The following is a 144,179-nucleotide window of genomic DNA, read 5'->3' on the forward strand; positions in this document are numbered from 1 at the left end:
CTTTTGGACTCATTTCTCTCATACATCAATGTTTCTCTCCCTCTCTTTCTCCCTGTTCCCTCTCTCTAAAAATAATTAAAAATGTTAAAAATTTATCACATTGCACTGTTTAACATTACTTTTCTGTATGTAAGTACTCTAGGATAATCCTAGATGATTACAATGATAATGACAATCAGTTACTTGCAGTTTGTCTCAGAAACAAAAGACCTGAGTTACATCACTTGGCGGGGTGTGTCCTCATGCTTTGCAAATAGGTACTTCACACTCCTGATAAAGAAGTCCAATCATCCTTTTAAAAAGACTTAAAAACATAATAGTAATATTTTATCAGAAACTGTCATTACCACATACATTTCTTGATGGATTAAAAAAACTACATTTCCAGAGTTTAATTTGTGACATATCAATTTCACTATATTGATTAAATGGGACCACATCAATAAACTTGGAGAAGTGAAAAAAATAACTTTTTAAATTGTTGTAAGAAATATATGTGTGATTTTATGGGTTATATATTCTTAGCTGACTTCAGAATTTCTAAGGACCACTGTGTTCAGGAACCTGTTTTTATTCAAATATCACAGAACAAAGAAAATTAAAAATTGTATTAGCAGTAAGAGAATGAACTTTAATTCATTCAACTATGTCATTGAAAAACATTTTCTACACTCAGAGATGGGAAATGTGGAAACATGCACTTTTGAATTGATGAGATAAGGTCATAAGAAATGGGGTTTACACCAAAAAAAATGTTTCCCTTACCCGAGGACGTGCTTATTATTTTTTAGAGATAGGGAAAGTGAGGGAGAGAGAGGGAGGGAAAGAAACATAGATGTGAGAGAGAAACATCTATTGGTTGCCTCTTGCATGTGTCCTGACTGGGGACCAAACATTTAACCCAGGTATGTGCCCTGACCTAGAAACAAACCCGCAACCTTTTGGTCTACGGAACAATGCCCCAACCAGCTACGCTGTATTGGCACACCAAAAAATATGTTTTAAATCTTTTTAAATATGTCCTTTCTGAAAAAGCTTATTGCAATTGAAATGATATTAATTATGGTATTTACAGTAGTCCCTCTTTATATTGCGGTTCACTCTATCGAGAGATTTTTAAAAATATTATATTTATTTATTGTGGATTTTTTGCTATATCGCGGGATTTTGCGGTACTGTGTATATATATATATGTAATAAAGTTGCGTAGGTTTAAGACTGTAAAATATGTGTAAGAACAGAAGTAGTGTTTATAAAAATGTGGAAAAATGATAATGGAGTGGGAAAGGCTAATAAGGGACTGGGCTTGGTTTATAAGTGTATGGGAAGAATTGATAAGGCCTTAAAATATATATAAATACTAAAATAAATGTAAGGTTCCTACTTTGCCAATTTTCACCTATCGTGGGGGGGGGGGTCTAGAATGTAATACCTGCGATAAGTGAGGGAATATTGTATTGTAATTTACGGGACTATTCTTCCAGTGGGTTTCTAAGACACTTTGTTCCTTTTGTGCATATATTTGTATGATACTAAGAAACTGATAGTTTTGTCCTAGGCTACCCTTTTATAAAATTAATTTTTTTTGCATATTATATTATGTATTAATCTGTAACAAATTATTGCAAAGTTTATCTTCTTAAAACAACATGTATTTATTATCATACAGTGGCTGTGGGTTAAAAATTCAGACATGACTTAGCTGGGCCCATCCCTGCTTTAGAATCTTTCACAGGTTATAATCAAGGGGTCATAGAGAGGCTCAATAGATGATTGTTTGCAGAATTCAGCTCCTTGTGGGCTGTTGGTCTGAGAACCTCAACTTCTTAATAGTTGTTGGACATGAGCCAGGGTCGGACTCATTTCACATGATCCTCTTCAACATGGCAGCTTGTTCATGTAAGCATGCATGTAGAAAAGGTAATAGTCTGCTAGTAAAATGTAATTCACAGTCTTCGAAATTCATTAATATCCCTTAATCTTTTCTGTATTCAGTTGGTTAGAAACAAATCACTAGGCCAGCCCAGATTCAAGAGGGATGGATTACACATGGGTGCAAATGCTAGGAAAAAGTGATTATTGGGGACCACTTTTATGTATACCCACCACAATTATTAATAAAGATCTACTACAAAAAATAGGAGACAGGAACTTTTGAAAATTATTTCTAGTGATTCTGCTTTATTTTTCCCCTATACCTGTTTTTTTTTTTTCTGTTTTAAAAGTTACAAAGAGCCTATTTTTAGAAGAGAGTATAAATAAAAAGGGAAGAGAAAGACTTAAAATCCTAGTTTAGTCACTTACTAGCTACATTGCATTAGACATATTACTTAACTCCTCAGCCTTGAATGATTTACCAATTAAATGGGATTAATACTTAATGTGCTCTAGTTGTGGGTATCCTGTGAGGGAAAAAGTATTACTTTCCCAGAACTTACTGAATCATTACATATGCAAAAATCCATGCTAGATCCTAGGGATAAAAAGCTAAGTAATAAATAATCCTTTACCAGAGCAGTAAATAATCTCAGATGTGAAACAGTATTTAAACTACATAGAAATATCGCTGGCCTGTGTAATAAGTACTCAGCTAAGGTTGGCCCTGCAGAGGTCTTCTTGTTTCTATTTTCCTTTACCTTGATTGTTTATCCTTCAGTGACAACAAAGGAACAATTGTTGTACTCTTAGGAGATCAATGAAAGGGCATCACTTCTCTTTTCTCCAGCACTTTACCCTGTTCATTTGCATTTCTTGACCTCTTTATCATTTCCATTCTTTTCCCCTGCCCTCTAAAAGCACAGACATACAAAGCACTTAAAATCTTCTTGAGGATTTCAACTGAGGGAAATTAAAACACTAAGGATGAGAATATTGCTGGGAAATATTTATTAATAATAGTATGAAGCTTTTGTCATAAATAAATTCAATCAATATACAATTTTTATGTTTAAGGATCATGGTTCCATTTGGTAGAACTACTTAACATTGCCATTCAGAAGAAATGTAATGTTTTATTCATAGGTGTTTTTTAAATAGAGGCCAAACATTCATATTTACAATATGAAGAACACATTAATATTTAAATGTCTATCTCTAAATTTAATCAAATACAATTAGCATAATGGAAGTAAAAATACAGATGACCCTAGTCAATACAAATTTTAAATAGATTATAAAACTACTGTTTATTGAAATTAAGATTAAATAATTCAATTTATATTTAAGAAGCTATTTAATATGAGGCTATATTCTATAGCTCAACACATGCATCAAAAGGATTATGTGCCTTATTTTTCCATTTATTATATATAACTAAAAATCCAATTCACATTATTTTAAGAATTAATTTAACATTTGTGAAAGTACCTTGGCCAGTGTTTGGCATATAATAATTGGTCATATATGAAAGTTAATTTTTCAGAACTGTTGAAAGATAAAATTAGGCTCTATAAGCAAGGATAAACTAGCTGAAAGTGTTGAGTGTGAAGGTATTAATCTGGAACATTTTTGGGTCTAGGGCCTCCATAAAATATGCTGATAACTTTTACTGCATTTCCCTCCATGTTCCTCTGCTCTCCACTCCTGACTTGCATTATAATGGTTCCCAGATGTTATTGCCTGAATTCTGGAACTGGTGTGGAAAGTGAATGGATACCTGAGAGACACGGAGCAGTATGATCAATAATTCTGATGTATTTCTAACCTTTGAGGCAAAACAGGCTGACCTGAGAAATTAGGAGACAGTCTTCAGTTGTGAGGTTGACTTAAGCCAGCTTGGGGATTGTGTTTGCAGGAAGAGATCTAGTAGGGAAGAATAGAGACCAAACCACTACAGGGAAGCTCACCTGGCCTAGTGGTAGTGCCACCTGGTCTTTTGGATTCTTGTGAGTCTCTGTTGCAAGGTCACTAGTACTTAAAAACCTACACCATATGCTTTTGAGGGATGTTCGCTTTGGTAGATACCCCCAGAGTTGCGCTGGTGTCTGATGTAGTGTGGGTGGCTTAATGCTTTTATTACTGGACTAAAGAGGTCTTTTTGCCTGCACACATTAAAGCCTAATCAAAAGGAAATAGTAATGTGCAGCCAAGAAAGTAAGGGTTTATTATTTGGGGAAATGGCACCAAGCCCAGAGTCATAGGTGAGCTAGTGTCAAAGATGTGGCTTTCTGATTGCTTCCAGGGTATGGGTATAGAGGAAAATTATTAAACATTGTGGCTAAAAGAGGTAGGGTCATGGGCTCTACTGATTTGGGGGGGGGGGTCATTAAGAAAGAATTAGTTAATCATTGCACCAGGTCCTGATGTTAGCCACGGCTTTGTTCTGTCTGGTTTCATGAAGGCGTGGTCGTTAATGTCTTTCAGATTTCAGGGCTGGGGGCTGAAACACAACTGAGATGAAGTTATTATCTTCAGTTTTACCAAAACCCGGTTTCTGTGTTCAATAGACCTGAGGCTTTGTTCTTAAGACACTTTGATACTGAGCAGAATGGGATGTCCTAAGGGCTTAATGATAAAGGAAGGAAGTGGGAAGACAGAAAGGAGAAAGGGTCGTGTTAAAGAAATGGAGCATCTGTGTAGTTGGTTACACTTTCTAGAAGTGTCCTGTTGTAATCTGCTGCTGAAGCCTGTGGTCCTTTTTTCTTGTTTTTTTTTTTTTTTTTCTCCTTCCCTTGTGTTTGTCCAGGTTCATGAGTGGCTTCCACGGACATGCTCAATTGTATGGGTCCATGTAAGACCATCCTCCAGCTCATTCACCCAGATGGGTTCATCAGTCGTTTCTCTCTACAACTCAGTCTGTGCTTCTAAACTTTCCTCCCCACCCCTCAGCCAAGCCTTAAGAATGTTGACTAGAGACACAGAGCAGAAAGAAAGTACTGGAAGCCTGGAGATTAGTACCCTTTGATCGCTTGTCATTGATCAAAATGTCTATGGAGCACCTGATTGTAAATCAAGCAATTTAAGAGTAACACATACTATGTTGACTATGGAGTAAGAAAAGTCAACAGAAATCACTGTTTCTGACAATCCATTATTGCTGCATGACTTGCTTCATTATCACTGGTTTAAAATGTGATAAATCTGTCTTCAGTCTGTTTAATTTTTAAAAGCATATCTATGTTTTTGTTTTTTTTTTTAATACAGAACACTGTCTCACATACACTGTTTAGTGTCCTTTCTCTTAATACCAACATTTTTTGTCAAGGCTATTACAATAGTAAACTGAGGATTCAAAACATTTTAAGCAGCTAAAATGTGCAGGTATCAAATAATAATAAAAACTGAAGTCTTGCTTTAACATATAAAATTTATTTAGGATAATACTGAGTTAATATTTTTTTATCATCATATAATCTTTAATATTTAGTTCAGGCTAGAAGATAAAACATTTAAAGTTTTAATAAAGAACACTTCTGTGAAAATCACAGAATGTTTGATTCTGCTTAAATATGAACAAAACTTTCATTTGTATGATCTCATGAAAAATTCTTCATTGCTCAGTGAATGCTACATAATTCAACTCTTTTTTTGAGAAATCATTAATTTGAATTATTTTACATACAATTTTAAAAGGTATATATAACTCATGTCTGACTGGCATGGCTCAGTTGGTTGTGCATTGTCCTGCAAATTGAAAGGTTGCTGGTTCTATTCCAAATCAGGGTACCTGCCTGAGTTGCAGGTTGGGTCCCTGGTCAGAGTGGGTGTAAGAAGCAACCAATCCATGTTTCTCTCTCACATCAATGTTTCTCTCCTTTTCTTTCTCCCTCCGTTCCCCTATAACTAACTAACTAAATAAATAAATAAAATAAAAAGGCATAACTAATAGACATCACCAGACACTAAATTGTAAAGTACAATATTTGGAATTGTAGCTCATCACTTTTTAATTTCCCTGTGATTTTTAAAAATGATATTAGCATATACGAGTATGTCATAAAATATTATTTATTTAGTTTGTAATTTGTGTTCAGAATCTCTGTGTGAACAAAGTAGGAACAAGAGAAACCTGTTGATGTCTTTCATAGCACGGTCTTGGAAACGATAAAACTCTGATGAGCTTGTCCCCCTACTTGGCCTTCCCTAAAGTGCGCTCTTCCCTATTTTGCGCTGTTTCATCAACAGCTTGTATGTCTAAATCCTTTTGAGAATAACTTTCCCACCTTTGTGTCTGTCTCCAAGGGAAAATGTAATCTTCCTTCAGTCATCTAATTAGCAGGAGTCTGTGCTGCAGGCGTCCACATCAACACGAGTGTGATGAGCCAGCCTGCTGACACCAATGAACACTTTATTAAATTACACACTTCCCTAAGCAGGCACCGGCTTCCTCAGCCCTTATATTTCAGGCACCATTGCACTGACTCCCTGTTTTCTAAACTGCAAGTGTCCAGGCTAAGCTGAGGATATAAAGTCCTTATGAGATTATGTAGATTTTTTTCAAAAAGATATCTGGTGCACCATTAGGTGTTAGGGTTAGTTTGTTGTTTTGACAACTTAGAAGGAGCCAGAATTACAGAATAACAGGAAACAATACTGGGCATATAAAGAAAAGAGGTGCTTTTCTTTAGAACACCATCAGAGGAGAATAAAGGATCCATCGATTTGAATAAAATTTCAAAATGGTAAACCTTTTCTAGATTCTGCATATTTAGATTTAGAAACAGTGCATGGTAGTTTTTGTTTCTTCAATAATTCATAGCAGTACACATTTTTAGTTTTTTACTTAATAATTTATAAAAGCAGACATTTTAAAATGCTTTTAATAGTTATAGTTCAAATGTTTAATATTTGATAAAGGAAAGTACAAGGGTGGTAAATATTCTTTTTTTGAAAAAAGGACATATATCCTTCTATGTAATGCAATCCTGATAGGTGTGAGGTGAGAACTTGCTGTGGTTCTGATTTGCATTTTCATGATGATTAGTGACATTGAGAACCTTTTTATGTACCTGTTGGCCGTTTGTATGAAGGTATAATCTACATAGAGTAAAGGCACCTTTTAGACTGTGAAATTCTATGAATTTTGACAAATGTATAGGCTTATAACCACAATAACAGGTGAAATTGAAAGTATTTCTGCCTCCCCTAAAAGTTCCCTCATGCCACTTTGTGGTGATTAGGCCCTGGCAATCACTAATCTACCATGTTTTTACTTTTTAAAGAATGTCATGTAAATTGATAGATATGCTATATAAATGATTTTTAAAAGTATGGGTTCTTCTACCTAGCATAATGCATTTGAGATTCATCCATGGTATGGCATATATCAGTAGTCATTAGGTTTTTACAGATAAGGGGCACGCCATTGTGTGAATGTAGCAAAGCTTGTTTGTCTATTTACTCATCGAGGACATTTGGGATGTTTCCAGTTTATGGTTGTAATGGATAATGTGGGTATAACCACTTACATATGGTTTTATGTGTCCAAATGTTTTTATTTCTCCTGGAAAAATATCTTGGATGGGAATGTTATATCAAATAAGTGCCTGCTTAACATTTTAAGTAACTGCGATTTGTTTTCTAAAGTGGCTGTAATATTTTGCATTCCCACCATCAAGGTATAGAAGCTTCATTTGCTCTGCATCCTTGCCAACACTTGGTAATGTCTTTTTAAAATTAAACTTATTTAATTAATTAATTTTTGCTGGCCTGCCTCCACGCCCACCTGCAAGCTTCTGCAGACTCTTCTGCCCACTTGCACCCACACCCCTTACTTGATAAAGTAAGTCTCACTTTCCTCCTCGGTAAATTGGGGGGGTGGTAACTACCATTCAGGTTTGCAGGGAGAATGGAATGACATAACTGATGTTAAAGGAAGCGCAGGTTGAGAACGTCCTATGGGCTTTGGAGCCAAGACAGATAGGATTTCAGTCCTGCCTGCATCCCTTACTAGCTGGGCCATCTTGGGCAAGTCACTTGGTATGACTGTGTTTCACATAAAATTTTTAAAGTCTTAAATCATTAATTTTTTTCAATTACAATAGACACACATTATTATATTAGTTTCATATGTACAACCCAGTGATTAGACATTAAATAATTTGTTAAGTGATCATCTCATAAATCTCACACCTATCTGACAACAAAGATAGCAATAAGTTATTGATTGTATTTCCTATGCTGTACTTTACATCCCCATGACTATTCTGTAACAACCAATTTGTACTTCTTAATCCCTTTTTGTTTTTCACCCATTTTATCAACCTCCTTTCCATCTAGTAATATCTTTCTTAAATTTTATTATAGATGTTTTAATGACTGAGTGGTATAGATTACAGTTTTAATTTTCAGATTTTCATTCCATAATTGTGAGTGATACTGAATATTTTTTGTGCTTATTTGACACCTGTATTTTTTTAGTTGTTAAAATGTCTGTTAAAGTTTTTTCTCCATTTTTAATTGGGTTGTTTGTTTTTAATTATTGACTTTTATGTTTCTTAATGTAATATGAATACTTTATCAGATATATTTGAAATTATTTTCTCCAAGTTTTGATTTGTCTTATTATTTCATTAATTATGTCTTTTATAAAAGATATAATGTAATATAAAGTGTATATAATGAATATATATTTTATATATTTGGATCCTCGATTTTGGATTAACTTGTTCTTTTAACAGTCTATTAAAAGAAAAGCTTAATTTATTTGATATGTTTCTCTTTACTGAAATTTGTCTTTGATGGTATAAATTTTTTCTAGTCCCTTTAGCTATATCTCAAAAATTTTGAAATACATTGTTGTTTTTTAATATTTATTCAATTCAAAATATATTTTATTTTTTGTGACTTCTTCTTTGACCTATGGACAATATAAAAGTTTTTTAAATTTTCAAATATGGACTTTCAGATCTCTTTCTTATTAGTTATTAATTTAAACTTAGAGTCAGAAATGTATGATTTTAATCTTCTTAAATATACTGACTTATTTCATAGACTAGAATATGTTCTCATATCTGTACTTGAAAAGAATGTGCATTCTGATATTTTAGAGAAAAATGTTAAAGATTCCTTCTGCAATGGTGTAATTTTTAAAGAATTTACTCTTTCAGTTCCACAATGATTTTACTTAATGTATTCTGAAGATCTTATATGCATTTATGATTGATATATTTTCTATATGATTTGTCCCTTATTAAGTATAGAGGGTGAAGTAAAAGAAGTTTTACAGTTGTGTACACAAAACAGTTTATTCTTGCATTATTATTTCTTAATTATTGTATTATTTTCCATATGAACAGCCTTAAACCTACTTTCCCCCCACCCTGTATTATACATTCTTTTACTTTCAACATATCTCTATTTTTTTCCATTCAAATTTATTTTTTTTCAAAAAGCATGTAGTCAGTTTGTACTTTGTTTCCCATTCTTGTATCCTGGAAACTAAGATACAAATCTTTCTAGTATTTATAAGAATTTAACTATCTTAGTAATTAAGTCTAAAAATATAATATGATTTATTGTAAGCTTATAGTTTGTCCCATTTTTATTATCTATTTTTTCTGATAATAAATCCACTGAATCAAAATAAATATCAAATTAAAATATTATTTTTATATTTATAAACCTTTCTGCGCAGGCGTTGGTTAGTGTAGTAACATGAGAAGGGTAATTATAGTGTTTTTTTAAGTTAGTTAATTTTTTCAATTGCACAATTTCTTTTAAAAATTGTGACTCTGCATCACGCTTTACAATTACAAACTTAATATGCACATTTGCACTATACACCAGACGTACTCAATATTTGGGGTGGTTGGGGGGGAACTGGGAGGACTGCTGTAAGCTTTTTGATCTTAAATGACATTTTGTTTTTTGTGTTTTCTCATATGGCTTTATCATTCTTTTCCCACTGCTGTATATTCTTGTCCTTCAGAGCTTTAAGGTAAATTCAGTATTAAAAGTATGAACACACTGTATTTATGTGTGTGGATATAGATATATACATATTCCTGCTTGATTTGCTTTAGCGTCCATAGACAAAACTACAAGCTCAACTGAATAGTTTTTACAACGAAAGCTGAAGAAGTAAAGTCCCATCCTCCCTTATCACATTGTGTTCTGTGTTCCTATACCATAGACACCTTATTTCTTCCCCGGTAGTCTTACTTCTCCTGTTTTAGAAAATCTGTTAGGTTTTAGAGGTTCATTATCTAATGGAACTGGCTGCAATCCAAGACAAGTTATGGAAGTGATCAATGGGCTATGCTTAAAAGGGTCAATATATGTGTTTATAAAAGATATCAAGAGAAATCTTGAAGGGATACAGGAGACATTCTCTCTAGAAAATTAGAACTTGAGACATACTCGTTCACTATGACTTCATTCTCATTCTATACCTGACCTATGGGAGAAAGAAAGTGAGAAAACTCAATATAAATATATCCTTAGCTTTTTTTTTTTTTATACATCCCCCCACCCCTAACCTCCCCACCACCAGGTATCAAGGATTCCATCTTGCTAGGTAATAATAAGAGGCAAAAAAATAATTAAAATACCCTCAAATGGAAATTCACGTTATATAATACTTTCCTTGATATACACATACAGACACACAGAGCAATAAAAGGATGCCTTTCCCCAAGATGCACAATGCATGTTTGAAAGAATAGTTAAGAGGTCAGGATACAACATCACATGGTAAGTATCCCTAAGCAGGAACTTGGAAAGTATCTTGTTTACATACATGGACAGAAGGTGTACCAACCATCCCAGGAAACTACCAAATATTGAGCAGGACTCTGCTTGAAATAAGTTTGCAGTTAACTGAGTGAATGGCATTTTATTGATCACGTCAACTTAATCCAGATGTGTACCTTGCACTGAGCCTAACCCACTACATTTTTTATAAAATGATGTATTTTTCCAGTTCCCATAGTATTTGTGACTGAATACAACTCAAATATGTAATTGTTTAGATAGCAATGCATAATCTCTTTTAGTGTCTGAACACTTACACATTCCACTGTCTCCAAAAACTATAGATTTTTTTTTTGTGTGTGTGTTGTTCTTGTACTACACTGGATTTGATTTAGTAAATCAAACTTATAAACTCTAATACTTTCTTAAGGTTAAGAATAATTATAAGTAATGGTTCTCCCATTGGTGTTTGAACTACACAAAAAAATTGTCAGTTACACATACATGAAAACCAAAAAAATTTAAATTAGGTGGTCATAAAATTTGCCATATTAAAGATTGAAGCTGTATTTCAGAGGGACTCCCATGATGTGTAGCCAGGGAGTGACAATGTTAGGGAGTGGACAGGGTGTGAAGCTAGTGAAGATAGGGGGCAGAAGCCACTTAATGCAGTCATATCTTTGAAGGACATTTTTAAAAGCCTTCTTTATAAAGTAATTTACCACCTTAACCACATCCAACTTTCCTTCAAAAGACACGATTCTTGAAAAAGAAAAATTAGCTACTGAATCTTGGTTCTCAAGGGGACTTACATAACAAACTTATACTTAAAATTCAACATGTCAACGATGTGTTTCAAATCAGAAGCTGTCTACGGCATTTGCGTGTCTAAACACATTTTCATTAATGTTTTTAATAATTTCATTTTTTACTCAGAACCTTATTACAGGTGTCCAAATATTTCCGTAATCTGAATTCAGACACTTCTCGCCTGTCAGAAATCCACTTCCATCTTATCTGTGCTCAGCAAGCTAGAAGCTAGCCAGGATGTTCTACATACGTGCATGAAAGTGTAAGAGTGTAAGTTTGAACAACAATACATTGATTCATCATTAAAGTATGAAGGATGTTTTAGAAGAGTGCAAGGGGAATGTGGTGACCTGAGTTATATTTCTGGTTATGGCACTGTTGGAGACTGAGCACATCACCTAACATTACTCTTGAAACTGTTTTCTTCACTGTCAGATTAAGTTAGAGGATAAAAAGTTGATTTATGAAGCCCAGTTTAAAAGTTTGTGATCATACTTTTGCTGCTAAGGTCAGCACCAATTCCCCCGTTAGGTAGAGTAGGCGCTGAGCTTAGGGCCCTCCATCCTTTAAGGCAGTGGCCCATGAAAATGTTTTAATATTTCTAAAAATCAGAGGAAATAAATGAGTTTTGAGGTCAAAGGAAATGCCTGAATATATAATATTAATATTAACGTATTTGTCTTTAACGAACGCAGTTGCAAACTATACTTTCTATTGTTTTATCAAGGAAAAAAACCTAATCAGGCAAACAGCCTAGGGCCTGCGAAAGTCCTAACACTGCTCTGGCTAAGACAGAGCATTGTGGCTGACGGACTGGAAAGTATGGACTCCACATGTAAGAAGACTGGGCCTAAATTTAAGTTTGAGCTTAATCATCTTTTACTGTGTCATACAATCAAAGTGAAATTATTTCCATTTGTGAATGCATATGCTCTTTGTCTTTTCCCTGAGTTTTGCACACACTTTTCCCTGGTTACAACACATTACATACGTGTGACCTATTATTCTAATTCATGGGCCACAATTCCATCCTAGTATGTCGCCAGACCTCAGTTTAACTACTTCTCTTCCTCACTTATTTGCATGCAACATGTACCCGCAAACACACAAATAATAGTCTGCCTCCTCTTAACTGAAAGTTATCTAGGACATGATTTCCCCCCAAAAGATTTTTCAGACCACCCATGTATGCATTAGATGATCTTTTTACCACTCACACTGTTAATTCTTAGGTGTTGAAAATTATTTGTTTTGTTGGCATTTGAAATCTTCTGTATAGCAAAATGTATGGCACAGGGACAGTGCCCCATTCACATTGATGAGAGAACAATTCTGAGCCTCAATGAACCCCCCTATAGAATGAAAACTCTAAATACACTCCACTACAAATAAAAAAGCACACACACTCAACAATGTACAGGTAGTTCATATTATAATATAGCTTACTTTTCTTGGTATTTAAAAAACTAACAGTATGTTTTAGAATCTGGAGAGTATACTTAGGTATTGATACCTTTAAAAATTAAAAAAATTTATACATAAATATTAGAAAATAAAGAAAAAATCTTTTATTGCCTTTTTTACTTTAGTGATAACTAATGAAAAATTATTTAACATTGAGCCAAACATTATGGAAAGTAGAAAATAACTTACAATCTAGTACCTTTCTGACCTCAAGGACATGGAATTTAACTAACACAATGCTATTGCCATTTTACATTTCAGCTGCAGACATACTTTAGGAATTAATCCTTTCTTAGGTAATGGGCTTCAGATAGAGATAAGACAGGCTATCTCCAAATTGGATTTTTGGTATTGTGTGAATATTGGAACATAATTAGAATTAAAAATTAGTGCTGATAAAATTTTCTCCTTCTATTTAAGCCTGACCATCTTATAAATACACCACAAAGATGATTACTGTGCTTATCATCGTGTAATAACTATATTTATACTTCTAAGTGGATTTTTAATGGCCAGTAATATATCTACGTTTGTGCCTTTGCTATTTTTCACAATTGAATGTCATGTATATTTTTACCCTATCAGGTATAACAGCAAATTTTGCAATACAGTAATCTCCACTTAGAGCATATTCTACACACTCATATAGTAGAGCACTCTAGAATGTATAGTGATTATTTACACACTACTTTACAGTATACACACAGAAATTCTTCCTAGAAATGACTTTGAATGGAAATGATCTCGAACAAGTTCTTTCAGTTATGATATTTTTTTTCTTGACATTCTACTAATAATATGGTAAGTGAGAACTGATACCCTATCCTGGGTAGTGGTACCTAATAAAACTCCCAAGTTCTGTCTTTCCATCTCTTCATTGATTTCCAGAAGCAGCTGAAGTCCTGGATCAAAGGAAATTGGGTAGCAGATGGCTTTTATTCTAACATCTTTAAGTTAGGAGACCATTCTTGCTGAGAGTATTCTTGCGACCAATTTCCACATAATGAAATAAATCCTAGCTACAGTAGAATGAGCCTTCCAGGAACAGCAGGTATAATGTCACAGCTGTATTAGCACTGCTAACTTGATTGTGGATCAGGTTACATCTGGGATTGTGACACACTGCTGACATTTAAAAAGGCTGCTGAGAGAGTAGCAAGAACACTTGGGTGCTATTCTTTAGCTTATTAGTAGAATCTTAGAGAAAATGGTCACAAGTTTTTTCTCTCACTTACTCATGCTTCTCTTTACCGCTGCCATATGCTTTATCCACCCACTACCCAAAACTCACGTGGGTTATATCTGGCTTTTCAAATTATCATGTTAAGATGGTAGCACATAGTGTAACTGCAGAAATATATTACTGGTTTGTGTGCAGGTCACGTTTGTGGCAAGTAAAATTAATTTCAAATGGTTTTGCTTGAAGGGGAATTTTAATCTGAGAAGAATAGCAAGGATCAGAGCTTCTTGGAATTCTCTCTACATTGGTAATGATATTAGTAATCTATGATAACATATCTGAAACTAGCAAACCTTAGTTTTGTGTATTTTATTCAACAATGATGTATTGATTGCCGATTTGACTAATGCCTTGTATGAGTTTGGCCACGTTACATATAAATAGGATATAAGCATATAATGAGGTAAATGGTCCTTGATACATTGTGGTGCTTTCTTAGGGAAATGAACCAAATTTTCTTTTATTTGAAAATGTCTAGAAAGAATAACAATATTTAATTCAACTTAAAAAATATTCATTGAGCACTCTGAGTAAATCCCAATATTAGCAACTTCGGATGCAAGACAGAAGGCCCTGCTTTAAACTTACAGTCTAAACAGAGGTTCCTATGCAAATGCATACTTAAAATAGAGTGATAAATATTAAATGTAGAATTATATATTTGCTATGAGATTAGAGCACAGTAGGTAATGTGTAATGAACTCTTGGAAAATATAATCAAGCATATGGACTCACATTATTTGAGTCCTTAGTGGAATGCTTTGATCCAATTATGTCACATGGTGCTTTATACAAGATGCATAAGATGCTATCAGTGCATAAAAGAATGTATTTAGTATGCACTAGCTCATTTTAATTATATAAACACACCTGAAAAATGTACCTTTATTTCTCAGTGTTGAAATTTCATTAGGCTGTATTGGTGCTATGAAACTCTAAAAGGATTAAAATTGTTCACCCATGGAAGCTTGGGTTTGGTCTCAGTAATCGTTAGCATTTTCTATTATGATTATAAATGATAAAATCAAAGAAAAAAAACTGGCACATTAAGATCTTAATCAACATAATCAGCTGACTGAAGAATGACTAACTCTTTTTATTAGCCAAGGATGTATTGTAGCTTAATTGATCACCTGTGATGTGTGGAGACTTTATTAATAATTGAGATATGTCAAAATGTCTATTATATTATATCTGTGATCTACTGTCCTTGGTTTTTTATATAATAAAATTAATACATTATGGAAAAAAAACAATGCTTGTGATAAGTATTTCAGAAGTATAATGAAATCTCTGTGACTGTAAAAATAAAATAGGATTCAGTGAGACAAATGCTTTAAACTGTACACATAAAGAAAAATACAGTTTGTAGTGTAAGCGGCAGAATAACTGATGTTATGTGTGCTGACTTGAATCAGAAAGGTTAAAAAAATTGTGGAAAAAGAATGATTATTTAGAAATAGTGCTCTGATCTCCCGCATTAGTCACCTTATATTTTATTCTCCCAACAATTCAATAAGCTACCTACCTTAATTGTGAGGCACTAAACAGGAAAATGTTGTAAACATTTTCTGAAGATATTTTTTGTTTGGAGAGGTCTACAGCTTTGCGATTCAAAGTATGTTTTCCAGACTCATTGACATTACAGGAGAGCTCATTAGAAATGCACAACTTTGGACCCCACCCCAGACTTACTGAATGAGAACACAGATTTAACAAGAGCCCCAGGAGATGTGGCTAGACAGTAATGTTTGAAAAGCACTGGTCTTAAAGGAGGTACAGGAATGTAGAATGCGAAGAAATGGTTTAATAATTGTTTAACTTTGTGTAGTGTTCATATTAAATTATTTTTTAGCTGAAAATAAGAAAATGTGGATTTGAAAGGATTTCCTGAAAATGAAATTTATTAGCTGGAAATAACATTATAGAATTTTATTTCTTTCATTTTTATTCCAGGAGATATTTTAACTGTAGTCTCAACCCACTCAATTTTTTTCTAATTACAATTCTGTCTGCAATTTCAAACAAGTAATCTCCCTTACATAATATTTTTATATGCTAAAAATTGGCTTTTATTTCTCACCCTAAGTAGTCAAACCTATTCAGAATGATTTCTTTCTAATCATACTAATTACTTAATACAAAAAAATGTTTACTGAAACCTATATATACATAACAATGTGGTGTCCTCTAGTGAAGGGTATTTTATAAAGTATAATCATATAGACATGATTTTGAAATATATGTTAATATGAAAGAAGTTCATACACATAAGAAGTTATATGACAGGCTTGAAATTAAATAAATAATGAAATATGTAGAATATTTTTTTAAAAATTCAGCTTGTTTCAGATACTGCAATGAACTAAAAGTTCACATTTTACTTCCCAGTCGTAGACATATTTAAAAATTTTAATTGATTTGGTTTTGATGAAGTCGGTTTTGAAAATTAAATTAACACCCTGTAGGATATATTTTAAATAAGAAAGATTAAGGTAAGAAAACCTGTTGGTAGATACTGTACACTTTTGCATGAAGTGGTGATGATTTAAAATAAGGTGATGGTATATGTAATATGGAAATAAGATTTGATAGCCAAGAAGAAGGAAAAAAAATACAAAGGGATGTATTGACTGACAATGTAGTATGTATACCTGGTTAAATGGAGGTATCAAAGATGTTTTGTATTTTGAGTCAGGTAACTGGGAGAATTATTATTTGTAGTATTTACTATGGTTTTTACACTATAAGATGCACCTGACCATAAGATGCACCTAGGTTTAGAGGAGGAAGACAAGAAAAAAAAAATCTGAACCAAATGATGTACTAAAATATTTAATGAAATATGACAGAATAATATTTCAACCATGTAAAGTGAACAGTAGTCAATAGCATTATTAAGAACCATCATCAGTGTCATTAACAAATGAGGAGAGACTTTAAGGTTCAAGTACTCTTCTAGTTTTCTGGGAACCCCAAGAACTCATCATCACTACTGTCAGAATTTATGAAGCTCAGTTGCTCACTATCACTGATATCACTTTCTTCGCTATCTTCATACTGACCACATGCCCTGAGATTCAGCAGTAAAGTGGCACATTTAAGCATCACCAGGGTTTTCAAGTGGGCCCACCGCTTCCTCTTCTAACAGCTGTCGCCACTGCTGACAGGTCAGGTAATACACAACATAGCCTGTGATGCAATATTCGCTCCATAAGACACACATATTCCCCCCACCTTTGGGGAAAAAAAGTGCATCTTATGGAGCAAAAAATATGGTATAATAAAAGGACATTGATTTGAAAAGGCTAATTAATAGGCTTCAAACTACAGACTATACCATGAAATAATTAACATAGGACAAACTAATTGTTGGTTGTTCTACTAATTTCTGTGTGTGTGTTGGACAATTGTTTATTTTTAGAGCAGTTTTAGGTTTCCAAGAAAATTGAACAAGTATAGAGATTTCCCATATGTCACTGCCCCCACACTCACATAATCTCTCTCTTTACAAACATTACTCACCAGAAGGGTACTTTTTTTTTTTTTAATAGATGTTTCTACATTGGTACATCATAATCACCCAAAGTCCATAGTTTACCTTAGGATTCAGTCTTGGTGTTGTACATTCTATGAGTTTGAACTAATGTATAAAGATGAATGTATAGGCTTTTGAGGATTCTATTACTATATCATCTTACTCAGAAAGTCTTTAATCATTTCCAGTCTACTAATGAGGCTATCACAGACATTCTTCACTTCTGTTAAATTGTTTTTATTTCTAGCATTAGTTTTTAAGTCGTTCTTAGGATTTTCATCTCTCTGCTTATGTTGTCCATCTGTTCTTACATGCTGTCAACTTTATTCATTAGAATTTTTAGCATGTTACTCATAGTTGCTTTAAATTCCCAGTCTGGTAATCCCAACATCCCACTATGTGTAGTCAGATGCCTACTCTCCCTTTTCAGTTTGTGCATTTTGCCTTGTAATTTTGTTTTTTTTTTTTTGTAGCCAGACATGATGTACTGGGAAATGGGGTTGCTGTAATAGTCCTTACTAATGTGAGGGTTAGGTGTGGGGGCAGGGGAAGCATTCCATAGCTTATAGTTGTGTATACAACTGTATTTTATGGAGCCTATGTCTCTGGACTGTGAAACGTGCAATGATTTCTCTGTTTTTCCCCCTTCCTTCTTGGGACAGAATGGCTTGAGAGGCTGGCTGAATTGGATATTTCCCTTTTTCCATGTCAGTTAGGCTCTGATAATACTCCAGTAGGTTAGACTCTGGTTAACTGGTTTCTTTCAGGGGCAGTCCTCTTTAAGAACAAAGTGATCTGAAGTATGTATTTCAAAGTGTTTTCCCTTCCTCTTGTTGGAAGAAGCACCAGGGGGTTTTCTCAGATATTCACTGTGGAAACCAGGACAAACTACTTCAGGTAAATCTCAATATTGAGCACCCTCACTCCTATCTGGGTCCTACTGGAGTTATTAATTTTCAGAATTGTGTGCATTGAGCCTCCAGCAATTTGTTAATTTCAGTTCAGATTTCCCACCCCTTTACTGGTCCTGGGGTGGCTTCTGCTCAAGAGTCTCTGTGGTAAGCCATGTTTCCCTCTATTCTCCTGTCTGATCTTGGAAGCAGTAGTTTTTCCGGAGTCTTTCCACCTCTCATGGATCTGAAAATAGTTCAGCAAGACCTTTATACTGAAAGCTATAAACCATTACTGAGAACTCAATAATGCGTGCCGTCCCAATCAAAATCCCTACAGGCTTTTATATATAAATTGCAAAGTGACTATAAATATTAAATTGAAAATGCAAAAGACTTTAAAAGAAAGAACATTTAAAGAAGACCAGAGTTGGAGGACTAACATTATCCGATTTCAAGACTTCTATATTACAGTAATAAAGACAATGTGCTACTGGTGTAAGTATAGACGGAGAGATGAATGTAAGAGACTAGAGACTCCAAAAATAGACCCATACATATGTAAACAACTGATTTTTGACAAAAGGCACAACAGTGATTTAGTGGAGAAAGGATAGTTTTTTTAATAAATGGTGCTGGAGCAGCTGGATATTCATTCATAAGCAAGATAGGAACTTTCTGTTCATATCTGATAATATATACCAAACAATTAAAAATGGACCATAAATCTAAATGTAAGGAATAGGACTATAAAAATTCTAAAAGAAAATATAAGAGAAAATCTCTTTGGACTTAAGTTAGGCCCAGTCTATTAAAGAAAAATATCATAAATAAAATTAATCAGAATTGAAAACTTTTTGTGTTTCTTATAACTTAATCTTGTCATTGGTTGAAATGATTTTATCAAATAGTACTTATGTACAATATATTTTAAACCTATCTTAATGATCTTGCATCAGTATTAAATAATGTATAGACCCTTCAAGAAATTGATCATTCAATAATAGAAAAAGACCAAGAATAAAGAACAGATTATGGAGTGCTTGCCAACCATTTCCTAACAACTTTTACACATAAAATTTCTACCAACTCATTCCCAAAATATTGATACTTAAATTTCTAAAGTAATGGGTAATGTTATAATTATATTCAAAATGATCACAAATATACACTTGGTGGCAAATATTTTTTAAATGAAAAAAAGAGAGATGAAATAAGAACCATTGCTTCAATATTTTTTAAAGTTTTTGTAGAAGAGAGAAGATACCCTGAATTACACAAACTCCTTGTAACTCTTAGGAACTGTATGTTTATAGAAAAATGACCTCTAGCATGTCCTGCCTGAAAAGGCATGCTGAAAGACAAACATCGTTGTTCCCACGTAACAGGAACATTTACACAACGCATTTGAACAGAATTGACATCTGTCATGTGCTAGGCGTCACATGCTGTGGAGAGCTCCACTTCCCTTTGATCCATTCAAGAGAAGTACTGCTTCACCGGCAACCTTTTTTCTAAAGCTTGTTTACATTAACCTTTAAATCTTTTTAACATAAAACAAAAAAAAGTAAACAGATTGCTTACAAATCATTGCGGATTAAAGCATAAATGTCAATGTTGGAATACGGAGAATGCATTGTCTTATTAGAGAAGTAGAACTCAATCCTTTTGGTCACCAACCACTGTATATAACAAATATTTTGTCATATCCTGAAATAAAATTTATGCATAGCAGATAACAAAACAAAAATACCAAATTTAAAAATTTAAAATAAAAATATTTGAACAATAAATAATATAAATGGAGAATAAAAGGAAGTAATTATAATTTTAAAATATGCATTTTTCTACATAACTGTTGGGACATAACTGCAAAGAAGAATTGTAGTACTCAGATGTTTGCATCAACTTATAATTAATTAATTAATTCAATCATAGTGTTTATTGAGAACCTACTAAGTGCAATGTTCTGTTCTAGGCACTGTGAAAGCTATAGCAAAGAGCAAACTTCCCTTTCTATGTGGGGTTATGCAGAGAGACACAATATATAACAATAAATAAATAAAGCACATGTAGTATATTGGAATATGAGATGTATTTGTAGTGGTTTTAAGACATACCTGAAGGAAACAAGGTGTTGACTGGAGTTGATGTTCTCAGAGAAAAGCATTCCAGGCAGAGGGAACAAGTAGAAAAGTCCTGGTTGAGGAGCAGAGCATATAACATGTATTGCCGGTGAAGTGAAAAGAACACTTTGGCTGGAAAGGCCAAATATTGGGGACTAAGGTGGAGGATTACAGTAAAACATGAGGTCAGAGAAAGGTACCAGCGCTACTGAAACCAAGTACAGAATTGTAGATCTTTCTCAGACCTTGGGTTTTAATCAAAGTGAGGTGAAAATTGAAAAGTCACTGGAGTATTTTGTGCAGAGAAGTGACATGGTCTCACATTTTAATGGCACTACCTGGGGCATTTTGTTGAGAAAAAAGGCACAGGAAGGGAGGTGGAGAGCATCAGAGGCATCCTGGAGTTGCAGACCTCCATCGAGGTGGAGGGCGTGGTTAGAAGTGGACAGATTTGCCATACATATCAACATGATTAAATTCTTCTAGACAATAGTATTATTTATATTGCAAATTAATTTGCTGTATAGTGATTTATTTTTCTGTTATAGGAAACTCTGTGTGTTCCATAGACTAATCTGTGGGGGAGAGAGGAGAGGTTTTGTTTCTTACTTTACTTTCACTTTCCAGCAGAATTAAATTTGAAGAATTGGTGTCACTGTTTAAAAAACATTTACATGACATTGCATTGCACAGCAGATGCATGCTTTCCGTAGCTTATTTACACCACCATTTTGTTTTTGATGTTTTAATTTATGTTAAATTACTCTGGAAAATTGACATGTAAAACTATGTTTCTACCCTATATAGATGTTATAAGTCATAAAAACTTTTAAAATGACAAAACATGAAATAAAAGCTTAATGTGTCCCTCATTTAGAATTTATTTGAAAGAAATTAATGACTATTATCTTTTCTTAAATTGTAGACATGTTACTAAACAAGTAATATATCTCAAAATTGATCATTATTTTATGTAAAAGAGGAAAATAAATATTTTGGTTGCTATTATTCATTAATCTTTTTCACATTAAGTTTAAAGTGACAGGTAACATTCATAATGTTGTCAACTGACATTTTTTCATTTGTCTGTTTGTTTGAAGCTTTTGGAAACATGTCAAAAACATTGATGAAATGTTGGAAACCAGTTGAAACACAGTAAAATTCAACCCAATAATATACGACTGCCTTCTCTTCATCCACACTGGGAATTTTCAAGAATTGAACTATGACAATATATCAATTTCTGCTACTGTGTCTACTCTGGGTATGTCTGCCACATTTCTGTTCTCCAGAGATAACGTTCAGAAGGACTCCTGTGCCTCAGCAAAGAATTTTAGGTCCACGCATGCCTAGAAGTGATGGCAAAATTCTGCATCGTCAAAAACGTGGTTGGATGTGGAATCAGTTTTTCTTACTGGAGGAATATACAGGATCTGATTATCAATACGTAGGCAAGGTAAGTCTGTATTGGAATGGCAAATATTTACATTCTTATGTGTTTCATTAAGGACTATTTGGAGGACTTCAAGACCATCATTCTCATAACTTTGATTTTCTCAATATTTCTAAAGCAGTTTTTGTTTATGAAATATAGATTACAATTTGAAGAACTATAGAATTAATGAATATAGAATGATAAATGTAGGAATTCATTTACTAGAATTTTGTCCACTCACTCATGGGTTAAAATACTAAAAATTGCAATTTTCAAATTATATAAAATATATGTAGTTTGCATTGCTGTTGACTTTAGTAAGAAGAAAAAACATGTTCAAGGGTTGTTTAATATTCTATAGAATGATAATGTAAATGTCATTAAATATATGACCTAAGGCCCCCACATTGTTTATTTATAAGAAAACATTTCCTGATATGAGTGTTATTTATTTTCTGAAACCCCACAATGGATACATTTATATAAAGGAAAAATAAATGGGAAGACAATGAGGCAAAAATAGTTTACTTATTGTGATATGATGTGTACAAGGACAAGCTGTCATTCTAGTAAATTATAAAAGTTAGTGAGGAAAATTATTTGTGGTTGGGAATAGAATGAGAAGTGTGAAGTATAAGTGCTGTAACAATAAATGTTTTCATAAACTAAATTGTATTAATTTCCAATTTTTTTTCTTAGCACTAAGTCAAATCAAAATGAGATAATATCTTAAGAAGAATTCACTTTGATAGTTAGTTTTATCATTTCTATGGGCAGTCTATGAAAATATGTCAAATAATAAAGAAAGGTGAAACACATCAACAAAAGGAAGAGAGATACAATCATGTGTTGATTCATCGCATGCTAATACTATAAAATTACAATAAATAAATTATGTGTTCGTGATTTTGTATTAACCTAAACTTTAATAGCTTCATCTAAATAATTAAAAGTGTGCTAAATTATTTTGTAAAATAGATGTTTATTGATTTTAAACACTTTGACACTTTTTTTATTTTTCAATTATTCCATTCTTTTTTAAGTATCTAGTAGTATGGAAAGACGACATTAAAGGTTAAAACTCATATTGACTTTTAGGAGAAAAAAAAAGAAGCGATATTACCAGAAATTACACAGAAGTGGACTTATCACTGGCCTCATCTTATTGGATGCCTAAGGTCAGATGGTTAGAGTAGGTTTTATGATTGCTGGAATAGGCAAGTTTTAGTTTAATAACAGAAACCTGAACCATAGATACTGTAAATAGTTTCCTTTGCTTCTTCCTGGACATAGCAGTTATTACTTATTTGCATCTATTTTTCTTCATCTAGTCCTTAATGAGGATTTAATAAATGTTGGTAAATTGGATTATCCTTACATTATGTACTCTCTCATGATATTCAAGCTTCTTCTTATGCACTTTCATTGTTCTCTCTCTAAAGAATATGAACACATTAAAATCAAGAACATGATATTTATTGCTCTTTATTTCTAGCTGTCATGGTAGAGCTTATTATTTAGTTGACTGAATTGACCTAATCTGTACTGAATTGAATTCCCAGAGTCACCTGATACCACTTGGCTCTTGGTAGAGAAAACTAACGAGAATTTTAAATAACTATGGACAAGTAAAGCTGGCAAATACTTCATATGTGTGCATCTTGATATACAACTCAAATTGTATTCTTTGTTACTGTACTTTACCAGAGCAAATCAGAAAAAGTTTTTAAAAATGTAATCTTTATTATATTCTTTGTCATTACCATTTAGTTCCCTTATACCCCTCTCACCCCAGCAATCACCACACAGTTGTCCATGTGCATGTGTCCTTTCCCTTTTTGCTCAGCCCCTCCTCCCACTAACCCCCTACCTCAGCTGTCATCCTGTCAGGTCAGAAAACTCTTTAATGATGGCAGGCAAAAGGAATTTATGAAATGTGTTCACCAGCTTTTTTTTTTTCTATATAGTATATGCTGGACTATTAGACTAATAGAAATATTTTAGATGCTATAGCTCTGAGTTTACTTCTAATGTACATAGTTTATATTTTTAGCTTATATTTCAAATCCATTTTGTATTTCTATCATTTATTTATGTCCTGATTTTTTTTTTTCAGATTTAATGTTTTATTGATTAAATTATTACATTTGTGCCAATTTCCCTTCCCTCTGCTCCCCTCCACCCGGTGGCCCCCCTCCCTCCAGTTGTCCCCCCCTTTTAGATTATGTCCATTAGTTGTGCATACAGTTCCTCCCAACCTCTCTCCGTCTATTCCATTCCCTCCTACCTTGATCCCCAATTCCTATATCATCTCCCTCCCTTTCCCCATTCCCCCTCCCTGTTGACCTCCCCCCAATATGCTTCCCGTACCCACAGTTCCTCTTCCACTCTCGTTGCCTATTTAGTTTGCCTTTGTTTCATCTCCCTAGCTTCTGTTTTTTTTTTAAACCAGTCCCTTTAACATCTCATATAACAGTGGTTTGGATCTAATGAACTCTTTCAGTTTTATTTTGTCCTGGAAACACTTTCTCTGTCCTTCTATTCTGAATGTCAATTTCGCTGGATAGAGTATTCGTGGTTGTAGGTTTTGGATTTTCATTACTTTGAATATTTCTTGCCAGTCTCTTCTTGCCTGTAGGGTTTCCCTTGAGAAGTCAGCTGATAGTCTAATTGGGACCCCTTTGTACATAATTCTTTTCTTCTCTCTTGCTGCTTTTAAGATTCTCTCTTTATCTTTAATTTTTGACATTTTGATTATAATGTGTCTTGGAGTGGTTCTCCCTGGGTCCAGTCTCTTGGGAACTCTCCTTGCTTCCTGGACCTGCAGGTCTATTCCCTTCCCCAAGTCTGGGAAGTTCTCCTTTATTATATTTTCACTCAATTTTTCAAGTTCTAGTTCATCTTCCTCATTCTCTGGCAAACCAATGATTCTTATGTTGGGCCTTTTATAGCTGTCCCAGAGGTTTCTGATCCTTTCATTGTTGCTTGCCATTTCCTCTCGCTGCATTGGTTGACTGCTTGTTCCTTCTCCATATTCCAGTTTGTTGAAATGAACTCTAGATTTTATTTCCTTTCTTTCTGTCTCGTATGTGGTTTTGTTCCTTTCGTTATGAAAGTTTTTCGCTTCTTTCATATCTTTTTCCTGCTCTTTTGTGAATTCTGTAAGCCACCTGATAACAATGGCCCAGAACTGAGCCTCTGACAGGTTTCTTATCTGTTCATCTGTCAGGTTCTCTATCTGCTGCCTGGTGAGTTGTGTTACCGGTATTTCTAAAGTTGCCTGCCTCATTTTGACAGATGCGTTTTGTTTTCTTGGGCTGGCTGTCGGGGGCAGTGCCTGTGTACGCGTCACAAATCAGCGACCGGCCGGTGCCTGCCTGTCCGCGACCTATTTCGCAGCCCTGTGGTGCTTTCTTTGGGGGCGGGGGTCCAAGATGGATTCACACAGTTATTCAGCTAGGAGACCGGGATCCGTCCTCCCGCCCCCCTGGGCCTCACTGTTCAAGGCGATGCGGCGGCCGCTCTCCCCAGCGCCGGGGTCGAGCACCGCCAGGGGCTTGGCCGCCGGGACTCCCCGCCGGGGTCGCGCACCGCCAGGGACTTGCGCAGCCCGGATTTCTCGCCGCCCGCCGCTCCGGGTGCGACCGCAAACAGCACTGTCCTCTTTAACTCTTACCTGCCCAAATGGCACCGCTGGTTTATAACTTCATATGTTGGACTTCTGTGTAGTTTTATTTTCTGGAATTTCTTGTTATCCTTTGTTTTGAAGTAGTTGTATTCCTCTCTAGTTGTAGAGGGAGACCTAGCGTGTCCGTCTAAGCCTCCATCTTGGCCGGAAGTCTATGTCCTGATTTTTGAAGTAGCTATTTAAAAATATCTCCTGTCTATAGTATAATATATACTTATATTAATTATTTATTATTAAGTATTTATATTGCATTAATAACATAAAATTGGAAGACTTATTTTAGATATTAATATAAATGTGTATATACCAAAAAGGCAATGTGCAATATATAATATTTCAACAAACATACATTGTTATCAATATAAGTTGAGGTTAAGACATATTTATTTCATGAAGTAAAAAAAAAATTAAAATCCCCCAGATATTCTTTCCACCATTACTTCTAATGAATTTTTCCATTCATCTTTCCTCCAGGAATTTTACTTCCAAGTTTTACTTACTTTATTATAGAGGTAGTGATTCAATGTCTCTACGGTAGTTTAGACAAAGGAGTAATGCATGTCCCAATGGCTAGACTATGTAGGAAAATGACGATAAACACTCCGCTGTATTGAGAAATGGATGTTTGGCTCAGGATATTTACAGAGAGACTTACACTGGGGGAATGAGGATGAGACTGAATGGCGTATTCATGAAGGGGGGGAAATTTAAAAATAACAAAAAATTAACCAACCAACTCATATAAAGAATGAATGGTGTATAATTTCTCAACTAAAAACCCATTCCTGCTTAAGGTATTAAAGCATATGAAAAAACCCTTACTTCTCATTGGGTTAAAACAGAAAGTTAGGAAAAGGATATGACAGCCAATCAGAAGACATAAGATGCAACCTTGTTTCTGTCACTTATTTTCTGTCAGTGGCTAAATCAACTGTCTTTTATTGTCCTTCATTTTCTCATCTATGAAATCACAGTGCACGGTTATGTCAGTGGTTAAATATATATATATTGACTTATATGTATTCATTTATATATATGTAACATACACTTAATATGTATATGTATTTTTAACATGGTTATATCATACATGTAGAGTATATGAGCATTTAAAACCTATTTAGGAACATAAAAAGCAGTGCAGAGAGAGAGGCAAAGAGAAAGGAAGCCCAGGAGTTTAATTGTCACTGTCACAACTGTTACCAAGCCAACCAGTAATGAACTCAAAGCAATTCTTTGTTCAGCGTTCAGTAACCAAAAAGCAATTTATCTAATTCCATGAAGTACATTCTAAGCCAATGTTTCAAGTTATTTGGCAAGATAATCGCAATATTGATCTTTAAGAATTTTCCTACAGGATAATACCTATTCCCCTTTTTTCACCTTCCAAAGCAAGGGGGTTTAAAAGTTGAACTTCAAGTAATCCACGTTTGGACTGTTGTTTTCATACTGCAAATCTTCTATACACATATTCAAAATTCCCGCTTTAAGATTTGAGAAACATCATTGTAAACTATTTTTATTAGACTAATGTATTTTTACATGTGTCTTGTAATCACAGGTTCCCATTGCCTGATTCAGTTGTTCTGGGTAGATAATTTAAAATTGTTAGGCTTCCAAATATTCAAATAGATAAATATGACCTTAAACTAGATACTCTTGAATTTACTTCTCACTGTAACAAATATGAAGTTCTAAGTGAATTATTAATTTTATTTACTCCACAAAATCTGTCTGCATTTTAAGTAATTATTGTCATGGAGAAAAGCATGTTAAAAGAAGATTTTAAATCAAAACCAGAGATTGAGAAAAATCCCCAGACACCAAAAAATTAATAATATAATTGGACAACAATAAACCCGATTCTGAATCAGCACAATAAATTAATTTTATCAGGGAAGCAAACACATAATATATATATATATATATATATATTTTTTTTTTTTTTTAAATAACTAGGGTAACTGTCTATATTTTGGTATAATGATAACCTACACACCATCCAGAATCATGAAACATTCACCAGGCTTCCAAGCCATTCAGACCTAATAGTATCTCATTGACATTATCCAAATACAGAATATATATGGCAAACATTCTTAAATTATTGCTTGTAACTCATGCAGAGTTCAGTTGTTTAGCGTTATTAAAAAGTAGAAACCATGTTTAATTATTTAATTTCATTTCCCTTCTGTTGAAGAATTGATGGCTTCCAACAGCTAGACCAATTATAGCTGCTTTTTATTTTAGCAGATTAAGAACAGTGTGGGCATTTATAGTTCTCCTTTCCTCAGATGATTCCCTGAGCTGCCCTTCTACCCAGAGGTACATGGTCCCCCATAGTTTACAACGGCTTTACATGTGTAACCCAGGATGAACCTTCGTTCTCTTTCTTGAGTAACCAGTGGAAACTCTCACCCGGTTCCTGACAAGCTGCTTTTCTTCAGAACCAAGTACTGTTGTTTACACAAACATCTTTCTGGTCATTTGACTTTTAAATAATTCATTATGTACTCTCTGACTCTAAACTGTCCCATAATTTTTATTTTAAATATTTTATTTATTTAATTTTAGAGAGAGAGGAAGGGAGGGAGAAAGAGGAGAGAAACATCAATTGTGGTTGTCTCTTGCATGCCCCCGACTAGGGACCTGGCCCACAACTCAGGCATACGCCCTGACTGGGTATTGAACCAGCGACCACTTGGTTTGCAGGCAGGCACTCGATCCACTGAGCCACAACAGCCCATTATTGAAAATGATGGAATGAGTCAGATTTTTTCCAGTGTATCTCAACACTATATATTAAGTCCTGTCATATTTTCCTACATAACCCCAAAAGGAGCATGTGGCCTCAAAATGCCTTAGATCAGTGGTTTTCCCTGAGTGTGAGTTTGCCTCCTCCAGGGGACATTCATCTACATCTGGAGACATTTTTTTTGTTGTTACAACCTGGAAATGGTTGTTGCATATATTTAACATATATTTAATATATATTATATGCTACTGGCCTCTACTTGACAGAGGTCCGGGTTGCTGTTAAAACTCCTACAATGCACAAGACAGATATTGCCATAGAATTATCTTGTTCTAAATGTCAATAATACTAAGATTGAAAAACCCTGGCCCTAGACCCCCTTAGAATGCCTGAATGTTCTGCATTTTCCTTAAGAGCTTGATTTTTATTTTACTTCTTTCAGGGTTCTTGCTTCTAAATCTGCTCTCAATTATAATCAAGTTTCTTCCCTTCCAAGTTGCCATTAGTATTTGTTGTAGCTAGCTTGGATTTCTCTCAAGAGCAGCTCTTCTTCATATGCCGTTTAATCCTTAAGGCATATATTTGGCTGCTTGAGTCATCCCTTTGTGTAGAATTGTGGGTCTCATATACCCACAGTTAATGAAGTATTTATTCATTCTTTCAATAAATATCTAAAGGACTTTCTAGGTACTAATCTGGTATTATGTACATAATGGTGAAAATATAATTCATCTGCCCACAAAGTACCTGTCTTCAAGAGAAGAAAATTAAAAATTAAGATAGCAGGAAGTTATGGGGTTCTTTATGTCTAAGTCATAGCACAGGCTCCAAAAGCCAGAAACAAAGCAGGAAGCACCAAATGTTCCATGTTCTGTCTCTGAGGCACTTGTGAGTAAGGTGTAAATAAGTAGTTTTAGAATTGGCATTCCACGAATTAATGTTATTAAATGTTGAGACTGGAAAATCAAGCTATAGGCCTTGATTATTTATTTATTATTTCTTTGGAAGTGTTATTAAATTAAAGTTTATTTTTCAATTACAATTTACATTTAATATTATTTTGCATTAGTTTAAAGTATACACTGTAGTGGTTAGACAATCATGTACTTTATAGATTGATCCCCTGATATTTCAAGTACCCACCAGGTAACCATACATAGTTATTATAATATTACTGACTATATTCCCTCTGTTGGACTTGATAGTCTCATGACTATTTTTTTAAACTACCAATTTGTGCTTCTTAATTCTTTCATGTTTTTTTACCCAGTCTCCCTACTGCCTCCCCTCTGGCAACCCTCTCTCTGTTCTCTGTATCTATGAGTCTATTTCTATTTTGTTTGTTTGCTTATTTTGTTCTTTAGGTTTTACATATAAGTGAAGTCATATGGTATTTGTTTTTTTTTCTGACTGGCTTATTTCACTTTAGGACCATTTATGTTGTAGCAATGTGAAGCTTTTATTCTTTTTATGGCTGAGTAATACTCCTTTATTTATATCTACTAACACTTTTTTTATCCACTTGTCTATTGATGGGCACTTGGGCTGCTTTCATATCCTGGCTGTTGTAAATTATGCTTCAATGAACATAGGGGTGAATATACTCTTCCATAATAGTGTTCTAGGTTTTTAAGATATATACCCAGAAGTGGAATCGCTGGTCATAAGGCAGTTCTGTTCTTAATTTTTTGAGGGACCTTCATACTGTTTTCCACTGTGGCTGCACTGATCTGCATTCCCACCAACAGTACATGAAGATTTCCTTTTCTCCACATCTTGGCCAATACATTGATTTATTGATGATAGTCATTATGACAGATATGAAATGGTATTTCATTGTAGTTTTACTTTGCAATTTTTTGATGATTAGTGACGTTGGGAATCTTTTCATATGTCTATTGACCATTTGTATGTCCTCTTTGGAGAAGTGTCTGGCATAAAAACAGACACATAGGTCAAAAGAATATAATAGAACATAGAAATTAACCCACTCTTATGTGGCCAATTAATCTATGACAAATGATACAAGAATTGGACAGATACATGAAAAAGAACGAAACTAGACCACCTTCTTACACCATATGCAAGAATAAACTCAAAATGGATTTAAAACTTAAATGTGAGACTCAAAACCATAAAACTCCTAGAAGAAAACAGAGGCATCACAATTTCTGACATTCCTTTTAACACTTTTTTTTCTGATATGTCTCCTCAGACAAGGGAAATAAAAAACATAAACAAATGGGACTACTTCAAAGTAAAAAGTTTTACCCACCAAAAGAAACCTCCCACAAAACAAAAAGACAACCTACTGAATGAGAGAAGATATTTGCTAATAATACATCTGATAAGGGGTTAACATCCAAAATGGATAATGAAGTTATACAACTCAATACCAAAAGAAACGAATAATCCATTTAAAAATGGACCTGGAATGGGTTTTTCATGTGCAATGCTTCACAGAGAAGGGATTGTTGGAAGTTTCTAGAAGGACAATTTCCAAGAAACTATAAAAGCATGATCTATGAGAGAATAGCCCAATTTTAAACATTCACAAACCTCAGAAATACCTACTGTGCCTACTAGACTAGAATGTATCTCTTCTGCTCTTTATAATATCAGGGCAAGTCTAACCTGGCTACAGTAGGGTTAGGAACTAGAATGGGGAGAAACAGCTACCCTGATTTCTCCACCTCAGCTTTCCTAGGGTGAACTACATCTCAATTAAGCATTGGAGATACTTTGCCCTATATGACAGTTCAGAGAGCTGGAAATGCTCACTTGAATATTTTTAAAACTGTAATGTTGAAACAAAAAAAATTCTCAGGAACTTATTTTAAAATCCCAACATGACCAGAAAACAAAACAAAACAAAACAAACTCAAATATCCATTTAGCTGCTCAATACATAGAGAACTTATTTTAGTGGTGGAATTGGGTCGGAAGGGGCGTTGGTATACACTTATTTTCTATCGTCGTCGTCGGCAGCCGTCCGTCTCGAGAGACGATGGTGTAGCCTCTCAAGAGTCCATCTGCACCGCCGAGAATGGCTGTGCAGTCCGACTCGGGAGCGACACGGCACATGCCTCCTCCCGTGTTGAATCGACATCCTGCGATGACGCTGGAGTGTCCTCTCCAGTGAAGCTGAAGCTACAGAGCCTGGGCAGGGTGATATGGAGGATCTGCTGTTGCCCATGCAGCAGACCTCCCCTCTCTTCGCAGCTGAAGGGTCCAAGGGAAAGACGGAGTCAATACAGCTTGGCTTCAGGTGCGCCGCAGGAGTTGCCGGTGTTGACTACAACGTCAAACCGCCTTAGGGACTCCGGCTCCGGATTTTCTGTCGGGGTTTACTCCCTTAGCCTTTCCCCTGAAGAGGTATGCCGCAAGGCAGCGGAGGTTTTTTGGAGTCAGAGTTTTCCTTCTCTGATGTGCCCTGACTGGAAGATCGAACCAGCGACACTTAGCTCGCAGGCCGACGCTCAATCCACTGAGCCAAACCAGCCAGGGTTGCTATATATATATATACACATATATATATTTGTCCATTTCTGACATTACTATCTTTTGTTTAGTTGAATTTTTTGCAATAAACATTGTAATTCCTTTTTCATTCTTTTTGCCTGTATTTGGAAGGCATTTAACATGAAAGTTATAACACTCTAATTTTAATTTATACCAGCTTAACTTCAATAGCATACTAAAATTCTGACCCTTTAATGGCTCCACCCTTATCCCTGTCTCTGTCACAAAATTACATCTTTATACGTTGTGTCCAAAAACATAAATAATTATTTTACATGCATTATTCTCTTAAATTACATAGAAACAAAATGTGGAGTTACAAACCAAAGTTACAATGCTACTAGTTTTTAGAGTAATTATATTTTAAATGTATCAGTCTTTTAAATCATGTAGAAAATAAAAGTAGGGTTATAAATTGTTATTACAGTAATATTGCTTTTATCACTGCCTATGTATTTATTTACCTTTAAGATCTTTATTTCTTTATACACCTTCAACTTACTATACAGGTCCTTTCGGTTCAACCTGCAGAACTCTTCTTTAGCTTCTTGCAGGATCAATGTAGTCGTAACAAAGTTCCTCAGCATTTATCCAGGCATGTGTTAATTTCTCCTTTAAAGAACAGTTTTGCTGACTTATTTTCTATATGAACCTAATTAATTACAGCTATAAAAATAATGCATCATGAAGCAAAAACACAGTTGGTAATATTAGTTAGGAAAAGTCCTGGAAGAAAATAATTGGGACCATTAAAAAAAATTTCCTGATGAGAAGACATTTAAACATTTCAATGAATATAGACATTGTTCACTGACAGGTAAAGACCACAGAATAAGGTGACCCTGCCTGAACGTTTGCAGGCACCTTTTATACTAACCCACAGCCAAGGGGCAATAACATCATTTTAAATAGAAGCATCCCCTGCAGACTCCTGATATTTTCTAGGCAGAACAGCTCTTGTTTTTTTTTTTAATTCTCAAAATGCATAACAATGTTTATATCCCTGGGTACAAGGTTATTTTAGCCATCAATTATATAGGGAAATATGCTTATGTCCTTAATGCTTACTATAATATTTAGGAAAATCTTGAGTTGCATTCTAGATACCCTTGGTCAAACTTCAAAGTCACCTACTGATGGTTTGAAGATAACAAAGACCGTCAAAAGGAAGAGTCATTAAGATTTTGTAAGCACTTAGAGAACCTATGATAATTCACATTAAACTTCAAGCAATTAGGTAACACTGGTTTAAGCATTTTACATACTAACATATAGCATGTTAATCATATATAGAACTTTTACTGTGTTTTATCTCTTAGTTACTTTTTTAGGAAATTGGCTGTGAGTTTGGGTATAATGTATAAAGTTATAATTTTCCCACTTCAAATTATAAGAAATAGGCTCCCTGTTAGCATTTCAAGCAACATATCAAATATTGACTATTAAAAAAAATGTAAAGGAAATTAAGTATGGGGCGCTCATATAGAAATAATAACCACATTATTTTACTTCTAAGTTCTTATGTGTAGTAGTGATAACAAATATTTACTAAATTCTATGATAAAGTTATTTATGTACTGTTATCAAATATCAAGATCATTCATGTTTATATGTGAGAAGTTCACTTTAGAACCTTCAGTAATTAGAACCAACAACAGCACATGCACAGCGCCCAAGCACATAACCACACTCTATTGCTGATACTACAGTTGGGCAATTTGTGGATGTGTGGGATGCTTGTCGACCCTCCCACTCTTCTCTTTTCTCCTGTGAATTACTAGCCCAGACGTATCATGAGTGTTGTCATCTTTTCTTTCCCGTCACAACCTTATTATTATTATTATTTTTTGTATATTTCTCTGTTATATTCACCATTTTACTAATCCCTCTACCCAGAAGCCTCTTCATCTCTTGTTTCTGTTTCTTCAGTTTGTCACATAGCTTCTTTTAAAATTCACCTCCTCATGCTATGTACCTTGAATTTATTTTTATTGGAATACCTTTAGGTAAGAAGTAATTAAGGATTCATTTTTGGCAGCTATCATTTCTGTAATTATAAGCCCATGAATTCATGAAGACTAGTAACAGTTGGAAGTAGATAGAAAGACTTGGTAACAATAGACTGTAATAATAAAAAAGGACTCAAAAATTAATTTTTCTTTGCCAAATAAATTTAGAAAATTTTACCAATTATTTTGAAATAATTAAATTCAAATATAAATTTTAATCAACAACTTAAGCTTTTGTTTTTCAAATATAAAATTTTTAAGAACTATGATCATTTTATAATGAAGATTATGTGAAAATTGAGTAAATGATTTTTAGCCAAAACTCAAGATAAATCTCTATAGCATAAAATGTATTAAATTACATGAAAATTTGCTCTTTAGAAAGTACCTCAATATAATTTATCAGTAACAGGTGTGTGTTTAATGGCCATGAGGCATGGGGAATTATTATTATAGTATTAAGAATTTCTACCAAAGCCCTCTTCTTTTCTTTCTTCGAGACAATATACAACTATATATTGAATTAAATTCTCTCCCCATTGTACTGAAGAATAATCTTCTCTTCAGTAAAGAAAATGAAACCATGAAATGTATGCTATTGTGTTTGCTCACTAATGTCTCATTTGGTATATATTTATATTCTCAGTTGCTTCATATGAAGGCATGAATAGAAGAGGAGGGAACATTTAAAGAAGTTTTCTGAAGTGAATTCTAAAATACCCACAGTTAAATTTGCACAGCCATTTCATTAAAGAATAGTATTTAATATTATTAATATTTTATTGTATTATTATGGAGCCGGAGTCCCTAAGGCGGTTTGACGTTGTAGTCAACACCGGCAACTCCTGCAGCGCACCTGAAGCCAAGCTGTATTGACTCCGTCTTTCCCTTGGACCCTTCAGCTGCGAAGAGAAGGGGGGTCTGCTGCATGGGCAACAGCAGACCCTCCATATCACCCTGCCCAGGCTCTGTAGCTTCAGCTTCACTGGAGAGGACACTCCAGCGTCATCGCAAGATGTCGATTCAACACGGGAGGAGACAGATACCGTGTCACTCCTGAGTCGGACTGCACAGCCATTCTCGGCGGTGCAGATAGACTCTTAAGAGGCTACACCATCGTCTCTCGAGACGGACGGCTGCCGACGATGATGTTGCTAATTGGATAACTGCATTTCATTGCTCTTGGTAATAATAACTAAAAGTTAAAAGGAAAAGCATGCAAGTTTTCAGGTTGATGAACAAAATTTAGAAATGGGAGCACTAATTTTGATATAAATTTCAGATTCCCTCTTCAGTACAATTCTTTTATTAATTATACATTTAAAACTATACTTTATGTATGTGTATATTACATAAAACTTTGGGAGAGGAAAGATCAATGAGAATGGTCAGCGACTGCTTGAGCTTTTGTGTCACCACGGCCTGTGCGTGACAAACACATTCTTCAAGTGCAAAGAGATCCACCAGGTGTCATGGAGGCACCCCCGCTCCCGCCATTGGCACCAGCTTGACCTCGTCATCACCAGAAGAACGGATATTGGCAGCACCCTCCTCACCCGCAGCTACCACAGTGCAGACTGCGACATGGACCATGCCCTCGTGGTAAGCAAGGTGCGCATAATGCCGAAGAGGTTGCACCACTCCAAGATGAAGGGTCGCCCACACATCAACACCAGTTGTCCCAGCAACCCAGTTAAGACCCAGCAGTTCATCAACAAGATGGAAGATGCACTCGGCGAGGGAGTGGCGGCAGATGACATTATCGAATCCAATTGGCCACGTCTCCGCGACGCCATATACAACTCCGCCATTATTGCTTACGGGAAGAAAGAGCGGAAGAACGCTGACTGGTACGAGGCTCACTGGGAAGAAATGGAACCCGTGATCGAGGCTAAGAGGAAGGCCCTACTGGCTTACAAGGCCACGCCCACTCCCAGTACACTTCAAGCTCTAAGGGCTGCCAGGAACAAAGTCCAGAAGACCGCCCGCCACTGTGCCAACACCTATTGGCTAAACCTGTGCAGAAGCATTCAGGAAGCCGCCGATATAGGCAACGCACGAGGAATGTATGAGGGTATCAAGAAGGCAACAGGCCCAATCCCCTCCAAGATCGCCCCCCTTAAGTCCAAGACAGGTGAGGTCATCACTGACCAGGAACAGCAAATGCGGCGGTGGACCGAGCACTACCTCGAGCTGTACGCAACGAAGAACACCGTAACAGACACTGCTCTTAACGCCATCCCAGACCTACCAGTCATGGAGGAGCTAGACACCCCACCTACTGCGGCAAAGCTCAGCAAAGCCATCGACCGCCTCGCTTGTGGGAAAGCACCAGGAAGCGACGGAATCCCTCCAGAAATCCTAAAGAGCGGGAAACCAGTCCTGCTACAGCCGCTCCACCATCTACTCTGTCGCTGCTGGAAGGAGGGTTACATCCCCCAGGATATGAGAGATGCCAACATTATCACCACGTACAAGAACAAAGGAGACCGCAGCGACTGCAACAACTACCGGGGCATCTCTCTCCTCAGCGTCGTCGGCAAAGTATTCGCCCGGGTCGCTCTTGCCCGCCTGCAGACCCTTGCTTCCCGCGTCTACCCAGAGTCCCAGTGTGGCTTCAGAGCTGGCCGCTCAACAGTGGACATGATCTTCTCCCTACGCCAGCTGCAGGAGAAGTGTCACGAGCAGCATAAACCACTCTACCTCGCCTTTATCGACCTCACGAAGGCGTTTGATCTGGTCAGTCGAAGCGGACTCTTCAGCTTGCTATGGAAGATTGGCTGTCCACCACATCTGCTTGCTGTGGTCATGTCCTTTCACGACAACATGCACAGCACGGTGTCCTACAACGGCGCAACCTCTGAGGCCTTCCCAGTCAGCAGCGGAGTAAAGCAGGGCTGCGTCCTCGCGCCTACGCTGTTCGGAATCTTCTTCTCCATGCTCCTCCAATATGCCTTTAAGGACTGCAACGAGGGTGTCTTCATTCACACCAGATCCGATGGCAAGCTCTACAACCTGGCCCGTCTACGAGCCAAGACCAAAGTCAAAGAGGTGCTCATCCGTGAGATGCTCTTCGCCGACGATGCAGCTTTGACATCACACTCCGAAGAGGGACTCCAGCAGCTAGTCACTTGCCTTTCCCACGCATGCAAGGAGTTCGGACTAGCCATCAGCCTGACGAAGACGAATGTTATGGCTCAAGGCACGGGGACTCCCCCATGCATCACCATCGACGGGTACACCCTGGAGGTTGTCAACGACTTCACTTACCTCGGGTCCACCATCTCGAGCTCTCTGTCAGTCGACTTGGAGGTCAACCGGAGAATCGCCAGGGCAGCCACAGTTATGGCCAGACTGAACCGGCGAGCGTGGAACAATTCCAGCCTCACTGAGAAAACCAGACTGCGCATCTACCAAGCCTGCGTACTCAGCACTCTCCTCTATGGCAGCGAGACGTGGACCACCTACGCAAGGCACGAAAGGAAACTCAACAGCTTCCACATGAGGTGACTGCGACGCGTCCTGCATGTCGCCTGGCAGGATAAGGTCCCCAACACCGAGGTGCTGAAGCGAGCCAATATGAGCAGTTTGCATGCAGTTCTTAGCGAGAGACGCCTCAGGTGGCTCGGCCATGTCAAAAGAATGGATGCAGGCCGTATCCCCAAAGACCTCCTCTACGGCGAGCTAGCAGAAGGCAAGAGGATGACAGGGCGCCCAAAACTGCGGTTCAAAGACATCTGCAAAAAGGACATGACACAATGCTCCATCAATCTCAACACATGGGAAGCTCAAGCAGACGACCGCCTAGCCTGGAGGCTCGCGGTCAGGCAAGGTACGTCACGCGCAGAGGCTGCGCGCAACGAGGAGGCGGTCCAGAAAAGATCGAGGCGGAAGCAGCGTCAGCAGCAGCAACAACAGCCATCTGCCTTCACCTGTACCAAGTGCGGCAGGGATTGTCACTCCCGAGTCAGACTGCACAGCCATTCTCGGTGGTGCAGATAGACTCTCAGGAAGCTACGCCATCGTCTCTCGAGACGGACGGCTGCCGACGATTACATAAAACTATTAATTTTAGAATTTTAATATTAAGATGTTAAATCTCAGCCCAGAATTAACTTCCTTTTACAAAGTAGGAAATTGAGTTGTGAGAATGTATACCATGATAGAAATATTTGTAAAGGAATGTTTTCTATTTTGGCTGTTGCTTAGCTTAAATTGCATCACTGAATTTCACCGCTCACTGGCTTCTTTTCCAAATCCCCAAGAAAATCCCCAAGACCACTGAGTTGTTCAACTTTTCTTGGCACCCATTCTATGACAATTTACAAGCCAGCATTAAAATCTAGCAACAAATTTAGTTTGTATGTGTTTGCTTATCCTGAGTCCAAATTTAGTTTGTATACATTTGTTTGTCCTGATCCCAGAAGAGCAGAGGGATAGAGTTGGGAATCATGAACAAGCTTCTGCCTCTGGGGTAAATATTCTCTTCACTCTTTGTTTCTTTTTGCATCTCATAAATTTAATTAGGAATCACTTGCTTTTGTTATAAAATGAGTGTATTTATTAGTATATTCTGTCAAGGACAGCTTCAGCTTTGTTTCTCTGAAGTTATTTTTGCCTTGTGTTACAAATTTAATTTTTGTGGGTATGGAACTTAAAAATGAAAACCACGTCAGGTACATTTCTCTCTCCTGGATTATTAAAAAATTGTTGCTTTTGAGAAATCAGCCTGTTTTTGTCTGACTTCTTTCTAGTTTTTATCTTTGGGTAATCTGGTTTATTTATTTTAAATCTGGCTCAAAATATTTATGAGTTTCAGACTGTAGTCATAGCTTCTCATGATCAGTTGTTTGTCTTCTTTCCCTTTAGTTTACTTATGCATTTTCTTTCTTTTATCCCTTTGACTTTGCTTATGGCGAGATACTTTTCTCTCTACCTTGAGCAGCAGGTATTACTGTTTAATGTCTGAAGGTTGAGTCTACATTTTTGGTCTGAATTGTATACCTGTTATGCCAAGAGGGCAACAAAGCTGCAAAACAAGTTTTTCCCTACAAGTGTATTATCATAGAAGAAGAGTTTTGTGACCGAGGTTTCTACTTTCCATTAGACTTTTTTTCTGGCATCTTGTCTTATTTACTTTTATGGAACTTTTGTTCGTATTCCTCCTTTTCATGACTTCATTGTTCACTTCTTTTTAGTGCTGAGTGATATTCCATTCTCTAGATTCACCAGAGTTCGTGTATACATTCATGGAATACAGTTTTTGTAGGAGCCCAGTTTGCACTGCCCAGGCATTACGTGAGGCAGAGACAAGGGTACAGGACAGGGATTCAACACATGTGCGAATATGACGTGAATATGGTGTGAACAGAGGCGAGATTTTTGTTTGTTTGATTTGAATTCTTTGCAGCCAGCTCAAATGAGAGGGTCTAGGACAATTCAAAATGTAGATTTCTTATCTCTCTTAGGCTCACACTAACATAACCTCCTGCAAACAATGACCTTTCTGTGTGACTCATCTTACCCTGCCATGCGTGTGCCAAACCTGGTGTGCTCTACTTCTGCCACCGACCCACACAGACATTCTCTTTTCCCTAAATAAGACGGTGTTGATTTTTTTTTTGCCAGATAATAATAAATATTTTGTCAAATTGGACCCTGCCAACTTTTTTTTTTTTTTTTTTTTTTTTTATCCTCAGCTCCAGGTATCCTCCCTTAGTGTCTTTTCCTCTTGCCCTTTTAAAATTCACTGCATGTGAGTAGCCTCAGGGTATCACTTGGTTCTTTCAAAAACTGGTGTTTTTTCTCTTGATCTCCTAAAATCCTTTAAGTCCTTTGAAGAAGAGGAAGAGGGAAACCTTCTCTATGGGTATATTGTTATTTTTTAACTGAGAATTGTAAGGCACATTTCAACGTTGTAAAGCTCTTCTCTGGATGTCCACAGAGTGGTGGACTTCATTCCTCCAACTCTGCTACGAGGGTTTCTCAGATCCTTTTAAAGCTCCAAATTAATTTTGATTTCTTGCCAAGACAGCACTCTAGGGTAAAATTCTCCGGAGCCATGCAGACAGGTTGTTTTGTTTTCTGGATACTAGTTTAGTAAAAATATGCATTTTTGAACCAGAAAATCATTCTATAAATTTAAGATTACCCTTCCCTGAATTTATGATTTCTCTGAGCGTCTTTATTTTTAAACTAGACGTAGCAGTACTGGACTAATGTAGCTTGCTGGTACCAGCTTGTAAAAGCCCAGTGTTAATTTTTCAGAACGTTTGCATGCCAATCGATGCCATGGTGACAGTTTTAAATTGAGTATGGTGTGATAGTTACAGTACAGATACTGGCAGACACTACACATCAGGACTCTTGCCTCTGAGAGCTAGTTTTTAATAATTTGCCAACTTACCACTGACTGTTAGCATTTTTTTTCACGAAGATATTGCTAAAATTGAATATAATAATTTATGGAATTAATATGTTTTCTGGCATATTGTAGTCAATAAAAATTAATAATCTATTCCCCTTCTTGCCTTTTTGCTAATCTGTTCTAACCAGTGTCTTAAATTCAGTTCTCATGGAATTTCTTAATTGTTCCTTTGTTCTTATACTGACCTTGACTCAAAACTGAATAATAATGCTTTCTTGACTTCTGGCTTAATTTATTTTCCTGTCACACTTTTCTCAGTTATCTTTTTCTCTGAGGCATTTTCTTATGGCTGACTCCTGTGGCTTTTAACATTAATCAGTCTCTCAGTTTAATGGAAGGTGTTCCTATTAATTTTACCTCCTGTTTTTTTTTTTTTTTTTTAAACTTCAGCTTCTTAAAAATGCCCTCATTGCCTAGACAGTCTTCAAGGTTCATCGTGAATGTCACTATTAAATGTACTGAAGCATATCTGTTATTTATTAATATATTCTATATGTACCACCCATCACTATTGAGATGCTGATTACGGGGGATGTCATAAAGTGAGAGAGGATTGGTTCTCCCTCAAATCTTTTACATTGGATATTTACTGATGCAAAATTCCATTTTCAATGATATCTAATTTCTAAAAGAAGGAATGAGTTAATGGTCACTATTGCTTTTCTTTCTTCAGGTCAAATTTTTTTAAAAAGCTATCAGGAAACAAATCTCTGGGGAACTAGGTAATAAACCAGTAGAAGAACTTTAAAGCCAGCAAATGCTGACTCCTGTTCATCTCCCACCCACGGCAAAGAGTCTAATAAGGTCAAAAATGCCGTTGGAAGCCAAAGTTATTTCAAAGCATTCACAAAAGTACCCTGTTCCTAACTGGAAACATTTAAATGGTGCTTATGTCTTCCTTTAAATTAATACACCTGTGATTGTGTGAATATTTACCAGTTGTAATAATTAAGATCATCAGAATGATTTAAAATGGAAATGATGAGAATGGAAAGTCTTGTTTTGACCTTACAGAGAAATCAATCTGTCTTTCTACATCATATATGACATTAACTACAGAAATTATGTAGAATGAGTAGAAAATAATGTTTTGAAGTTGTTTAAAATGAAAAAAAATACAGTTAATGCTAACCACAGAACAGTATATTTTGAGATGTTTTGAATCTCATGCTCTGCTATAATTATCAGTATGATTACTGACAAGTCATTAATCCCTTGGGTTTCTGGTTTCAACCCAAGTAAAAACAGAGTAGTTGATGTGATTAAATTTGAGACACCATTACATTCTTTACATTTTGTATTTCTATATTGACATGGCTAATAAAAAGACAAGAAACAAACAAAAAAAATCTACACTCAAAAAAATAAAAATAAAAAGGGAAGCTAACCCTTGGCTCTAAACTTTCTCTATAAAATCTCTCAAGAAAAGTATTTTTATGCTTTTGAGGTATAATTTACATAAAGCACATTCCCTTATAAAAATTGTAAATATAGTTATGTAAATGTATAATTTTAAATTTAGATGAATGATATATTGCTAAAGTAATTTTATTCTTCTTTTTTCTAATTGATACCATAGGAATTTAAAGATTATTTCTACAGAAAGATTTTGTTTTAAGTGGTCCACAGTAAGAGGCAGACTTTCATTTATTTTAGTACACAGTGGAAACAGATATATACCATGGCCTTTCCTAAAGTTCTAAATCATCGTATTTAATTGATTACTATTGTCCTTGCCCATGACTTATTTATAATATAAATTACACAGAGACAAATTATATGGTCATTGCCCATGACTTCTTTATAACATAAATTACACAGAGGCATTTAAAGGAAAAGAAGAATGCAACAGGATTCTTTGAAGCTGATCACCAGTTAACCTTACATTAAAAGTAAACTTTGTGTAACACTGCTAGGAATATGTATAGTACCATCTTTTTCCTCTTACCACCGAAGTTTATTTTCATCATTTTCTTATAGAATTATTTATTGTTTATTTACTTATTTAATTTAAGACTTCATTTTTATAGCAGTTTTAGATTTACAGTAAACTAGAGGGGAAGGTACAGATATTTTCCACATACCCCCTACTCTGACTCATGCATATGATCTACATTACTCAGTAAAGTGGTACAACTGTTAGAACTGATGAAACTACATTGACACATCATAGCCACCCAGAGTCCAAGGTCACATTAGGGTTGACATTGGGTTTATATATTCTATGGATTCAAAAAAAGGTATAATCATATCATGTTATCTTATAGAGTATTTTCACTGTCCTAAAGTCTTCTATCGTTGACCTATTAATATTTCCCCCCCTCCACTCCTACTCTCCCAGCCCCAATCCCTGCCAATCACAACCATTTTACTTTTTTCAATAGTGTTGCCTTTTTCAGAGTGTTACATAGTTAAAGTCTAATATTATGTAGCTTTTTTTCAGATTGGCTTCCTTCACTTGGTAATATGCATTTAAGGTCACTTCATGTTTTTTTATGGCTTCCTAGTTCGTTTCTTTCTCAGTACTAAATAATATTTTATTGTCTGAATGCACCATTTTATTTAATCATTCACACATGGAAGGACATCTTAGTTGCTTCCGAGCTTTGACAGTTAAAAATAAAACTACTATAAACATTCATATGCAAGTTATTGCGTGGATTTAAGTTTTTTCAGCTTCTTTGAGTAAATACCAAGGAGCACAATTGCTGGATCATATGGTAAAAGCACATGTGGTTTTGTAAGAAACCTTCAAACTATCCTCCAACCGTTTTGCATTCCCATCAGCAATGAATGAGAATTCTTACTGCTCCACATCTTTGCCATCAAGAGTGTTGTCAATGTTCCAGATTTGGGGCACTTGAATAGGTGTGTAGTGGTAACACATTGTTATTTTAATTTGCATTTCCCTGATGACATTTGAGGTAGAGGGTCTTTTCATGTGCTTATTTACTATCTTTATATTTTTTATCTGTGAAGTTCTCTTTTAAGGTCTTATCATTGTTCATTTTAAGAGTTCTTGGTACATTTTAGATAACAGTCCTTTATCAGTATCCTTACAAATATTTTCTATTCTATGGCCTATCTTATTATTCTCTTTCTATTGTCTTTTGCAAAGCAGGAGGTTTTGATTTTAATGAAGTCTAGCTTACCAATTCTTTCTTTCATGGATCATGCCTTTGATTTTGTATCTAAGATGAAATTTGCATAACCAAGGTTTTCTCCTATGATATCTATGAGGAGTTTTTAGTTTTGCATTTTATATTTAGGTCTTTGATCCATTTTGATCAAATGCAAATCTGTACCAAACATATTTCTGAAGTAACCAATATATTGTATGACATTTTTGTTAATCTCCTGAAATTTCTATTTCCAAATTGCATTAAGTATTGTGTTCCAATTATGTTTTTGACTATATATAAGATAATATTAGCACTATGTAAAAATAAAATATATGTAACACTTTTAACATTAAGTAATATTAATTACCATTTATTGAAGGCACACTATGTGCCAGTTATTGCTAGGCACTGTAGATGCTGTAATTTACACAACAATATTATAATACAAAGATTGCTATTCCCATTTTACCAAAGGAAACCGAAGCTTAGAGAAACTAGCTATTATATTATATCTAGTTACTTAGCTCTTAAATTATGATACAGCTAACATTCAAATCTACTACTATAATGCCTAGAAACTTATTATTTGACTGTAGTATGGTAGCATATTAGTAAATAGATGTAAAACATCACAGAAAAAGCACAACTTTTTCTTATTTCCTTTTACTTTCATGAGTAGTAATTTTATTGAATACGTAAATCTATCAGCAATGCATTTCAACCTGAAATTCCTTTACTCTTAAAATACAACCATGTGTAAAGAACTCTGGATTTTTTAACTTCTGCACACATTAGCAGCCAAATTGTTTGAAACCATGACTTAATCTCTCAGTCTTAGTTTTCATAATTTTAAATAAAATAATAACATTTATTCACACAAGTTGTAATTTTGGAATTCAAAATTAGGTCATGAATATGCAGACTCTTTAAAATCTATCAAGCCCCATCTAAATACACAGCATTATTACAATTTAGGACACACATCAATGAAAAAACACAATAGCTTGTAATAAAAAGCTTATTTAGTTTAATGCAGTTTTAATGATTTAGATGAAAAGAAGAATCTAAAGGAAACACAGAAATGGAAGCAGCAGTGTAGGTAATAATTACATGTTGGCCATGTGCTATATTGGTTGTTGGACTTCTTTATCAACATATGTTCCTGCTGACGTGTTTAAAATGTCAGAAACATTCAAGCAATAGGAAATGCATAAGATATTGAAACACACACTCAAACTCACATCCACACACATAACCCACATAGACTTGGAAATATTTCCAAATGAAGCATCATTACCTTATTTTTAATTTAATCAAGGGAAGATAAGAAAATCTTGTTTTAGTCATGTGTTTTAGTCATGCAGCTGGGATCATGTAAAATCATCCAAAAAATGTTAAGTGAAAGGCAAAATGCAAAAATCAGATGTTCACAAGTTTGGAGATAAAGTAATGAAAACTAGTAAGTCATTTAACAGCAATGACAAGAAAATAGCAAAATATAAAAATGTCACACTTTAAAACATGAAAGTTAGGCTATACATTTAATTTTTTTTTTTTTTTTTTTTTTTTACCAAAAGCAGTGTACCAACTGAAACCTGACCTATAAAATAAAGTGATTTTTTAAATTTTAATTAAAGAGTGCTAAATAAAACATTTTATTCTTTATTTTTGAATAACAATTTAAACTAGATTGTAATGTTTCTTATGAAATTTGGACTTTGTTCTCAAAGTATTTATTTGAAATCTGTTTTTGTTTTCTTTAAACCTCATCAATTACTGTTTTAACCTGTTTTATTGTTAGATGCAGCCATTTTTAGTAATATTTAACTACAAATTTCCTTTTATTAAAAACATTTTTCTCTTTCCTAACCAGTATACATTTTAAGTCAGCCAGAAACATTTTACATTTTCTCTGTCAATAAACACATTTTTTTAAGACAAAGGAATATTGTAGAGTGAATCTATACAATAGTGAAATGACTAAAGGAAGAGTTGTTTTGAAATTGATGTAGGGTCAATATATTCATACTGTAGCTATGCATTAGATTGGTTTTTAAAAAGTTAATTTACTAAGAATGCTTTATTTCTGTGCTCTGACATACATTTGTGTACACAATTAATAGCCAAAATATGTCCTAAACTAGCGATGTCTATACATTGCTAATATTGTCTGTGATACACAACTTCGCTAAAGGTTTCCACAATGATCTGCCTGAGGACTCGAGTGACCACAGCCTGTTTTTGTTACCTGTTTATTTCTACTAAACAAGGGGAGATTAATTCTTTTGAAACCTATTTTCTAATAGCATATTTATTTGTGTGAACTAATAAAACAAAATAGAGAAACAGATGTATGTTTATGAGGATGGTCTTTGTAAAGAGACTGGTTAAAACAAATAATTCATATATGGCAGATCCCCCTCTTACCACCACCATCCTAGGGTGAGATGTTTGCTATAAATGAATATAATTTTTTAATCAATAAAAAATTAAAATAAGATTGCTGGATGAGATATGACTAGACTCATGAGAATATATACTAGATTTTAAGCCATAAAATTTGTACAACATTTCCATAACTAATATAAAATGTTAAACTTCATATTGGCAGCTCAGAGCAGGGTGAAAACAAACACTTCTCCATCACTGAGCACCTGATTCTGACATAACGTACATGTTTTCTAAGTGTTTCTGAACCAAACTAATATAAATTATAATAATCTGGATTTCTAGTCTTACAATATTCTTTGATTTTTTTAACTCTTTGTTTCTTTTTCCCTTTCAGTTTTTTATGATGACATCTCATGTCTTGACTCTGGCCTTTTTTTTTGTTTAATTTCCAAATTATACCCTGAGAAAGATCATGAATTTTAACATCTCTTAAAAGATATGCTTATTCCCTTTAGGACTTAATAGAGTTTTCCACATACATATGTGGTCATTGAAGATAAAAATATAGTTTTCTAAATTAGTTTTCTAATTATGGTTTCTTAAATGTCCATTCCAATAGACTACTACTTTATTTCTTATATTTTTGTCATAGTGTCCTTGTTTGAAAAATATAAATTATAGTTTATAAGAATATTTGAAATTCAAAATGTTCTATCATAAAATTCAGAATCCCAATCATAGTCTATAAAAATGCACAACTAAAGAAATTTAATAATGTTAATTGTTTATATAATTTCTGTATACTCAAATATTCTGAAATGATAAAATATACTAGCTTTGTATTAAACATCTTCAGTTACAAAAATTTGCCCCAAAACTTAAGTAATCCTCAACATTACTGTCTAAAAATCTTAAATGATCTTAGGTTTATAATATATTTACTTTATTACTCTATTCAAAAAAACATATTCTTTTCCTTTTTCCTATGCTTATTTTCCTTACTATCAGATAAAATTATAATAGGCTCAAATTATTTTATTTTTATACATTTGTCTTGTTTCAAAAAACTTGAATTTTGAAGGTAGTTAAAAGTTTCAAGCAAATCTGTAAAATTTCTTTGTGATTTCTCAAAAGAGTTAAAAACAATTAAATTTAATTTTTGTCCAGGAAAACTGATATGCATCATTAGTTGTAGTTTCATTATATTCAGCTTATTTTGTTTAGTGACTAGCCAATTTTTAAGCAATTGCTGAATTCAGCAGGGAGGGTTTAGTTGGAATGTCATCAGTGACTGCAGAAACAGCAGTAATTATTTGTTCTCATAGACAGAGATAGTTACTGACAACCTCAGTAATTTTTTTTTTTTAACTGAATGGAAATTCATGTCATTTTCTTCTCTCTTGACTTACGATTAAAGAATGCAATCAACTTAGCTGAAAAATGAAATTAAATTATTGAATGTTAATGGTGTGTTGTCTTTATATTTATGTGAAGAGGATCTCTAATAAAAATAAGCATGAAATTATACAGAAATATATTGAACTCTTATTTTCAACCAGCAGGTGGTTCTATTTTACTAAAAACAGCATGGGTATAAATTTAAAAGGACAAAAAGGAAAATAAGTGTAATTTTAAGACTATTAGAATAAGAGAAAAATATCAAGGCTTTCATAGCTAGCAATAAAGTATAAGTAATACAGAAATGTCCCCCAAAAATTCCATTAAAAAATTGTTAAGGTAATATCAGTTGCAAATAAAAAGTATCTAAATTGAAGTGTAAAAAAATACAAAAAAAGGATTGGATTTTAATAACCCTACTTTTTTCTGTTTTCAAATTGTAGAATATAGCACTGACAACATTGAAAGCCACCTCTCCCTCCTTGTCACATTACCGCCACATATGCACACCAAAATTTTTCATAGAATTCAGGCTAAGGAAATGAGGTGGCCTGAGCAAACTGGAGGAGAGTACTTTTAAATATAACTTATAGTTATAATATTTAAGAAAAAATGTGAAAAAAATCATGAGATTAAAATTTTTAACTTTCTTTTAAAATCACTTCATATATGAAAGTGTGTATAAAATATTTTTGTGAATAACTAGAAAACAAATAAATTGTAATAATTACCAATGTGTAATAATAAAGAAAATGTTATGCTTAATTTATTTTTATATTATAGGTTGTCATACATACTCTCATACATTGGTCTCTATTAATGTATAAAATTTTATTTTAAATCCTTTTTTCCAATTGTATAGTCATTACATTTTAAAAATCACCCAGAAACTTACCTTTTAATGGTTAATTAAAATTTTTGTTTAATCATTAGTAGTTAAAGGGAACTTTGATAGATTTTTCAATAACATGAAGTTTAGACAGTGGTTTTAATTAAACCTTATGAAGAAGTCCTTTTTTTTGGTGGGGCTTTCTTTTTTGTTTTGTTTAGTTTTATTTTGTTTTTTCTTCTTTAACTTTTAAAAATATATTTAGTTACATTTTATATTTACTATTATTTTATGTTAGTTTCAGATGCACAACAGAGTGATCAGACAATCATACTTTACAAAGTGTTACCCACCCCTGATATTCCCAGTAAACCACCTGGCACTATACATAGTTATTACAATATTATTGACTCTATTTCCTATGCTGTACTAAAGAAGGTTATTTGGGTTAATCATAAAAAATAATTATACCCTATAGATTTTAAATATCCTTGAAATTTAGAGGTTCTGTAGCAAAAAATAAAAATCAACACAACCTTCACTATTATATTTTATATCATAATTCAAATTAAATCACAATTATTTGGATAGCACTTAGAGCTACAATTTCAAATGGACAGTACAAATGCATCGTTTTTTTGAAAAAAAAAAAGATGTTTTCTTTAGCATGGTAGCTTAATAACTCTTGATTACTTCCTTCCCCACCTGAAAAAGAAGAAAATTAAATTATCTATCTATCTATTTGTCTGTATATTAGAAGCACAGGGGACAAGCTAATGAGACTTCAAATGAACAAGTTATGGAGATGTTTTGGGCACTTAAAGTGGGGGGTCACTGTGATAGCAACACCAACCTCCAGAACAAAAGTCTACAGTAGGAGTAGTACAGGAGAAAGCTGAGATAGATGTGAATTAATTTGGGCTCGTTGTTATTTAGTTTACTTCCTTCTCATCAATCAGCCGTATTGATTGGCTTGTCCTCCCAACCTCCCCACCTACATGTCTACCTCCTAATAGCATAAGGAAAACATTCAAATATTTTTCTGGAAAAGATTATGGCTCTCAACTTGGGTATTACTAATGGCAGTACACGTGCATTAGTAATGAAGGAGGAACCTTGTTACTTTCTTATTTCCGATTTGCACAATTTATTTTGAAGTTCTCACTTCTAGTAGACAGGTTCTATTCTTGTTGGAAGACAGTTTTCATAAATTTTCACACGTTTTCACTTTTAGGTATTAATCACCAATTTGCTTAAATTAATTTGCATGCCAGAATAGTACAAATAGAAACTAGCTGACCACCCAGTGATATTCCAGGATAGAAGAATTTCCAGGAAGATTTGCTTACATTTCAGAGAAATGAAGGTTATGCTAGAAATTCCCTTGGAGGTTTCCTGGGTTTGGGGTCTGCATCACACCTTGGGACTTGCGGAACAAGGAAAACTGATGCAAACGTAAAGCTTAGGCTGTGCTTAGCCTAGTAAAGTTTCTACATCTGTTTGGGTTCATTGTGTCTTTAGTGGCCAAATCTATGCAAATGTGCAAGCCAACCTAACAGCTGCCATCATGCACTATTTAGAGCCTGCTCGATGATCCTATTTGAACAGCCTGCAGTCCTCATGATCACTTTAATAGGCAGGCTTGTAAGGAAGGAGAAAAGTCATTTAAGCCTCTAATGAACCTTTTCCAAAATGTAAAGGAGCAACAAAATGTCACTAACATTTTAGGAAATCCCACGACACACAAAAAAGAAGAACCTCATTTAATAAATAGAGCATCACTCTCTGGAGTAACAAGAAATAAGTCACAGTGAGTAAAGAAGTTTAGAATAATTAAATTGCACTTTCTAAGAGAATAAAAATGTAGGACATTTTTATAAAAAGAATCACTTGAAAGATGTGTTTTATTTCAAATGATAAATAGTCAAAGCAAATTTTAAAAGGGGTGATACACATAAAACACTCAAGGATAAGTCCAAAAAGTCTAGCAAACTTCTAATAATAGAAAACCCAGAAAAAGAGAAATAAAGAGGAAGAGGAAAGAAGAGAGAGAGAATAAGATCAGAACAGATGTGCTAAGGTAATTAAATATAATACATCACAATATTTTTTTTCCAAAGCTGAGGAAAGACATCAAGGATCAACCTGAAAAGATCCCATAAGACATTAAAATGAAGGTGCTTAATTTCTAGAATTCTTTTCATGAGATTTTAAAACCACAAGTACAAGACCTCCAGTATAAATATACCTAGAAAATCATTTTTTACCATAATAAAATGAAAATCATATTGTGACTAGAAATCTTCAACAAAATTGGGTGTCAGAAGAAAATGGAACCATTTCTAAAATTTCCTGAGGAAAAATTATTTGGAACACAACATCATATATCCAGTTCAATTATCAATGAAAACATTTTAAGTCAGAGGAAAAAAATGAAAAAAAAAAACAATTTGAAGGAATTAAAGAATATGAACAGAAAAAAAAAAAACCTCGTAAAAATACCTTCCACAGTTATACAAGATAAGGATATGTTAGTATAGAATTCAATATTTATTAATATATGTTACACTCAAAAAATAAAATAGGTTGCTCTTCTGATCAGCCATTACTGCCAAGCACCACAAATGCAATGATTTACCACAAAACAATAATTTTATTATTAGCTGTGGTTTCTCTCTTTCTCTCTCTCCCTCTCTCTCTCTCTCTTTCCCCTCCCCCTGCCTAGCTGGGATTGCTCAGAACCTGAGAGCTTCAGAACAGCTGGACCACTTACACACTGGCCAAGGGTATAGTCCTAGTAGTTTAGCCCACAAAGGCACAAGTCTCCTCACTTTTTTTGACCCAGCCTTGAAAATCTTGCAGCATCACATTAGCTACATTCTGTCCATTATGAGAGATTCAGGAGAAAAGGAATTGAACTTTGTCTCTTGATGGGGTGAATTGAGCTCTTCCTCTTGATTAGATGGTCACAAGTTAGAGAAAGAGACTACAGAGTAGAAATATTATTACAGCTACCTGTGAAAATACTATTGGCTAGGTGTATATAATTTAAAAAGATACATTTACAGGAAAAAATGGTCTTTGGTATTTAAAGATATGATGCCAAATATAAAAATCTCAATAGATGTAATGGAGAATAACATTAGAATCATAATGTAGAAATTAAAGCAAGAAGACAAAGGTGGAAAATTTGAAGTAAGGAACAATAATATTAAAAGGTAAAACAATAACGATAAATGTTTGAATAATAAGAGTTTGAGAACAAGAAAAAACGTAGGAGACAATATATCAATAAAAAAATGCATTAGAATGTCTCAGAACAGAATAAATGAGATTGCAGAATGAAGGGCCAGGTGAGTAACCTGCAATTTTGATAGAAATATATCAACATCAAGGAACAATACCGTAAATTTTAAGAAATCTGGATAAAGAAAATATTCTACAAGCTCCCAGAGAAAAATAAATCTGTGAGTATTATACAAAGATCAGACATAAGAAAAACTATATATTTCTTAACAACAACATTCATAAGAGGGTGAAGTAGTAGCGATGGTCCATATTCTTAAAAAAATAATATCCACTCATGACTTCTTTGTCCAACAAGAGAATATATGTGTATCCACTATTTGGATGTCACATAAAAACCAAAGAGTAACAAAAAAGAACAAAACATAGTGGAGTTTGTAAAGGCAAGGATTCTGGTGAAGAATGATCAGAAGCTAAGACCTATAAAAAAGGTTCGAATCTGAAACAGTCCTTTCTGGAACATGTCAAGAGGGCTTTGGGAGATTGTCTTCAGAAAGAAGAAACCATTTAGCTTCAGCAGAGAGGGAAGAGATTCAGGCAGTGATGGAAGAGTTGTGGTTTAATTTAAATAAAGAAATAAAAGCACAGAAGGCTAAGAATTTAGCCATCTATAGACTAATAATTCAATGCATCTTTTGTGAAGACCTTCATTTCAGTATTTTCATTCCAGTTCCACGTGAACTCTAAAGTTTTTTCTTTTTTCTTTTCTTTTCTTTTTTCTTTCTTTTTTTTTTTTTAATGCCATAGATATCCTCTTTTTGGGATCATCACAGATCCTTACCTCCAAGACCAGGCCTGGAACTAGCAAATTCCCCTTGGGAAAGAACAGCTGCCAATCCACAGTTCACCTTTGTACGATTTCTCCTCCCAGGTTTTAGATATTTCAATTCCTGTGGTTTACACAGTAATCTGGCCTTAGCAGTATGCTTTTATTGGTAATCCATCTGGCTGTTCTATACGTTGTCAGTGGGAATGTTGTCCGGCTATTATTTTTTAACTATCTTATCCTGCACTTAAGATAAATTGCAGATGTCTACAATGATTTATCATATAGTTTCAGAGACAAATTTGTATTTATATTTCTATCTCTAGCTACTATTGAAAAAATTTTAATTTGAATCCCTGGTAATTCATGTAGATATCACATTCCACTGAATCAATCTCCTAGTTAACTTGAATTTCTATCTAACTTGCAGCCCCAATCTTTTTTAATGTGAAGAATGTTTTTTAAATGTGCATTTATATTCATAATGTAGCGTGACCAATCTCCACTTTTTATTATAGACTTCTAATTCCATTTTCCTTCAGAATTCTAATCTTTCCCAAAGACAGCACAAAATGAACTCTTTATTTCTCATATCTGCGGCATTTGACTACGATGTCCATTCCTTCTACAAATAAATGCGTATTGTGAAATGTTAGGAGTCCAAAAGAATAGAACATGTTATGCTTATTTCAAAATAAATTTATTTGCAGCTCCATAATAACATAAAATAATAGTTCAGACTCTATATGAGTGTTATAAAGTTATATGTATATACACATGTTCATACGAACACAAATTAGAATTGGGCCATACGGGAAGAGAGATCTATGTAGCCTTACAAAGGTGTTTGAAAAAGTACTCTGCTTAGGATATAAGACATACACAGGGACTTTATAGATGAGTAAGAATTTGCAGGGTGGATAAATCAAGACTGTGGGGAAGGACTCACGTTGTAGAGGCATGATATTGTCTGGGGAATAGGTCTCATAATTTAATGAAGATATGAATATCTCTCAGCCGAATGAGCCATCTCTTTTTTTGATGAGTATATTTTCTTGATTGTTCAATTTTTTTTTCTTTATGGAAAAACATAGAAAGTTGATCTAAACTAGGGATTTTTAAAAATTTAGTGGTCTCTGGATATGATTGTGGGAGAGGGGGTGGTTTGGGTGGGGGAGAGCAATTGGGAGAAAAGGGGACAACTGTAATTGAAAAACCAAAAAATAAAAAATAAAAAATATTTTTTTTAAAAAATTAGTGGTCTCTGGCTGTATTTCAGAGGCTATTTAAACTCCCCAATATCACATAAAACATTTTATTTTACACACAGACAGTGCATACACATGTATGCACATTTTTTCTAGGATAGTGTTCATACCCCTTTTTAAGATTCTCACTTCAGCCAGTGCCTCGAAAAATACAGTAAATGTAAAGATCCAAACTTCTTTTAATTTTTCTCTTCCTAGACCTTAGTAACTCCTAGGAGAGCAGACAGCTGCCGGGTGCTTTTCCTTTGGGCATCCAATTATGTACTTGGCACTCTATGGCTTTCAAATACAAACCAACAGCTTCAAATCCTGCCTCTGTAGCAAAAAATCTCTAAAACTTCCAAGTCCTAAAATATCATGCTTAGAAGTCTCATCACTCTCTTCAATTTAGTTTAATTTAGTTCAGTCCATTTCAAGAAATATTTATTTAAATAAACTCATTCAATATACTTATCCCTAACCCTCTCTCCTTTCACATTTCCTATCTCTGTACCTTTCTTGGCAAAAAGGAAGAAGAAAAGATTCTAAGCTGCCTCTGTAGCCCAGAGAGAGGAGGTGATCATTCTGTATTTATATCTATTTTTTTTCACCTTATTATTCCAAATAAATATCTTGGTTTTAACTATTTTGCATTTACTTAACTTTTTAGACATGTATTTACATATGTTCCTATAAAATCCAAGGTACTTAAGAAGACTTCTTGAAGGTTTTGAGGAAAAAAGAGGTATAAAATGTTCAATGTCATTTTTAATTCCCAAGGAGATACTTGGTATAATTTGGTGATTTTCAAAACTGTAAGAAGGAAGATGTTAGACTTCTAGAAGAATATAAATTTTCTCTAAAATAGTTCCCCAATAACTTTCTTTAGAAAGGACGATTCTACTGTGTATTATGCATACCATGTAAGGTCTTGAAGCATATAATTCCTTGTAAAAATATGTCTATTAATAACTTAAATAATTTTTTTCAATGCAATCTTGGTTATCTTTACAATATGAGCAAAGAAATGTGCCCTCTTGAGACACTGTGAGATATGAGTCAGCAGCAGTTCTAGCAGGTGATGTTTCCTTGAATTTTATAGCACTCCATAAAGAAATCTGACCTGGTATGAGGTCCTGAGTAATCAATCCCTAATGTCTTCCAAGAGTGCCATCAATACTTTAGGATAATCCCAGACTGGAGTCATAAACCAAGGTGCCCGATTTTCAGCATTCTGTACTTCTGGAAGACCAAATGGGAAGAGGAGTCCTTAGTTGTTATTAAATCTAGACTCCACTAAGGTTTATCCTTTTGAAGGAAATTTCTGGGGACCCTCTCTAATGTGGAAAATAAATCAAATAATTTTTATGCCAGACCCTAAGCCATGGACATTATTGTCCATCCACTGTTTAATCCTCTGTGCTTTCCTCTGGTCCCTGAAAGAAAGTGTTCAGAAAACTATTTGTCAATTTAAATCATGTATATGGGGTATTGTTAAATTATCATAATTGTTTTTTCTATCCCTTCTATTGTTAAACTTTATTTTTCTGCATCTCTATTTTTCAAGAAAAAAAATGGTGTTATTTGGGTTCATACAATTTAATCTATATTTTCTACATTATTAATATTAAAATAATGCCCAGTCTTCTCTGTAAGCTTCATACACTCCATTTCAAGATTTTTTAAATCCCTTTTTCCTTTTTTTCCTTCTGGTCTCAACAAAATGAGTAACTACTCATTTATTTCTGACCGGATTGCATTTCCATGCTTGAATGTGCTTTCAGTTGCTTCCTTATTCTGGGCCATCTTCACTAATGTTTTTATTGGATGTAAATTTAAAGTTATTTGATTTAATGCCTTCTTTTCCATTTGATATTATCTTACTCACTAGAGTGATAAGAGCAAAATGCTAATGATGATGCTACCAGAATAGCATAGCATATTTGCCACAATCTGGATTTTTTAAACAAATATAGACTTTATTGGCTCTTTGGAAGAACAGCAAACATAAATTTATAACTGTGCATTAGCAAAACTATTTAACGATTTCTAAATCTTTTAAGTTAACGAACACACACACACAAATGCAAAATTATTAAATCATAGAATGACTGTTATAGTTCTTGCGATTTAATTAATCAAGATTTATCTTTCAAGTAACTAGTCCAACCATAAAAATTATAATATAATTCTATTTATATAATTATAATTTTTTCTAAAACCTTTTATGTTTTTGAAATATTTGCTTATACAATAATTAGCACTATCTGAAAGGCATCAGTATTCTGAATGAGGAAGAATCTCATGGAAAAATATGTTCTTTTGAACTAGGAATCAGACTTCTACAGACAACATTGACTTTTTAAATTCTTGCTCCTCATTTTTCTTCCAGGCAGGGTGAAAATCTGACGCAATATTTTTATAGGTTATCCTTTTGGTTACAATTACATAAATTCTCTGTACTTCAAAAATAGATCATAATAAGTCCTCATTTCATGTGCAAACCTGAAAAATAAAAATGAACTGATACTACGAGCTTAAGTTTCAATCAACATAGTACTTATTGTCAAGGCAGCCTTGCTTTGAGAAATCACCTGGAGACCCCTGTGGGATCAGGCAATGGGTTTATTGAGGGGAAACAGGGGAAAAGGGGGGGAAGGGGAGAGGCGGCTCCCAGACCAACTCAAGGGCCTATAGGAGCAAGGAGAATGGGAAATGGGGAATGGGGAATTGGGAATGGGAGTCCTACTCGCACTTCTGCAGGCACCGTTTTTATACTTGTCAACCACACGTTTCAGTGAGGATGAGTTTGCTTATCAACATATTCAGTAGATCATTTACATCTGATTGCTCCCGCCAACCCCCCATGTCCCTCACCTCCCCACCCACCAACCCCACCCCCGCCAACACACACAACCAGGTTAGTTAACATATCGGGATAGGTCCATTACCATTTCCCCTGGGAATGGTTTCAGTCCATCAGCATATCCTTTGGCAAAGACTAAGTCCTAGGCCAGGCTGATTAGCATATACCAAAAGTCCAGGTGTGCATTCTAGCTGCCTCCATGTTCTGACACTTATCCTTAAGTACCTTCTTACTTCTGTGAGTTAAAACAATAGTTGGATCAGTTTCTTCCTTTATTCTAAAAATTAAAAAATAAAATTTTAAGAGAACTATGCATATAGTTTAAGAATTATGCAAACCACAAAACCACTTTCAGCTTATGAAATCAGTTTTAGACAAATCTTAAGATAAATCCTTGATGTGAAATGTAAAATTATCAGAAGCATGCTGCATTTCAAATGACCAGACTTCCATTAAAGTCAATGAATTGTTTAGTTTTAATTATTAAACTCCTCAATATAAGCATTGAGTTATAATTAACTACCCCTAAAGAAAGTTAAGTAGTAGGAAAATGACTTTTAAATGTGCAGCACAAAACCCGTTGTTCTGTTTTCATTAATTGTCATGTATCTTGCCATGTCCTTTATCTGCTTGTGAATTTACAAGGAACATAGCAGGTTGTGAATTTTTAATAGGTTTTCCTCAAGGAAAGAAAAGGTCAGTATTAACATAAAATCCGTCTTAAAGATTTGTGGCACAAATGTTTCACACCGGAGAACAGGTGTTACTGAGCAACTAAAGCCTCAATAATCTGACATTTTTCTCCATTTAAAGAAGACTGAATGCCCCACATAATAAAATAGCTCGAGGTCAAATCAATGTAAAATTTATTTCAAAGTATATGCTGTAAATTATTTGACACCTTATCCATAATCCCACTTCTCAGTAACAGTTACAACTGATTTTATTCAATTAAATGTTTAATAAATCCAAGTATTGATAACTAACATCCAAATATATGTGAAGAGTAGCAAGAAAGCTACAATTGTCAGTACTAACACTCATCTTACAATTACACAGTATATGAGTTAAAATAAGAAATAACTCCTCCCTTTCCCTCTTTCTAAAAATACATAAGTCAAATCTTTCAAAAATAATTTTATCAACACACAAGAAAAAGGGGAGAGAGATAATACCAGACTTAGTATGGGTCAAAAAAATTATGCAAAGGAAGAAGTAATTAAAGTAATAAAAAATAAACATAAAATGAAGAGGGAGAGCTTAGGTAAGGGACTGTAATTAAAGAACTTTGTCCATTTCTCTTTTCCTTTAATTGTGAAGAAATTATCAGTATCAATGTAGGTACCTGTTATGAGTTCCTGTCTCCCAAATGTTTCCTCTAGAGAAGGGAACAACTCCCCACATCCCAGGAGGTTTTGAAATGCATCTCTCTCTCATAGTGGCTGTTTCTTTACTTGTCCATTTCTCAAATATATTTATTTAAATAAGATTTTTGATAAACATAAGATAATAACAAGCACCCAAGCATGGTTTTTTGGCCCTGTATTTATGGTTAGTGGTCAATTTTCCTCTGTAAGAAAAAAGGCACTTTTCTTTTACATAAGCTCTAATGTTTCAAGAAAACTTTATTGTAAGTCTGGCATTTTTGGACCAAAACTTACAAATTCATAGGTCTGATTTTTGTTCTTAGTTATGAGAAGATTAAAACCTTTAAATGCTGATTCTTAAAACCACAGTTCAACTTCCAACCATCATCTTTTTGATTCTTTTCAATTTACTAACCCAACAGAAACTCCCAGGATATGAGATTTAGTTTTCACACTTTTCACACTCTATGGTATAAGTGAAGGGAAAAACCATGCTGTGATTCATATTCCAAAACTGAGCATCATTAAAATTAAAACTTCAACAATCCTAGCAACACTTTTTGATGGTTAACTGATTAAAGTAACCGAAGTCGTGTTGATGATTCCCATCTTGCCTTGTAACCTCTCTACTCCGAATCTGCATCCTCTGTCCATCCAATGTTCCCCATGAGATGTAAAGTTAGTAAAATATAAGAAAATTCCCAAGTTTAAACATCTTCTTCTTATTTATCAAGAAGTTTAAGTGTTATATATTTAAGAAGCCCTCGCTGATTTTTGTGGGCTAGTTTATGGGTTATTTTGTGAATTTCCATTACACACAGCATTTGAATCTTCCATAGTACTGGAATGGAATTGTTGGTTTACTTTTAGAAGTACCTGATACTTCTAAAAGTAAGCAAATATTTCTCTATTAAAATTGTTGAAAGAATAGACATTCAACATCAGAATTATCTACTACAAACTACAAATTCATTAGATTGAGTGAATACTACTGTGTTGGCCAAAAAAAGTTTCTCAGTTTTTTTATTTTTTCCCCATAAAAATAAGCCATTTTTCATTTTTAGCAATGATTCTGTGGATTTGGACATTTTGAGTATGTTAGCTATCACCCATGTGGTATAACGTTGATTATTCTCATGTAATATCTCGATTTGATCGCTATTAACTTCAACTGGTCTACCTGACCATGGAGCATCATCCATCAAGACATCTACAGCATGAAAATTCACAAACCACTTTTGACACATTTGATCAGTCACAGCACCTTCTACATACACTGAAGAAATCTTTTTTTTCTGCATTCCAGTTGCATTTTTACCCTTTTTGAAATAATAAAGCATAATATAGCAAAAATGTTGCTTATTTTTTCCATCTTCAGTGTTAAAATGGCTACATAAAAATTCACCAACTTTGATTTTTTTTTTTTTTTTTTTTTCAGTGCATGCTCACAGTTCAAGACACTTAGCACTTAGTAAGTGCTACTAGAGTCATCTTACGGAAAGAAAAAAACAACAAAAACAACTTTTTGGCCAATCTAATAATATCAGTAATCATTCTTGAACTATTTTGATTCCTAGACAGAATAAGAAATACACAACACTTATGCCTGCCATTTGGAAAATTGCCATTGTGTTTCACACCTATACAATTGGAAAGTTTCCTGGCAATTACATGCAATTTCAGTTACTAAAAAGCATCTATCTTTTGACTTTTTCAGAACATTTCCCTGTACAACATAGTTGTTAGTTATTTCTGAGAGGTTTTCTAGTTAAAAGCTGTTTCTGGAGTTTCTCAGTCTTGCTTTGTTGTTTATGAATGGCAAAAAAAAAAAAAAAATGCTAAAAAATTGTCACCTGACTTCTTCTTCTCCGCAGTGTATATCCATTTGGGGTTTTCTTTTTCCGTTATGTCTATTATAATGAGTTATTTGTCCAGAAATCAAGAAAATGGAGTCTGATCTGAATTTGATGGCTAAATGCTAATTATTACAAACCATTAACAAAAGAAGTAGATTGCTTTTGTAGACCCAACAATACCAGTAATACAATATATTAGGCATAGGCATATTTTTAAATATTTATTTAATTTAAAGTTTTGATGTTTATGTAAAAATATTGTCACAGTTACATTATTTGACATAAGCTCCCATAAAGGAAAGTTTAAAATAAAAAAATGTAAAAAAATTCTATTTTAAATGGGAAATAATCAGTTTAATATTTTAACATGTAATTAGATGAAAATGTCTGTTGATATAAGTCATCTAAAGAGTAAAAGTCGAACCTTTTTATATAAATATGTCTCTACAGTCTACAGTTTTTTTTGCATAACTGAAAAATACAGTCTCCAGTTTTTAATTTTGTAGCTACAAGGCAATGTGCCCATTCTGATTTATTGCTACATTTTATATAACTATTATTAACAAAACATGTTCACAATGATGTCTAAGTTATTATAAATGCTGTATAGAAATTTGGAAAATCTACGTTTGGTTTTTATACTAATCTGACAAAAAAAAGAAAAATTTAAAAAGTATACTCTGTAATTACAAATAATCAAACTATGATCCTAGCATAAAAATATTTATGATCGGATGGCACAGTTAAACAGAAACTTTTAATTCCTGCCTTTTACGAAGCCATAATGTGTTCCTTCCATGACTGAACCTCTCCCCTCAGGGTAAGATTTCCATGGGAGCCAATGGAAATTCACATCTGGAATCCATACATCCATTTCCAGACCATCCTTGAAATTCTTGGAACCCACGACCCCCTACTCAGACATCCCTGAGCTTGCTACTACAGCCAAGGAAAATCTCTTTTGCAGGTCTGCCATCTGAAGGCCAGACTAGCTAACTGCACCCCTAATCCTGAGGGTTGGCCTAATGGGCATCTATTAATTAAAAAAAAAAAAAAAAAGATGGAATTTGCCCATGACACACGGGCTCCTGGGCTAGCATTGATGTTAAATCTGTGTGTGTACTTGATTAAGATGTCTATATGAATGCAAGCATTGATTCTGGAAAGTAGATGTTGTGAGCATAAGTCACGGTATAAGAAAAAGACATACCCTGCGTTGTCTAATTCTTGCGCAGAATTCTGGTTTGAGGTTGTTAAGAACATAGATTTGACAAGGTAAGAGGCTAGATACAACGTATTTTATTTTATATGAACCCAAAATGATGCATGGTATTTCTAACATACGAGTTACGTCTCATAAAACTTGTCCGTCTTACTATTTTAAGATATCATTAGTTCTCTTAATGGAAATACAGTAATTAATAAGTTTATAGGAGTTGAGTTTACTGCATAACATGAGAGTAAAATAATTTTCCGCTCAGAAAAAAATGAGAGAAGCAACATTTACAACAGCACATTAAGACTGGTGACTTATATCTTTGTCAGGACTTTTTTTGCTTATGGTAATGGTTATTTACTAAGCAAAGCAAAGGAGGGAGAAGTGTTTGGTTTATTTTTATTAATTTTTGTCCATTTAGAATAAAAATCACCATAAGACGTGAACGGCTAAACCTATTTTTTACTGTATATACATGAGTGTGATTATACTTGTTCAACTCTCATTTCAAAAACTAAAATAACTGACCCCATTATTCAGTGATTGGACCTGAGAGACCTTATTTGAATTCTTTCAGCATTATGTACCTTTAGATATTATCACATATATACTCTTTTTTTATCCCCTATAGCTTCATTCAGACCAAGATAAAGGAGATGGATCGCTCAAATATATTTTATCTGGAGATGGAGCTGGTACTCTTTTTATTATTGATGAAAAAACAGGTGACATTCATGCCACGAGAAGAATTGATAGGGAAGAAAAGGCTTTTTATACTCTACGTGCACAAGCTATTAACAGAAGAACTTTGAGACCAGTGGAACCAGAGTCTGAGTTTGTGATCAAAATTCATGATATCAATGACAATGAGCCAACATTCCCAGAGGAAATTTATACAGCTAGTGTTCCTGAAATGTCCGTTGTAGGTAAGTTTATTCACAACGTTTATCGTGGAATTCCAGAAGTATTAAAAATCAATAAATTCTTAAAATAGTATGACCAATTGATTGAAATCACCTTTGAGTTCTCATTAAGAATACATATATAATTTCCTCATTTAGGATCTGAGTGAGAAAAAAATTAGTGCATTTTCCAGTTCCTATGTATTTGTAAATCTTACAATACAAATAAGTAGACATTTTCCTCAAAAATCCAAGAAAAAACCATTTACTTCAGTAGAAAACTATGAAAATATGTTTTTTTGTCACATGAATTTGGATAATTGCTGTTTAATATCTTGATAATAAAAATATTATAAGTACATTTAAAACATAGATATAATAGGAAGTCTTTGCATATGTACTCTAGTCATTTGCCTAGAGTTTGTTGGCATTATTTTGACAATATGCATGATGGAATTGATGTGATTATCCAATTATTTTACACAGAGTGTATTAATTTTTTATGAAATAAAGAATTATTAAAAACAGAAAACTGGTAATAGTTTTAGAGATATGTTTGGATTTAGTAAAATAGATTCATTTCTCAAATGTGAGAGAAGTTTTAGTAACTAATAACTACACATAACTACACTTTTTTTCCTTGTAACAGTTGTGATAGCAAAATTTCAACTCTGCATTTTTCAAAAACATTGTTATGGGATTATTATTTAATATTTACTTCATTAAATCCCAAGGACTTTTATCAGTTGCCTTATTATAAAGCCCTTTTAAATATCTTGAACTTTATTAAATAGCTTTTAATAGTTCATGGAACATGGGATCTTCTTGGATTTTTTCTAAATTTAATCTATTCATAAAATTGTATTCTAGAGCAGATGTTAATTATTTTTATAGTTAATTAGTGGAAAGGGAGAAAGAGGAGCATCCTTACTCCTTTGTGATTAGATTAGATATGCCCTTTACATGAAACAGATCTATTATGTGCAAATGAATTTAAGTATCAAACCTGAGCATTTATAAAATGACTGAATTTTTTATAATCTGATAACTCAAGCATTATGTACTGCATGCATAGAAGTGCACTTGTTGGCTAAATAAATATGTAGTTGAATGCAGAGTTTACTTATGATAAACCTATATATGATTTTCATCTAAATTACCAATGAATGTTCTTTAAGAGGTCATTATTTTAGCCCAAATCATTTGAGTCTTCCATGAAAACCAGTGCTTTTGCTCCTCCTTCTGGCGCTGTGCAGAACTAAGCTGAGTTTGGATACTTCAGGTACTTCCGTGGTGCAAGTCACAGCTTCAGATGCCGATGACCCCTCCTATGGGAACAGTGCCAGAGTCATTTACAGCATTCTTCAAGGGCAGCCATATTTCTCTGTGGAGCCTGAAACAGGTCAGGAATCATGAACTGGTTCATTAATTTAATAGTTTTTATGATTTGTATAAGTAGAAAAAAGGTGGCAAAATAAGAACAAAACATTAACCTTTATACTCCCAGAAGAGTGATGATGCCATACTTAAGAGATTTACAGACTCAAAGTTGAATGATTGCATGAGGTAATGAAAATATAACTGTTTTCATATTTTTACATATGGATTTAAGTCACTATATGGCACATATGATATTTTTTAGAAAATAGAAAGACAAAACAAATTGTAAAATGTCTACATTGAATCACTTTTAAATTCCTAGACAATAAAAATTAATAACAAAAGCATATGTCTTTCAAAAGTCACTAGAGTGGACATACAATATGTGAGCTTAATCAACAAATAATTTATATTTTAATGATAATAACAAACGTTTTTATATTTTCTTCAAGGTATCATCAGGACTGCTTTACCAAACATGAACAGAGAAAACAGAGAGCAGTATCAAGTGGTAATCCAGGCCAAGGACATGGGCGGCCAGATGGGAGGCTTGTCAGGGACCACCACAGTGAACATCACACTGACAGACGTCAACGACAACCCACCTCGCTTCACCCAGAGTAAGCAGCCTTTCATGGTCTTTCTGCCGGGCAAGAGCTTTAGAGTAAAAAAAATAACAGAAAAAACAAAAACAATTGTCAATCATTTAATTTAAAATGCATTGAAAGTGTGCCACAAAAATGAAAAGAAAAATAAGTGTATATGCTGATGGATTCACTGTTATTTAAAGATTAAAAACTAAATATTTCAGATGTTTCATTCAGAGACAGGAAGAACTCTGATTATAAAACTTCTCTATACATATATTCTTCATCTATAACTATAATATAAAATTATGTGTTTCATCTAGCAAAAGGAAATAGTGTTTTATTGGAAAACAAAGTAAGTCATAATTCTACAATGAATGTGTTTATTTCCTCTAGCTTGAGGGTACATTATTTCAATAAACAATTTAATTTGACATATTAGAAAGGGCTACATAGGGAAAACTTCATAAATTAATCAGATTTGCATTTAATGTTACTGTGTCAGATTTCCATTTAATATGTCTGTGTTTGTAGGGGCAATCATAAATAAAACATCTCATATTTCTATCTATTTATAGATCTATTTCGTGTTATAGAAATAACCTTAAAATTCTCAAAATAGATCATGAATAGGTTACAAACAATTAGCTTCTGACATTATAACACATGCATTTATTATCTTACACAATTTTGGTAGACGTGCAACTAGAGAGGATTCTATTAGGTCTCAATGGACACTCCCAAGAATTAGCCAATTTCCTACTCATCTAAAAGATCCTATACTCAAGTTGAAATTCCATATTGTTAGGAATGTGGCATAAAAATGTAGGTTCTAGTGTGATCTATCTACTTAATTTTTAGCATTTATTGTGTATTGACTTCTGAACCGATCCCCTATTTTTAGGTGTACCTTTGTGATAAAGTACTAAATCACACTTCTGTTGATATTTATATTTTTATACCAAAGATGATTGCACAGAAAATTATGGTCTAAGAATTCACTTTATTATTTGGACTCTTTTAAAGCATTTTACCTCTTTTGTGTATGTGCTATTTTTTTCTGATTTCAAAGTTATTACTCATAGTGCATGTTTTGAATTGAATGGTTTAAAGTCATGTGTGTGGCCATATTATAAAATTCAAGTAGAATTTTTTTGAGCAGACTAATCATATACTTATATGTTGTGATTATTATTTTATTGGATATTTCAGGCACATGGCTATCAAGTCTGCTATTGTGGTGTCTGGCCCAAAGTACAGGGAGAAGGTGTTTGCTTATGCTTATTTCAAATAATCAGGTTTCAGTTCCAGGTTACATTTACTATTGGCGGGGAAAAGAAAACCAATTACAATCTTTTATAGTTGTTTCAGGACAGGTCTAAAGATGTGCCCAATTACATTAAACTTAAATTTTACATTATATATTTCTGACCATCTTTTAGCATGAACCTGTTACCAGAAGAATAGACCTGAAAATCCACGAGCAAAGAACATAACTAATTGCATATTCTACAATGACCAAAAGTATTTCTGAAAAGTGTTTTATCAATAATAACTGACCATTAAGAGGAGTACTGTATTTTAAGTCTTCAGGAACATATATACACATGTGTCTTAAAGGCAGTCCATTTGGTGCATTCAATAGGCAAATTAGATTCTAATTAAATTGAAAATATGGACATTTGAAAGTTAATAACACTTAATGAAAATGTATTTGATTATTTTTATCTGTTATCACACCTTTTTAATTCATTCAATAGTTATTGTTTACTTTTAAGTCATAATTTGTGATTGGTATCTGGTAGGTACATTTTATAAATATTGAAATAATAATAATATATAATCATATTTTTTAAATAGCATTGCTATTGAGCCTTGTACCAAGGTATTTACTGACCTACTTAATGTAATTATACCAATTCATTCAGGTGAGTTTTATGTCCTCTATTCTACAAATGAGTAACTAAGGGCCACATTGCAAATGGCAGATATGGGTTATCATCAGCCCAATGCCAGATGTTCAAGCCAATACATGTAGAGAATTTTTAGAGTATCCTATATCTTGTATTATTATTTTTAAGTTATAGATGGAAACAATTTATGGATTTTTATTTTCTCAATTATCTTTTAACCTATGAATATTTACAACCATATCTTACTCTTGGGAACACTCAGTCATCGCAATTAGAATGTTACTTGATAATTTGTCATCTAACATCCGGAACCCAGTTTTTAACTTTTAATATCATTGCATTAACTAGCCAAGGCTTGGAGAGAGCTCTACAGTTTATTAAGCCTTTCATATGGAACATCATTGAAACCTCACCACTAACCTGTAGAGACGCATTGTTATTTTTATTATACCTAATGCACAGAAGAAGTAAAGGAGGTTCAGAGATGAAATTATAATGAGAACAAATCAGTTCTGCTTTACAGGAATATAATACACACCAAAAACATGTGCCACATATGTAATTTTAAATTCTCTGTCAGTCATACACTAAAAATTAAAACAGAGGACATTTATTTCATTATATATGTTATTAACCCAATGTTATCCTTTAAACATATTATCAGTGTAAAACTTATTCAGCTATTTTACATTCTTTTCTCCCATCATTCTTTGAAAACCCACTTACATCAAGTATCTTCTGTATACATACAGGGTATTGGCTTAGTCTTGCATAAAAGAGACATGTGTGATGGTGATGTTTGGGGGGTAAAAATAAGGAGACATCTCATTCAAGAAGTATCATTTCTTCGAAACACTTTAAGATAAAATAGACTCAGCCATACAGAGAGATAAAAAAATCTTCCAAGCAGAAGAACAGCTTGTGAGAAATGCTGAGGTTGGAAACTGAATGATATATGCCAAGACCCAAAGACAGGTGTGGCTCCATTATACCAAACAAGGAGGTTGATGGGAGATTAGATCATAGGACCCTTCACTCACAGTAATACTGACAATAGTAAAATTTCATTAGTGTTAACAAACACATTACTGTGTGTCTGGTCTGAGTTATTGTTATGATCTTGTGGTTTTAGAGGTGAACATTCATATAACACGTGCAGCGTAGTATGATTCTAAAAGAAAGGCAATGCATTGAAAGGTTGGCGTGCAACTGAAAACTTCCAAAAACATTTCCTGCTCTTTCAGTCTAGGTATAAAATTTTCACTCTTCAAAAGATATCTCTGCTGAAATAATTTCAGAAACCTGGGTTATTTCAAGTGCTTTAATTTAATTAAAAAAAAATAAGCAAAGGGGGAAATCTATTTGTTACCTTCTAGGAGAAAGCACTTTATTTCCCATTAAGCAAATGAAGACTAATGAGTCTTGATTATGAGTGGCTTATTGTCTGGCAGGATGTTTCAATGTGAAATGATAAGTGTGATCATGGAAGTAGGCACAGTGCAAGGGGCATAGAAGAGCAACATTGACCAAATATGGGGCGGGGGGAAGGAGATACTGACTGCATCTTTTCCAGTGGAAATTGTTTTTGGAGAACCTATCACTTGACCTAAATCCTTTCTTAAAATACTACTTATAACTACTATAAGCCATGAGAATAAGAAAAGAGAGGTCAAGAAATTAGAAATTAACAAAGTCACCTATTTATGAATGGGCATATTCTGCACAGGCAAAAAGAGAATGCTTCAAAGCGATCATGTGGATGATTTTCATGTTTGCTCTTCTGTGTTTTCTATCTTTATATATTTTTGTAATTTGATAATTCTAGTAAAAACAGAATAATGGGATGGAAAGGACAAAACTGGCAATAAAATGAGCACTGGAAAGCAGCTATTGGAATTGACATAATGTGGGCGATTGTGGACGATCTATCCCAGTTAGTGTTAGTAGAAATAATTTTGGAAGAAGCTAGAAGATAGCAAGTTGAATAAAAGAAAGATGGAAGGAGGATTGAACAAATAACGCCTGCATATTAAGAAGCTGAAGTGTGCAAGAAAATCAAATAGAAAAAGAATATACTGTATTAGAAGAAATTCTGGGTTAGGCGTGAGAGTCCTACATCCCAGGTTCTAAGCAGGAATTGGGCTACAGTGGCCATCCGGGGACCTGAGCTACAGGTTGAAGATGTTGACAAAAAAATGATAACCACATGAATGTATATATGATATCTGGCAGTGTGCTAAGAACTGAGAATGCTATGTATTGAGACTCTCAAATCCATTTATAAAACAAACAAAATAAACAAACAAACAGAAAACCAGCTGGGGCCTGGGACATGGCTCTAGTTCTTGCATGGGGCAATATTTTACGAGGACTCCAGAAGAAGGAAGAAAAGTAAGCAGCTGCCACTAAAGCAAAAGTTCCAACCCACAAATGAGACAGTTCTAGAACGTAGTTCAAGGAGACCACAGCTCTTTGTTCACGTTTAGCTGCTTTCCAGCATATATTATCATAGAGATGAAAGATAAAGAGAGTGGATTGATTCTCATTCTTTCTAACAGTTGGTGTGAGCTCCTGAGGAGCATAGCTCTCAGACCACCATGTCCCTGGTCTATTAGTATTGACACAAACATGTTTGCACACGGCTTGGGCAGACAAGTGAAAATCAGAGACCCGTAAGAAGTACACTTACGTAATGTCAGCTGAGCTGAGACTTTTTGCAGGGGGTAGGAATGTATAAATTGAGACAAAATATCATGAGATTGAGTGATAATCATATATGTATTTATTTATCTTTGTCTCGATATATTTCAGGATATGTTGTATATAGGTAATATCAAATTTATAAGAATATGATATATTCATTATGTAAGCTTCCAGATCTCACCCAAGTGCACTCAAAAGAGTGAATTTATTGTTGTCTACTATTTTTTTCAATTATTGATAACAGTAACAAAAATCAGTTCTTCACCATTTGATTGTTAGCTGTGAAAATTAATACAGCATAACTTGTATACAAGTTTTAATTAAGATAAATAATAGATGATGAGACATTTTGGGTGTGCAAATACATTTATTAAAAACCTAATTTCCTGGATATTTTGATATCATGTCTTTAGATTTTGCAACAAATTATCTCTAAAGATTATACACAACTACAACCAATTCACAAGAAAGAGTAAGCAATTCTAGAGTCACTCAGAGCCTAAAAGATATTTTATATCTGTTTCTTTTATCTGAATTACCTTGACTGACTTTATTTAGTGCATTAAATTGCATAAATATAGATTTTCTGATTTACCAAATTTAAATAAAATGAAGTATTTGAGTGTGTATTAAACACCATAAAATATAATACAAATATGAACTCATTTAATTTTCATGACATCTGTATGAGGTTTTTTTATTATTTCATTTGTGTAGTTAGTTAAAATTAAAGAACCAGGACAAATAAACTTAAGTTGATTGTTCATGGCTCTACAGCCAGGAGATAAATAAGAGGTTGGGGACCCAAATTCTTTGGCTCAAAAATCTGTACTTTTAAGCATTATACCAAGAAAGAAATTGGTACATCAAAGACTCTACCTTCTCCAGTGTGTCCCACATTTAATTAATTTCATGATACACTACTTGTGTATATATTATATAAACAACTTCAGGTTGGGCATACTGAATTTTTTAAATGTCTATGAATTTCAATACAAATACATTGGCTAGTTGGTGTTCTTAAAATACCTTAGAACTAAACACTACTGGCTCCTTAGCTGGGATCAGTTATGTAAACAAGTGTGGACTGAAAAATAAACAAGTTTTCATGAGACAATGTATATCCAGGATATGTCTATGTGACATATACATAGGGATTTAAGACACGTACATTCAGTGAGCTGTGAGACTAATTTAATCCCTGCCTGGTATGAGAGAGATTTGATTTAATAAGTGCTGATTTTCACTCTGTAAATAGAGTCAACCTCTCCTCTTCTGGGGATTCCAAGGTAATGTAGGCCCCAGGCTGATCTGCATATTTCAAAACTATCAAGCACATTTCACCAAGAGCAATAGTCAGGTATTTCCCAAGGAAGATGCTTCAGCATGAGAAAAAGAGAATGAAATTAAAAATGTCCTTTTTTCTTTTTATCCAGAAAAAAAATTCTTATAATCAAAAACGCTGCCCTACAATTTATATTGGTTAATATAGCTGTGGTTTTTACTGTTACCATCAAAATGCCCTCTAATATTTAGACAATTTTTTTGCCATGGTTTCAATGCCTATAATTTGTAAGAATGACAACAAAATAATGTTATTAAAGCATTCCTTGATTTATTTCCTACCATGAAACCCTACTACATGGCAGGAAAAACACTAGGAAATAAAACTGAATTAATAATCTTAAAGTGAGAAATAAGAGACAGGATACATCCAGAAACAGTTTATATTTTGAAAGGTTATGCAGACACAATCTCTCTGTCTCTCTCTGTGTCTCTTTCTCTCTCAGAACACACACATGCACCTTTAATTTGTTACATTGTAGTTTCTAGTTTCTCTCACATACATTACCTCTGTCTTTTTCTTGTTTTTTGTATGTAGATATAGGTTGTGTGTATATTATGAAAAGTATATCTATCCATACATGTAGGTGCATTATATAAACTTATGTACACATATATAATTGGAGAATGATGCAGTGACATATATGCTGTAATCGTCATTTAAAACCCAAGTCATGAAGTGATAAACTTTTCATATGTAGGAAGACCAGGAAAGAAAGAGAAATGATTTGAGAGGTTTTTAGGCAGGACAACAAGGGGTCTTTCGTTAGGGGAACAAGAGGAATAAAAGTGTCTGTCAGGAAAATGCATGCGATTGGGTGCACTTGACCCCAGGTTTGAAGCAGGTGTCATGAGAGATGAGAATGGAGATACAGGCGGTGTTAACATCATGAAAGGTGTTTGATGCAAAAATAAAATGCCACTTATCTAAGGAGCCATTTTTTAAAGAGAGCACAAGGCATATTTGTTCATTTTGACTAATTATTCTGGTGGTATTTAATTATTCTGATCTAGCATACTGCTTGGATCTGAAAAGCAAGAGTTGATGAGAGTCTGAACTAATGCTGAGGACAGGAGGGATTTGAGAAATATTTAAGTGGGTGACACACAAGACCCCGTAATTGGGTCGCCAAAAGTTCAGAGGAAGAGAAGAGAGCAAAAGATACTTTCACCAGCAAAGCTTCTATGAAGAGAAAGACAAGGATTTTAGTTTGATTTGAATATTTTCGATTGAGATGCCTGTAGAAGGATAGTGGGGTTTAAATATCTAATAGATCCGGAAATGAGATGCACACATGACATACGAGTGAAAACAGTATGATATTAGGCTAAATATTTAGAGTGATGTAACTGGGGAAATATACAATCTCGCCAGTGTGATGAAATGTACAGGGTGGGACAAAGTAGGTTTACTGTTGTTTTTGTGAAAAATAATGTAGTAATTAATAAATAATACAGAAATAAACTAGGTTACATATTCACAACTATAACCCTGTTTTTGCATGGAAATTATACATAAATCCACCTGAGACTCTCCAGTTATTCCAGAGGAAAACTGTCTTAGACTGGACTACTTGACATTTTGCATAATGAGATTTAAAGTTCTTCTGTATTATGGCTTCCCCTGGAACAAACTTGGAAATAAAAAAAACCCTGGGTAGATATAGGTATATGGATATGAAACTCACTGTGCAAATATGTTTAGACTCAATGAGACTGCTCTTATAGTCTTTACTATGCCTACCTGGAGACACATTGCAGAGATTGAATACCTGATACAACTTAGTATGCCTATGAATGACTAATTTAAGGTTACGTAAACCTCTCCCAAGTCTACACACTTATGTTTTTACACATTGCAATTATGTGCATCTGTTGATGCCAATCAACTTAGAGACAATTGCAAAGAAATATACCAGGAAGGATTCCCTAGTCTCTGGTGATCAATGGCAGCTTCTCCTAAAGGCTTTGGCCTGTTACTTTCCTCAGTGGCGTGAACAGGAAACTAAGACATGCTGCAACAGCTCGTTTTGATCTAATGTATCTTAAACGCCCAAAGCTAAGTTGGTGATCATGTCTCCAGTGCTCACAAACTGAGGTTTCTGTCTTTTCTCTGGTGGGAGTCTTCAGCTGCAAAGCCTGCATCCTCTGTCGGGCTCTGGTGTGACTTTGAGCTCTCCTCTCCTCTCTCCTGAGTGCCCATTTAGCGTTGCATAATTTCCTTAACTACTCCGCAGTTTCCTCCAAGGAGCGCTATCTTGTTTTTAATTTCTTCCTGTTAAGCTCATTAAAAAACATCTTTTAAACATTATACAATGGAGTGGTTTATAAACACGCATGATTGTGTAATTTTTCTTAAAGCAAGTATTGTTTGAGATTATTACGCAGCATAGAGATGTTACAATAAGATTACATATAAAGCAGATTTCAAAAATTAAGCTAATGTTAAATTATTTTGTTGATTCATAGTGTGTGTGTGTGTGTATTTAATCTAAACTCTGGAAAAGCAGATTTCTAATACAAATGTGAACAGAAACAAGGGCAGGAACAAAGGAAAAAAAAATCTCTCTTTGAACCTCATTGCTTTTTATTAATAAAACAAAACAGCAGCTATTCGTAGCAAAGCTCAAAAACTGACTTTGCCCTTGTTGCCCACTCTGTTGTTTCCTGGCATCACTTTTTTGTTCCTGAGGAGCTCAGCCTGTCACATCTCTTATGACGCCTGTCATGTTTTTTCTCCAGAGCCCCTTACGTTAAACTGTCAGTTTCTTCTAATTCTGGTACACAAATCTGGAGTGTTTCTTAATATTCAAATGCAAAGGTCCTATTGATAAAACTTGGGGTAGAACAAGTGATCTGGGATATTTAGTCTTGATTCCTAAAAAGCCAAAAAATGCATTAAAATTGTTTGAAATCTTTAGTAATGAAAATTGCAATGTGTGAGGTTGTAGCAGTCTCCAAGTGCACTAATTTAAAGAGCCATATATTTTGCCCAGTCCCTAAGAAGATGTCACAATACTACCTTTTAGATTTTTACTTCTAAATATAGCTTTCCACGTGTTTTACAAAAATGGCAGTTACCTCTTCCCTCCTCATTTTTATGCCTTTGTACTTACTTTGATAACCAAACTAAGAACACAGTCACCAAGAGGAAGTATTTATCTGCCCTGAACATTAAAAGAAAAGCAGATGATTTAATCTGGTGCCTGGGAATGAATTTAAAATAACTAAATTGGAACTGATAGGAAAACAGAAAGCATACCACATAATTAAATCTTCATCAGCTGTAAGATTAAAAAAAAAAAAAAAAGATGGGTGACAGGCACTACTTTCCCTTTGTCACTGTGTGCAGAACAATCTGTCTGCTCTCTGGTTTCCCTCCTGCTGCTCACAGTGCCTGGTAAGCACCCTTGCAGACTCTTAATTAATTTCAGTTTGCTTGACAAACTGGGATAGTTGTGTTCTATGGACTAGTCTTGGAAATAAATTGAAAGTATGAATGGATAGCTCCTTTATACATTTAAAATATAGAAATGTACTTTTTATACTTTGAAATAGACCCCCAAATCTTGTCCCATTTTGGTTGATGAGCATAATTCCAAAGAATGTATTATTGAATTATTTGTATTGGACACTGAATACATAGTTGTTGAGTAACTTAATTACTAAAGTTGTCCTATAAACAAAACAATCATGAATGTGTGTATTGTATATGTGTATATAACATATATTTATGTAACATAGGTTTTTGAATTACTTAACAGAAGAACTAAGTTTATACTATTTTGTTGACGAGATCAATCATGGCTTCTCTGAAAAGTATAGATGTCTTAAAAAACTTCTATTAATGTTTCAGGGGGAAAATATATAAATATATATATTTACAAATATGTATGTATATATGTATGAACACATACAACTCAACTACTATGTGTGTGTCCTTCCAACAAATTACAGTGGAACAGAACTGATATATCATTTAGGTTTATTATAATATGAACCAATACAGCATGATTACTTCCCTGGTTAAGTCTTGGAAGGTGTGGAAAATTAACATGGATAAAACTAACCCTAATCAAAATAAAATAAATTTTGGAATAAAAGTAGCTTCTGTACTAACCAAGAAATAAAATGAAGTGATAAATAAATTTGGATTCTTGACCAGAACTAGAATAAGCAGACAGATTTTCAGAATCTAAGAATGTGCCTAAAAATATCAGCAATCTCAAGAAAACTCCAAGCTAAAAATAAAAAGTGGGAGAACAAATTCCCAGAGACAATGCAGTGAAGTCTAAGTGACAGTAAAGTTAAACAATAAAATGTTTCTTTTGTTATTTTGTGCTGTCTCTCTGTCTCTCTCTCTAGCTCTTGCTCTCACTCTCTTTAATCAGTACTCGTTTCTTTTTTATTTGGAGTTTATATTTATTTTTAAAACTTTGTACCCTTGTCTCTGTCTATGATCTGCAAATATTGTTTATTGGTTAAAAAAGTTGAACTGAATTATCTAGCTTGCATTGCCAAAAATCAGGTCTGGTTTAATGTATTTAATCAACTAAATTTTCTTATAAATGATCAAATTTTCAAAATGGTAGCCAGTAGAAACAAGTAGATTGCTTTCTTTGTGCTTTTCTATGACCCCATTAAAATTTGATAGAGCACCTAATTTCTCTCTCAAAAACACCCTAATCTCAATTTTCTTTTCATTCCTCAGACTTAAAAATAATAGATTTTCAAGAAGACTTAGAAAAATACTTGCATTCCCGACCAGTGTTTGGGCATTAGGGTTTTACTCCATGCTAGTGAAGTGGAATTCTAAGCCTTTTTGTGTGACAAGAATTACAGCAAATTGTGCAGGTGATTTACAATTTCTAATAACAGCGTTCCTATATAAGTATTTTTATTCTGTTATTATAAAAGATTTACAACGGCCATCTGCCTTCACCTGTAACAAGTGTGGCAGGGATTGTCACTCCCGAGTCGGACTGCACAGCCATTCTTGGCGGTGCAGATAGACTCTCAAGAAGCTACACCATCGTCTCTCGAGACGGACGGCTGCCGACGACGACGACGACTCATGCTGGACAGTTTTAAATACTAATATTGTAAGCCATAGCAATCTATATTTCTTTGGAAAGATACAGATATTTTATTTCTAAAACAAAGATCAATTAACATATTAACAGAAAATAACTTACTGTTATATAAATTTTTATATCAAAGACATAATTAGACTTCTTAGGTCTAAAACAAATAGTTACCTTCCCTCTTAGCTTTTTGACATATTTGCACAGCATGAAGCAAGAGTTACTCCCTTTATTAAAATTTCTGAATATATTCACTGTTCAAATATTCGTAGTTCAAAAATATGATATTCACTCCAATAAAACAAGGGGTTAGCTGGAGACATTGTTGAGTTCAGGTCTTGGGCAGAGAAAATACAAAGTGAACCCATAATGTTTTGTGATGCCAGGAATTAAGGAGGTACTCAAAAATGATGAAGTTATGTTGAAAAGACATCAGAGCTAGCTAAAACATCACCCAATGATTAGCCTGTAAGAATTTGCACAGAGCATAAGTAACAAATTTTTTGGATCACAACACAAATGTTCTTGACTCCTGATATAAATATTAAATAAATAAATAAATAGGAGGAAAGAGTAGATTTTCTTTGTAGAAGAATTCCCAATATTAAGTGTAGAAATAATGAAGAAAATTGCCATTAGCAAACCACAGTATTAATTATGATCAGCAAGACCACTGAGTGATGCTGAAATTAATGGGCAAATTTTTGAAGTGAGACAGAGTATTTGCATAAACCTAAAGTATATCTGCCAACATATATTAATTATGAAGGAAAAAATTTACTTAACAAAGGAGAAAACTATCAGAAACACCTTCTTAACCAAGTAAGTGATCAAGGTTAGCATCATCAGTCATAAGATATATTGACATCACTTATTCCCTAATATGATACACTGAGAACCAATTCCTTCTGTGAAATCCTTGGCAAAAATGCATATCATCAATCTAATCCTGAGAAAATAGGAGACACACCCAATCAGAAGATATTTTTTCAAATTAAGTGAATTTTATCCTGTATTATCCAAAAGAGTCAAGTTGGTAGAAGATGAGGAAAGACTGTAGAACTCTCACAGATTAAAGGTGTATGAGACATGATAACGAAATGCCAAGTGGGATCTCTGGAAAGACTTTACTGGAGAAGCTGCAAAGTTTAAAAAAGTCTGGAATTGAGTTAATAGTGAAATGGTTAAAGTAGCATTTCTCATAAACTAAGCTTTATATTAGTGATTGTGAATTGAAAATTAAAAATGAACTAGCTAAAAGTTATAAAACTATTAGGCTCTTCATGCCAGCTTTTGGAATCAGGGTTACACTGATCTCGTATAAAAGATTGGGAAACATTTTTCTTTTCTCCAGAAGACATTGTGCATGAAGCTATAAATTACTTTTGATAAGTAGAATCATTTTCTTTGCATCATTTGCTTTAATTTCTTTTCATTGCTTTTTCAATTTTTAAGTCTCCAAATTTGCATCTTATTTGAACTACCAGTTGCATAGAAGTTATTTTTAATTTTCTTTTAAATTTTCAAGAATGTGAATGTTCCAGAGTTTTCTTTTGTGTATCAATCTCTACTTTAATTGGAGCATGTTAAAAGACATAGGAGATTCTTATTTATTTGTACTTGTCTAATAACTTAATACTCTATAAAATTGGGTTCAACATTTCATGTATGCTTGAAGAGAAGCTTTCTTCTCTAGATAGTGCATGTAAGTTTTTAATACATATTCCAAATAGAAAAAAATTAGGAATTTATTCTAACAATAAGTGCTTACAATAGAGCAGTGATATTTTTCATGTGTTATAGAAAGACTACTTCTGTTACCATGTAATAAATCAGTGTACTGAGGTTCCGCTTCTATATGATTTAATTTTTTAAGGAAAGTTCTTGCAGTAAGTAGACTAGATTTAATGATGTTCTGGGGTAGAAGTATAGTGAAATGGGTATGTATCAAAAGGAAGAGTCAGAGGTTGTCAGGCAAAGAGTTGTATGGAATCTTTCATAGGGAGGAAAACATAGTAAGTTGAAGTAAGAAAAGAACATCGGAAAAGCCTAATGGAGACCAGTTTTATGAAGAAAACTAAGGGAAAGAATGACAAGAACGAGGAGTCAACTTATGGTGGGCCAACCTATATATTTTGTTTCTTTGTTTGTTTGTTTTTGTCTCCAGCCACAACACGTACCAGTCAGGAGAGGCATATACTTCATGAGCAAGGAGATAGGGCAAAGCAGACAAATTCCTTATGAGAAGTCCTTCCAGTCTGGTAGTTGGCACTCTTGGTCCTAGGGAAAGTCTGCCCAGTCCTCTCTCAATCATCTTAAATGTAGCCCTGGGTATTTGCTAAGTGTATTCAGCAAGTAACTATTGATGTATTTTAAGCCCGATGGGAGCAATCAAAATGTTTGGAAGCTCTGAATAATTATCGAGATACTTAACTGTTTTCCAAAGGCTAATACTGCTGCAGTGGGTGCAAAGTATCTGAGCTTTGATTGGATTTGGCCAAGTGTAGAAGCTGGTAGGATAGTTAAGATGTTACTCATTTATTCAATATGTAAGTAAGTATATAGTGGCTGGGCAAAGAAATACAGTGGGGATTTAATGATGGGAAAAAAAGCACATGTTCTGTAGCACAACCTCATGGTACATACAGATAAGTAAGTAAATAATATAATGCCTATCAGTGGCAAGTGGCATGAACAGTGATGGGGGGGGTGTTAATCTTAATAAGGTTATTTTCATTAAGATGATTAGAGGAAGCATATAAAGAGGTCTCAGTTAAGTAGTCCTCTGAAGGAGGGAAGTGAGAAAGCATCAGACTATCCAGAGACAGGTGTTTCTAGAGGAACCAGCAAAAGCAAAGAGAACCAATAACACATTAGCTAAAGAATGAGTTGAGAGTTTCTTTCAACAATGTTACCAAAGGTAGAGAGAAAAACACAGACAAAGGAATAAAAAACACAGACTAACAAACTAACTGCAATGTGGTAGAAATTGAGTCTTCATGATGTCTCCTAGAAAGAGACTGGCTTTTGTAACTGAGCAGATGTAGGTGTGAGGTGCCTGTATTAGTTTGTGAGGGCTGCCATGTTATAACAAGGTACCACAGTCTAGTAGCTTAAACAACAATATTTTAGTTTCTTACACTTCTGGAATCTAGAAGTCCAAGATCAAGATGTCTGTAGAGCTGATTTCTTCTGAGGTCTCTCCTTATTTTGTAGATGTCCTCTCCTTATGTTTTCAAAATGGTCTTCCCTTTGTACCTGTTTCCAGATCTTCTTGTTTTATGAGAACAATATCATATTAGATTAAGGCCCACTCACCCTAAGTGTTCTCATTTAAGTACTTCTTTCAAGTCCTGTCTTCTAATATAGTCACATTCTGAGGTACTAAATGTAGGTTACGGGTTCAACATATAATTTTGATGAGCACAGGTGTCCAAAAACTCAGGCCATAACATTGCCACTTTTTAGGTTTGCTTAATTGCATATGGTTATATGAGGATAGTGGGGGAAGAATTCCACACGAGGGCAATAGCATGCAAAAAACTGTAAAGAGAAATGTAGGAAATTAGGTTTTGACAAGAAAACTTAGAAAAGTCCAGTTTGGTGCAAATCTTCATGGAAGTGACTGAAGGGAAAATATTTTAGAAAAGATATACTCAGGCAAGAACATGATTACATAAGAGTTCTGGACTTTATTATGTATATTAAGGAGAACTATTAAAGTTTATGATCAAGAAACTGCTATAATTAGAAGGGTGCTTCAGGTCTATTAATCTGTCAGTAACATAGTTTATAATCTCGTGCTAAAACATGAATCTCATTAGCAGTAGAGGCTGCTCATGCTGGAAACACATCTATGTGCACCAGGGGTTTGGATGAATTCTTGGTTTGCTCTGGAATGAAGGGGGGTTTTGTCACAATTTAGTGTTTTTTTGTATTGACACTGTGAAGGGCATCTTTGTATTTCTCCCACAGACTATCCTTTGTTACTCCTGTCTCAGATAGACATAGGATTCCTCCTGATGATGGCTGATGCCTTGGAATTTTGTACTGTTCTTCCTGGCAGCAGAAATGAGCTGAGAAGTATATAGATACAACAAAGGAAGTATATAAATACAATAAATAAAAATATTTATTACTTGCCCTATAATTTGTTATAACTGCATAAATACACATAGTACATGTCTACACTCAAAGCTGATCTGTAGTTATTTGTGCAAATACAAAAAAGAAACACGCTCATTTTTAAAACCAGAATTCTTAATACGATTAGAAGTTGGTACTCATTATTCATAATATGCATGCACCAATACCCCAAAGTTCCCCTTGTTACCCCTAGACTTAACTTAATATTATTTTTATTATGTGTATTCAATTTATTAATTAGTCAACAATTAGTCAACACAAAATGTAGAGATTAAGATTTATAATGTTCTCTCATAACACATTTACCTTTGACTATTCTATTGGGAAACCTTTCTCTCTTTCTCTCATTTTCTTTATTCTTTGCAGACACCATCCATCTTCGAGTACTTGAATCCTCCCCAGTTGGCACAGCCATTGGAAGTGTGAAAGCCACTGACGCTGACACTGGAAAAAATGCTGAAGTCGAATACCGAATTATCGATGGTGATGGGACTGAAATGTTTGACATCATAACTGAGAAAGACACACAGGAAGGCATCATAACTGTGAAAAAGGTGCACAGCATCAGTCTAAATAAGCATTCAACTGTTAGGCAATAGAGCTTTCAATATGTACTCTCATACATTATCTGCTATCATGTTCAGATGTAATTTATATTGAATATAGTCTGAGAGACATAAGGCCAAAGATCTTGAATATTTTGACTGAATGTTTTGTTGATTGAAGCTTGAAACCTGGGACTTCACAAAATTTACAAGGCAAGTTAATATACAGGATAAGGCAAAAGTAGGTTTACAGTTATTCATATGGAAAATAATACAACAGTTAATAAATAACAATACAAGAATAAACTCTGTTTCATGTACTCATGACTGTAAACCAACTTTTGCCTCACCCTGCATGTGTGACTGTATTTCTGAGCCACATTAATAAAAATCATCCATAATAAAATTGTTTTCTTAAGGAAAACAGTTAACAGCTAATAATGGCAATATGTCATCACAGTTGGAGGCGCAAGAAGTAGCATAGCATCTATCCAGATGTATGAAGTAATAATTAGAGCTGCTAATAAAAAGAGGAAGCATGGATTGGAAGATAATTTAATTGTTCACATTTTCCCTTCTGTTACATAAATTAAACTTTTCTGCTAACATATGCTTATTGATATGGTTTAGAGGTAACTAATTTTTATATTATAGAGTCAGTGCCATCATTATTAGAAAAAAGTGAGGCAGAGAAAAATTTAGGTCCTGAAGAAGTATCCTGAACACTCTGTGTGTATAAAGTAACCACCGAAGCACTGGCTAATCACAGAACTATCTCGAGATCGTATTGCACAGCCCAAGGTACACAACCCCTTTTAAATAGACACTGATCAACAGAGGGGAAAGCAGTGTTCTTGTTCTTTTCCGTAAGCAACAGAATAGTCGTTCAAGTGGAATCTCATATAACTGGTAAAAGTTTAATTTCATAAGGTCCCAGGAGCCCATTAAACTGAATGGAAATATCATAACATAAACTTTAAAAGATAACTGATTTTTTTCTTAGAAATAATTTAGCAGTGGCCAACACCTCAGCTCATGTACACACACACACACACACACACACACACACATACAAAGAGAGCCCATCAACCCATTTTTTTGTAATGGATCACCATCTCAGGTTTTAAATCCTTTCTAGTTTTTCTGAGATTTAAAGTCTTTCTCTCCTATGTTCTGAAGTACCATACATGCAATATAATGAAGACATAAATTGAATCTTATTGGTATGTTAATATTGTGTTATTATTTTTATTACTTTTATTTTTTATAGTTAACGGACAACTTAGAATTCAACTGGGCCTTAAAAATCATATTATTACTTAGAAAGAACATATAATCTAATTTCCCTCACTTGAATTTAATGTTTTATTATTATTATTTATTTATTTATTTATTTTTATACAGCCACTTGACTATGAGAGCCGAAGACTTTACACCCTGAAAGTAGAAGCAGAAAATACCCATGTGGATCCACGTTTTTATTACCTAGGACCATTTAAAGATACAACGATTGTGAAAATCTCTATAGAAGACGTGGATGAACCTCCTGTTTTTAGCAGGTCCTCCTATCTGTTTGAGGTTCATGAAGATATTGAAGTGGGCACAATTATTGGAACTGTAATGGCAAGGGACCCAGATTCTACTTCTAGCCCCATTAGGTAATTATGGCTATATTTAAGATGCTAAGAAAATTAATTGAAGTAAATATAGATGTCATGAAATTCCACTAAAATATTTAATGTACTGAAAGATAAGGCCTTTCAATAAGGGTCTCTGTCTGGGGGCGGGGCATGCACAAGTTTCATAGTTTGCTTCCGTTCCAATCATGCCCTTAAGCCTGATACTTGCCCTGTATCATCGGCCTGTCTCTTTAAGGTATTTGTTGTTCTGATCCCTGGTATAGATAAAGGACACTATTTTACTACTTCATCTGTACATTTGAAATGTAACTAAGTCACTTTATTTGTGCTTTCAGTTTCTTAAATAATATGTGAGACTGCGAGGAGTATTAACAGTGAAAAAGAATATAATCATCATATTACGGTACTAGAAACTCTCCCATACTTCTGCCATCAAAGAAGAGTGTTTTTTTTTGTTTTGTTTTGTTTGTTTGTTTTTGTTTTGGCTTTATCAGAATGTTATCAGAACATATGATAAAGAGAAGAGTAAATGACAACCTGAAAACATGAAATGTGGTAAACACACACACACACACACACACACACACACACAAAACGTGAAAGACTCAAGGTTTTCACTATGACTTGTATCATTTTAAAGAAATACAGATATCTATACACAATGTTCAGCATCAAAAAAACTGCTCACTTCAAACTGTTTATCTCCCATGTATTTTGAATTTCATTCATTTCCTTAACTCTTAGCAGGCTGATTTGCTTGCCCCTTGTTCCATGTGGATCAGTCGCACTCTTCCCCGCCGTCTCGGGAACCTCTTATTTATGAGCGCTGTGACTCCAGCTCGACTTAAACGTTCTGTAGGTTCTGCAGTATCTTCAGTGAAGCTGTATATTTTATATATTATATGTATATATGTATGTATGTGTATATACATACATATATATATAAATAAATTACTATTTCATTTCTATAACTTTACCTAAATATTTTCTTCTGTTCACATACGGCATCACAGGTTACATATTGGCAGAAGAAACGTGTACGTGGTAACAACATAGGACTCCCATCTGCCGGCCTCACTTCCCATAAACTCCTCTTCCTCAATGCATTTATCTTCATTGAAATTGCTGCATTCTTCAGGATTTTTCCCTTTGAGGCTTTTAAATAACCAATATGCACATTTAATTTTCCCCATTAAATACTTACCCAACATGTTCTTGGCATAGCTCCCAATGGGCTTCAACAGCCTGTGTTCTTGGTTTTAAAATGATATTTTCTTTAAAAAATGAAATATAATATTTTAAAAAAGGGTTTATTTTAAATCTAATAGCATTATTAGTTAGGAAACATGAAGATATTTCTCCACAAAATGAAATACATTCTCATGCTCTTGTAAATTGGTGATGATTTTATGTCAAAATAATGGCTGTGGATTTTTGAAACAAAAAATACAATATTTAGCCCTAGCCAGTGTTGCTTACTTGGTTGGGGTGTGGTTCTGTAAACCAAAAGGTCACTGGTTTAGTTCCTGGTTGGGGCATATACCTGGGTTGTGGGTTTGGTGCAGACAAGAGGTATCTAATTGATATTTCTTCCTCACATCAGCGTTTCTCTCCTTCTTCTTCTCCCTCCCTGCCTGTTTCTCTCAAATCTTATAAGCATGTCCTCAGGTGAGGAATATATATATTACATCCTAATATATATACTATTAATCAGAATGCATGTCTAAGGACCAGCAGAAAATAATCAATTCATGTACACCATATGCAATAGAATTAATAATGTCACTGATTATTAATGACAGAATCTATACCATGAACATTGATGTATACTTGATTTTATGCTACCATGATTTAGAAAATGCAAACGAACATTTCAGAATGTTAACTTAAAATACTATAGAGGTTTAAAAATATTTTTTAAAGATATAAAGTATCTTTTTAATGCAATGTAATTATGGGATGATACTATTGGCATGTTATAAATTGTCAGGTAATAATGAAACACTCCAAGGAGTAAGTAAACTTTATGTTGAGTCTTTCATAAGTAAATGCATTTTGTCAACTTGGCATTAAATTTGTGAATTATTCCAGATATAGAGATACAAGGTTTTGCTTTATTTTTGGATGGTCTTTAAGATGTGTAGTTTGAATACAAAACTGAAATCATATGATGTTAATAGAACTAGAGTTATTAAGAAGTTTTATAACTTTCTGGTATATTCTATTCAGAACTAATTTAAATAAATTTCAATTGATTTCTGTAAATATACAATTTGGAACACTACAGATGATTTTTATGGCATCTTTTCAACTATTTTGTATTACAAATTGGACTTAAAATAATATTTAATTTACCTTTTCTTAAAATAAATACTAGCTGTGACTTGGTAAAAGATATACTATAACTCAGTGTTACTCTTGGTGTTGTTAACTTTGTTTTGCTTTGTTTTTTAATATGGAAAATTAAATATAACTTGGTGCTTATGCTTGCTAACTCAAGAACTATGAAACATTTGTAAGACACTATGTTTGTGAAGTGGCAACAACCAATCAGGGGTATAGCTATTTGATGCCTTGGCTGACAAACCCACAAATAATGGCATTTATCTGAAGTACATCAACTTGATTGATAAACCTGGTGTTTGTCTCTAGAATGATATCCAATACAATATCTTTAATAAATTTTCAGAATAATTTTTAAAACTTATTTATTTATTTTCAGAGAGAGGGGAAGGGAGGGTGAAAGAGAGGGAGAGAAACATTAACATGTGAGAGAAACATCAGTTGGTTGTCTCTCTCACCCTCCCAACCAGGGACCTGGCCTGCAACCCAGGCCTGTGCCCTGACTGGGAATCAAACCGGTGACCTTTTGGTACACAGGCCGGCACTCAATTCACTGAACTACACCAGCCAGGGCTTTTTTTTTTTTTTTTTAATACTTATACTAATAATTTATTTGATACAAATGTATAAAAACTTATATCTCAAACTTTTTTATTTTTAAAACATCTTTAGTTAAAATGTGTACATTTTACAGTGACATTCAGTTAAAAAACTGAAGCTACGTTGGTCTCATACCATGAGGCTAGTAAACACCATTATAAATTGCTGACCTACTACTCTGAGGAAACTAATGTCTCCAATTTTCTGACTAAGAAAAAGACTTTGCCTCTGGGAATGATCTGTTGCATCTGAGCTTATAGTTCCTCATGAGAATTCTCAATTGCTAGGTGGTCAATTGATAATGTAACACATACAATACAAACTGTTTTGTTAAAAATACACCAAACTCAGTTGAATATGGAAATAGATAATGACAATAATAGAACTTAGAAGACTAGAATCTGAATGCAGGACAAATTGACACCTCAAACCTTGAAAAAAAGTGTGTGAGTGTGAGTGTGTGTGTGTGTGTGTGTGTGTGAGATAAATTGATGAAATAGCTGCATTCCAACTCAGTACAATGTACATTCCTGAAATTATTATATATCCTTAGGTATGTGTTTTTGCATTTTACCACTTTATCCTATATACCATCAATAATACTGCCATGCATTTTTCTTGGTCTCCCTGTTCAGGTTTTCCTTGGATCGCCATACTGACCTTGACAGGATCTTTAATATACATTCTGGAAATGGATCTCTTTATATATCAAAGCCACTTGACCGTGAACTCTCTCAATGGCACAATCTTACTGTTATAGCTGCTGAAATCAGTAAGATATATTTTATGTGTATAATACTTAACATATATTTTTATTTTTTTTTATATTAAAAATTTATTTTTATTGCACACATGATTTATATTTTAATCTAAGTTTTTAAAAAGCTTCTCAATGTCTATAATTTTTCAATAGCTTTTATATATGCTGAGTGATAGCTATAAATCTAAATTTTTTAATTAAAATATATAATTGGGAACTAAAGATAGTCTCTGTTGAGAAAATAATATGCATTAGATTTCTTTCATGAACACCAAGAATTAGAATCTGTGCTAGATGCTAGATGCATATCATTTAATTTCGACAACATATATGCAGGTAGAGACTACTAATTTCATCTTACAAATAAGGAATCTAGAGTAATTATAATAATATCTAACAAACACTTTGTGCCAGGTATTAGTCTAAGCATTTAAATTTAATTTTCTCTTAGTACTCTTTTTATTGATCATATTTGACAGAGAAAGAAATAAAGTTCATGGATTTTAGTAATTCTCCCAAAATCACAATGCCAGAAATAGTAAAACTGAGATTTGAAACCGGTCATTTTGTTTCCAGATCAAATACTTAAATCCATACCTAATTTATAAAATTTCATCCAACTAGTAGTGGTCAAAACCAGGATTAAAAACCATACCTGTCTCTCTAATAGCAAAAATTCTTGCCCGGACACAGGATTGGCTACATAGTTGAGGAGCCCATTATAAATTGAAAGAATCAGGTATCTTGTTAAAAATGATTAAGAAACTTAACATGCAACAGCAGCATATTAAAACAATAGCATGAGGCTCTGTACGATTGTAATCAGCTCTGTCCATGTATGCAAACCTGTTCATGGTTTCTGATTCCTGTACTCTGATGGACATGGAGTAGAGCTACTCTGTAACTTCTTAAAAACATTAATTAGGGACTGAACCATTGTGAGAAACTAAGCCAATAGATTCCAGATCTGAATACTAAGCTGAATCCACAAACATGTATCAAGGTCAAGGTATGTGAAGTATCCATTTCAGGATTTGGAAGGCAGAACTTTGGGGCTGAACACCAAGAGTCTTAGAAGTGTAGAACTAGGCTAAACAGACCATCAGCAATAAATTCAAAGCTTCAAGATAAAATAAAAGATTCAGCTTCCTCCTTAAATCTGACTCTGAAATATAAATTAATATGATGATCCAAATGAGCCAATGTTTCCATAGTGAGATATAAATGGCTGTGCCTTTTAAGGCTGACAGAAGGTTTTTGAGTTTTTCTTTTACAGAAAGCTTTTATTTCTATATCTGTCTCCATATCACCATGGGGAGAAGTGCCTGACATGATCCAATCTGGTCATTCCAAAACCACGATTGTTTGTGCTCTCTGTTGATTCAGGATCCTTATTCAAACCAGTGAGCTAGAAATTGCATTTTCCATTTCAAGTAATTTGAGGAATTTAACTTCTAAAGCTAGTTGAAGTAATTATGATTCTGTAAAAAGCTAAGCCAATTATGTTCTTCTGTTTAAAAACTAAACCTATTTCTTGCCCTTAAATGAATCAGTCTATGGAATGCTGCTGGGAATGTCTACCTGTCAAACCATAAGCAGTCAGGGGCCCATTACACTGTTCAGGGGGTTGAAAGGAATGAGGGTAAGAAGGAACCAGCATATAGGAAATTGTTTTTACTAGATTTTAAACACCGGGTTGATGGTAACCGTGTCTACATCAAGCCCTAGGCAGGGCGGATTGACAATGTGTTTCCAGGCCCTGCCTCTAACAGTTTAATTCTACATTCCACAGCAACATGTCATGTCATGTGGCAAGAACGACTGCAGGTAATTATTTAGTGCAGTATACCCTGAATAGCTACTCTGTTTCTTCTTTAGAAAAGCATTTTAAATGCCATGTGAAGAATAAAAAAAAAAAAAAATCTAACATTAGGGTCACGATCAGGGATTGTTGAACACGTCATTGTAGAGACCCTTGAGTTCTTCCACCGCATATAAAATTTTAACTATAATCACTGCAATACATTCTGAGGACAGTGGAGCAAAGTTTATGCTTAAGGACTGACTATCTATACCTAGTTCCTTATTCATGGGAATTCTTGACCTAAGCAGATATAAAAGATGCATCTTTCTAAAGCCTGAGATTCCTAGATAATGGTTTAATGTCCTCTTATGGGAGGTATGGAAAAGCCTGTGGAGACACGGGCACAGATTCATCTTTAGACATAATTTTAAGATTCTTTACTGCTGATACATTCTTGCTACAACAGACTTTGCCTTGATGACTCTGAGAGAGACTCAGGTAGGTGGTAAATACATGCCAGCTACTATTCAGTGTGATGCTTTTTTGGAATGCTTTACGTATTTTTTTTATACATTGGCTGTAGCATGTGCTAGTAAAAAGATCAGTACAGGCACTGTTTTTTGAATAGGTCACTCTAGGCTTGATGCTTTACAAGTACATTTATCCCTGTGGACTTAGCTATTCATTTGAAGAACCTTGAGTTATTTGTCAGGAGGCTGGAGAATCTCTACATTCTATTTATTATTAGAGAAGAGACTGACGTTGCAGGTTTTTGGAGACAAGACTTTTCTCTCTCTCTCTCTCTCAATGCTGTTACATAGTTAGAAAGTGAATTCCTCCCCACAAGAGAGTTATTTTATGTCAAGAATTTATATTGAAAGAAAACATGTTGCTTATGTCCACTAACTATATAAGCAGATTAAAGAGCATGTTCTAGAAAATATGGAAGAATCACACCTTCCCACTCTTCTCCAAGTAACTTTAGATAGTTGAGGGTTCATGTGTTCAAACAGTGTGCCTCTGGGTGTGAGCAAATGGTCTAGAAATAGGAGAGGTAGGAGAATTGTGAAAAGTATTTTCTCTCTCCACCCTTCCCCATACATGCCCTTCTTCAGACCCACATGAATAGTAGGAAGGCTAGTTAACAGGTGTTTATTGTGTGCATGATTTCTGTGGAGAAAGAACATACACTCTTAAGTAACATAAGGAAATGAAGAAGATACAACTGTGATAACTGTGATGATAAATTTGATCTTGATAACAAAAAATCAACATATATTGGGTCGTCGTCGGCAGCCGTCTGTCTCGAGAGACGATGGTGTAGCTTCTTAAGAGTCTATCTGCACCGCCGAGAATGGCTGTGCAGTCCGACTCGGGAGTGACACGGTATCTGTCTCCTCCCGTGTTGAATCGACATCTTGCGATGACACTGGAGTGTCCTCTCCAGTGAAGCTGAAGCTACAGAGCCTGGGCAGGGTGATATGGAGGGTCTGCTGTTGCCCATGCAGCAGACCCCCACTCTCTTCGCAGCTGAAGGGTCCAAGGGAAAGACGGAGTCAATACAGCTTGGCTTCAGGTGCGCCGCAGGAGTTGCCGGTGTTGACTACAATGTCAAACCGCCTTAGGGACTCCGGCTCCGGATTTTCTGTCGGGGTTTACTCCCTTAGCCTTTCCCCTGAAGAGGTATGCCGCAAGGCAGCAGAGGTTTTTTGGAGTCAGAGTTTTCCTTCTCTGAGATATATTGGGTACTTACCAACAAATTGATACTTTGATGAGAAGCTTTCATGCATTAACTCATCTACGCTTTCAAATAACTCTGTAAGAAATTTTATTTTGATTCCTGTTGCATGAACTGAAGCATTAAAGAGATGGAGTAAATTGACCCAAATCATACAGTGGATGAGTGGTGGACCTGGAGATCGAAGCAGCAATCTCTTTGACTCCAGGGTCTGAACTCTTGAATCACCTGACACATTAAGAAGTGAAAAATATCCAGCAATAGATTAGCAAGTAGGAAATCAAAACCTGAGAACTGAATACATGTGGGTTAAGAAGGCTGAGGAAAGACTGAAGTGTTAAAGAGGACAGGCATTTGAAAGTTTCTCTTGAAACGAGGAAGGAAATGTAAATACACTTCATAGTGGGTTTAGAATTCTGCCTGCTTGCCTTCATAATACTTCAGCCATGTCAATGTCCCTGATGAGTATTAAGTTCTTGTACAGTATTTTTAAAAAGTACACATATCTTTATTTTAGTAACATAATTATGTAGAGAAAAAGAAGAAGAAATAATTTTTTTGAATTGTTACAGACTCCCTATTTGCATGATGAATATAACCAGAATTTAAAATGTTAAAACACTCTCTTATATATGTACAAGTATGTAGAAAAATCTGTAGTGGAGATAATGTAATTATGATTAATACGATGTTGTCTTACAAGTCTACCTAGACATTTCTATTTTAAAATTCCATTTACCAGTGGAAACAATTTTTAAATGCATATTTTTACGTGAAACGCTTGACTAGCAAAAAAATCATAATTGTTCTATTTATATGTTATTAGAGAGCTAATTTTGTTATACAGAATTTTGCTTGGATTGTTGAAATAGTACCAGTAACAATTATGTTAATGAAATATATTTCATTGTACATATTTATAATTTGTAAAATTAGTAACTATATATTAAAATTTCCAAAAGAAGAGTTGAGAATAGCTTTTGAAATGCATTTCAGTGATAAGAGTAGTCAGAGGGTATGTTGTAACATAACAACTACCACTTAGGAGCTAATGACCTCAGGCAAGTTACTAATTTATTAAAAACAGCTTCTCCATCCAATGAAATAAAAAAAGATTAATTAATGTAATAATGTATAATAAAGCTTTATTAAATATTTGTTTTTGCTTTATATTTATTTGGACCGTAAGGACACAAATATAATATGAACTCAATTACACTGGATTGTGCTTTTAAAAATACTTTGCAAAATAATAATAGTACTCTTGAGCCCAATGACTGAATTCATGACTACTTAATTAGGCTCTTAGTAATTGTCTTTATTGCATTTGCTCATTCTGTTAGTAGAATTGCCATGGTGCTTATTTGTGTGTGAGCACTTAATATCCACAGGTGCTTATGTAAGTAAATCTGGTATAAACTGTGTCTCCCTACATTTTTCCTTTCTTTTTTCTAGATAATCCCAAAGAGATGACTCGTGTGGCTGTTTTTGTGAGGATTTTGGATGTTAATGACAATGCCCCACAATTTGCTGTGTTCTATGACACTTTTGTATGTGAAAATGCCAGACCAGGGCAGGTGAGTACTCATGGTTAAATATTTTCTTTTCTCAATCTTGAGAAGAATGAGAAAATAAAGATAAAAACACTCATATAAAGTCCCAGTAATACAATTAAAAGCAAATAAACACATGCTGATTTTTTAGGGTTGAAGATGTTATAAATAATGCTATAACAAATTTCATATGTTTTTAAATATATTTCTAATTTATATGATTTTATTGTTGTCACAAAGTTGAAGTGTGAGAATAACTTTAATTTTTAAACTGTCCAAGACAAAAACAAATAAACAAACAAACAAAAAAGGACAACCCTCAGTGTGCCATTAGATAAAGATTGATATCTGATAGATGGGGAATAAAAATTAGGGAAAACACAGACAGATATGTAAGATCAACAAAACATTCCATCAGCATTTCAATGTATTCAAACAGGGTTTGGAAGTGTGGCCTCAGAATTTGCCCCTCACATTTATACATGCATTTTATCATTACAGCAACACATAAAATGTTTAACGACTTCGTTTTCTTCCTTTCAAACATTCTTTCTCCATCAGCTTTGTTTATAACTCTTTAAGTCTTTTCCTCAGTGGATTCATTTTGTTGCTTGAAAAGCTCCAGCGTATATAAGAAATGCTCTTAATTAGTTTGAGTGCTATCTTCACAGAAGGAAGCTGCCTGTTACAAATAATAATTGGGAATCAAATTTGATTTACTAAAGAAAGAAGAGCCATCAAAAAACGTTATGGTATTTTGACATCATTTGATGCTCTTTATAAACATCAATGTCATTGTTACATTTTTATGTAAATTACATTGTGGAATAACTTCATATTCTTCTGCAGATTGTAACAGGAATTCAATAGCCTGTCTACTGTTTGAAATGGTAAAATTGTTGCAATAGGATTATTATTTTGTATTTGAAAAGACTGTGGAAATGTTTACTTTGGAATATTTAAGTGACTTAGCTACTTACGACCTACTTTTTAATAAAACAGTGTGTGTCCTGAAAATACCATTCCAAATAGTCCTCTGCTTGCCAGGCTCAGCATGATATAAGTTGAAGCTTTTTCTCAAAAAGATAAAATACCCACTTGGCAACTGCTGCATACATTGATTCTTCAATGGGAATTTTATTTGATTTTCAAGAGATATCTTTTCAAAGCATTTGAATCATTATAAATATTGATTTCCAACTGTATTTAAAATATACAAAATAAGGGATTGTGTTTATTTTCCTTATTTCTTTTTTTAAATTTCTTTTTAAAACTTTATCTGGCTCAGTAAGTTCATAAGTTTAGACTTTTAAACACAACTTGGCATATTGAAGGAAAATATCGTCAAATAAAAGATGATTTTAATAAAACGTAGTTAGCCTATTTTTAGAAATGTGATAGGAAAAACATGATTACTAAATTTTGTCTAATTGGCTACATGTGCAGTAATAGTCTCTCATGGCAGTTATTTTTATTAAAATCAGTTTGCTAAATGTCATTTTGGTCTCACAGGCTGAAAAATGATAGTTAAACTAAACTGTTATATACCCAGTGATAGAATTCTAGGTTCTGACATCCTAGCAGGAAAAATCTAAGTGGTTATTTGGTAAAGTCCTCCTTACCTGATCCTTTTTGGAAATTCATTTGCTAACAATGTCTTTCTTCAACCACGGACTGAGAGCTTTGTTAGGACTTCTGGGTGTGCTTTAGTTATTTTTAGAGTATTTCAGTCCATCCAATATTCATTTGGGGTGGGGACAAAATGAGAAGACAGAAATAAAGCTAACTGCCACCCTCAATTCCTTTCTTGCCTAAGGGTAGGAGACTCTCCACCTGGGAAATGATACAATTTACAATTGATGTAATATTCATCTTTTCTTCTGGTCTCTGAACTAGGCCACTTGACTCTCCATTTTTTCCCATCTCAGAGAGAAGGTAGGGGAGATGAAAGGATCTGCTCTTTTTCTTTTCTTCCATTTTCCCGTACACAGGCCCCACTCTTTCAGTCAGTAAAACATATCCTAATAATTTTTCATCTCTGTGGGAAGGATATAGCATTTCATTCTCACGGATTTCCCAGGGAGTCTCCCCAGGGAAGAGTACGGCTTACATGTAGCCATCCATAGTACCTAAACTCCAGGGCCTTTTCAAACCCAAAATAACGTGTACATATTTTCCTTAAAACAGTGTTTAATTACTTCCCTAACAACTGAAAAGTGTCTCTTTAACAGAATAAAGAGAATTTATCATCAACAGAAACTATTAGTCTTCCTATATTAAAACTTAGTGACCAGTTTTCTAACATTTAAGCATCTGAAAATCCATTCATCATCCTACATACTGTTATACAATAGTATGATCACTATAATACCCTTCAAGCTGATTTAAATTTGACCACTTAAATAGGTATCAGTACCTATATGTAACCACTTTGGAAGCTATTTTGCCAAATTAAAATATGCAAAAAACTATACAGAATGTTATAAGTTATAGACAATGTGGATATGTATGAGAAAAAGCATATAGTTATATTACATATATGTATAATATTAATCATATAACCTGTTCAAAGCAATTATCTGATTATAGAATAAGGTGTTAAATTGTCTAATTTGTTAGTAGGTAGCTTCTTATATTGTCGCTTATCTCAAATAAATCAAAGAGTTGACTGATAAAATAATCATTCCATATAGTATGAATATGTTTAATTTAAAAATATATAATTTTATTGACAGTGCAAATGAACTATTTCTATTAAAGTAGATGATAAAATGTTTGCTTTTTCTTCCTTTAAATGTTATGTATAATGTTGTCTATAGAACCTCTACCTATTTTGCATAGTTTTTGCTTTACTTTTGATGAGGAGAAAAACTATAAGCAAAATAATTTTCTATTTTGTTCCTAACTCTCCCATATCAATGTTTAGATATATATGGAATAACCTACTCACTTCAAACCTGTATCTGAATGAATAATATTGCCAGGAATATACTACCATTTGTTATTTTGAAAGAATGAATAATATTTAAGAAAAACTGAGAGAGAGAGAAGAGACAAAAAATAGAGACAGAGTAACAGAGAGAATTAGAAGGAAAAAGATAGGGTCTGTGTTAAAAGCAGTAATAATAAATAAGATGGAATAATTCCAATAAAGATAAATGCATGAGAAAAAAGTCAATTTCTTTAAAAAAGTTTTAGAAAAAAACGATGTCAAAAAATTACATATTATAAAGCAGATTACACCCAGGGAAGTTTGCTAAATATGCATTTTTCTCTTTTCTGCAGCTAATACAGACTATAAGTGCAGTAGACAAAGATGACCCTTTAGGTGGACAAAAATTTTTCTTCAGTTTAGCTGCTGTCAATCCAAACTTCACAGTACAGGACAATGAAGGTAAATTGTAGAACATGTTCATTATGATTTAAGGTGCCATACAAGAAATTTCCCCAAAGTAACAAATACCATACACATGATGTATTAATTTATTGATCTATATTATAACATTGTTTTCTTCATCAGATATTTAATGAGATACTATGAGAATTTCTTGATTGATAGTTTACTTTCTTAAATTTCAAAATAATAAAATATGTGAAAGAAGTCTCTATGTGGGTCCTAATTAAAAGATTGAATCTTGAGAACATCAGAAAGGCTGGAAATAATAATTCCCTTCACAAAATTCATAGGACACAGGAAGAGAAGTGGAAAGAAGTAATATATTAGCTTGTGATGGGATTAAGCAATAAAGATTGCAGTAGGGCAGGGTGGAGGTAAGAAGAGGGCATGAGCAGGATAAATGGTAATGGAAAAATACAATAAAAATAAACCATTTTAAAAAGTGCAGTTGCAAGGGCAAGATACAATGCTCTCTTGAGTAATGCATGGATTTTATGTCTCTGTAATAAAAAATACCAAAATCATATTTTTTTAAATTCACAAGAAAGGTCAAAACATATTTTGGAAGGAAAGGATAAGCAATGGTTACTATTTTTAAAATGCTTGACAGCTTTTTCTTTGGAGAATATATATGGTAATTAGTCCAGTCTAAACAAAAGTATGTAATTAAAGCTTTACTTTCTTTCACAAGTTTATGTTAATTATATCAACTAGTTTTTATTAAAATCATACCTGTTTTAGAGCAATGGGAGATGCAGCTATTCTTCAAATAAATCTAATTACATTGGCACATTTACAATACCATCAAAATAGTGTATTTATGCTTGCAAACCTCAGGATGGCTTTCAGTATATCAGAAAATAGTTTAAACTATTACTTATGATATTTGATATAGTAGAAATTTTGCACAAATCTGTTTGCTAAATCTGACTTTTTTGTAATGTTTTAAGTTTTCCATCTCTCTGGACAACTAAAACACCTGTGATTGGAAAAATTAATATACAATTGCCATTTAAAATACAAAAGAGCCAATTACATCTGCATATCATAAAAACAATGCCCTTCATTTAATTGCTGAATTTGGCAACATAAACATAGAACTTAGACTAGATATCCTTAGCATTTAATTGATGATGTTATAATTTTTTTCTAATTGAAAAGACCAAAATTATAAAATTATCAGGATTTCACTTTATTTTAAAGGTCTGTTATGTATCTATTTTGCTAATGTATTCTCATAGCTTATTTAGCTAATGAATGTAGTGAAATTTAACTTCTCAATAATAATTTCAAAAAGGATTGTTTTTAGTTGAACCACTATACCTAAAAAAAAAAATCTTGTTCTTTCTGTCCTATTTGATTTAGTTATTGGCTAACTCACTACCTTCCTTATATGGACATTTTAAGCAGTCATGTGGTATTGACTAAACTAGACTAAATGCATTGGACAAACCTAGTAGGAAATGATTATCCAAGTATATATTGACTTTATTATTATAATACACATTGGGTATATAGGGCTAGAAGACATTTTTTTTTTTTTAAATTAATCCCCTTTCCCCCATTCATGGATACTGGGTGAGTTATCAGATAAAGAAATATCAGTAGCAATATACGTGGTAGTGGGATGCTTGCCTTTATTAAATCCCTGCTTTTTCCTGCATGATGTGACACTCCACATCAGTTGTCTTTGACTTATACCAATACTTTGAGTTATACATTATATTCATCTTAATATGTGGAAATCAAGAAATATTAAGTAATGTGCTCATTGTTCATATTTTAGCATTTATGAAGTTTTTGACTACATCATTGGTTTTAAAAGTACAAGTATCCTGAAAATTTACCCAAACTATATATAAAAAACATTTAGTGGGTAAACATAATATCTGTTTCTGAAAACAATATGCTATTATCTGTGCAGTCTTGATAAATGATTCACTTACAAAAAATTACCGTTTTGAAAACATCTGTGAATTAGTTGAAAATCTAATGTATACACAGTCATAATATTAGATTGCTCAAACTCTGTAATTTATCTGATCTATATTGTAACCGCACTGTATGCATTCTATACGAAAATTGGTGTTAGCTTTATAGTTTGCATAAATCTCGCTTTATTTTCATGTCAAAACCACGGTGATCAGGATGAGACAAAAGTACTGTTCTAAGTCATTTGTGACATTTAAAAAAATTATTTTAGATAATACTGCCAGAATCTTAACCAGAAAAAACGGATTCAATAGACATGAAATCAGCAGCTACCTCCTGCCTGTGGTGATATCGGACAACGATTACCCGATCCAGAGCAGCACCGGCACGCTGACCATCCGCGTGTGCGCGTGCGACGGCGAGGGCAACATGCAGTCCTGCAGCGCCGAAGCCCTGCTCCTCCCCGCCGGCCTCAGCACCGGGGCCCTGGTCGCCATTCTCCTCTGCATCGTTATCCTCCTGGGTAAGACGCGTCAGAGAAAACGGGAGCAGTGCTTAGAGTGCGTACTCTAGTGTACCTGGAAATAAGAAATGTAGCTATTAAAATACCCCCCCCAAACTTAACCCCAACATTTAAGATAGGCATAAGTAAACGATGGGAGGCTGAGATATTAAAATATTGTATCGGATCAGGGTTATTACCTTCCTTTTTTAAATAATGAAAATGAAAATTAGAGATATTCAACAACATTTTCTAACATTACACAATTTCTGAGCATTTGAATCAAGGTAAGTCACTGTATATATATTTTTCAGTAAATCTAAAAAGTTTATTTGCCCATTCTTTTATGGTTGGATGGAGGCCTCACTATCTTACCTCTTTACTGAAATAATGTTCAAATAGCCCTTTAGTACCCGGTTCATTTGTCCCTGAAATAATGACACTGGATTTTATAACCTAGAACAAATTGCTTTTTAACTGCTTCTGAATTAAGAATCAGGTTAAATTTACTCTGTAGTTGAACTATCTTAGAATTATGTAAGTATTCCTATGACCCTAATCAAAAAGCGCTGCATCTGATGCTTTAAGAAGCAGTGAAATGAACTAGGGTTTTGGAGCCAAACTTACTACATTTTATTATCTTCATTATTAGAAGTTGTTGTTGTTGTTCGTTTTGCTGAGTAAGATCATTTGGTTGATAAACAATCCAAGGTTTAAAATCTTTACATTGTAAGTTTATATGTGTATATGAATAAATTTAGATAAAATAAAATGTCATATTTTCTCCAAAACTTGAAGAATAAACTTTTTTTTTTTCTCTAGGAAGAGTCTTATTCTATTTTTTTAGTCACTTTGAAGGTCAAGAATATTTATCAATAGATTAAAACTTTCTTTTCTGTTGAATTATAAAGAACTCTCCTATTTGCCCTCTTATATAAGCTTGAAGGCCAGTAGTCTGACCATTCTATGTTAACATAAAATAAAACATAACTTAACATCACTTCTATAATAATATAATTATTTTCGTCAGTTTGGGCTGCTATAATACAGCTCTGCAGGATGGGAAGACCAAAATCAAGGAACTGGAGGTTTCTGTGTTTGGTTAAAGGCATACTTCCTACCTTGCAGGTGACTATCTTTTGTTTGTGTCTTCGCAAGGCAGAAAGCAATGGTCTCTCCTGTGTCTTGTAAGAGCACTGATCCCATTTATGAGGATTCCACCCTTTCATCCCAGTTACCTCCAAAAGACCCCACCTCCAAATCTCATCACATTGAGGAATTAGGCTTTAACATATGAATTTGGTACACATTTAGTTTATTATAATAATAAATCTCACATTCTTTAAATGTTGGTTCTAAAGAAGCTAAATAAATTATATATATATGTGTGTGTGTGTGTGTGTGTGTGTGTGTGTGTGTGTGTATGGTAAGACATGTACCCTCCCTTTCCTCATCTAATTGATTCATCTCTGTTTCTTTAAATCATTTTAAAGGATCATGACCAAAATGAGGTTGGAAAACTACTATAACCAGACAGAATTTAATATTATCTTTCTCTTATCTTTTATGCAAGATCATTATTATGGTTAAATTTATTATTATTATTGATACCTGTCCCTGAATTTGGGAAATGTCCTTGAAGTGATACACATTTCTACTTTGGGAGCTACACTCAAGATGAATCTAGTCAACATGGTTTTTGTAGTTAATTCAGTGTATTAATTTGAATTCTTGCCTTGTCATCATCTGACCCAGCAATTATTTTTCATTTCATATGTGATATATATTTCCATGGAAAAACTCATATATTTCTAGTAATTTAAGCCTTATTTTAACAATGTAAGAAAAAAAATCTATGCAATCTATCAGTAAAGCTAATTAACAGAAACCAATATTCCGTATCTTGTGAAGAATGCTGCCTTTTAAATATTGTATAAGGATGTAAAAGATGTAGTCATATTTTTGCCCTTCTTAATTGTTTTATTTGAAGCTGAATTCAATTTGTGTCATTTTTAAAATATAACTTTTATGTAACTGTTTAATGCAAAGTATAAATAATGTCTGTACAATCAGAAATTATCTTTAACCGGTTCTTAGAAAAATAGATAAAATAAGCCACTGGAGTTGAGAAATATCCCACATTTCTCTAAAACTAAGTTAGATACCTTGCTTTCAAACTCTCCCCATTTTAGCTAAATCCTTCAGCACCCCCTCTCTCCCGCCAAACTGATCTAAGTACAAAATTAATCTTCAAGTCTAACCTGTCCTGGAAAACTATTACTTAAACTCCTCTGTAATACTTCCACTCATCATTTACATAGTGTTGTAGATGGATCTCTAATGTGTCTTTCTTTTTTTCAAGTTATAGTAGTCCTGTTTGCAGCTCTGAAAAGACAGCGAAAAAAAGAGCCTCTGATCTTGTCTAAAGAAGACATCAGAGACAACATTGTGAGCTATAACGACGAGGGTGGTGGCGAGGAGGACACCCAGGCCTTTGATATCGGCACCCTGAGGAATCCCGCAGCTATCGAGGAAAAGAAGCTGCGGCGAGATATTATTCCGGAAACTTTATTTATACCCCGGAGGACTCCTACGGCTCCAGATAACACGGATGTCCGGGATTTCATTAATGAAAGGCTGAAAGAGCACGATCTCGACCCCACCGCACCTCCCTACGACTCACTGGCAACCTATGCCTACGAAGGAAATGATTCCATTGCGGAATCGCTGAGTTCTTTAGAATCAGGTACTACTGACGGCGACCAAAACTATGATTACCTCCGGGAATGGGGCCCTCGGTTCAATAAGCTGGCTGAAATGTATGGTGGCGGGGAAAGTGACAAAGACTCTTAACCTATGATATATGTTATGTTTAAGCAAGAGGAAGTAACTTGACCAATCCCCATCTCCACTCTACGATATTTGACATTGAGGAGAATTTTCCGGCCACTCAGCACAATTTTTTCCCATTTACTTTTAAATTTGTTCCTTAATCACATTAATTCTTTCCTGTAGGATGTCTCATGGAATATACGGCATTTTATTTAATCACTTCCAAGAGCCAAAGCTATGGAAATTCAGTGTTGTCCATTTTAGAAATAAAAGATAATTCCAGAAACATGAACAGGATAGTTCTCCCTTAAGCAACCTCACAAACAAGCCGCTTCTGTTAGATACATGTCCTGCCCTTGCAAATGAAGCTTTTAAAAAAAGATAAATAAAATTTTTAAGGTATATCCTGTTCTGTACATTAAATTTAAAAAAATGTACATGTGATGTTAGTAGGTGTGATATGCAACCTGGTATACAAAACGTTTGTGCAATTTCATTTCATCAAATTCTATCTGCTGATGTTTTATATTTATATTTTTGTATTTATTTTTAAAAAATAAACCAGTTTTTACAACTACCTTGTCTCTAGCTTTTTTTCTTCTACTCTTTTACCCAACGAAGAACAGCTTTACCATGGACTAAATATCTTCGTACACCATTACCTGGGGTCTATGAAAGCACACACTGTGATTGTAATTATGGCCGAGAGTGCTAACAAAATTGATACAATTGAGGTGAAGCTTATTTTTCCATGCATTTTATTATGCTGTGACATGTGAACGACTCATCATATTAGAAGTGATAGTCATTTATATGCCACTTAAAAGGTTACCATTTAAGCAAATTTAAAACATGACCATCCTTATGCTAAATATCCCAAAACACCAGCAATGCAGTTACTTCATTTTGTTCATATTTACTAAAGTAATGTCTGAAAAAGTAGAACATTTACTTATTTTTGTATAACACTTTTGCTACTGAGGTTTATAGGCAATAGAGTTCAGACAGATTATCAGGCTGAAATAATCCTTTAATGGAAAATGTATTTGCCTCCCATGGTGACTAAAAATGCCGAGTAATGAGAGTAATAATGCTGAATATCCCATCAAGATAGAGCATTGTAATTATGTCAAGTTTTCAAAAATGCATTACATATTTATTTATTTTCCACAAAGTCTTTTTCTGTCCGTGAATGATTCAAACAATAACAACAAAACCCAAACTGGCAGTTAATTATTCAGAGATCCTGAGGCCAACCGCCACTCACTGATCCCTCCTTTCACAAGCTCCACACATGCTCTGTTCAAAAATGGACCATTTTGTTAGGCCTACATTAAAAATTCTATTTCCTGCTTAGTACATGGTAAACAATACCAAGGACTCATGTTCTCTGTAATTATTGAGAACTCTATGCTTTTGAAGTGAGTCAGAGTGCAATTTGACATATCCTTAATGTAGAATTAATTATTTCAATATTCTTGAATGATTTTCTTTTCACCAACTTCCAGGCTGAAAAGGCACACATCCTTCTGACCACAGACATGACTTTGCATAGTAATCTAACTAACCGTGAAAGAAAAACAACCCAGATGTTCTAGTTAAAATCACAGTAACATGATAAGGCTAAGCGACACATCAGATAATAGTAAATCCTAACTTGGTCTACTCCCTGTATTCCAAGGACCTATTTATGTTCCTGGAAGGCTGACTATCAAAAGTTCAAAGTTTAAGGAAAAAGAAAGGTTTAAGCAACTATACTTAACTGAAGGAAGAGAAAACCCTCAATATCCTAGCAGGGTCATTCATTCAAATAAAGTCACCAAAAAATGAAAAAGATAAAAGAAGTTATGTATTATGAGTATTTCACATTATGATTCAAAATATAATATTTGTTTTATTGAAATTAGTTTTTTAAGTTTCCATCAGCTGTTTTCATTAATATTAGATGTCAGTAATTAAAATTCATATTTAAATATTTTAAATTATTGTCACATAATTTTAAACTGACATTAAATTGCTTTTATTTATTTTGTCATCCATTTTTATAAACAAAGTATTTTAGTAGTTATCTTTGGTATCATCCAAACTATGTTTCCAAATTTACTCTCTTAAGGACATTAATTAGCAGACTTATTTCATAGTGTAAAAACTATATTGTATAGAAATCAGTTTTCAGTGTACTGAAACAGCCTTTGATAATAGAGACCTAATATTTTTTAATGAAGGTGATATATAATTAATTTCTTAGAGACTCTGAAATTTAAAAGTATACCCATCATTACCTGCTCAAACTTTCTTATAATCTTTCTTGCATGATGCTCTCCAAAAGAAATGGCCAGTATACAGATTATCCTATGCCGATTTTTTTTTTTACCTGGAAGTGAGGAAAATGCTCCTCAGTATCGTGTTATCGATTTCATCAGAGCACTGTGAATATTTTTACTTATTCATCCATTTATTCCTTTCCATCATATATTGTGAGCATCTATCACAAAAATCAAAGGGTGTTGTAGGCCCTAGAGATATAACAGTAAATCATATATAATTTTTATATATGTATGCAATTCCTTCATTAGTGAAAATGAAAAAAAAATCAATATAGCTACCAAAACACTTAGATTTTATAACAAATCATTAACTTTTGCAATTATTACTTAAAAAAAGATTTTATTTATTTATGTTTTTAGAGAGAGGGGAAGGGAGGAAGAGGGAGAAAAACATCCATTGGTTGCCTCTGATATGGCCCCAACATGGGACCTGACCTGCCGCCCAGTCACTGCCCTGACTAGAAGTGGACCAGCAACCTCTCAGTTTGCTGGACAATGGCCAACCCAGTAAGCCACACCCGCCAGGGCTATTATTACTTTTTCAAACAACAATTGTCATCCTTTTTAATGTTTTAAATATACAGTTAAGCGACATAAAATTATTTCCAAACCTTTGGTCGTTAGAAGTGGTGATTAATCAACTTTTATTGGCTCTATTTTCAACAAAATATCAAAGAAAGTTTAATGATTAATCCATGCTTTTAAGCTGAGGTTTCTCTATACATGCCAAGTGGATACAGTCACACAAATGCAGGAGTTTCAGAATTTTTTTATTAGACTTATACATTATGAGAAATTAGATGTATAGGATAGTCTAAAATGAACCTACAATTTAGGGTTGAGGATTAGTTATATCTACAAGGCTGAGCTGATGCATTCATACATTTAACTGTGGTCTATATGTAATGCTTTCACCAGCTATAACGCACCCTGCGGGCTGTCTGTTGCCTGGCACTGACTTACCACCTGCGGCCGCTTCCTTGCCTGTGGACCTGTGTTTGCGTGGGCACCACTGGGCGGCACTGCAAGACTGCTTGGGCCAGCGGCGGCTGCTGGCGGCCATAAATGCAACCTCCCTCGTATCCAGATCTGCTGAGTGCAGCCTGACCCCAAGCTTGAAATTCAATAGAACCTAGGTCTCCTTCTATCCCCCGGCCAGTCTGCTGGACTGTTCATTGCTTTCAAACAGTGCCGTGTTGACCCACAGAGAGGTTTCAGAGCTCCCACGTTAGGGACTGGGTGAGCCAGCAGGTCGTCAAGCGTGTAGGGTAGTAGCATCTACTATGTATTCATTTTGATCAGAGCACACTAGAGACTCCAATGTTTCCCTTTTTCTTCCAACGTTATGCTCAAGCCCAAGACTTTGTGGTCCTTCAGGATCCTACTTGTTTCGAATCCCACATCCAAAATGTTGGAATTGTTTCATTTTTTTTAAATACGCACAGAATCGCACCATTTCTCGCCATTTCCATTACTTGGCCCAAGACACCAACATTCCCTTTCTCCATAATTAGGAGCAATTAACTTCCCAAGTGGCCTTTCTCCTGTCACCTCACCCCATTTACACGCCACTATCAACATTGAGGTCAAAGAAATGTTTTCCAAATGTATTTCCCAGGTGGTTGTTCCCTGATTTTAAACACGAGTCTTTCCTCATTTTACTCAGGATAGTGATTTATTTACTTGGCTCCAGTCTCTGGCGCTTCGCTGCTCCTCTCTGCCCTCGTATGTTTACTCTGACCATTCCTCTTCCTCCAGCTTGTGTCCTTAGCTCCTTCAAGTTCTTTATCAAATGCTATTTTTAATTGAGGGGTACCCCTCCACCTTACTTATAGTTACATTATTTCCCTAGACTGCCCAAGCATTTTTGTCCCTAACACTACCACCTTTTCAACACAGTATATGACTTTTCTGCTTATAAGTGTTATTTTCTGTCTCTCAAATAGACCGAATTTCATGGGAACGTGGATTTTTGTTAATTATTTCATTGTGATGCTCAATAAACAGAATTATGTCTTATCTGTTTAGGTAATTAATAGACATTTGTTGGGAAAGTCAATAAATATTGTGTCATTGGGTTTATCACATATTATGCTTAATTTAACATAACTATTATATGCATATGATATTTCTGCTTCTTCCTTTAGACGGTAAACTGCTCAAAGTTATACGATATGTCTTAGTGATTATTTTTTTGGTTGTTGTTCAATTTCTGGGAAATCTTTTTCTTTCAGACTGGTGCAGGATAAATAAAAATTCACTAATACTTATTTTGACTAATTGTTTTAGGAAAGTAGAGATAAATCTGAAAAAACACACAAATCTGAGAAAGTCAAAACATTATTTTAAATTAAGTTATATTAAAATGTGTTTGGAATATTTGCAGTGTGCCAGAGATTATGACAGGGGAAACTGACATAAAATACAATAAATGCTGCAGGCAGAGAATGACCACTTCGGGTTCTGTTCTGCTGTGGTTGAGAAGTGGGTCATGATTTGGGGGACTTTCATAATGCTTTCAAAGGGTCAGATAAAGGGAGTGTTGATCAGGAAAGGCTTTGAGAAAGATTTGGATGAAAGGGAATATTGAAGTAGAACAGAAGACCAGAGCGCCCCAAGGAAAACTCCCTGCTTCCTTGCTAAGAGGCACTGGAGTTCAAGTTTTCAATTTATTTGTTTCTTGTATTCTTTTTTGTCTGTTTCTCTTCTACAGACTGTAATTACTGTGTATAGAATTAGATTTGTATTTTACTGATTACCTTAAAGGCATATCATTTGTTGAGATTAATAAACAAAGAGGACAGGCCTCAAATTTACCTACCGGTGGACTCTAGAGAAATCATTGAACCAAGAACCCACATCAAAACCGAGAAAAGGAGCTGAGAGAATTGATGTGAATGAGCCAAGGTTCTTGGAACCAAAGGTAAATTTTGGTGATGAAAAATTTTATAGTACTTTTCTTCCTCATACCCCTCAAATTAAAAAGCCAGCAAAACCACACATATTATTACATTTACTCAAATATTATACATATTACCATTTGCATCCAATTTTCCTGATAATCTCATTATTTCTTTAAGTCTACAAATATAATACTTACCTCCATGCTGAGCTTATTATTTTATTTTTAGATATAGAAGTCAACTAAGCACAAGAAGATAGGAAATGAGACTTTTTACAATTCTAATTAGTAAGAACAAAACAAACAAAAAAGGAAAATAAAGATATTTTGTACAACCTTATTACCTACTATTACTATAATGGGATTATTTTAGCATATACATAAAGTAGCACAATGGACATTCTTTATAAAGGCTGTATATAGGGAAGGATTAATGATTAATAAGAGCATAATAGAAAACTAGTAATCAGCATGTGGAAACTTCTTCCCAGCTGTGAAATGTTTCTGAATTTGGAACATGACATTTACAACTACACAGAAAAGATAGCACAACAACTTCATTCCCAAATTTATCTGAAAAAACCTCCTACCCAATGTGAAATAGTCCTATGAGTCTTGCCATGATCTTTTCTTCTCTACTTTTACAACCAAGAGGATTTTAAATGGTTTCTGTAGCTTAAAATAAAACTCTCCTAAATGGTTTTGCTAATGCTAATGTATATTTGCAATAAACAGTCAAAGTTAGTGAGTGATGGATTCTACTATTCTACCTTTTTTTAAGAAGAGCCAGATGTTAGCTTAGAAAGTTATTTGTTTAAAAATGTAGTTTTGTCTTTTCTAGCTTTATTGAGATGTAATTAACATATAAGATTTTACAGGCTTAAGACATACACACACATTAACTACATACTTTATAAATTACTGTTTCTTCAAAGAGTTAAATTTTACAGTAGGCAGAATATGAGTTTACATTTGCAATAACTGAGCATAGAAAATATTCATTCAAAAGGGTATGGGTACTTAAGTAGTTCCAACATATGGAACATTCTCTTGGCAGATCTGTGTAATTTAGATTAAAGCAACTCTTTGGTTTTAGGTTACGTTTGGTTAAACACTTAAACCTGATACAATTCTAGATCTGAGCAACACCCTGGACACCCAAGTAGGTATTACATAAATGCTGTTGAGTGATTGATTAATCTTGGCATTCTAATACTTTGTTTTCTAATTTTGGCAATGTGGAAAATGTCAGAATCCATGCCTTTCCTACCCTCAACCAAAAAGGCAACATGTTTCATTCATATTTGAAAAAGCATATTCTAGAAATGTCACAGTAACCTTTTAAGATGACGGTTTCTGCCTAGGAATTCTTGACAGCAGCGATGCACAATTATGCCAGCTCTATATTGAAACCTTCTTACATCATCTTCCTGAAAGTGATAGCCTGAGCAGACAGCATTTAGGTGACTGGAAGGAAATGCAAACTTGATGCACTCTCTTATAAACTTTATTTCTAAGCCAGAAATAGAAAAGGTGAAATTCAATTTCTGGTTTATCTATTGTCAAAGTGAATAATTTAAGTTACTTAAAAATAACCATATTATATCTCAATTTTCCTATCTGTGAAGCTAAAATCACAGTGCATTACTAATATGGGATAATGAATGTAATTAATTTTGTATTTCATACATCCTTTGGTAGAAATTTTTCCATTTTGTTAACAAGTAAGAAAAAGGCAAACACAAAGGTTATTCTCCAAATCATTTAAAATATAAAGTTAAGGACAGAAAATATTAAGATTAACAATATCTTTAATGTGTGTTCTTGGAAAACTTATACTGGAATTGTAAGGTTGTGTCTAATTTATGATAATAGTAAGTAATACAATATAATAAAGAAAATGATGATGAAAATGATAGTACCTAAATTGCAAGTGCTTGTTATATGCCAGGCATTGTTCAAAGTGTCTTACATACACTAACCCATTTAATGTCACAATGACTGTGAAGTAAGTACTTCTATTATTTCCATTTTACATAGGAGAAAAATACAACTGAGGATTAAATAAAATTTCCCAAGATTCTACTCTCTTAACACAATGGACACAACTCTAAGGTTTGAGTTCTTAAAGCCAAGCCTATTGGTAAGGATAAAACAATAAATCCTGATATTTCTGGAAGTAATGATAGTGAGACTTCTATCAACAGTGTTGTTATGGAGAATCAAGTTTTTAATTTAAAAAATATAGCATGAGATGAGGAGATGATCAAAAATAAAAATGGTGAAGGGTGAGAGGATGTAAATTATGTCCTCTGTATGTCAAAAAAGTTGGGGCTCCCTGAAACCCTGGCAAGAGTGTCCTTGGAGGAGACTGGTGGTTGGTGGTGGTGGTGGGGGGGGGTTGGGGACTGAAGAACCAGCAATTAAGCAGGATTAGAGCTTGAGGTAAAATATCTCTCCATTTGTGGGTATGACTTATTGTTTAAAAGTTTGAGGACAATATCTTTCAGTAGACTGGTGAGTCTGGCTTCTTGGGGCTTGTAAGCAAGGAGGAAATGCCACCGGATCCCATGTTCTAGAGCCCAAGAACAAATAGTTTGGGAAATGGGTACCTTGATTTAAATCTGTAATGTCTGGTAGGGAATAGGGGATGAGTACACACCTGGTTAAGAAAGAAGTCACAAGGTAGGATGCAGCGTTTCTGGCAGAGCAGCTTACTAGGAGTCCAGCGAAAGTTATCAATAATGGTGCTTGTATACCCACCAGCTCCAGCAGAGAGCAAATCTATTTGTCTTTGTGAATAGGGTCTGTCACTTAGGGGCACATAGTAGCCCCCCAGGGTTCTTGTGACGGGGCAAAGAGGCTAGAGCTGTGCTGTCTCCACACCCATATTTCCAATCAGTGAGTGCTGTCACTCCCCTATGGTCTGATGTAACATGGCCCGTTCTGCTAGTAGGTGCGGCATCTCTGGAGGAATAGTTGTGTCTGGTACTGTAGGAGGTGGGGCCTTGGAGCAGACATGCAATTTGGATAAGGAGGCTGCAATGTTATTATAATTTGCTTCTGGTGTTTGTGACTGCAATTGGCACATGTGAGTCTGTGATCTCTTTCAAAATGGAGCTCTCCAGGAAGACTTTCCTTAGATCAGGAAATTAACATTTTGCCATTGTCCAGACTATACTGCGAGTACATTGGCTGTCACCCAGGAGACAGTAAAAATGTGTGCCCTGGGCAGTCACATCTTCACAGTCTGATGTAGAGTCAGGTACACTGGTACCAGTTCTGTGATTGAGCAAGGAGAGCACTACTCGATTGAGGCCTCAGCTGACCATGCCTTGACGTCAGCTGACTTCAGTGATTGGGCCTTGGATCTTCCAGGGGGACAATGGCCCATCCTTTTTGCTATAAGTATTATGTTACAAGTTGTAACACAGTATTCCTGGATGGCCCTTCAGAAAGCCCCAGTAGTAGAATATCATCTATAGAATATCAAAGGCAGTAGTGGGTTAACATGAGTACATTTAGGTTAAGTGCTTTTAGATAGCCCATGGACAGTCAAGTAAATGTGTACTGGGTGCCCCTGAAACTAAAAGCAAATTGAGGTTGAGTCTTCAGTTATTGAGACTGAGTGAAACCTATTGGCTAGATCTCATATAGCAAAGAAAGGGCCCTAAGCTTCCTGGATGTCAGTTCTCAACTCTATAATATTAGGAATGGAAATCTTAATAGCAGGAACCTATGCATTTAAGTTTTGATACTCAGTTGTTAGTCTTCACTCACTGGTGCCTGTTTTAACACTTGCCACCCAAGGCTACTGAAAGGTTAGATGGTGAGCCTAAAGACCCCAGTGTCCAGCATTATCTCTAATGATGAGCTGAAGGCCCTTTGTATCTTGTTTTATTTAATGCTCCCACCAAAAAAGGCCAAGGATTTGGGTTTGTCCCACCAAGCCCATAGCTGGGGAAGGGCACCCACGTTTATAATAGGAACAAAGAAGCTGGGGACCAGAGCCACAGGCAACTGTTTTAGAAACATGGAGCTGATAGGCACATCAGCAAAGTGCATGGCCACAGGAGCTCTGCGTCCCAGTCACACTTGCCTTAGCCAAGGTTGTGACTTCCAGGGTGAGGATGCCCAGTTTTACTGGTTAGAGCCAGAGCCCCGGTACTGCCAGAAACACAGCCGTTAGGGCAGGGAGTCCCCCCTCCCCCAACTATAGGCACTGTCTGGAATCTTCATACAGTAACCCACTCTTGGGTAGAGGTTGCCATTCACGTGTCCTGACCACTACATAACCCAACAGGACCCTGCAGAAATCATAGCCAGTCGTCCTAACAGTCAGCAGCTGGGTCTTTGCTTATAGTAGGAAAACACACCTAAAGCCCAGCACCCTCTTGGCGACTTCACCCCTGTAGAATGCTAACAGCTGGAAAACATACATCCACACACCTGCAACCAGATCCATTAGGCAATGCTCTGAGATTCAGGAGGACTCTAGTTATTTTTTTCAAAGCTTTCGCAGCTGAACCCTAGCAAGTGGTGGACTCCGCCCATGTAGAATTCCCACCAGGGAGAGAGTCAGTGTGCCCCTTCCAGCTTAAGGTCATTCCCTTGTGGTCCATTGCAAGCAAGACTCAATGCTGGTACATGGTGGGCAATTTCAATAGATTTATTTAAGATTTTTAAAGATAATTTATAAAACACTTTTTTTGCCTCATAGTTTCATATATTCATTGTTTGTTTTATTTTCTTTAAGAACTCCAACTATATTTCTACTTACAGGTAGTAATGTTTTTGTAGTATTCCCTGTTTCTTAGTAAAGCTCAAGGAATAGGATATGTATGTTTCACTAGTCATTGCTCTTACACTTTTTAGGAGAGAATATGGGGAGAGAATCAGATTCAAGCAAACACTGTTTTCTTCGGAGTCAAAGTTCTCGTCTGTATCATTCTTTAAAACTAAAGAGCTAAAACTTTCCTACTGTTCAGCAAAGCAGAGTGCTGGGAAAGGTGGGACGTAACAAGGTTTTTAATGTTTCCCAGGAGACAAACCCTACTATACAGTCACCTTTGATTCCTTTAACTTCTAAGTACTTGTTAAAATGGGTTAAAATGAAATTAAAATTATTTAGAAAAGCAAAACTGTTTCTTTAGAATTAAATAGAATTTCTATTATTAGAATATATCAGAATTAGCAAAAAAAGCAAAACAAAATATCACATGCAAATTCCTATTTTCATATATTAATCAAAAGATCATGAAGACATGACACAATTATTTCCTATCTCAGTTTCCGTTGTGATTTCCACTTTGAATAAGAAGACTTTGAACTAGATGATCTCTCTTTCAACAACTGTAGTTAAATGCCTAATATCTTTAATTGTTTCTTACTTCTAAAATTGCTTTTTGTTCCTCCTGTTTCATGTCTTGAATATTCTCTTTTGATTTTATTCCAATATTCTACACACAGATGCATGCACACACTTACACACATATGCACACACACATTATTTCTGAGTTTTTATTGGTGGTTTACATTCCTCATCATCTTTTACTGTGATTGTTTTCCTTATACTCATGTGTTCATTTTTAATGCTCATGGACTTTTATTTTGCTCTAGCTAATGATATCTAACTGGGGTTAGAAAAAAGTGAACACGTAAGCCCTATCATGTGTTATTTCAATTAAAATTACAGCACTATTTTGAAACTTTTGTTTTATTACAATTTATGATGGAAAACATATTTTTATGAAGTATTTTATTAAAGTAGCAATGCTTGTGTTTACAAAAAATGTTTATTGAGTGCCTATAAAATATCAAGTGTTAATGCAACCTGACTCTCTGGGCATCAGGATTGAGCAAAACTGACCAACATCTATGTTCTTATGGGGTTAACATTTTATGTAAGTCAAGTTAACATACGCACACGCACATTTGAAAAGTTTTAACTTAAAACTATTTCATGAAAAAAATACAGTTACTCATGTGATACACTGTTTCAATTCACTTTCATATCGCTTAAACACCCTCGTTGTAGCCCACTAAAATGCCTTTGTGAACTTCAAGTAAGTTACGGCTCACTGTCCGAAAGCCACCCTTTCAGAGAGTTGGGTAAGGGCTTGATCTGTTTGATTTCTCTTCAAAAGGTTTCCTCTAACCTCAAATAATTTCTCATCTCCTCTGTTCCAGGCACTACGGGACATACACTGCAGCTCTGCTGTAATTGACAAGCACCCTGCAAGTGATGCATGCTGGGAGGTAGAGTGAGATTACTGAGATGGAACATACAGGCCTAACGTGCTTCACATGTTGCTCGTACCTAGTTATCCATAGGCACTGCAGAGGCCTCCTATTCTTTGTTACACGGCATTGGCTATTCTTCTTGTTCTCATGGAGGCAACAAGCAGGCTAAGATTACTCTTGGTCAATTTGCAAGGAAACAAATGCACAAATAATATAATTTCCCCAACTATCATTAATGTGTAGATTCTTATCTGCTCTCACTTTTGGGGTTTTGCCAAATATATGGAAAGTGTAATCCCCACCCTAATTAACTTCTAGAACATTTCATCATTGCTGTATATTTCTGTTTCTGTTTCTCCACTAAGTATTATGTTACCTATGTTTTTCATGGATATCACTTATCATATTAAGGATGTTACCTTCTAGACCTAGGTCACTGAAGGTGTTTATCATGACTAGGTTTTCAATTCGGCAAATGCTTTTCCTACATTCATTAAGGTGATCATATTGATTTTATTCTTTATTCTGTTGATGCAGTAAATTACACTAATTAATTTTGAGTGTCAAACACATTACCTAAATATTTTATATATGTCAACTCATTTAGTCCCCATAACATCCCATTGAGCCAGTACCCAAAGTTACACAGATAATTGTAAAATAAGATTTGATACTGTAAGTTTAACACCCAAATATATGCTCTTAACCACCCCTATATTTAATAGTAATTTTCTAATCAGTGATAAACACACAATTATTTATCACTCTCACAGAAAAATATTTACAATAAACATATGCCTTGGCTCGTGGAGCTCAGTGGATTGAGAACTGTCCTGTGCACCAAGAGGTCGCAGGTTCGGTTCCCAGTCAGGGCATATGCCTGGGTTGTGGGCCAGGTCCCCAGTTGGGGACATAAAAGAGGCAACCAATGGATGTTTCTCAGGCACATAGATGTCACTTTCTCTCTTTCTCCCTCCTTTCCCCTCTCTCTAAAAATAAATACAATCTTTAAAAAAATCTATATTACAAATGAAGTTGTATAAACATTTTCAATTTTCTAAATGATACAATATACCAAAGGCCAAACTCTTTCTAAAATCACCTCTAAGTTTGAGTATTTGGGGAATTGAAGCAGCCAATCTCAATTATCTTCTTAAGCAAGAAATAACAAATGTCTTTCCTTGGCAGAGATCCTCATTCCTGTCAATTTCACTCAGTTAAATGATGAGGAAAACAATAATATTTAAAGACTGTTGGTTTGGCAAGCATCTAAACAGTGAATACATTTTAAAAATCTTATGATGATCAAATGATGATCATTTTTTAAACGTAGGAAGTTAAAATTTGTAACAGGATACAGCTCTTGAAGAGTCTCATTGAACAATTTAGTTCTTCTGGCCAGTTACCTACTGCAGAATGTGAACACATTTTATTTTCCTTGATAATGGCAATGACAATATACCACAATATTATAGAAAATATAAAATTAAAATGAATAACTACTTTTATATTTTATATTAAACAATAATTTTTAGCCTTTTTGCTATATCTATATCACTCCTCCAAATTTGCAGAATTAAAATGTAGTTATTTTAATTATTTTCAAAGTACAGTTTATAGACACTTATTTTTATAATAAACAATTCTTTAACTTGTATAGCATGTTATTTCAAAATATAATAATATGCATTATTTCATTTGATTGCTAATAATTCCTTTAACTAGTAGATTCTGTTTCATGTTTGTTTTATTAGCCATATTTCAATGGTACTTGCTTGTTGCTAATTTTAAGGTGGTTATTTCCCTAATGATTCCTTTTCCAGAGTGACTTTTGTTAATCCTTAACCCTTAAACATGCTTTACAAAGCAACTGATTTCTGGACATCACTAAATGCTGGTCTCAATTTTCAAAAGGTTCTGTTTAAAGGTCATGGTATTAAAGACAGGATAAAACTAAGACCAGGAAATCTGTTCCTCTAGTCAAAATCCTGACCCCTTCTGATTTCTGCCATTTCTGAGGTCCTGTCCTCCACAGGAAGCACTAGGTGCGGGGTCACTGCTGTTCCCAATCTGCCAAATACTACTGCAGTGTTGATGGGAAGAAACCCTAAAATAATTTATGACTTAGGGTAGACTAGAGAACACAATGCCTACTTCGACCTGGAGACGGTGAAGACTTCCTAAAGAAGATAATTGGATGCCTTCTGAATAGTGTACAAGAGGCCTCCCAGGGATCAAACATTGTAAAGACTGCTGAAAACGCAAAAAGGAACTACCACTTTGGGAGACAGTTTGGCATTTTCTTACAAAAGTGAATATACTCTTATCATGTTATCTTGTAATCATGCACTTAGTATTTATCCAAGTGAGTTGAAAATCTATGTCCATAAGAAAACCTATACATGTATGTTTATAGCAGCTTTATTTATAATTGTCAACATGTGGAAGCAACCAAGATGATTTCCAGTAAGTGAATGGATAAATAAACTGTGGGACATCCAGACAATAGACTATTATTTTGAGAAAAAAAAAAAAAAAAAAAGCTATCAAGTCAGGAAAAGACATGGAGCAGCCTCAAATGCATGCTACTCAGTGAAAGCAGCCAATCTGGAAAGGCTAAATACTATATGACACTAACTGTAAGACATTCTGGAAAAGGCAAAATCACAGAGATAGTAAAAGATTAGTGGATCTAGGGATTGGGGTGACAGAAGGAGGCAGGAATAGATGGAGCACAGAGGATTTAAGGCAGTAAAACTATTCTTTATAATACTCTAATGGTGGATACATGGCATTATACACTTGTCAGAACCAATAGAATGTACAACACCAAAAGTGAAACCTAAAGTAAACTGGGGACTTTGAGTGACCATGATGTTTTTGTCAATGGTCAAGGGATGTTGGTAGTGGTGGAGCCTATCCTGTGTGAGTATATGGTAACTCTTGTAATTTCTGCTCAGTTTTGTTTTGGACTTAAAATTGCTTAAAATTTTTATAATGTTAAAGCTACTTTTGCCTGAGAAAATATCTAATCTGGATCAAAGACATATTAAGGAGATCAGCCTGTGAGGTCTTATAGAACAAACTCTAACAGTATTGTATTATCACTGGAAATGTCACAAGGTAGAGAAAATTATTTTAGTAATATTTTTAAAATGCTAAACTGTGCATGTTAGATTACATGCACATAAAATTGTCAAAATTTTACTCTTTGACAAAAATGTTAACTCTTCAATCTAATATTGGTAATCTAATGCTAATTTGTGGTTTCTGTAAGAGGGTGGGGACCAGTGTAATTTCTTGAGGTTGTCAATAAAATGGCTCAAAGAAAGTTAGTCCAGTGAAGTACTTGTGCTTCACTGAGAGAGTTTTGTTTTTTTTTTTTTGTATATTTTATTTTACTTTTATTTGTGTCTGTTGTTACTGAGCAGTATCTGAAAGATGGAGCCAGAAGTGAAATAGTTGGAAAACAAAACAGAGGGGAGAATATAAATAATGGCATCAAGAATCTACCTGTTCAGTGTTTGGTTTCTGCAATCAATATGCATTCAAGAATACTTAGAGAATATTTTTATGAAGAAGTATTCATTTACATACTAAGGTGCTTTGATGTTTCAGCTGAGATGAATGCACAGTCAGTGATACTAGAATGACCATGTGAAATCAGAGAAGAGAAGAACTCCAAACTTAAAAGTTTTAGAACTCAGTCAGAAATATGAACTGAAAATCTTAAAGAATCTTCTGTTCCATCTAGGAGGATAGCTCATTCTGCAGAATCACTGGAAATTCAAGGAAGAATTAGATCTTATTTACAGTTTTTAAATAATTTTGTCATTTTTAAAATAAATCAATTAATTGGGCATGTTACAGAGAGCCACTGAGGTGAACACGATAGAACAGCCAAGGAATAACAGCTACGGCCCTGGCCAGTGTGGCTCAGTTGGTTGGGGCATCATTCAATAGACCAAAATGTTACAGGTTTGATTCTGGTTCAGGACACATACCTAGGTTGCAGGTCCAATCTCCAACTGAGGCATGTATGACATGGCAACCAAATGATATTTCTCTTTTGCATTGATCTCTCTCTCTTTCTCTGTCTCTGTCTCTTCCTGCCCACCCCTTTTGTGTCTCTTTCTCTAAAAGCAATGAAAATATGTTCTCGGGTGAGTATAATTTTTTTTTTTAAGTGAAAGGTATGGAACCTAAGAGTGGTAGTAAAAATAGAGGAAAAGTTGGAAAATATTTAATAGAAAGTATCAGCCAAGTTTCATTTTTGCACGTATCTGTCCCATTTTTCCACTACTGTTTATGAGTAAGCTATCTTTAACCCATTGTATGTTGTTGATTACTTTGTCAGATATTAACTGACTCTGCGGGTCTGGGTTTATTTCTGGCATCTCTTTTTTTTGTTCCACGATTTCTGTGAATGTTTTTATGTCAGCACTATGCTGTTTTGATTATTATGGCCTTGTAGTGCAGTTTGCTATTCGATAGCATGATTCACCCAGTTTTGTTCTTCTTTCTCAAGATCACTGTTGCTCTTTGGGGAGTTCTGTGGTTCCATATAATTTTTAACACAGTTTATTTATTTACTTTTAGAGAGAGAGGTAGGGAGGCAGAGAGAGAGGGAAACATTGATGCATGAAAGCAATATCAATTGGTTGCCTCTCACACTCAGTGACTTATAATTTTCTGAGTACTGTACAGATATTTTACTTCTCTGGTTAACTTGAATCCTAAGTATTTTCTTCTTTATGAAGCAGTTGTGAATGAGATTATTTTCTTAATTTATTTTTTTCTGATACTTCATTATTGGTATTTAAAAATGTAACAGATTTCTGGATAGTGATTTTGTATCCTGTTACTTATTGAATCCATTTATCAGTTTTAGTAGTTTTTGGTGAAGTCTTCAGGGTTCTTTATATACAGTATTGGAATAAATTTAAGATTTAAATATTAAACTCAAAACCATAAAAATTCCTAATAGGAAACAAGCAGTAAAATCTCAGACATTTCTTGTGGCAATATTTTTTTTTTTTCACATACATCTCCTTGGGCAAGGGAATCAGAAGAAAAAAAAAAAAAAAGCAAATGGGACTATATCAAATTAAAAAGTTTTTTCACAGTAAAGGAAACCATCAACAAAATGAAAAGACAACCCACTGAATAGGAGAACATATTCACTGATACATTTGATAAAAAGTCAACATCCAAAGTCTATAAAAAACTTAAAAAATCAATACCTAGAAAACAAACAATCCAATTTTTAAAAAAGGCAAAGAACCTGAATGGGCAGTTTTCCAAAAAGGACATACTGGTGGCCAATAGATATATTAAAAAATGCTCAGCATCACTGATCATCAGATAAATGAAAATTAAAACCACAATGGGATATCACCTTACACCTGTCAGAATGGCTATCATTAATAAATCAATAAACAACAAGTGTTGGTGAAGATGTGAAGAAGGGAAAACCCTCATTCAGTGTTGGCAGAAATGCAGACTGGTGCAGCCACTATGCAAAGCAGTATGGAGTTACCTTAAAAAAAAATGGAGCTGACTTGTGACCCAACAATTCCACTCTGGAAATTTATCCAAAGAAACCCTAAACACTAATTTCAAAGAATATACGTACTCCTATGTTTGTTACAGTGTAATTTATAATAGCCAATATTTTTAATTAGCCCAAGTCCATCAGCAGATGAGTGGATATACCAACTATGGTACAGTTACACGATGGAATACTACTTGCCATAAAAAAGAGAAAAACGTTACCCTTTGTGACAGCATGGATGGACCTGGAGAACATTATGTTAAGTGCAATAAGTCAGTCAGGAAAAAAAAAGATTACCATATGATTTTACTCATATGTGGAATCTAATGAACAAAATAGAGATAGTCTCATAGAGAGCAGGCTGACAGCTCTTGGGGGGATATTGAGGGACTGGAGGGATAGAGCAAAAAATTAAAAAATATAAGAGATAACTCATGGACATAAACAACAGTGTGGTGAATGTAAGATGGGGTGGGTGGAGATGGAAGAGAGTATAGGGGAAATCCATGTTAAATACAATAAAAATATGTAAGTAAATTTAAAAATATATAAAAGAAAAAGTCAACCTGGGAAGCTAAAAAAGAATAAAGTATAGGAAATATAGGTAAAACAAACAGATTAAGAAAACCTCAGCATATGGTTTAGATGGGGGGAAAAGCACTAAAAGAGAAAACAAAGACAACTTTGAAGTCTTGTATGGGGATATTGGGGAAACATTGTCAGCCTCTGGGGAAAAGAGACAAAGAATAAAGGACCTGAGCATATTTGCAAATAAAAATCTTTTTATTAAAGCAAGATATTGTGTAAAAAAGAGTACAATGTTCAGGGTATTGAAAGACAAATAGGAGGTTACAACATGGACAATAAAAAGGTAAAGATGATTAAAATACTACAATGAAATAATACAGTCAGAAATACACACACTTTGCCTCTCACTTACCATTTCAAGAATGCGCTAAAAGGTTATTTTACAAATAAGGATAAATTTATAGCTGTCTAACAAAACAAGGAAAAGTGATATCACTTGACAAAAAAATACTGAGGGCACCTCTAAAATGTATAAAATAGACACACTCATATCTCAAACATGAAGACACCACTTCCAGAATGTAGACAGCAGATAATTTCTGCAAAAGAGGGAAGAATATCAGAGCATGCCAGGCTGAGTCCATGCGTGCAAGATGCAGTATTGAACTTGGAAACATTTATTGTCAAGGAGACTAATGGGGGGACACAGATTTGAAATGGTTAGACCATTTGAGTTCCTAGATTTTCTACTTAGAATTAGCAGTAGCGGTGCTTAATCTTGAGCTGGAACAGTGAGTGTCAGCCCTGAGAAGGAAGACACAGAGAAATGTCCTTGGGAGCTAATTATAACCAGGAGGGAGCGAACAGCTCAGAGCCAGAAGAAGTGACTCTGGTACACACCTCTCAGTAGTCGTAGTACATTCTGTCCATTTTATACAGATCACCAAAATGCTGGGAAAAATTATAACGAGACTAAAGCAACAAATTAAACCAGAGAAATTAAATGTTATGAAAATATAAAATAGAAGATGTTAGAATAAATATAATTTAAAAAATTTTCATGTCCATGGACAATAGTACAGTGACTACTGAGGGGAGAGGGCTATTAAATGGTAATGGAAAAAATACAATAAAGATGAAATTTTAAAAATCTTCAGAGAGATGTCTTTGGATATTGTATATACAAACAGAATCAACCAATAAACTTGGAGATTAAATTTTTATTTTCAAAATAATGTAATTTTCTACCATGTGTATCATATTTTAAGTTAAAATAACTGTCTTCTTTTAATGGAGAAAATGCATATATTCCTTTATAAAGTAGTTGCTTTTACCTTATAGTTTCTTGAGGTTCCTTTTCAGATGAGAGTATGCCTAAGTATTTTCAAAATATTGTTGATTAAATAAGAGAAATAAGTGAACTTTCTTACCAATATAATATTAAGACACTCAACAAAATTTCCTTGAACTTGAACTCTTATTCTCTTTTAAGACTATATATCCTTAATTAAAAGGAACAAAGTCTAGTTCATGCCACTGATTTTTTATGTGATAATTTCCCAAAGGCATAAGAATGGAATATTAAATTTTATATTGTCACCTAAATCCTGTCTTTGCTTCTTGAGTATGTAGAATTCACATTTCAACTTGCATTTCTGAATGAGTTTGATGTTAATTTCTCCTGCTAAGTACACACTCTTTGAAGATAAATACCATTTTTCATTTGTGCTTTCTTTACGAAGATTGTGCATGAGATCTACCATGTAGTAGACATTCCAAAAATGTTTGTAAATGAATAAATAAAAAATATTATTTATAAACTTTAAAAGTATTTAAGAGAGCAATTATCTTACAGTGCTAATTTGGTTCTCAAAATAATTTAAAAAGATATAATGTTAAAATCAAATCAATAGTAAAATCAGCTTCAATTGGCAAGTGTCCAGGAAGCAGGCTACTTCCACATGATTTTCAAAGAGAAAATAAAAAATTACTTCTCTCTCGCACTGTGCTCTTTCTTGTCCCTGTCCTTCCACATTTGTGAAGATATCAAGGGAAAAGATTTAATTATTAGGACATTTTCTGACACCTAGTGGGCACTCACTAAATGCTTGTTGAATTATGTTACAAAAATACAAGAGAGAAAGAAATGAGGGCAATGTCAGCAAAGTATGTAAAGTGACTTAAAATGCCTAAGCCTATAGCTGACACATGGAGAAGGGGCCATATCTGGGAAACTAATATGAATCCCCTGTATTTTTAAAACTAACAGGATATTCAGAATGAGGCACACTAACTCCAATATGCAGATGCATTTTAAGACTAGGATAAATTAATGAAAGAAACATGTTTAGGGTTAAGTGGGTAAAAATAAGCTAATTATTAAGTGTAACTTATTCACATAATTTGATATCACATAGTAGAGAAAAATGTGAGATTTTGATCTGAACAGATTATATTTTATATTTTACATTTTACAGATTGCTACTGAGTTAGTGATTCTTTGTTTATTTAGAGGTTTAAAATCAAGAATACTTATACTACATAATGAAACAGTAAAAGAATAGGAGGATAAAGAAATAAACATTTTACCTAGAACCGATTAGGTAAAGTATAACTAGTTCAATAAATGTATATCTGTCTGTTTTTATTATTTACAAGGGAATTTTGAAACAAAAGTTAGTGGGCATTCTAATTTCTCTTTCATGAATTTTATATGCCTACGTTATTCAAATTTAAGGCATTTTTAAGAGATAATCTTACACATATACCCAATGTGTCTTCATTATTCAAAATCACTGTACACCCATTCATTCTGGTCTGAAACCATTTACAGATACAAACATGAATAAGAAAGTGGTTCTAACTGAGAAGACATCTTGTGATCAGCCATAGTTGTATTTACTGAATGTGCTCACTGCCAAGTACAATTTTGCTGGACATCCACATGCCCCAGAAGGATTCTGACCTCCTCGTGATGTGGCCCAATTCCACAAAGGCAGATGGAATCTCAGGGCCTCAAAAGTGAATACAGGCATCCGTTTTCATGTGGACTTTCTCTTCCTTCAAAAAACAATTTATGTACCTTATAGTCTAAGCAGAATATGGACTTCTAAATTTGCCATCACCAACTAAGTTTTAGTTATTAATGGAATCAATTATTTGATAATAAAATTTTGAGTTATATCACATTATATAACTATATGGAAGTAATATAAAGTCACATGATTTTTCTGAATTTAAGAAATAAAACAAAGACACACATGGGATAGATGCAAAAAAAAAAGATAAACACTAATTTTTTTTGTCTATTTCAATATGAGACTAAATAAAGCATTTTTTAAAAAAAGCATTGCCATGCATTAATAGCATTTTTAATCTAGTCTGTCTAATGCCATAAATATGTAGGCATAAGAAAGAAATAATTTGGAGTCAACAAGACAAACCAAACAGGAAAAGATATAAATGAGTCCAGGGGCAACATTTTACAAAGTCAATTGTACTTTACAAGGCAGTTCACCTATCATTCCATACTTAAACTGGCTATTTAAAAGGATCCATAAATCTGTCATAATGTTTTATACTCCTGACCAACCATATGTATATTTATATAAATAAAATGAAGGAGACTGATCTTTATTCATTTCTTGATAATATATTGCCTGATGCTGGGAACCAGGCACTTTGTTAGCTGCAGAGTAGACAGAGCTGGGTCAGACGTGCACCCTTGGCTCAAGGGGGTCACTGTGGAGCTTGTGACAGCAGGGATGGAGCTGTGTCCCACAGAAGCACAGGGAGAGATGAGTCAGTGTGTCCGGAAACTTGTAGAAGGCTTCAAAAGAAACACTAGACCATCTAAAACTTGAAGGTGAAGTTGGGTATTGTGAGGCAACAACACTGAAAAGGAAGGAAGCAAGAAAGGTTTATTTTTTTCCAATCAGATTTTCACTCAGGGCTGTAGGTAACACGTTGATCTTTCTGTAATGTCTTGTAGAATTAAGCTCTCCTGATCCAACATGAACCATTTCTTCATCCTCCACAGTCCTTCCTTTTCAGAATCTCTCTACCAGCCACTTATTCATTCAACTGAACTATTGGAAGCAATTTTACTTACCCTCTTCTTTCTCATTCCCCACAAATAGGCGTAGCTCTCAAACATACCATCTCTTCTCCATACATACTTCTATTAGCAGCTGGCACAATGTGTAGGTGACATCCTGGGTACAAAGTCAGATGTCCAGTGCTGGCGTGCAAACTTCACCTCTAACGGCCTCTCGGCCCTTTCACACATAATCACAGATGCCTACTAAATTTAGGTTACATCGACCCCGTTGTGATGATAATCCCCCGTGTCAACTTGTCTGGGCTACCTGTGCCCAGTTGTTTGCTCATACACCAGTCTTGATGCTGTTATAGAGTTCTTTCTTCTAGATGTAATTAACAGTTACAATCAGTGCATTTTAAGTACAGTTAAAGGCCTTAGGAGCAAAAACTGAGGTTTCCTGAAGGAGAAGGAATTTTGCCAGAAGACTGTAGCGTAGAAATTCTGCTTGCATTTCTCTCCTGCCAACTACCTTAGGGATTTCAGACTTTCAATTTCCCACAATCATGAGAGCCAGTTTCTTAAAATAAATCTCTGTCTCTCTCTCCCTGTGTCTCTGCCTCTGTCTCTGTCTCTCTCTCTCTCTCTCTCTCTCTCTCTCTCTCTCTCTCTCTCTCTGTTTCTAGTATGAGGCACTAACTAAATTCAAATAACGCTTTTATTTTTATAATCAATGTTATTGCCTGCTGCCTTTGTTCTGTAGACTTGATGGATGCAATATTCTGTGAAAAGATTCCCCAGCCTGCAGTGGCTGCCTCTGCCAATAAGTCCTCCACACAGCTTCTGGAATGAACTTCCAATGGAATAAAACCCCAATAATGATACTAATAACAATAACAACAACATTGGTAACTGAAATTTGACTGAATGTGGATACTATGTTCATTACCTAAATTTTATTATTTAAACCTGACAAATCCATAAAAGGTATATTTAGTTATCCCTATAATTTAACGCTGAAAACCAGCGTTACAGAGTCTCAAGTAATTTGTCTGAGGTGAAACAGTCATTACTGTAGAGGCAGAATCTAAGCCAAGTCCTCCTTTACTCCAAGGTCCACAAATTCGGCCACACTTCAAAGTCCCCTTCAAATTTAACACTTAAAAGTCTTTCTCTAGCTAAGCCACCTGACTCATAGCCTTTACCTTCCTTTTCCTCAAAAGCACTTTTCTCATTCTGCTTGAAAAATCCACTCACTTTAAGATTTTTTGTGTGTGTGTCTTTTCCCTATTTCCTACCTGGTGCATCTGGCAAACTGTTTGAAACACTATAGCATTCTGATAAAAAGCAACATTTTCTGCAAAAGCTCCCCTGACAACCAATCCACCTGAAGAGAGTATGCATCCTGCTCTTCTGTGTTTCTGAAGTAACACACACACACACACACGCACACACACACACACCCCTCAGTTACACCAGTTATTCTATTTGGCTTTGGTTGTTCATCCTGCTTCTTGGGCATCTGTACTATATAAAGCCAAAACAAGGACATACCTTATTTTTTCTTTTATTCAGTTACCTACTTAAATATCTGACACATAGAATGAATATTTGATAAATGAATACATGAACGAAGTTTGAGAAAAAATAGTTAATTATTTTTAAAGTCTTTCTTTTTAAAATGCCAGCAATGTAGTATTAATAAAAATATTAATTATTTTTTAGCATATTAGCTAAGAAAGTTGATAATAAAATTTAGGTTAGACAAAGTGAGATAAAATATGATTTCTTGACTGAATTACATCTGAAGGGCTTTATATTTTTCTGAATTTATAGATTTTGAACAAAAGAAAAAGAAGCTAATCCATGACTTAAATTGATTAGACAATCTAGAACTTTTGAAATCCACAAGATAATTATACAAATTTCTACACAGCTTTATATCTCTAACCCAAGAGTCAGAAAGAAAGAAAAAGGAAACTTTCTAACTTCAGGCAAAACTAAGCATTTCACTAATTGCTAAGAGCCATTTATATTATAGAAGCATAAAATTCTTCTACTAATTAACTATTTTATGTATGCCTAATTATTCCAAAAAATGAAAATTGATTTGTGCAAATGCAAAGACTCCAGAGAAGTTATAAAAGGAAGTCTAAAATACAAGTTGTTATCAAACAGAGCATCGGCATATAAAGTCTGACAATTTTGCTTATTTTTTTATGTGATACAAATTAAAAGTCTTACACGTGACAGACACAGGATTTTTCATTACAAATGTGCAGAGCGATTTAAGATTCTGCAGATATATGAACAGTTATATTTCCTTTTAACTCCAATTGATTAGTCAAAGCATAAGTCTATAGAACAACTAACAATAAAATAAAGCTCTATGGGGCAGTATTAAGAATATACTTTAAAAAAAGTTATATGAAATATCTCAGGTTTAGTTTCTAACTTTTTATTTTAGCATTCTGGGCTTAAGTACACACTATGTACTTAATATACGTCTGCTTTCTAATAGGCAATATGAGGATGAGAATAACATTTTTTTTTTTTCAAATTTCACAAAGCTGGCATGAATGTCAAATATACTAATCCCTATAAAATGTTTTGGAAATAATAAATACAACATTTATATTGCTAATGTTATTAACATTGTTATTTTTATAAATTTTGACAAAATGGGAGTTTATTTCAGAGTACAAAGTGAAAAATAAAAATGGAAAAATCATGAGAAAAAAACATTTAATGAATGCTCCTGGGAAATGCATTTTTTATAACTTGGATTTAAAAGTATATTTTATGCCTGATTTTTTTAGAACAGTAATGTGATACCTATGCTTGGAGGAAAGACTTGTTTTGGAGGAAGCTATAATTTCCTCAAATTGACTGATTTAATCCAAATATCACTAAATGAATCTGTGGAAAGCTGAGGCTGAAGGAATAGATTTTAAATGAGTTTTGATAAGCTAGCAATACCCAGCATGTGCAAACCTTTTGTGTTGGAGAAAGACAAAGCTTAACGGAGTCTTCCTGTCAACTTCAAAGACACAGAGTGGGACTGAGTTTGATGTTGTCGATGATTCTTGAATAAAGCCAGACAAGGAACACAGAGAAAGTGCTTTTTCTAATCTTTCAATCAGGCTCTTAAAGCATAGATGTATTTATTGAAGGTGAGGAAATGACAAGTAATGCCTTCAAGTAACCTTCTGCTCATTTCTCCACATTTGTTCTTGAAACAACTAATTCTAAGATACATGTGGCTCATGGCAGTGTGACTGCCACTGTGGAACCTGCCACAGGCATCTAAGGAAGAAGATGTAATTTTCAGTTGAATGGTCTGAAGAAGCAGGATGTCATGGACTGAATTGTGTTCCCTCCCCCATGCATATGTTGAGGCCCTTACCCTTAATATAATTGCATTTGGGGGTGAACCTTTGGGAGGTAATTTGTTTTAGATGGCAGCATAGTTTTCATGATGAGATTAGTGTTCTTAATCTCTGCCATGTGAGAAGGTGGCTGTACATAGCCAGGAAGATGGTCTTCACCAGAACCCAAATATGCTGGCACCTTGGTCTTGGATTTCCAGCCTCCAGAACTGTGAGAACTAAATGTCTGTTGGTTAAGCCACCCAGTCTGTGGCATTTTGTTATCGCATTTCAAATTGAAGACAAAAGAGAACCAGTGAAGTAGTCCTAGACAGGATCTCAAATTCAGCATCTTTAGAGTAGTGTTTCTGACCAGAGATCTCAGACCAGAGATACCATTATTAATATGTTTTCTTTAAAGTTATTGTATAAGAAATGGAGTCTTCACTCTCAATTGGCCTATTCAACTATAATTCGGACTCATCAGAAACAAGATTCTTTGTGTTAGCGTGAATACTAATCTACATAAAACAAAACTTAGTAAAATGAGAACAAAAGTATAATGTTTAAAATGAGAACTTTCACTGCATCATTAGTTTGGCTTTTTTCTCTATTTCATTAAGCCATTTGAAGAGTATACCATCACAAAAGGAAGGAAAGAACTATGTAAAACATATCCATAATGGTCATATTTTTAAAGAAAATAATTAGATTTTGCTCTCCCTGAGTATGTGTTTATTTTTCTTGTTAGTTCAGTTTGTTTATTAGATTCCACATATGAGTGAAATCATATTGACAGCAAATTGCAAGGAGAAGGTTAGTGGGTGGTGGGATCGAGCAATAATGGAAAAGGACTCATGGACACGGATAACAGTGTAGTGATTGCTTAGTGGGAAGAGGGTATAAAGAGACAAAATAATAATGCAAAAAATAAATTAAAATGTTCTAGTAAAAAACAAAAGAAAAAATCGATCCAAAAAAGAAAAACAATGAGAAATAACAATAATGTTTGAAGACAATAAATTGATTTCCTAATTTTACAGAAAACTTATTAAATGGAATATTATACAACTATTACTTTGTATTATGGAAAAACTTCATGAAAAGGGACACACACATTAAATGTATAGGTTTATGTGTATATATGTGTATATATGATTTCACGCATGTGGATTCTAATGAAAAGAATAGAAATAAAAAGCAAAATAGAGTTGGACTCGTTAGATAGAGAGCAGGCTGATAGTTTTTAGTTGGGGGGGTGGTGTGTTGAGGGTGAAGGATTTGAGAAAAAAAGAAAAAAGAGACAAAACTCAAGGACATGGTCAATAGTGTGGTAATTGCAGGGGTGATGGGAGGTGGGTGGATGTGGAGGGGTAGGGGGGGTAAATGGTGATGGAGACTTGACTAGGGGTGGTGAGCACACAAAACACTCTATTGATGATGTGTTGTAGAATTGTGCACCTGAAACTTACAGGCATTTGTTAACCAGTTTCACCCTAATGAACTGAATAAAAATAAAAAAAATTAAAATAGATGAAATCATATAGTATGTAATCATTTAGGATTGACTTTAAAATTGTTTACATATATACATACATAAGCAAACACAGACCCATGCACACACACACATATGTAGTATGTAGATGCATTATAAACTAAGTGCACCTATAAAATATCACACATTGTCTATATTTTTGGAAAGAATATTTGTATGTGATTTTTAGAAATACCCTTGGATTTCAATATCTTTGCATTAAGCCCTAGTACTTGCATAATAAAAAAGTTACTCATATAAGTGAAATTATGTGGAGAGAGGTACTACTTGACAATAAAGTATTACCAAAAGGAAAGCCAGTTTCACCTGATCTTTATGGTAGAGAATTCCTGCATTACATAAATGTTGAAACACTAAGCATTGCTTGTAATAGTTATACCTAATTTTAATACATGAAATTATGTTTGTAGTATCTTTCTCAGCAAATGTCCTTATAGTAAACATTAAGTTATTTTTATTATTAATCATAAAATAAATCACAGTGTAAGCATTTCATAATTTTTACTTTGCTGAAAGTCTCAGGAATTTAGTGATCATAAAATGAAACATGAATAGATATAGTATTTAAGTAAAATTTAAAATGCGGTTAAGCTCTTATTATATTATAGAGGTCCAGATGTGCACATTATGTTAATAATAATAAATATTAAGGTGAGAAAATTATGTGATGATAAGGAAGAAAGAGAGGATGTGGAAGAAAGTGAGTTCTTTAGTCTTTAGGACTCAGCCTGGACTTCTCTTTCCTGATCTTTTAAAAATGTGTGCATGCTGCTGCAGAATCTTTAGCACGTGTTTCAGTGCATTGTATTTGTTTATTTTCTTACTGTCTGTTTTCTTCACTGTTGTGTTAGCTGGAAGGACAGGCTCTTGTCTCCATGGCCCAGGCTGCATCCTCACTAGGCAGCACATTGTCTGACACACTGGGAGTAATCAATCAAGATTTTAAAAGTATTTTTTTTTTAAGGAAGAATAAGCAATCAAGCAAAAATGGAACAGGAAAAAAACGAATTAAAAAAAAAAGAAAAAAATCAAAATAGTTCACATTATTTTAAAATAAAACTACTAATTAATGAGGTAGAATTTTATTTTTCACTTTTGTATTTACTCAAAAGGAATGTTTTTGTCTGATGTAGATATGGATACTTGAGAAATCTTTAAAAATATTCAGGGGCTTTTAATAAAGTTTCTAAAAATCAAATTGAGACATCCAAAAGTAAAGGAGATCTAACATCTTATAAATTTTTACCATGTAGATAATATAATTACTTACTTTAACAATATAGATGTCTCTCTATCTACAATTGTGTCAATATTTATTTTTAGAAGTTTAAACACAAAATTCTTCTGTAATCAACTCTCTAGATGAGAATCAAGAGAGCAAAAAGCAAGATAAGATAAGGATAAATGAACTACTAACAGAAAAAATAAATAAAACAAAATAGCAAACAAGCACACAGAGTAATGAATGGTAAGTGGAAGTCACTGAATGGGATAGATTGTTATGTAAGAGTAAAAACTACTTGTGCCGAATGTTAAAATAAACTAAGTACCATAAATTAACTATCAGAACCTATTAAGAAAATGCAAAGAAAATATTTTAATTTTTTTTCTGATTGTATAGTCAGTTAAAACATGGTTGTTGATTATGTTGGGGAGAAACATTGAAGCAAGAGGAACTTTCAATTACTCACCAGCTGCCTGAGAGATTTTGCTTGACTGGGGCAATGGATCTATTCCAGTTTAGGTCTGTACTGTTATTAGGTAATGGGGAATTACTGTTTGAGACATTGTACTCTGTATCTATTCCAATACACCGACAGCAGAGTGGCTGTAAATTTCAGAAAATCTATTCTGGGACACCAAGGGAAAAGTTACAATAAGGCTGATGAAGGTTAAATAGACCATATGTTTTAGTTGAGGCTACAAATTTATAGAAAGTTCAAGCCAATAAAAACAAGTAATGTCTCTGATTGAAAAATGAAAAAAAGAGAAGCCAGTTTAAGATTATTGTAGAAGATAAAATCTTTTTAAAAAGTGATGAAATCTGTGATTTAAAGAAAACTTATTTTCTGTGGCATTTATTGTATATGTATCCATTTCATTATGTGAGTATTCTTTTAAGTTTACGTTTAACTACCTGTAACTGTGTTCTATTAAAAAAATAAAGTTCTTAAAAGTTATTGAGCTTAGTATTTCCTTGACTTACAAGATTTGTACCATTTCTACCTTGCATATAGTAGCCAAAATATATTTTAATTGTTATAAATGGTATCTTTTAAAAATATTATTAAGCAACTAAATAGAAGGTCAAGAGGGCAGATGATATTTTCCTCAGATATTCTAGTAATATAAAGAAGAAGCAAGACTGCTATAAAAAAAGGCTGGTGATAGAAACAACCTTGCCTCAGAGAAGATATTGGTTACCATTATGTGTTAATTGGCACATGTAATGCTAAGAGGGATTAGCTTTCTTATTTTATTTGACTCCATATTTTTATTTGGGGTGCACCTTTAATCTGCTTTCTTTCTCTTACCTGATTCTCAAATACTCTGTTTTATGTTTTCTAAGATAACCAGTCAGAGTATTTTTACATGGCTTGTGATGATTTTGTTCTCAATTCTATTTTCAAGGACATTTGTATAGCAAAGAGTCTTGGAGGATAGAAACAGTGTCTCCCTTTGGGGCAGAGGACAGATGATGAGTCTGAAGAAGATAATGTCTCCACCTGAGGCAAAGGTTGGGTAGGTTTGCAAGTAACCACCTCTTAAGACGGGGGATTTTGTAAGCTTGGAGCTCCTCACTTGCAGCACAGATCCCCTTTAGGTGCAAGAAGGTTACTTCCAGATTGGGTTTACTTCCAGGCTGCCCCCAAGTAGAGGTTGGGGGTGTCAAATGGAAGCCAATGCAAATATAAAATCATGCTGTCTACTGTCTGGTGAATAATAAACTCCTTTATTTGCAGCCCAGAATCTCATGTCTTCTGCCAGAATTGTGAAACTGTGGCAGTTTAACTTCATAGTTCTTTACATTTCTAATGACAAATTCTTCTATTTGGAGGAATGGCACAAAAAGAACACATGCAGAGTATATTTATGACCTGCAAACCCAATGAAGTGATAGCCTTTAAAAAAATATTTGTTGATTTTAGAGAGAGAGAGAGGAAGGAAGAGAGAGAGAAACATTGATTTGTTGTTCTATTTATTTATACCTTCATTGGTTGATTCTTGTATTTGCCCTAATTGGAGATTGAACCCCCAACCCTGGTATATAGGGACCATACTTTAACCAACTGAGCTACCTAGCCAGGGCCAAAGTAACAGCCTTTGAATGTGATTAGAAGAATAAGTTTATTTTAAATATTTCAAGAATTTCCTCTTTGAGTAAGAAAAGTCTTTGTTTTTAAATAAGTAGTTTCTTTGGATAAACAAGTTAAAAAGAAATTACTTTTTTCTGGGGCAATTTTTGTCAATAGCCAAGTAAAAATAGAGCTCTGTTTGTGTAAGGAGGTGAGGAGTGTTCTTAGGAAACCTATGTTGAGGTTAAACTGTAACCATCCTGCAGAACTTGCTGTTTTAGATAACAATTAAAAATAAAAATTTCTCCCTTATTTCCATTTTGAACAAGCAACTGGGAAGAATTTCCACCACTGGTCAAAACAATCTAAGTTATTGGTCATTACCATCTCTTCTCTCCCCAACCACATTTATCATGCAGGTGAATGTTAAGACCATGAAAGCTTCCTGCCCCACAAAACTGGTTACCAGTTAGTTGATGCCACTTATAATTCTTTCTTTAATCACTGCACATATTAATATGCACAAAAATAACCCATTTGGGGGATTGAGAAAAATCCTCAGGAATATTTAACATCCAATTGAAACATTTTATCAATATTTATGACTATTTCTTCTGTCCTATTGACCTGCTTTTTTTTTTTCTTTCTGATTTACCTATTAAAAGACATTGGGGATAACTTATACTGATAAGGCCCATACTATAATTAAAAATATAAATTCATTTGCAACATCTAAAGTCACAGTGATTTATGATGAGGAGCAGCTTATGTTCTGCTGTATATTATAGTCAGCGGGCCTAAGTGACTAGTTTATGCATCACAGCATCTGTCTACTCTATGTGAAGTGTGAGTCATATTGCGTGAACCTAGAATATTCTGTATATTTTTTTATGATCATGGCCATTTTTTCTTGATTTTCTCTCACAATTCAACAATCAAATGATTGCCCTCTAATTTGTCTTCACACGTTAATCTTGTTTCAGTACATAATTAAAGAAGTCTTTTATTTATGTAAATACACATGTATGAGGTAGGCCGTCATCAACTCATTTTTCCGCAATGAATCTAAGTGAAGATTCTATTACAGAATTTCCAACTCTCTTTAACTCATCTTGAGTATTTAAATATGTTTCTCAACTTTAAATATATTCCTTTCCTCTCCAACCAAAATGAGGTAAATGTCAGACTTTGGATTTGATTTAAATTTACACCAAGCTCTTTCATCTGAAATGCACACATCTCGTCTGTGACTGCTTATCATTGAGATGACTGAAAGCAATTGCTTTAAGTGCCTGACTCAATATATCTACATCCATCTGCAGAACGTCGGTGCCACACTCATATATATCACCATGCTCCATGGAGAATATAAGGCTCATAAGACATGCATTTGGCATTTGTCTTGAGTTACTCTATTAACCTAACCCTGCTGCCTTCCCCTCACAAGATTGGATAAAGAAATGATAGTCAAGGGTCAAAAATTGAAGACTTGGAAAAAGAATAATGAAATATTGAGCACCTGTTATACAAATGAAAGCTAATAGGCACTTTTGAAGAGAAGGTGTTCAAGCAGACTTTATTTCCTTAAGTGTCAAAATGCTTTTTTTTTCTGTCCTGCAGTCAACTCTTTCTGTTCTTCAATTCCAGCTGACCCAATATAATTTATATATTTAATTTTTATCTATGAAAATATAAGGCAGAGAATGAACAGGATAAGAAATGACTAGAATTTTCTTCAAATAACAAGTTAAGTTCTACGTGTGAAATGTAAATGTGAATGCCAGAAATAGTTTTCACCTTAACAGTATTATGGATTAATATTGTCACAGCAGTCTGGCAGCCTTTTTGACAAAGTGACCATATCAGATTTAAATTTGTCAAATTATTTCTTATACATAGACACTTTCACCACATAATAGTCTCAGCGACCTGTGAAATAAATATAGATTCTGATCCAAACTAGATAGAGGCAAAATAAGTTATTTTTTAAATTGTCTATTTTTAAATAAATTCCAGTTACTTGGCTATGAAAATCTCTTAAGGATATGCAAAATGTTGTGCATATAAAACATCATTTTCTGTTGTTTTAATAAGAACTAAATTAGCTTAATATCAATTACAGCAAACCAAATACTAATTAATCTCAAATTTGGAGAGTTCTCTCATAAGTTTCATCCTTGACAATTATTTTCATATGAGTAATTTAGGTGTAAACATATGTCACTAAATCTTCCTGCAAATGAGTTCCAAGTAAGGTGGCATTTACTGTTATGTTACGTGTTGAACTATTTCCAAACATCATCTATTACCACACTATGATTAAGCCACATCCTGGCACTGGAGTCTTAGGTAAAATAACAGTATTTCTTACCCTCAAGGTAACGGGACCACGACGCCACTGTCGGTGGGACGAGGGAAAACCCACGTGAGCTTAGGAGCCGTTCTGCCTTGTGCTCCCAGGAAAGGTCAAGAAACCCTACTTTCTCGCACCTCCTCTGTGATCCTGCACCCAGTTCCTTGAGCTTGGGAGAGGTTTATGAACAAGACTTTATTCACATTTGGGGGTTAGGGAGGAGCCGCAGGCCCCTCCCAGTGTTGGGTGGGCCAACTTCAGTTCAGGGTCGGTGCACTCGCTTCTCTGCTTCTTTCTTCCAGCCATACAGTGCTTTCAGCAGTAAAATGCAGAGAAGTTCTTTTCAGTCAGCTGTCCTGTTAAGACGCTGCTTCTTAGTTAACCTTTAATTTGTGTACCAGCAACAGCTTTAATGGAAATGGAGGTTCATGAGCAATGTGTTAGGACCCAGTGGGCCCACTTGGTGCTTTCCTGGTAGCTCTTTGTTCTGTTGTAATGGTGAATGGTGTGTGCAGCCGCCCCGGCCTGGGAAGGGTGTGATTGCTTCGGTGCAGGTCCCTTGGGAGTGGAAACCAGGTTACGGTAGTCCCTCTCTATATCGGGGTTCACTTATTGCGGCCTCATTGTATGGCAGGATTTTTTAAAATATTTATTTATTTATCACAGATTTTTTTCTATATCGCGGGATTTTGCATTACTGTATACATATGCTGTTAAAGTTATGTAGGTTTAAGAGTGTAGAATAAATGTAAGGTTCCTACTTCGTGTGGGATTCTAGAATGTAAGTAATACCTGCGATAAGTGAGGGAATACTGTATATCACCAGTGAAGCCATTACAACTAGAGGAGTAATAACTGCAGGCGATGAAGGATTTGAATGAATAGAGAAGGAAAGTAAGGATAGATATTAGTTACAGTATTGAGGCCAAGTACAAGAGTTCTCCCCACTATTCTAAATCCGCTCCCTGCCCCAGAAGAAAGGTCCACAAGAACCATGAAGGAGCTGCTACCTGAACATGTATAGAGAAGAACACAGCATGGACAACGGATGACATGAAAATGCACTGCTCCACTCTCTTGCTGTGGGATCTAAATGACTGCTGACCCTCTGTCTCCAAAGCTGTTTGGGGCATAGCCACTCTGCCTGTAAACTGCCATGACTTTGAATCCAAAGGTACTAAGGCCAGCCTATTATAATTACAATGAGAAGCAGGACACCCCTTATGGCCACCTTGGTGGGAGGATCACAGCCCATCTGTGTTTGACAATTGGTGTTATTCAAAGAAAAGTAAACTCTCCTCTATCTTCAGGACAGGAGGTAGTTTTACAACTTGGGGCAGGGCACCCATGGAGATTAGGTCCAGAACTCCCTCAGAGACTGAGAGATAAGGGCACTACTTTCCTTGGTGATTACATTTCAAAAGTGTACCCGCTAGGTCCTTGAGAAAGATGGTCCTGGGTTGTAATATTAGCAAGGAACTACTTAAAAGATTACAGCTCAACGGAGCAAAGAGATTACAATGACATGTTTTCTAAAGCAAATGCTCTGAGAAAAGGGAGGGGAGGGCCTTCGGTGGTTAGGTCATTCAGAGTCTGTAAGGGCCAGGGTGAGAGAAACACCGGAGACCTAGAGCCAGGAAATAACCAGTCTAACGTTTCGTCCAGCTGGAGGAGGTCATCTCCCAGGACCCTCTGCCCCTTCACTTGCTCCCCAGCCCCTCCTCTCCATCAGCAAACCTTTTGCATTCACGTTCCTCCACGGAATCTCCTCTTGTCAGTGGACCCAAACTAACACAACACAATATTACATGTATCTGTATCATGAATAAACTATGTAACTCACTTGAAATACAGTCTGCCACGCAGGACATAAGAATAGCAGCAAGCTGGTTGGCACATCAACCCCGTGTCTGAATAAAAACTCAATTCAGATGGATGCTGTTACTGTTCTCAGAGAGGCATGAGCTTGGTGAACACAAGGTACTGGATCCAAGTTGCCACAGATCCCCTAACTTGGAGGCCTGGTTAAAACAAAAGTCAGAAGTTTGTCTACTATTATTATCCTTATTGTCACTATTCCACACTCTTATCTTGTGGGGTCAATTTCAGTGGTCTTGTCTCCTGCTTTTCTTCTCAATAGAAATATGCACACACGCATATGCCCCACAGACGAATGGACTCAAACATCCTCTTTTAAGAGCCACAGTGTGAATTTCTTTCAAGTTTCTGTAGGATTTAAATAAAGGTGATTCCAAAGACAAATGTTATATTTATCATAAAAAGCAGAAGTTACGCAAAATTGGATACGTACTTTATTGATCATCTGTTACTGTGTGAGCAGTATAGGCATGAAAAATGATAATGTCCCTCAATATTTGTATCATTTTGCAGATTTTATTTTTAGGAACTTCATTTAACCCACCATGATATTAATGATGACCTATAATAACTGCTAAAACTTTTAGTCAATCATTGGCATGCTTTCAATTATTTGAATATGTGGGACATGAATAATTGATTTTCAGTTCTCATTTTGATATTTTTCATTATTCAGCTTGCAGAAATTCCCCATCTCCACTCGTGACACACACACACAAAGGAGTAGAGCCATTTTATGGTACTTTCTTTTTTCTCTTACTGTGTTATGTAGAGGTAAGGGAAACTTAAAAGAAACTCATTTTCTTTGGGGCTATAATATAATATGCTGGTAACTGGGCTAGGATTCTCACATATGTCATTTAATATTCTCAACACCTGTGTGGTTGGCATTACCACCCATGTTTGTAAAGAGATTAAAAACTAAATCTGAGGGAACAAAAACTTGTTTAGGTTCTCAGTTAGAATATTGTTGAGCCAGGAATGAAGTTCAGGCCTGTCTAATTCCAATGGCCCTGCCTTTCCGTTCTGGGACATATCTCCTTTCCATTATATCATTATATCAGCCACCGACCAATGAATGCCTGTGAACTTAGAGGCATGGATTACAGTGACATGTTTATATATTTTATTAACATTAAAATAAGCTAATGGCTATTGCTATATTACTGAGATAGATATTGCATAGCCTTAATGGTTATTGCAATATTAATAAGACATAGATAATTCTTGTAGTGGTGATTGCCACTTTAAGAAGATGTAGGAAGACATTTATAGGCTACAAAAAATAAATATGCTGAAGGAAAACACTATCGTGATGCACATCTAAAAGTAACACTGCTTGAATGGCTATGGAGTACAGAAGTAATTTCACTGGAAACTTTTAAGTCTGTTAAATACAAAGTTAAAATGATATACTTAAAGAGACGATGTACTTAAATGGTCTCCCTGTCTTTATATTCTCCTTGCTTTAGTTCTCTTCTTCCTAAAATATATTCCTGATTGCATTTAATCAGTTTTCCCAGTTTCGTTAGTTCCATTTCCTTCAGCACTGACAGGAGAATAAATGTTATTTCTATAATTGGATACAATAAGGCATTCATGAATTGACACATTTAAAATTTCTACTTTCCAAACCTACATTGTTTTCTTTTCTGAATAAATTTGATTTACTCGCTCTACATAAATCCTAGTTACATATTATCACCTCCTAAATTGCCAGGGTCTGCATATACATAAAAAAGTTCTATCTGCTTTAATCTGTTCAAATTATGCATCTTGTTAACACCTGGTTCCTAGTTTATCTCATCGATATGCTTATGTTAGAAATATTTTTATATATATATTATATGAAGTAGTATTTTTTTCAGCACACAATTTTAATAGCATGTTGCTGAGATATAAGGAAACAATTGACTTTCCTATGATCAGTATACATTGGGACCCTTCGGTCAGGGACCTGATTGTCCAGGAGTTTGGTAGATTAATCCCTTTGGGTAGAGAAGTTATGAAGCGTGACAGCAGTGCTCAGGGGATGAGTTGGCTGTTTCACAGGAAGTTTTCATTGTCTGTTTTCCTGATAATCCTCACAGGCTTTACAGATATCGAATCAAATCTTGTAAAAATATATTTCTCTATCTTTCTACTTACATAATATCTTCTATATTCTCTGGGCTAATTGTACTGAAAAATCATCATCATCATTATCATAATTAAATACTTGGGATTTTAATAAAAATACTTTTACCATAATGTTTAATGAGACTGGAATATTCCAATCACATTTTAATGTTTTTTTAAGTTATTTTTAATAAAGAGAAACGTTTATACAGACTTACATATAAATAATTATTTCATAATAAGTTATATCTGAAAAATAAATATTCAGTAAAGATTTTATAATAGGATAAATTGAGAACTTGATTTAAAGAATGCGAGTAGTTTTTACATATGCTCACCATATAAAATTATATATGTAATTTATATATACACACATTATGTGTGACCTATGCATTATATACTTCTTTGTTTCAATGTTATCTCTTTTTCAGTGCAGAACAATTATATAGATGCACATATTTACATGTACATATATGAACACTTAAGAGGACATCAATATACAAATGCACATATATGGAAGATATAGATATTTATTATATATGTCATTAAAACAAAACCTACATTTCTTAACGTTTTGGCACCTGATGTTAATCTTCAAGTAAAATATCAGGTCAACTGTGAAAGAGCCTAACATAACATAGTTCACTAAATTGATTGCTGGTCAATTAAAAAGCCACACATTGATCAGTTTATTTCACTAAATTGTCCAAAATGTTTATTTGAGCAATTTATTTTCTAAAATTGAGAAAAATTTGAAACCATGGTCTAATTACAATTATGACAAATAAAAGACACTAGGTTTATAACTGGACACATATCTTCATATTACCATAAAATAAGACTCCATGTTATAGATTCTCAATTATGCCATTTTACAACCAACAAAAAATAACACAACATCAATTAGCAAGTTACAAGAATGACAAGTCATATTAACAAGCAAATACTGTATACATATCCATGAAATGTTTTGGGATGATGTTAATATATTTAATTTCAAATATTTCTGGTTCATGTATAAAATAATGAAAGTAAAATGTGTATAATTTCTAAATATAGAGGATATCTATATATAGGAAACATTTTTTCTGTACTTTTCTTTAAAAATACTAACACTAACTAAAGATAAAGCATCATTCACAACTAAATGAGGATAAACATTTTTCTTCTCCCTTACAGAGAATCTGACATTGCTCTCAACCAGAAGATTCAGGAATCCCAGAACTGTGCCCTGATATTGGCTCAGAAATATAGACTGTCAGGATGAAAGAGGATTCAGGTTTTAGCAAAACTGGCACTTCATTTGAAGATTAGCCATTAGCTTCAACTTCATGCCAACTGCAGCAGCTGGCCTTTAAAAGTCTCACATGATCATTTCATTCTGTTCATTGATTTCTCTAAAATAAGTGAAAACAATAATAAGGAAAGGAGGACACACGTGTCTTTATGTTGTTTTCACAGTATTGGAATCAACAACTTTAATTGTTTTTGTCATCAAAGGATCAGTAAATTTAAACATGGTAGTGAATATTTTAAACCATATCTCAGAAACTTCCTCAGACAATAGAGTATACATATTATGCACTACATGAACGTATGTATGTCTGTATATGCATACATATGAACATGCATACATATGTATCATAAATAATTACAATTAATTTGAAAAGTAGAGATATGGTATTACAAGCTTAATTTACAGTCCTTCTTGAATATATATCAAGAGTATATAGCTTAACTATTGCTTAGATGCTGATATCTAACTATGATATTGACTGTCAATGTGATTCTAATACCTTATATGTTTTTTTAACAGCGCTGAGGGATTAAATGCTTCTACTAGGATTATTTCTCCACACCTTGTATGCCTTATTTATTATAAGATTCTTCATCATTTACTCAGATGTTCAAAAGAAATGCCTTATAGTGGGTAAAAATTGCTTTATTTCATACAGTATGACAATTATCCAACATATTAAAATAAAAATTATGTCTTAGAGTACCACCAAGATGTTAAAGAGATTAAAACTTTCTTTTCATGTCAGGAGTTGTGAAAGAGTTCGAAATGTTTAGGATGGAAATTAGACTTGTGTTCACAGGTTTGATGTATTGTGAGGTAAAGGAAGGCTTGCTTTGAGATGCGTCTCCCAAGAGTTTAACATTTCAACATAAAAAAAAAATGAGAGCTGGGAAAGAGCTTCTGATTCGCTGTTATATAAGATCATTCTACGAATGACAACTATTCAAAAACAGATTAGAGGCCTTGGGACATAAACTCTAAGGGATTCAAGGACAGTGCTGGTGATTGTTCTGGTGTGTAAGCAGCACCTAAGTAAGATGTCGAAGGTGTTTAGATAACAATCTATTAAAAATTAGTAGCATGGTGGTCCTAAAGAAAAGAGGTCTGTATAAGACTGAGAGTTCACTCTCAATTTTTTAAATCACCTAAACATTTTATTTTCATCTCCTTTTACTTAGTGATGTTTGACACTGAACTTCTAAATTAGTCCTTAATTTTCCCTAAAAGTTACTCTAAATGGCAATGTGTTGTCTTAAGAATTAGAAAATATGGAAATCAAGAAGATATCTGCAGTGTTTTTAACAAATCTGTGAGTTGAATAAATTTTGAAATCATTAAAAATAAAGTGAGAAATGTTCCTCCTCTCACAGGATTTATCATTATGGGACCATCTGGCATTTGGAATACAGATATTAAAATAAAATTCATGAAATTTTACATTACTATTCACAATGTATGATTGATCTTTTTAGCAGATTTTTTTTCAAATTAACCATTCTTGTTTTTCTTTCAAAACACATTTTATATGACCAAAACATTTTATATTACATTAGAAATATACTAATAAATCCTTACTATATTATGTGCTTTTAAAGAAAATGAAAAGTAACTTCATTATATAGTATGTGGAAATTATTTGGGGAAAATTAAAAAAAGGTATTATATGCTCAGAAGAACAATATAATTAAATATAATTTAAAAATCTTTTTTCCTCTTTTTTAAAAAAGCAACTGTGTGGCTGTCATATAACTTGCCTTTTGAAAACCAAATGCATAATTAAAGGTCATTAAGACAGTAAGGTTATTCCACGAACATCTCGGTCTTCTGCATGCTCCTATGCAAAGGAACAACGTTATATTTTGAGAATCATAAAAAAGCTATGTCCAATCATAATTTAGAGTGGATTTTCTTCAAGGTTCTTAATTATAGGTCACTTCAGATGTGTGACAGATGGTAGAACAGTAAAGTGGATAACAAGACACAAAAACAGGTGGCAGAGATGTGGAGGGTTTTTTTTTTTTCTTTTTTTTTTTCCTAAACTAATGTCAGTGTTAGCACTTTGATGATATTCAGACTCCCAGGCAAGATCATAGGTGAGGTCAGTGCTGACCTTAAGTCGCTTAAGAATTAATAATTGTTTTAAGTGAAACAATCAATTATGTTAATTATCACCTTGAAAGAATATGCTAAAAGTACACTGAGTTATCTTTTGTAAACAAAATGATTCTTTTTTATGGCCTTTAAAACTTTTTTAAATGAATGAACAACTTAAAATATTTGTCTTCTGAGTCAAAATAAATAAAACACAAAATATTTGGAAAAAACAAATGATATTAGCCAGGAAGTTTGTAAACACATAAACATATACAAACATTATTATTTTTTTTTTAAATCATACAGAGAAATCCCTCATACTTTTGTTTAAATTTGCCTTTGTTGGTATGACTGTTCTCCGAGAGAAAAAGGAGGATAAAGGTTAGGATGTCCTGCTAACCTTGAGCAGAAAGACCCAATTTCTCCCTGTGAACTGACTACAGCTCATTTCAAAGGGCTAGAATTGGGGCCAAAAGCAACACCAGCAACAATCAGGGCAGAAACACAGCTACAGAGGAATTACTCAAAAATATTTACAGAAATCTCATATTTCCTTACTTGCTGCAGTGGATTGAATAAAGTTACACGTACTGATCATGTCTAAAACTTTGAAAACAAGCCATTGTCTTGCCTGGTTTAGGAAGTTTGTAATGCCTCCAATTCCACTAGAATAACAGTAAACAACTCCAGCACTGCTGTAATATATAAATATCAACCTGGAGAATAAATACAAGCCACAGTTTATCTCATGTTTACAAGGAGGAATGAGTAAAAAACAAACAAACACACACTGTATTTTGAAGTTTAGAATCAGAAAGGAGTGCTTCCTTCCAGTTAAACAGAATTGTCTCTTCTCCCCAGAGACAAGCTCCAGCACTAATGGAGCTAGTCTGAGTTTTCTTCAAAAAGTAGCTATGTGTACCTTCAAACTTGGGCAAATTTTGATAGAGATTATCATAACTGTAAATCATTGCCTATGGCAAACATTTTAATTTGCAAAATTTTAAGAGCATTCATCTCTTTACCCTTTTAACAACTGAGAAATATCCCTGGGTGACAGAGATCTGTTGATTACCAGCAAAAAAAAAAAAAAAAAAAAAAAAAAAAGTGCAGGCAAATGTATACAACTTTCCTTGATAAATTGAGTTTGTTTATTTTAACTTTTCATATAATGAAGAATACCAGGTGTTGTAGGTTGTACTGTATTCCATCAAAAAAATAGATATATTAAAGTCCTAACTCCAAGTACCTCTTAGATCATGGTCTTGTTTTGAAATATGATCATTGCTGATGTAATTGATTAAGATGAGGTCATACTAGAAGTAGAGTGGCCCCTTAATTCAGTATGACTGACGTCTTTTAAGAAGGCAGCCTTGTGAAGACAGATAAACACTGGGAGAATGCCCGGTGTTGACACATGCAGAAACAAGGAGTGAGGCAACTGCAAACCAAGGAACACCAGAGATGTGTAACAAAGCATAAGAAGCTAAAAGAAGTAGTGAAGGAGTCCTTCAAGATTTCAGAGGGAACATGGCCCTGTCAACTTTTAATTTGAAGCTTCCAGCCTCCAAAACTGTGAGTATATACATTTATGTTGTTTTAAGCCACTTAGTTTGTGGTGCTTTGTTATGGCATCCCTAAGGAACTATTCCACCTGGCTAGGAAAATATTCACCCCCAACATAAGAAACAAGGAAATAGTGACTCCCAAACCAGTAGAAAATCATTAGTAACAAAGGACAAATGTAATTAGAGGGTCTTAAGGGCAAATGTAATTAGAAGGTCTCAAGGCCAAATGTAATTAGAGGATCTCTGAGAAGGAAGTTGACAGCATTAGCATATTTACAAATCACAAAAGGGGCATCCTGAAGGGTGAACGATAGTCATCACTAGACAAAGAGAAAATGGGAGAAGGTAGTTGACAGTAGTAGCGTATTTACAAATCACAAAAGGGACATGTAGATAATCGAGTTAGATTGTAACTCCGGAGTATCCAGCATGGAGAAATGGGGAAGGAAGGGGAGAGGGAGGGAGGCTTTAGATGCATTATGGATAAAAGCAGCCAGCTCCCTCTTTTGGAGCACACATCCTCCTGGCTGAGGGTGTGCCCGACTCTGCAGACTCGTGAATAAACGCCTCGCTTTACTGCTCAAGTCCTGTGTCCCGGTTTTTATTGTGAGCATTTCTCACACCACTAAAATCAATGTTAAGCTATTATATTTTATGAGTTACATTCCTAGAAAATTTGATTTTTGTATTGGTTCCTGTTTCATAGTAAATACACATATAGAGAATATAAGATATATGTCTCCCTTTTTTGATGATGTTTGTATGTTAACCCAGTATTTAAAATACCTGAATTCATGTTCTTATATGAAATCATGGAAACAAAATGAAACTGGCTTTAAAATATTTCAGATTGTTACAAGCTTTGTAAAGAGCAAATAAGTTTGTTATATCTGAAATGGTATGTCTACCTATAAGTTATTTCTGTTAACAGTCAATGACCAATATTAGTTCCTTGTAGTTTATTCCTTATTTTTAAATAAAAAATTTTGTTAATTATTAAGCCATTATTAAACTTTTGTTTAATATGATTGAATTAAAATATGAATATAGGCAAAACACATAATAACAACAAGTTGTAATGAAATTGTGATCAATAAGATTGCTTTTATAAAGTACAACATAAAAGATTCAGATGAAAACATTATCTGCTTTTGGGGTACTAGAATATTGTATGGGCCGTGTAGATAATTATGTTCTGCTTCTGATTTTGCCATGTAGTCATACAAACTAATGAGCTTGGAGAGAGACACAGTGCTTATAATTGATTCATGCTAGTATAGTTCATGCCAAGAATGCTTACAGGATGGGGCATACTAAGTGTTAAGTCAGTGATAGCATTATCCTTAGTTTGGAAATGTAAGGTAATTTATCTCTAAATTTGACTCATGAGTCTGACCAGAAAGTGTTAAAGTGGTGCCCCGTAGTGGAATAATCCTGTTAATTTGGTTCACATATGGATGTAGCCATATACATTCAGGATTCTGTTGCTTATTTGTTAGTTGTTGGGTGAAAGATCTTGAAATATTTCCAGTGTAAAATCAGGCAACTGCAATGATTTCAGATGCGTTTGATGGAACAATGAATATTAGAACACTTTAATCTCTATTTCATAAAGAAATTTATCCACAATTTTGAGTAATAAGCTTGCATTTTTTTTGTCAACAATCTCGGATATTTTCGGTCTCATATCAGAGGATGTTGTTCTTACTTACCTTATTTACTTCAGACAAAAATATATTTAGAACTGATACAAGAAGAAAAACATAAAGGGTTAGAAAGGAAAAATACATACATATGTATTTCAGCATTTTCATTAGTAAATATGTTATTGTCCATAATAAAATATAAGTTATCAGATCAGTCTTACTAATGAAAATTGTTTACTGCAATTTGCCACGAAAGAATCAATTTTCATAATACCTTTAGGTCTAAGGGGCCAATAAAATGAAAAGATACAAGACTTTATTTTTTCAATTTTCAATTATATTAACCTGTCACCACTGATGGAATACTCTATCACTAAGGCAGGTGAAAGCTGTCACGTTGCCTGGAATGGAGAACCATTTTGTGTAGTACTTTATCACACACTCTCACACATAACACAAATTATAATTTTGATCTTTATTCTGTTGCTTTTTATGTTTAAGTTTTGATAAATGTTTTCACAGTTTCTGATCAACCAGATTTTCTTTTTATTGCTTTTGAGATTAGATATATATTTACTATTTTATTATTTCTTAATATCATTATATAAATATATGGGGTTTGATGTACAAAGAAAAGATGAGATGTACTCAGCCCACCATCTTGAAACTGATAATCCCTAAAAAGGTTTAATTCAAATATTTGATAAATGCCATAAACTATTACAACCTGGATTGGGATTAAAACCACTTTTAACTTACTCCCTGACCCTAACATTTCAGAGGCATCAGAGGCTCCATATCTTGGTATTTCAAAACACACTCTAAGTTGAATCAGTGGAGGCGTGTTTTAAAGTACAAAGTGATGTACTTAAATTTAATATGACACTTAATGTCCATTGATTTAGTGTTAACCAGGAAGATAAAAATTACTAATTAAAAAGAGTTTATTATATTTATAGGGTCTGCTGCATGGGCAACAGCAGACCCTCCATATTACCCTGCCCAGGCTCTGTAGCTTCAGCGTCATCGCAAGATGTCGATTCAACACGGGAGGAGACAGATACTACCATGTCACTCCCGAGTCGGACTGCACAGCCATTCTCGGCGGTGCAGATAGACTCTTAAGAAGCTACACCATCGTCTCTCGAGACGGACGGCTGCCGACGACGATTATATTTATAGCATATTGACTTCATTTTCAACATGGATGCTTTTCAAGGAATCTTGAACTTCTATGCAGAATAAAACAAATATGTTTTCTATTTTTGAACCAATAAGACAAAATAATTTCCGTATATAATTAAATAATATCATTTGTCCTAATATATACCTAAGGCAGAAGGTGTGCTACTGACGACATTTTATGAAGGTGATTTTCTATTTATGTCAGAATACATTTGTAGGCCAACTTTGAACAATAACTTGTCTCCTTGGGTTACTAAAATGTTACATTTTTATTAGTAAAATCTCCTGACAAATCAGGATGCGGAGTAGCACATTGTATTTAAACAGTTTTCACATCTATTGTATTTCTCTTGTGTTTGAGTCTAGTCAAGTTGATGAAAACAGATGTCCCTTTATAAAGTGATTTCTATGGCCCTAAAAATAGTAAGCCTCCCTGCCAGCCAGGGAGGCACATACACGTTTCTTTAGAAACACAGTTGTAAAGTTGATATTTATTGGACTTTACTATAGCTTCTTTTAAAGATATATAACAAGGAGTTCCTGACCTCTGTGGAAATTGACCTAACCACTTTAGAGGTATAATTCATAAATCGGAAACTAAGTTGCTGCAAAAAAATCCCAGATATAAACTGATACTGAGAGTTGTTCCAGCACCATGATGCACTTGATTGTTAGTAAATAGTATGGCCATATAATTTCACCCAAACCTGCACATTTTGTAGTAAATGGGAGCATTATTAATGCACAGGAAAACAATCATAATGGAAATGTTTTGGGAAAGCTAAATATGTGGCCATCTAATTTGCACCTTCATGAATTCTGCCAATAGCAAGAAGTCTCTGGTGTGTTTTGCATTTCAACAGACAGAGTCATAAGGTCTTGAAGGAATATATATCAGATCAAGAGTTTCAGGTTAAATTTACTTTTTTCACAATATGATCTATAGGCACACTGTAGGAGCTCTTCAATACAGGTTGACTTGGACAAACTTTGCTACTCAGAATTCACATGAACAATGCTAGCACCTTTAGTTTCTTCTTGGATCTAACTGGATTCACAAAATAGTTTGAAAAGTGTGTGTGTGCTCACATGTGTGTGTATTAATTAATAGAAGCATATACAAAATTGCACAGAGATTGTTTTGTTTTGTTTTGAGGCTACTTGACTAATAAGAAAATAAAACCCCACAACTTGGCTCTTCTTAATTCTATGATCCAATTAATTTCATTAATTGACCTGTAGGATAAACATACATAAAAACTGCATAATAAATACTTTGTTACGGTATCATCACATTTGACATATTTTGGTAGAACATTTATATTGTTACAACTATATATTAAAGCATATATAAATAAATACTAATTTTTAAATGTAATTTTATTACATAATTTATATTTAAGCAAGTGACAGATAATGTATGATGAATATTCTTTCCAGATAGTATACATATGTACAAATTTTAATAAATATTAAGCACAAATTATAGATAAATCTATTTTTTTTACTCCTACTACTCATTGACAAGAGCTTTTATTTAAAAAAAAGCCCCACACAAGAAGTTGGTTAAAATTCTATGATATTTTACATACATTAGCTATCTTTGAATTATGGGCCAAGGGG

The 144,179-nt window shown here is 34.2% G+C and overlaps 1 protein-coding gene across 2 annotated transcripts; it reads left to right on the forward strand.

Moving 5' to 3' along the window:
• Nucleotides 1-21,813: 21,813 nt before the first annotated feature.
• Nucleotides 21,814-99,179, forward strand: LOC150008254 (cadherin-10). 2 transcript variants are annotated; one of them, XM_090278896.1, is made up of 11 exons: nt 21,814-22,156; nt 61,529-61,823; nt 63,082-63,201; nt 63,632-63,799; nt 79,323-79,510; nt 80,906-81,159; nt 84,720-84,856; nt 89,842-89,963; nt 93,225-93,333; nt 95,540-95,791; nt 98,133-99,179. In XM_090278896.1, exons 1-11 carry the CDS (start codon nt 21,926-21,928, stop codon nt 98,621-98,623), a joined length of 2,367 nt encoding a protein of 788 aa, XP_090135022.1. In that variant the 5' UTR covers nt 21,814-21,925; the 3' UTR covers nt 98,624-99,179. The 2 variants fall into 2 exon arrangements, with proteins under 2 accessions (XP_090135022.1, XP_090135023.1); XM_090278897.1 differs by having other exon boundaries at nt 98,139-99,179.
• The last annotated feature ends 45,000 nt before the right edge of the window (nt 99,180-144,179 follow it).

The sequence above is a fragment of the Furipterus horrens genome, unplaced genomic scaffold, assembly GCF_987537825.1.
Source record: "Furipterus horrens unplaced genomic scaffold, mFurHor1.1.pri manual_scaffold_5, whole genome shotgun sequence".
Taxonomy (NCBI): domain Eukaryota; kingdom Metazoa; phylum Chordata; class Mammalia; order Chiroptera; family Furipteridae; genus Furipterus; species Furipterus horrens.

Excerpts from the sequence above, each read along its gene's own strand:
- LOC150008254 (XM_090278896.1), top strand. The coding sequence starts at position 21,926 with ATGACAATATATCAATTTCTGCTACTGTGTCTACTCTGGGTATGTCTG. Across the intron at positions 63,202-63,631 it reads CTCTGTGGAGCCTGAAACAG|GTATCATCAGGACTGCTTTA; the intron begins GTCAGGAATCAT and ends ATTTTCTTCAAG. Across the intron at positions 93,334-95,539 it reads CACAGTACAGGACAATGAAG|ATAATACTGCCAGAATCTTA; the intron begins GTAAATTGTAGA and ends AAATTATTTTAG.